At 37.1% G+C, this 101421-nt stretch overlaps 1 protein-coding gene across 3 annotated transcripts; it reads right to left on the bottom strand.

Annotated features, from left to right (window-relative positions):
* Window positions 1-5048: 5048 nt before the first annotated feature.
* CTTNBP2 (cortactin binding protein 2) lies at window positions 5049-92281 on the bottom strand. 3 transcript variants are annotated; one of them, XM_032185322.1, is made up of 23 exons: window positions 92115-92281; window positions 80759-80866; window positions 58564-58788; window positions 51613-53275; window positions 44858-45061; window positions 39393-39492; window positions 35693-35843; window positions 34289-34543; window positions 31355-31472; window positions 28634-28909; window positions 27544-27639; window positions 27049-27128; window positions 25785-25871; window positions 25606-25705; window positions 20451-20603; window positions 19992-20179; window positions 16902-17080; window positions 13026-13231; window positions 12670-12855; window positions 10953-11013; window positions 9890-10022; window positions 7809-7910; window positions 5049-5906 (listed from the first exon to the last, which is right to left on the bottom strand). In XM_032185322.1, the coding sequence occupies exons 1-23, from the start codon at window positions 92181-92183 to the stop codon at window positions 5661-5663; spliced, it is 4986 nt and encodes a 1661-aa protein (XP_032041213.1). In that variant the 5' UTR covers window positions 92184-92281; the 3' UTR covers window positions 5049-5660. The 3 variants fall into 3 exon arrangements, 2 of the variants coding, with proteins under 2 accessions (XP_032041213.1, XP_032041222.1); XR_004253127.1 differs by lacking the exons at window positions 5049-5906; window positions 7809-7910; window positions 9890-10022; ... (1 more) ...; window positions 12670-12855; window positions 13026-13231 and adding an exon at window positions 17604-17795 and having other exon boundaries at window positions 17019-17080; XM_032185331.1 differs by lacking the exons at window positions 5049-5906; window positions 7809-7910; window positions 9890-10022; ... (2 more) ...; window positions 13026-13231; window positions 16902-17080 and adding an exon at window positions 17223-17795.
* Between the last annotated feature and the right edge of the window lie 9140 nt (window positions 92282-101421).

Genomic DNA, 101421 nt, shown 5'->3' with positions numbered 1-101421 from the left:
CCTGTGTGGTGCTCTGGGGCCCTGGAAGGAAATGGTGTCCCCTGAGCTTCTGGAGAGGGTCACAGTGGAAGGAAATGGTGTCCCCTGAGCACTTGGAGAGGGTCACAGCACTGCCAGCCCCACGCGTTGCGTTTCCTCTTCACCATTAAGACCCAACACAGAACTACTGCAGGTGTTGACAAAACTCCAGCCCCAGGGCTGGAAATCAGGGCTGAACTCTGGTTTAACCAGATCTACCATGATTTGCTCCATTTATGAACCACTCAGCTCCTATGGAACTATTCTCTTCTTGATTATTTTTTTTTTTTTCCCATGCCCTTGTCCCACTGCCAGTTTAGCTTTCATGGCCAAACAAAGCCAACAGCGTGCTGAGGCAGCATGGCTTTTGCCACCCAGGCTCCGTCCCTGCTCCCCACTTCCCATTTACCCTCTCGCTGGGCATCACCAGCTCCCAGCAGCAGCCCCCAGGGTCACACAGTTCTCTTCTAGGGTTAGGGAGAAAGGCAAATACAGCAGAGGAGACACATGTGGATGCTGCTGATACATTTCAGAGACGATGCTTTGAGTGAGTGAAATAAACCACCAGCTGCCTGCCCCCAGCCCCTTAGGGTGCTGCAACACATCCCAGCCACCCAGCTGCCGGCCCCTCTGCCATCAGGTCCTAGCTACCACCACCGCACCCCACTTCCCAAAGCTCCCTGGCAAGATGCTGCAGAAGTTGTTCTCTCCCTGCCCTCCAAAGGAGGTCCAAAAATTCTGCTCCAGCCACCATGCTCAGGCTGGGTCAGGAGGTAGCTTTTTGCCAGCCTCCCTAGGAGCTGCATGCACTGTTCATGGTGTAAAATAGAGCACAGTAGAAGGACAGAAAGGAGAATATAACCCAACATAGTGGAAGGAAAGAATGAACAACAATGACCTTCATAAGCACAGGCTGAATGTTATTTAAGAGGATTTTTCTTCTAGTATGTGCTTTACTCCATATACATTTAATAAAACAAACACCCCTCCCAAAGCACTTTGTAACTGACAGCAAACACCTACACTATCAAAGGGGTGTGTGTCTGCGCACATGTGTAATAAATGCCAAGGAGCGTGCTGACTCTAGTACTACAGTACTTCTTTTACAGCCTGCTATGAAGAAGTCAAAAAAGATTAAAAGAGTGAAATTACCCCGCGAAAGATCTATAGCCCTCCTTACGCACAGAGGAGAAGGGAAAAGGGCAGCCAAACTGCTCGGTCAGCACCAAGAACCTCTTAGGACAGCAAGGGCCACCCAAAGTTAGCCTAAACAAACTCGGATGTACACATCGACGCGTCTTCATAAATCTTACATACAAAATGACTACACAAAGCAGCTTGATCATCATCATGAGCAGAAACTGCTCGCTGGGCTCAAAGTAGTCTGCTGCTCCAAAAACCAGTTCTGCTTTCACAGTTGCTTAAGTGGTGCCTTACCAGGTTTATCATTTTATGCATGAAATATCCTATTTCCAGAATCTCTCTGTAAGCTCCACCTCTCCTATTCGCACAAACCTTGCATCCCTCTGCCTGTCCCACCAGCAACAGAGCTGCCCAATGCCCCATTCCCACCTTCCTGGGCTTTGGGGGACCACACCGCACTCCTTTGGCTCCCTGAAATGTGGCAGTTCTGGGAACCTTGGGAACCACTTCTGATTACTTCTGAATTGGTGCTTAATGCTAGAGGTCAGTTCAGAACTTTAAAATTTGTTGCATTTTATTTACTTACTACATCTAGAAAATAATCTTGAAATATTTTTCTCCTTTTTCTGTCACAAGCTTGGAGTTTTAGCTCTACCATGACTCGGCTATGATTTGTTTGGCACTGGGGAGAAAAAAAAAAAAAGCCATGTAGGACTGTGGGTACAGTTATTCATTAATGGACAGTTAACTGCTGCTTAAAAATCTTGCAAAGCTAGCAACATGCAATACATTAACACATTTTCTTTATAAACCATCATATTCCTCACCAAACAATTTCCTGTTCTTAGGATAAACAATACAACTTCTAATTTTATTCACTAGGATTCACTTAAATCTTGAAACACAATCCTTGTAAATGCAACTTGAGGTCTTCAAGAGATGCCTTAACTTTCTTGCCTCACTTTCTCTTCTTTCACAACACATTCTTTCTCATTGTGATCGGTTTTATTTATTTATTTATTTTTATTTATTTATTTACTCTCCCCAAACCTTTCTAACACATTCTATAAAAATAAATGCCAGTTTACCTCTGATACACTCAGGGCCCTGCAATCACCACCGCTGTCTCTGTGACCAACTTGTGGGCTGGGGGCAACACATCCCTGTGCAGCAGGGCAAGGAGCGTGCCCCAGCAGGAGCCATGGGCTGCTTGTGCACAGCTTTCTTCTAAACCTGATGAGCAGCACATGGAACTGGGGACTGCAACCCTTTGAGCTGGTATTAGCTACACCTGGACTGCTGCTGTGCTGAGAAAGCAATCCCTTTACACCAGGCTTTCTTATGTCTCTCCTAGCTATAATTTGAACATCACCTACATCACTTTAGCCCATTTTTAACCCAAAAAGTGGCCACTCATCCCTTCTCCAGACTGGCTCCATCCACAGGCATCTTTCACCAGCTATTCTGCTTCTCCTGTTTTACTGGAAAGCTGCAGAGTCTTGATGTTTTTGCAAATCACTTGGCCTATGTTATCAGAAGAAACAAGCCTCAGAAATTTAGGCCCTGTAATTTTTCTCGTTTTGATGAATGTGGATGCCTTTGTTGAATGATGGGACAGGTTCTTCCATTTTGGAGCTCATGCTCAGTAAATAACTGATGCAAATACTATCTGATTATCTTCTAAGCAACATATTCCATATTCTTTGTTAAGAAATAAAGTCACAGGAGATATGCTGAAAGCTTTTGTTTTCAGGGCTGATGAAGTGGAGAGTTGGAAACTTCAGGACTCACCATGGTCATTGGTGGATGAGAACAGAGCCACGTAGGAGTGTAGTGTGGTCAGGGGCTAGAGAAGCCCACCCAATGGTCTGTAGAGCAGATGGAACCTTAGAAACTTCCCCGAGTTCTGTTCTCCATCTAGGGGGTATCCCCACCTACCTCACCTCATGTAAAGATGGGGAAAAGGGTAACAGATGGAAGTGGAGTGTAGCATGGAGTAGCGTGGTTCACCACAGGTAGCACGCTTAGAAGGACCTCTATGCCTAAGACACAAGAAGGCATGGAGATGAAAGATTTTGCCTTTTATGAACCCCAAATAAGAGTTGTTATTACAAGCGACATATGAGATGTGCTGTTTGCAGCATCACAGGAAGAAACTGAAGAGACACTGACGCCTGTAACTCATGAACAGAGCCTTGCCTTGCGTCTGCACCACCTATCCCAATAATAAAGCACTGGAGAGGCCGATACGGCCTAGTGAGAGCTTAGCAGTTTGGAAAGAAGACTGAATTAGCAGATCTGCAATATACCATGTGATTAAAGACGTATGAAAATCACAGACTGCGGTGAACTGACAGACAAACAGAATGATAGCAGGCAGAAGTCAACCAGGTAAAAGATGCAGATGGAGAGGGATTAGGACAGCAGGCTGGAAAGAAAGGATAATGAGAGGATTTACAGGCAATGCTAAATTTAGCAACAGAGACTTCCAAACAATGAGCAGATGATCAAAGCTACCCAGTCTTCCACAGATTTTCATTCAAAGTACAGCACAGAAGACTTTTGACTCTCACAGACAATAGACAGTCTGAAAACATATCTAAAACCAGGCTTTAGGACACTGTGCCTAAGATGGTCTCACACAGAAACACACTGCTAACTTTTCATCTAAATGGGGCTTGCCATTTCTAATGTGTATCTTTAAGGTAGAACAAATCTAGCTCTTTTTTTTTTTCTTTTTTTCTTTTTTCCTTATAGATCTTAAAAATATATACATGTACCACTGTTACAAATCTTGATATTGCAGCTTGTGTGGTAACTACAGCACATAAAGGATGCTAACTTCTGAGAGCAGCTTCTCTGACCTACAGCCCTTCACAGCTGACTCATTCTACTGTAAAATCAACTGTAGAAGCAGCATCCCATTTTTCAGCACCAAAATTACTACCAAAAACCAGCCTCTACAGCAATTACCCTTATTCAGTTGTATATAACTAGTACTATTGCACAAAGTGTTGAAGTGCTAATAAAACAGTGGTTACTGAAAATCATAATGCTTTCTAGCCATACCGTAAGGGAAACAATTATAGAAATAAACTTCTAATATAGCGTATCTATAGAGGTAACACAAACATACGAACTAAGAGACAAAGATAGACACTATGCAGTACAAAAATTTTATTGACATGAGTTTGGGATGACTGTTTTACATATAAAGGTGAACTGGTAGGAAACAGTTTTGTCATTTTTTTCTCTTTCAGATTTATCTTGAGAAAAAAGCTACTGTGGAAATTATAGGTGTGACCATGTCCATAGCTCTCAAAACCATCTCCTGATAACTCAACAGAAGGCAACTAAGTCTGACCTCAAGATAACTCTACATGTTCCTCTACATATCTAATGAGGTATCTAGACAGCGAGTGTTGCCACGTTATAACAATGCACAAGTAAATAACTGTACTACCATAAGGAGAGACTGGGGAAATATTCCCTTCATCGAGACTCTGTCCTGGGAAAATGTTCTGCCTCTGTAGTGGGGAAAAATGAAAAAGACTTCATTTTCACTGCAACTCAAGTATCATTTCACAGCAATTACATCTTAAATCCACAATAGAAATTGATAATTACATAGTAACTCATGTTATCGCTACTCCATTCTCTCTCGTAATACTGTAGTTAAGCTTGTGCTCAAATTCCTTTTCAGTAAAATTTGTTTCCATAAAACACTATTATTTCTTGTGTACTTTAAAAAACACTAATGAAGCATATAATTTTTTGTTTTTACAGTATACAAGAAAAACTTAGTTAATAAATGACCACATTTTCTTCAATTTATCAAAGAATAAGAGTCTGAGAAAAATAACTTTTATTGCATTTTAATTTCTCAATCTCTTTCCTTTTTTGAAAGATAAAAGTTGTAACACAAACTCATGACATTTAAGATGAAGAGAAGCTTGGGAGAAACAGAATTGCAATTCAGCAGGCAGATGATGGGGAAATCAAAGTATTTAATATGGCTTGTAGCTGAAAGTAACTGATCTGCACTTCTGATCATTTTAGTTATTGCCACATTCCATTAATTTTTCATTAACTGAAGATAAAAACATGTCTTTAAAATGCATGTACAATAGCTTTAAGCCAGTACTGTACATATTGTGCAACTCATCTGAATGCAATTTAACACGTGAACTTAATAGAATATATTTATGTACAGTATATACACAATCAGAATCTTGTGGTAATACCCCTGAATATTATCATTTAAACAAGAGTCATTTTCATAACAGAAAAAGAAATCTATGAAGGTGGCAAAACTGCCAGTTTTTGACATTTAAAACAATATAATTTCCAGCTGATTTACATACAAACAAAACTGTGGTCCTGTACAAACTTTACATTACAGGGAAACAGTTTATTTTAAAAAAGTATTTACAAATTTGAGTACTTGGTTCTTTGCAATAGAGATCATGTGAACACAGAAAATTGTATGGTAGGCAGGTTTATTTATTAGATTTTTCTATTTGTTCTTTTTTGTGCAAATTCCAAATCTCTCTTTTTGTGTTGTTATCTGCCTCTATTTGCCTTGTATTACTGCTGCTGCTTTTTTTAGTATTCTGAGAAGGCTGGGTGATTTTACTTCTAGGTACAGGAAGAAAAGATTTAACTCTTGAACCACCCAGCTCTGTCTTTGATTTACTGTTGCTGCTTTCTACAGTTCGACTGCTGCTGAGAGGACGGGTTCCATCCTGTGAATAAAAGAAAGCATTTTTGTATAAATAATTATTGTACTTGACCTGAAAAACAGCCATTCAACCCTCTGCCCTTACCAAACCTTTGTTATTTTCAATCCTTTACAGTTTAATATGACAGTGTGTTACTACTTGGTGAACTATGGCTTTTTTTTCCTTCTGTGATTGAAAGGAAATATCATGAGCATTTTAAAATACCAAAAGAAGAAAAGTCAATAAGGTTTTTGCATTGGCATTCAAAAATCTTAAATTTAATTCTCAAATATCTCAATTTTCAAAGTAACATTTTTTTTTTTTTCTTTCATCATAACAGAGAAATGACAGCTGCAGCCACAGCTAAAAGGGAAAAATGGGCATTTAGTTATGCCTTACATTGTTAGAAGGATTTTTAAAAGTAAACCAAATTCACTATGAAAAAATTATAGTGGGAATGATCAGGTCAGCTGACTTGCCAAATTATCTAAGCATCATTACTATATAAAGGTCTGATTTGGACTGTCTGAAATTAATGTGTTTAGAGAAACAGTCAAAAGCAGTATACCTAAACATGGATCTGCAATGTTAAAATTTTTTCCATTCAGTGAAGTCTGTTCTCTGGATTTCAAGTAAAATTACAAACAATATTTTTAAAATTTTGAATATTTGAATATGAAAAAAGATGATGGTCAGGGTGGTAAGTCATCTCATCTAACTTCATTTTTTTTTAATGCTTAGGTGCACAAGTTAAACTATTTTCAGGGCTACTTTGTTGTACTGACAGAGAATAGGCAGTGTACCTCCAAAATACAATTTACCACAGTGAGACAGTGTCTGGGTTGATCTCCAGAGGAACCCAAGTCTCTGAATGCCTATTAAGAGAACACGGACAACAGACTCTGTGCTGGCTAAGGTTAATTGAGCTGTATGGTCACAAATACTCTCAATGTTCAAAAACAATAAAGAAAAGGAAATTATCATCCAAAGAATGAAAACTAAGGTGGGAATAGTATATCTTTACACTTAGTGGGGTTGTTTAGCCCTTAAACAATTATTTTTAATTTCTGTAAAAAAAAAGAACAGATAGTGGATCTGATATATATTCCAGTAGTATTGAATGTACCTTCCCACTCTGAAGCTACTCTTAAGATAGTGAAGTTTGTTCACATTTAGACTCTCTTTTCGCAGAGCCACCAACCTTATAACAGTGTGTTGCTTTTGGCATCTCATAAATAATATGCCAAGACAACTGTAGAACAATAGATAGCTAGGCAGAGAAATAAAACTTTTAAACAAGAAAATCATACTTTTCAAAAACTCTGATTATATACCTTCTCAAAATCTCACCCACTGAGAGCTCTGACACCAGAGTGACTCCATTCTACTGAGATAAAAACACTTAGGAAAATATTGGTTTGAGATCTTACATATTTTGGTAATCACTGCAAAAGTGGGTACAAAAATAAACCACGAGCCAGTAATTTTACATCAAGAATTTAACGAAGTTTTCAGCTTTTGCAAACTTATTAAATAGATTTACTTAGTTAACAAAAAAAAAAAAAAAAAAAAAGAAAGAAAGAAAGAAAAAAGAAACCAGAGCTTTTATTTCTCTCAAAATCTGATACAAATAACTTACAATGTTGAAGGAATGTTAACAATACTTGGCCTAGGGAGACGCTTCATGTAAACATGAAAAACGTGTAGCAAATACATTCATTGTTTAATAAATCTTCGTTTCCATTAAGACACATGGAAGAAACTTGGCATGGTGCGTCCAGTGAGTTTCCTAAGAATCATGACAGTTTATTCTCATAATAAACAGGGCACTGGAACACTCATTCTTTGTATCCAATCAGGAACTCAGATGTTAGAGACACCTAAACTTTAGACACTTTCAGTACTACTACGAAACTCTTCACCTACCTTTTGTTTCGTTGTTTTACTTGGGTTAGTACCACTTGCTGAAAATACAGGATTGTTCTGAGAGTTGTTGAACATCAGTAGTGCATCCTTAGAATCTGCAATCTAAAAATGATAAGAAATTATGAATTCTTTATTATTCTCACAAGAAGTTATGTTTCTGTTTACCAAGTTTTGGAATCTTGACTTGATTTTCATGTAGTTGCATAATGAGAGTGTGTATAGTAGCAACGCATAAATATCCAATGAACAAGTAAAATAACTTTCCTTTTACTCTCGACAGAATTTAAAGGGGAGGGAGGGAAAGAGAAAGAGAAGGGAGAAAGAGAGAGAGAGAGAGAGAGAGAGAGAGAGTTAACATTGCCCATTGTCAGAGAAGACTGAACATCTTTTTCAGAGCAATACTATATAGTGGAGCTTAAGGGCAGTTTCCTGTTACATTTTATCAAGCTTCAGGGATGTCACAGAAAGAAATGATCCTGTTCTCTTCCTCCTGCCATATTTCTTTCCTGCTATATTCCATCAAAATTTGTGACCATGAAGTAACAGATACAATCTGATCAGTCTTCTGACCTTGCTGAGAACTAGGTATTTTATCCTGGGGCATGGTGACCCGATTCACTCTGCAACTGCAAAAGTACTCAATCCCATCATAACAGAGGCAGCAGGAACACGTAGTGAAAAGGCAAATTAGAAAGTTGATGTGCTTATTTTGATGGCAGCCTGAAATTACATCACACAAAGCAAGCATACAACAGCACCCTTACTTCCGTAAGCCTCTACCAGGCAGTTAGGGAATTAACAGAAATTGCTACCATGGATGGTTCCACCCATGATGAGGAAACCGAACAAAAGACAGTGACATCTATCTCCTTCCTCATCTAATCCACATTTCCTTGAATTGTCAACAACCAATTACATTTTAAATGTTATTAAACACAACTTTAAGTTGGTTACCATTTCTTTAAGCACATCCCATTCTTTCAAGGGCAGATACCGTAAATCCCTGTTAGCTGACTTAGTGATTAGCTGACCAGCTTGGAGAATGTGACTCATCCAAGTATTGTGAATACTTTTTTTTTTTTTTTTTAATAAAAAAATCAATCAAAACAAACTACAGCCTACAAACTCCCACCCAAAACCAACCAACCAAACCAAAACAAAAATCACATAATGAAGAATTTAATTAAATGCGTTGAAAAATCTTCCCAAACATAGCATTTCTTAATAAAAATGTGTTTGTCTTCTAAGGATAAACAGAATACTTAATAAAACAAAACTAATGAGACTATTGTTCAAGGAGATCCTAGAGGATATAATGGATGGCCTAACTAGACAACAGCCTAGGACTGCAGAAGCTTGCTTGCTCTCTGTGTTTCCAAAGACATGGATCAGCTACTCCAGTCTGAACATAGCCTGCTGTTGCAGACATCTACCTCAGCTCTGCCAGGAAGAAAACAAAGAAAACAAAAAAATAGCCATAGCTACCGGGAGATCAAAATCCATTCCAGCATAAGTCTTAGTCATAGACTTAGGAGTCTTGCAAGGTCCTTTCACCCTCTTCTGCCAGAAAAAAGAATTGTGCTAATGCCCCATTTGCTGCATGAGGCAGCAAAACATAATTTTGCCTACACAGCAGATGAGCTTTGAGCCAGTTCTACGATGGCTAATGAGATTACATTATACAAACAAAATGTGCAATGCATACCGAGAAAAACTTTCTCTGTCTTTAGGACTGCAAAAAAGTTTCCCAGAGGAAGCAATAATAACATGAAAGATAACATGGGGAACAGTAACGCAGAGAAGGCTATTGTCTGCAGCACTTATGAACTAATAAATTTCAGCCTCTACTGCAAAAAGCTCTGTAATACAAGATAGTGAAGGTGTAATTTAAAATAATGTGTATTAAACCAGAACACTCTCCTTCAAATGTATTATTTATTAGTTGACTTTGGTTTATTGCCAGCTAACTTTACAATTTTTTTCAGTTCAAGCAGTGCTTGTAAATTAAAAATTTATTTTAAGCATGTAGCAAACAGCTGCATATGGTAATTATGTAAATTATTTAAAAGCCTTATGTTTACCTTGCTTATATCAGGCTCAGATTTGCTGGAACACATACTTTGAAGTTCCTGCACAAGATCTACTTCATCATCAGAACCAAGGGACAGCCTTTGCTCTAGATTTAATGTTCTCAATTGATCATTCTCTGAAGACCTAGTAAAAAAAATAAATATAAATCCAAACCCAAAACAAACCACAAACAAAACAAGATATAGAATTTAAAAAATAAATACTATATATACCTGGAAAACAGTAATTTATTTCCAAATGTTTTTACTACTACAAACAGGAAAAATATCTAATTCATTGGCAGTAGCAGTTGTAAATATTTGCTATTATCATAATAGATCTCCTGTCTATTCAAATTATTCTCTCTAACCTGAAATTCTAAGAAGGGATTCTTCTGCCCACTGTATTATTATCATTATTATCTTTTAATGGCGCAACCAATTTTATTCTCATCTCTTCATTGGACTTAATTCCAAACACTTTGATTTTAAAAAGCCAGCATACTGGAAGCATAAAGTATTCTATGTTCTCTATTCCTGTGAATATGATGGCATAAAGGTTTCAGACTGAAGTCAAATCTCAAATGCAGTTCTATGAGACTAATTCATACCCTGTCTTAGAGAAACTCGGTATTATTTAGAATAAAGTGCAGGTATGGTACAACTTCAAATTGCCATTCAGTAAGCCAAAACAGCCAGAGGAGGTTTTTTTTGTTTGTTTGTTTTGTTTTTTTTTTAAATACAATGCCAAGTGAAAAAAGCATAAGGTTGGCTTTTCATGGCTGAAAAAATGTTACATAATACTCTTAAGACATACGTTATTCTGTTACATAAAAAGAACACAAGGAGCTGCAAGCTTTGAATTATAGAAACTGATTCTAAAATAATACCAAGTGTACAAATTTTATTTTCTCTTGGACATGAAAATTAAATAGCATTCTTTTATTCAGATGTAAAGACAAAACATTATCAAGTGCAAACTCTTCATCTATTCATTGTTAGGTGCTGGGTTACCACACCATTTCAAGATCTTTATTGTTCCTATGTGTTACAAATATCAAAGATTAAAACTTACTTTGTGGCAAGAGAAGCTCTTTTCTTACAGTTTGCTTGCAACATAGTCTTAGATTTTACACCTGCAGAAAAGAGAGTTTGAGTTATTAGTGTATTATTATGTCTGCTGAATTCTTCTTCAAAAAAAACCAAAAAACAACCTGTGATAAATGGGGAAAATGTGCTCTCATTTACTGGCTAAATAAATAAAGTCTTCCAAAGTTCAGAATACATCCCTTCAAACTGTTCAGAGTAGCATCAGGTCCATATGGGACTGCTAAAATAGCAAGAGTGATGCCATTTTGTGGAAGTCAGAACATCAGATTTCTGTGTTACTGGTTCTCTCAAACAGAAATCACTTATGAATGGGTAAAGATTTAACTTCATTTAAGAAAAATCAAAGAATCTGCCCGTACTTTTAATACGAACAACATAGCAGAAACGAAATTAAATTCACCATTTAAAAAAAACAACACACACACACACAAACAAAAAAACCAACCAACCAACCAAAAAACTTATTTACAGATATTAATTCGACTCCAAAAGCATCTCTGCATACAAAGTACAGTGCTAACCATCCTACTTCAGTTTATGTTCATCTGAGTTCTCCAAATCATAGTGGGATCTTAGTGGAATTAGATTAATCTTAGTGGGGTTAGATTTGTTCACAATTCAAACAGAGAACTAGAAAGCAGAACTGGGACATTAGATTTGCAGTTCAGCAAAAGCAGATTTCTTTCTGAACAAGAGCTGAAGAAATGAATCGTTCAATTCAACATTAAAAAGTACCAGGCATCAGGTATTTCAGTCTTTTATATATAAGGCAATTGAGACTAAAATCTTCCTGTTTTTAAAATGAAGGAAAAAAAAATCATTTCTAAATTCCTCCCTAACTCTCCTGTCTAAAGGAGAGTTACCTTCATTTTCAGATAGCAAAAACAAGTAATTTGGTTTTCTCCTCTAGAAATTTTCCTGTTCGACATGGCATTTGGTTACAGCATTTCAAGGTTTCACTTCTAGACAGATATAAAAAAGAATACAATAAAAAATAAAATGAAGTTCTCTAAAAAAGAATGCAAGAATGACAGATTGCAAAAGAATGAATGTTGCTTCTACATATATCCAGATGATATCCCTTTGTAGTAAACTGCTTGTTAGATGGCTTATGATCTTGAGGTGAAAACACATTTCAGAAGTGTCAGCTACTAGTAGAGCTTCCACATTTATACACACCCATAAACCTGGTGACACAAAGCCTTACATGATATAAAGATTTAAAAAACAAAACAACCCTCCAAAACATTGTGTGTGTACTCTAAATCAGGTGCAGATTTAAGGCATGAAGGAGGGAAGCAATCAAGTAATGAAGCTTCCTCACAGCCAGTACTGAGGAAGGGAACGACAAAGCATCACTCTCATCAGTGTGACGTGTAACTATTGCTCTATCTCCCACCATCAGAGCCAAAGTCTACCTCATTATCACACAAGAGAAAGGGCATTATAAAAAAAAAAAAATAAGGAATTGATTAGGTTACCTCATAGTGACAAAGAAACATATTTTTTTGGAAAAAAAAGTCATTTTTAAAAAATGAGTAAACATAAACACAAGTGCTATTTTGTAGCAAAGTTTAAATTCATGATGTGGAAAAAAGTTACATTCCTATGTACTCAGTTTAAACCCCCACATTTTTTTTTTGTTTTGTTTGTTTCCCCACAATTCAAATAGAAAACTTTACCTTCAGTATTTGTCTCTTGTTTATTCCATGACTGGGAGGATAAGTGGCCTGACTTTTTGCGAGGACTTGTACTCACTTTTCTCCAAGAAGCATTTTCTCCTCTTTTCTTACCACAATTTTTGTAGCTTGAGACCATGGATAAAGGAAAGTTTCCACCCTTAAAATCTGCTATGTAATTATCTAACTCTGAAACAAAAATAGAACAACGTTAGAAAGAATTGTTGCAAATGGTGCTTCTTTGACAAATTTGTACAACTCTGTTAAGTTTTGTGGAAGTTTTGCAAAAGAAACCAAATGGTTAAAAGCCCCACTTTGGCAATATACAGCTACTTGCCTTTCTGATTGTTCACTCTTACCTGTTCTGGGTAGAGGACAGCCATGTAACACAGCTTTATTTAGCAAGATACTGAGAGCAGCTTTAACAACAGCCTGTTGACCTTGACTGGGATTTTTTTTGGCTATTGTTTGTCCTGGTACAGATGGTCTCTTCACAGAGGCTCTGGAGAGTATTGCTTCTTGGACTCTGGGAGCTATCACAGCATTCCATAACTTGGACATCCACCTGTAGGTGCACAAACAATTCTTTAGCCTCAGAGAAAATTATCAACCCCCCAGATTTGTGGGTAATACTTTGGGTAGCACATCAGATTTTGTGCTTTCGGGATGCACATATATTTTGGACATCCCATTGTACTCAATATCAGCAAGGAACTGATTTCATCAAGGAACTGCTTTATTTGTTTGCTTTATATTCAATTATTTGACCTTTTTTTTTTTTTTTTTTCTCAGATGGCTTTGGCAAACTGTTTACCATCTGATTCTTTTCCTCTTTCAAATGAGAACATAAACCATCATTTTCTTTCTAAAGCTTAAAGAAAGAACGTTCCAGAAAAAATGTGTATTCATGTATATTAAAAAGAAAAAAAAAAAAAAAAGCAACCAACCAAAACCAAACCAAACCAAACCAAAAAAAAAACTCTCTTTCACCTTTGCCAGCACATGGAAAAGTTTCCATGCTTGCAGGTGTTCATTCATAGCATATTTGCTGCCAGGGTGGGAAAAAAGGGCTATTCAGTCCTGATCTCACCCTTTCTAGTATTCTTCCATTTCCAAACTCGTCCAGCTTGCATGACCTTTCTTTTTATACAGCTGCCTTGCTCTCTCTCTCTCCTTTTGTTTATTTGGTCTATTCTGAACTGTGTTTCCAGGATGCTGTGGATTTTCCAGATTGTCTGGTTTAGAGACCGGGTCTGATTACAAAAAAATTGATTCAATGGGATGTGGTTCTTGGGGGATTTTTGCTTAAGAGAGAAATATTACACCTTTTTAGCACAGGAGTGAAAAAGAAGTGTATTAACAAATAAATTAGTGGTATTTGTCACAGCTTACAGTTCTCAGGGGAGAAAGGCTAGCAGTTTCAGGACTAAGGCTTGTTTCACACTATATCAATCTTTTTAAAATCAAATACAACTTTTTTTTTTTTTTCTCCCTCCTTATTACCATCTTGTGGGATGTAGATGAGTAAAATTTAGAGCTACATAGGTTATATCAAAGGTCTATATGAAATTACAGGCTATAATGATGCTTCAGCTTCTCAGAAATCCATTCAGAAAAAATGAAGGCGAAAAAGTCTGTTTCACTGAGGTGAACCATATTCCTCATATGTTGATACACAGAAGCCATCTTATTACCCCAAATGATGGCTTTTGGCTGGCTAGAAATAAAACTTTTTCTTTTTTTTTTTTAATTTAGAATGCATGAGTCATTTAATATATATTTTTCATTAGTTATGAAGCATAGATTGAATTTTTATGATATATAATTATACTGTAAAGTGCTTGTATAAGCTTGGTAAAAGTTATATTAATTCACAAAAGAATTAGTACAGCTAATAAGCTGTAAAATGCATATTTAAGATGTTCCTTGAAGCTTCTTAGCACGATGTTGTAGATACATTCCATGTAGACACAGTTTGCTTCTGCTAGCTGACTTAAGCTATGGAAGTAAACACTGGTTTACTATAAATTGCCAAACTGTAACTTTATCTCTCACTTTCTGCTCATGTAAGCTTCTGACAATCTGCAATATTGCTAGTAGGAATAGTCAGAAATGAATGCTGCAGAGATAAAAATTAATTTAGCACATTTAATCTAACAGTTAACTGCTGATGGGCTTTACAGTGCCATCCTCTCTTAATAAAATTTCAGCCCGGTGTTTAAATTCAGTCCTAAGTTTGGTTTTCATTTGTGCACATTTTGATTAAATCCCCAGTTCTTTGATGTACCTGATATTTTGGAAAGATGTAGTATCGCTCATCTCTGAAAAAGAGCTGTAAAAAGGAACTCTTCCCTATCAGAACATCATTGTTAATTTTCTAGATCATAAACAAAAAAATGCAGCTAAAATTTTCCTCATTTATTCAGCCTACTCTCCAAAACATGTGAAGCTACATGAAAGAGCTCACAGCATGACACAATATCCTGTTGTGCTTTCTCTCTCCCTCTCTCTTTCCAGTTGCCTGCTTTTACCACTTACCTTGCGCTAACACCCAGCCCAGACCTAACTCAGTTTCCAGATAGCTGGCTACTACGTTAATGAACTGAACTGACTCAGAGAGGCTTTGACAAATGCAAAAAGCAGCAGAATAGCAGTGGAGAAGAGGGGCAAGAGGACAGGAGTGGCTAATTAGATTGAAATAACACCAACCAGTGAGCAGTTAATTAAACCTATTTACTGCTAGTTATATGACTACACTGTTAGGCGTCACACTGCTAAACCTGAAGTGTCTACTAAGTGCTCACTGCAGCTGTGCTTTCTAATTGTTTATTAGTAGACAAAAACTGCATTCAAATGAAGAGTCAGGTGGCATATCACTACTGTGAAAGATATTACGGAGATGTGGTAATTACCTCAAAATACTGCATTGTGAATCTAGTCAAGGTTACTCAGGACAAATCCAAACCAAGAAATGCATAGTTAAGGTATCTAAGCAACACGTTTTCTGCCTTCTACTGATACCATTACAATAAATAACTGATTAAGACATTTCAGTGGACACGGATTAAGAGGAAGACAGGAGATAAATGCATGGTGTGCTTTATTCATTTTTTATTTCACAGCAACCATAACATTTTCAGCCAATGCTAAATCCACATTTAGAATTCGATAATTACTCTGGATATTAGAAAACCTTGCCCTTTAGAGAGAGACGAGAAAATAAACAAGCAAAATTTATCGAGATCTGGACAGAGAAAAAGGTGAGAAGGCTAACACATGCACTAAGAAACGGACCTTGGACTAATGGTGAGCAGAAACTGATAGGGGAGAAAAGTCAGAGAGGGAATAGAAGGGGCAATCAAGGAGAATGCTGATTATACATGAGAAAATATGATCACATGGTGAGAAAAGTAAGGTCACACAACCCAGAAAAGAACATTATTTGAGTTCTGAGGAAGTTGGAATCTTCGTTAGGGCTCGTTACCTTTCTAATATAGCCAAACAACATCCTATCATGAAACCAATATAGCTTAAATTTCTGTAAGTATTTCTTGTTTCACTTGCTAATATTTGCAGAGGTTGGAATGTGAGCAGATGTTCAAGCAATACGTACCAGGCAGGAAAAGGCAAATTTTCATCATTCTTCTTTGATTTCACTGGACATCTAACCATGTGCATAGCTAAAAAGAATGTATCTGCCTTATTTTCTAGGCTAATCCTTCCGTGAAACTGTGTGTGTTTAGAAATGATACCAGCCATTAGAAAGGGTGAGAAAGCATTCTACTTCTCCATCTTTCTCTCATATGCAACTTCAAAAGGAAACTTTACCAACTTTTCAAGCTCAGAATTCTTGATTCTTATTTTGATCTGTTCCCCAGTGAAAAGTTTTCTTTACAGTACTGTCTTGGAATGAAGAACAGAACCCTTAAAGGGCTGAGCAAAATTAGCCGTTCCCGTACACACACTATTTTAGAAACTGTGTTGGAAAATAACTGAAAGGTCACAACAAAAGACTGATTTTCAACCAATGTTAGACACCCAGTTCCCACTTCTGTCCTTCAAAATTGCCCTTCTGGTAATTAAATACCAAACAAAAGTCTTAAAGCTTTCAGTAACTTCCACTAAAATACTTCCAAGGATGCTGAGTCAGATGAGTTTGGGGAGAAACATAACTGCTATATTGGTAGGAAATATTTGATTGGCACTGAACAGGGTCAAACAAACAGAAATCTTACTTCACTGTTGCTTGGCCGTGCCCTGGCACCACTGGACAAGAGAAGAAATGTTTTGGCCCCATAAGAGCTTCAGGTGCTCCAAGACGAGATAAGCAAGAGTTCAGCTGGTGCCAAACAGCAAGAATCCAGTCTATGATCTTGCACACAGGATCACATGGAGGAGGTACTTTGCCTCTGAACTGCAGAGAGAGAAAAGATGACTGACACAGTGCAAGACCTCTGCTGTAAACACTTATCCTGAAGTCCTGAGAAGGCCTGTTTTCTTTGTGTGTGTGTTTTTTTTTTTTAATTATTATTATTTTATTTTTAATTTAATTTTTATTTTTTTCCTCCTTCTATCATGAAAACCAATAACAGACAAAAGCTGATCAAACTTTTCAATTACATATACTGAAGTCTTCTGGTATTAAACCTTATTTCCCCAACTATGACTCCTTATCAGTGAACTGACATGCCCCTACTTTGTTTTTGGAAACTGAGACACAAATTTGACTGCGTTGCTTTTTATATGGTGTTCAAGATTAGAATTACAAGAGGCATTTACCGTATCCTATGCAATATATATAATAAAAATAGGGCACATAAAAGAATATACCATCACACTGAACAGGAATGTCTGATCCAGGCATATAGTCAGTGGGTTTCTAACTTAGTTTTATATTTAGTAGCAGTGAAGGAAAAATGCCTTCCTGTAAGACTTACATTTTTAGTATGCCTTGTTAAAGGAAAATTATTTGGTGCCAAAAAGATCTTCTATCTCATCTGAGTCCAAATTACAGTCTTCATCATCCTAATCCTAGGATTATCCTCTGGAGCAGTTTGAATTAAAGGAAGCTTTAAAAGATGCACTAGGGATAGTATTTGCCAGCATTGAAGCCAGAGCTCCTGGAATAACTAACAGAGTCTACAGGTGAACAATTTAATATTAATGTAGAAAAACATTTAAACTGTTCCCAATACATCTCCAAAACAAGGAGAAGAAGAACTTTTAATCTGAAAACATGAACATTAATGCACAAGCAAGTTATTAAAATAAAGAACAAGTATCTATGAAATAGTCTACTGTTGTACTGTTGAAACAATGAAGGTGCTTTTATTTTCCCTTAGATTTTTAAAACAGATTAATTTTTCTTTTACTTCTAACATTGGTCTCCCCTATTTTAAAACCCAAATCATGTGGCACACACACATGTTAAAAAGCAAAAACAAAACCCATGCTAATACACTGGGCATTCATAGTCATTATTTAAGATGAAGATACAAGAAGACATGTTTTTTTTTTTTTTTTTTTTTTTTTTTTTTTTTTTTTTTTTTTTTCTCCAAATAGCCACCATCAGCATACATGTTTTAGCGAAAAAGAACTTAATGAGCCAATTACCCAAATTCTGCTCAAGTTCAGTCAGAGGTAGGAACCTATTACACTGTTAGGCTCTTACCTATGAGACTGACTGCTGTTAGTCTAAACAAAATAGCCTGAAAATGACATGTTACACAATGCTGCAAGTTCTGGTAGTCAAAGCAGTTTGATCCAGCCCATGCCTATGGCCAAGTCAAAATACAGCAGCTTCTGCAACTGCCTGCTTTGCTGTATTTCTTGGCCTGGTACTTAAATGAAGAAAAGTCCTTCTCTCTGATCTTTAATGACCTAGGATTGTGTTCCTGTCCTTTCATAAAGGGACTTAGATCACACTTTAGATATTCTCCAGTGTAGGCTTGAGAACGCAACCTCTATCCTTAAAGGATGAAGGAGAATTCTGATACATACTTTTGCACTGTCCTCTGGTCTGTATCTCATTCCAGCACTACAGCATATTTGCAAGACAGCAGTTTCAACCATCCTACTGTCTTGCCTACACACAATTGCTACTCTCCTCTATCGTTTGCAAGGATTCTGGAAATCATTCAGACTCTCAGCCAGAAAACGACTCATAGCGAATCCAAAGATTTAAAACTTACGGGGAAAAAAGTAAACATGAGAAAAAAAGAAACTGTAAAAAGTAATCTAAGGGGAGTAATCTGGTAAGAGTTCAACTGATACATTCCCCTTTATTCTTTATATTCTGTACTCCTGTTCTTGCTATTAAAGTATATCTAGTAATGTTTTAAAATTTCCTCACTCTCATGACTGAAATTTCATCTTTACAATCTCTTCAAATTAGTAAGCTTTTATAAATGAGACTATGATAGATGGCACAGGGTACAAAAGATGACATCCTCAAGGATAACCAAGAGATGCACAGCTGTACACTCCGAACTAACACTAGGTCTGCTGTCCCAGATCAGGACTCTCTACTACTGAGTTCTTCCTATTCCTAGAACAATTTCTCTTTTTAAGCCTGTCCAAAACTCTGCAGCCAAGATTATCTTCCTTTGCAGCTGTTCTGATTAAACTCCCCTCCCCCTCTCTAACACTGCCTGTCTATAACAGCTACGATTACACAGGAATGTTTTTTTTCCAAATAGCATTCAAAATTCCATTTCTGCTTTTGCCCACTTTTTTTTTTTTTTTTTTTTTTTTTCCCCTCCCATTTCCTATCCATTTATTTACTCATTTTAAAATAGGCTTCCATCTTTATTCTCTTTTGGTGTCTTGTTCGAACTTCAGCAGGCCTGTTGGCTCAAAACAACCTCCTTACTAATGCTTCTCACCTCTCTTTCCTGTTTGAGTTCCTTACAAAAACTCTTTTTGCTGCATAAAGCTTAGACAATACACACGGGGCATATAACTATCTTATTTTAGATGTACAGACAATTTATTCAGAAAGGATTTAATATTTATAGAACAGATTCTTCCTTATCATGCTCACACAGAAGATGAAAAAAAAATACTGAAGGAGATTTCATGTGGTGGATAAGCAACTACATGCAGTATTATTTTTGTAGCCAACTTGTGTGTTTATGCCACAAGTACATACCTTCCTATATTAAGTCAAGCATGACGCTTACAGATAGACACCCCAAATATTCTTGGAAATATATTTTTTCCTGAAACAATTCCGTTATCTGATCAGCTTTTGACATTACCACTGTACATATTTCATAGAATTGGTGATAAACAAAATCAGTGAAGCTAATTCAAGTTGTGCTTACCTTGTTTATAACTTTTCTTCTTAAAAACCTTTGAAGCAAACCACGCATTGGTTCCCCATCCCACCTAAGCTGAACCCAACGGAAATGCTGCTGGACTAGCAGGTCAGAGCCATGAAGATGACACTTTGCTATCGTTCCCAGTAAAAAGCAGTTTTCATGAAAGTAAAAGGCACCAGAAGCTCCATTTGCTAAAAATGAAACAAAAAACATTTTACTAAAATACCCAGATGCCTCTACCTGACTTTATATTAAGTAACCGTGTCTTGCTTTTATTAGAAAGATAAAAACAAACCATAAGCTATCCTTAAAATTTAACATGCTGATTTTAGCTAATTGTATTTTGCAATAAACCACAAAAACTGAACAAATTGTTTTTCTCCTCCAAGTTCCCCTCCAAGTGTTGTGTATTATAATAAAACCATAGTAAAAACATTTCTCCATACAAAATTCTTTAAATACCTCTTTGAATAGTGCAAGGGTTTTCCGAACTACGATTCTCAAGAGGTGCCAGGAAATCTCCTAGTAATTCAGATAAAGAAGCTCTCTCTAGATTTTCTAAAATCACGATGGTTGTCTTGCTTACAGGAGGCTGTTTAACTGGGACGAGACAAGCTGAAATATAGAAATCCCATTAATGTCTACTTACAAAAATTGATTTTCATTTATGTATACTGTTTTAATGCTACTCGTACAACAAAGGCTTTTTTATATTTTATTTTTCCTTTTAAGATGTTCTAAAATATGTTCAAAACAGAAAGCATAAAAACAGTGGAAAGAATCTCACACTGTGCAGTAAGGAAAAAAAATAAAAAGCTAAAAATAATCCTGAAATGACTATAATGAAATCTTTACATATAGAAAGGATTTTAGGACACTGAAAATAAATAGCAAGACGATAGCAGAGATCTCTGGAAACTTTTCTTTCTTTTGCTGCTAATACGTCTTAAGCTTTTAACATGTACTCTTTATTCCATGCAGTGATAAATGGATAAAGAATATTCCATGTTCATATGAAACTTCATCACTTGATGAAATTAACTGTTTGTTTGCTACTATCCTCTCTTCAAAAGGTCATTCCATATCTCTAAGAATCTTCTAAATAATCAAAACTAGGTTGAGGCTAGTTTGATGAGAAATAGTAGCACCTGAATCTAACGGGCATTAAGATTAAATATTTATTTTTTTCACATTTCTTTTTTTTCTTTTTTTTTTTTTTCCTCCTGATTTCAGCACCTTATGGCCTAAATAGATATTGTTATAGAATCATAGAATGGTTTGGGTTGAAAGGGAGCTTAAAGATCATCTACTCCCAACTCCCTTGCCATGACACCTCCCACTAGACCACATTGCTCCAACCTGGCCTTAAACGCTTCCAGGGACAGGACGTCCACAACTTCTCTGGGTGAACACTTGTCTTTGCAAGTATTCCCATAACACAAAATCCCAGAACAATATTTCTCTAATACTATTATCAAACAAAACACTTGTCTTGAGTGTCCTTTGGTTTATTTCAGAACTTTTTGAAGGTGACACTAAAGATGGTCATGAAGGAAAATGATGAGTAACAGTGCAAAACCAGAATGGCCAGCAGTTATAACAATAATGTAAATCACAAATACTATAAGGGACATTAAAAACAAAACAAAACATACACACACACACACAAATACCAAAAACAAACAAACAAACAAAAAAAACCACCAAAGAAATCAAAGAATTTAATGGGTGAAAATCAGAGAGTACCATGATCTTCAACACAATACTGAGAGCACAAGGACATAGGAAGTCTGGAAAATAACAGGCCCATCAAATTATGCAGTCTCAGCTTGTTTTGTTTAGGAAAAATAAACTTTGATAGAGAACAAGAATGGTCTCCAAATACATGGTACACATACATGGGATGTAAATGTTATGAGGGGGAAAGAGCTAGCTAAAATAAACAAACACAAAAGAAATCATCAAGAGAGCAAACATTTAAACCATACATTAAAAACTCAGGCTGGAAAACATATCTTAAACATGGCAATGTAGTCTGGAACAGGCTTCCAGAAGGACTCAATGAAAACAAGAAGAAAAAAACACAAGCGAGTAGGGAGATCTAGCTAGTTTTCAAAAATGTCTAATATGTTGTTAAGAAACTGTAAGATAATTGCTTGCAGTGCCTAGGCATTGGACTCAGTGATGCACTCACTGTTCATCACTTTCTTTACTTTTGCCTAAATTAATCACCTGCACTTAGGGGCAAAACTGACACCTCTCTGAGTTTCTGTTGATTAAGAATGATATTAGAAACAGATCAGTTCTAATTACTGGTATCACTTAGGCTTGAACTTGCTCAGTATTTACAATGCTAAGGGTAACAGTCCTTCCAAATATGAAATTTGTCAGGAGAAAGCAATTGACTGAGTTCCAGCAGACAAATATACACTTCTTAATATACACTTCTTTACACATTAAAGCTGGGCAGCAACACATTGTTTGTGCTAGGTGAGAAGGAGATCAAGATCAGTCTTTGAATATATTTAGGTTACGACTGAACTGAAGACACTGATGTCAGACCTGTTGGTGATCATAAGGAAATCTTCAGATATTTCAATGCCACTGAAGGAGAAGCCAAGACCAAGAGGGCTTTTCTGGAACCTGGTCTCTTTTATTTTGAAGAGACTGCATTCTTATGTGTCTGGAAAGCTTTTGAGGTTCTCTGAGGAGAACACGAGGTTGCATGCAAAGTCCCAGAAGTCAAATAGAAAATAAATAAAAATAAAATAAAATAAAAAACAATGGCCAAACAAAAAACACCCAAGAAGTTTTGACAAGAAGATTCTTCCAACTGGCAATTCCCTAAAGTTTTGGCTCACTGAATACTTTGGTTTCCCATCCTACATGACCTTCACTGAACCACACTCATTTCTGTAGTGACTGACTGTAGCTGATGATTGCTGTTTACATATTTGCAATTTCCTTACTATTATTGCCCTGTTTTACTAAGAGGATATGGCTAGGCAGCAGGGAGGACAGGTTTACCAAGTCCTAAATACAATCCTTTGGGTCTGATTTAACCATTTTGAGGGAGGAAGAGAGAGCTCTCCTAGGGGAGAAGATGTGACAAGACAATGGGGAAAGAAACAGGCATCAAAACAGACTCAGATGCACAATGCTGAAATGCAAGTACAGGCTATTAAGAAAAGCGTGTTGCTGACTTGGAGTAAAGCATTGAAAAAGAAACTTTCCTACAGACGCAGAGGCTAGTAAATAAACCAGACCATGAATGAGTTTCTGGCCTGCAGGGTAAATGCCAAAGCCTATCTGAATTCTGACTAACTGTTCTCTCCCAGCAATGTGGTGGCACTCAAAATTATATGTGGGAATAATCACTGGCACACGTTACCTCCCAGCTGTGATTGGGATTTCCTGGGAGAAAAACAAAAACAAAAACAAAAAACTGACATAGAAATTACACTGGGAATCACAGAATCATGGAATAATCTGAGTTTGAAGGGACCCACAAGGGTCATCAAGTCTAACTCCTGATTCTGTACAGGACCACACAAAAAATCAGACTGTGTGTCTGAGAGAACTATCCAAACACTTCCTGAGCTCCAACTGACTTGGTGCTGTGACCACTGCCCTGGGCAGCCTGTCCCAGTGCCCGACCACATTCTGGGTGCAGAACCTTTCCCTAACCCCCAGCCTGACCCTCCCCTGTCCCAGCTCCATGCCGTTCCCTTGGGTCCTGTCACTGTCCCCAGAGAGCAGAGCTCAGCGCCTGCCCCTCCGCTCCCCTTGTGAGGGAGCTGCAGGCCGCCATGAGGCCTCCCCTCAGCCTGCTCTGCTCTGGGCTGAGCAAACCAAGGGACCTCAGCTGCTCCTCATACATCTTCCCCTCTGGACACTTCACCATCTTTGTAGCTCTCCTTTGGACACCCAATTGTTTCATGTCCTTCTTATACTGTGGCACCCAAAACTGCACACAGGTCTGCCAATACTGAGAAGGAAAAGTTAGGGGTTGATCCTTTCAAAGCTCTGTTTCAAAGTTTCACCATGATAGAACAGGAGACTGTATCCACAGACATACCAATCTCAAATGCCTAAAACCCAGGCTCTTTCAATAGAGAAAGTGAAGCATAAAATTCACAGCTCGTGAAATACAAGGCTATCTCAAAAAGTAATGACATGTCACATTTATTATTAACGTGAATGAAAATATTGGATGAAAGGTAAAATTTAAATCCTAGCACTCTAGAATAAGCCAGAGTAATAAAAGAAAGGTCCAGCATTTTTGGATGAAAATTAAGTCTTGCTACCAAGGTTAGATTCAAACTATGTTGCTGTTTTTTCTTAATGAAAAGTATAACTAAAAACTTATGAAACAGAAATGGAAAAAAAAAAAAAAAAAAAAAAGGAAAAGACTTCAAAGGGGTGAAACCAGCTGCATAGCTGAGAACAGCTTTCACACAGCAAAACTGTATTTGAGCCAAAATTAATTTGGACAGTACCAAAGAAGAAAAAGTGTCCTATCACCCTTCAGGCTCTTATATTAATACCTTATGTGTAATATGTTATATATATTACATATTATTTTATATTTCATATATATTGCTATATATTATTATTTTTATATACTATTATTATTACTGTATGATTAATACCGTGGTGAAATAAAAGAAGTCCCAGCTTAAATGTATGAGTATGCAGAATGCAGTAAAACCTGCTTATGAACAAATCCTCCAGAGAAAATTTTACCTGGTCCTTTACTTCTAACATTATTCTATTCCTTTTTTTTTTTTATGTCCTCCTTGCTACATCTGACTGATCCATGTGTCTCTATTCTTCTGGTTCCATACTTATTTTGACCATTCACACTGTCACCCTACTTTGGCTACTATTACCTTTTTTTCCACTCTTATCGATCATTCATCATGAACGTGCACAGGTACAACCTATGGAGCACTCTGAGAATACTTCATTATTGAGCACCCAAGTAAAGGGACTTTAACCTACAAGTAATTATTGCCATCTTTTAAAAGAAAACTATTCATTTTAACAGAAATTCAACTTTATCCTGGAGTAATGGGATACAGAACACAAGCACACTAACATTTGCCTGCCCCGATGACAAAACTTGGGCACAGAACCTCACTTAAGTATCTAGTAAACAGGCATATATCAAAAGCAAGTGATCTGGCTTTTTAAGAACTAGTAATTATAACTTCTCTTCCCATATATATTTAAACATTTGAACAGCTACAATAAGGCAATAATACTTTCATTTTTCATTCAGTAGGTTTGAACCATAGCTATCAACTTAAAGGCTCACAAACAAAGGGAAAAAGGAACAAGACAGAAAAAAGCCATATAAAGAACTATTAATTTTACTTAAATGTCATGAACTTTTATAGAGCTCCCTACTGGATTGTCATACTTATTTCTACCTCAGTTTAGATGCTTACCATTAAAAGTAAATCACGTAAATCCCAAGTAAAATTATGGAAAACCATGAGTTCTGTTAAAACGCGTCACCCACTATGCAAAATGTTTTAATGTATTTACTTTCTTTGTACAATTAAAAACTTTCCTACAAATTACCAAAGTCAATCTGCTGAAATAAGCTTACCGCTACTGATGAACAGTTCTGCAAGCTGCTCCTTGGAGAAACCAGCATCCACTTCCACTTTAATGATGTCACATGTAGATCCTGCAGCCACTTGTTTTTGCTGTGTTGAAAATTTATGGATTTGGTGAAATGGTACATACTCCCATTTGCAAAATGATTTACTATATATGTGTTAATACCTTCATGCAGGCCGCTATCTGATATGCTATGTAGTCTTGCAAACTCCCTTCTGGACCATGGAAGATGACGTTACGGTATTGTTCAACCTACATACAGACAATACATTATTCTTGAAAGTTCATAGACTTGGATTTTTTTTTCTTTTACACAAATGAGAATCAGAACCTAATAAATTATTAAATTCTTTGTTTTGTACTACTGGAGTTGATAATTCTTACTATATAAGATACAAAATAGACAATGCTTGCATACCACAATATTTTCAAATGGGAAGTTCCTGTTTATATCTTTATTTGTAAAACCATAGGACAAAAGTATTCTTTTCATTAACTTGAATGTTTGTGTAGGAAGGATATGTCTAGGAATCACAGCTAAGCATTTCTTCATTCACATTAGAATAGATATATCAGAATGATGTTACAATCATTAAAGAGTAGTTTAAGTCACTGTGAAGGACTTATGGACCTAGCGTAAGGACTTTATTTCCAGCTGAAATGGGTTAATTTTATTGATGCAGCAGAATAAAAAATATTTTGTCTATCTTAACTTTAAAATTACTTCACCTATAAAAAGTAATTAAGAGAATACACGCACATCATTGTGCAATATTGTTGAACACAGCAGAAATCTATGACATACAACTGCTCTTCTAAACAACACAAAATGTTATCGTAGGACACAGCAAAATTTATGTATTTTTTTAAACTAATTCCGATTTGATGATCAATGTTAAAGCTAATAACCTAAGAAAGTTAACTCACATTACCCAATTATTCCTACATTTTCAGATATTAAATAACTTATAGGAGTTACAGGATATATATGTATATATACATGCATATATACACACATACACATATACACACAGATAGATAACTTTTATACATATAAGCTGATAATAAAATTAAAGTCTCAAATAATTGCTTACATGATTTCTAATTTACTTTTCCCTCAACAAGTGGAATGAAATCACTTTGGAAAGAAATAAGATATCAAAGATTTTTAAATATATTTTCTTAAACAGTAAAGTTAATCAGATGACAGTTATTTAAAGAATGAAGGGAATGCTCTCACGTGGCTTAAATTATTGGGAGAATGTTTACTGGGAATTTTATTTTAAAGTAGCAGCTTTCATCCTACTTACTTTTTTAGAAATCTTGACATTTCTAGAGTAGAAGGCTTTTTTTTTTTTTTAGTCACCTCTATTAATGTAATAATTTCACATATGAAAAGCATGTGGAGATAAGTTAGTTTGGTACTCACCAGGCGGAGGTAATTCTGAAGAGTCTGAAGATGGATCATAGATGCATAGGTCACACTATTTAGGCAGCCTTCTTGAGGTCCTTTAAAAAAGATATAAGCACATAACTTTTCTAAACCTCTCATGTTGATACGCATGTATAATGAATACACATGCTTTTTGTACTGTTTCTACAGCAATCTCCTAAAATTACAGGCTATGCAAATTAAAATAACAAAGAAATGAAAGACATCTAGCTACACAGATTCAGAGTTATCCATGACATATGTAAAATGGATACTACCATACAATCAAAAAAGACAGTACGGCTTTTGTGTGCCACCATATTTTCTAAATGTTGTAAGCCCTTTCAAATCAAGCTAAACAATTAACCGGATACGATATTTCTAAGGACTGAGTAATGCTGAAGAACAAAACCAGCAGTAAACGATTCTCAAAGTATGTATTTCATGTAGTGTTTGAACAGTCAAAACTGAAAATTATGAATTTAAAATTACCAAACAAAAACACTGTGATATGTTCAGCTCTGTTCTTCTTCAGAAAGTCCCATGGTGGTTGGGAAAAATTCTGACCTGTTGACCATGAAATGTTTCCTATTAAAAAGAGAAAAATGAGAGATTCTTTGCATCAATGTAAAGTATCCTATACTTATGCATATACAATTACTTAAAGATTGTGTGTATACACTTATCAATTTGAGAAATAGACCAGTCTCATGTAATAATTATACTATTATTTGATACATGACTGATGATTCTGATGTTTTCTGCCAATTAATAGACAAGTTAATAGCTAGATTGTCTATACATCTTTACATGTAATACACTACCCTATAAGTAAAAGAACATAATTTGCACAGTCAAATAGGAATAGATTTATTTTGTTGGTGGTGGTAACTTTTTTTTTCTTTGGGTAGAGGTGGAGAAGATGATATACATGAATTTTCAAGTGTCTTATGCAACTGTTAGTACTACCACATTCTGGTCAATTTTCTCATTATTTTGATTTTTTCAAAATATTTTTATATTATACATTGATAAGTGAAACTACATAAAACAAGGGTAGTTCTGTTCTACTTAGGCTGATGATCTACATTCTGGATTTACTGTACAGTCTAGCTGTACTGTACAGATGATAGTGTGGGCTTTGGTTTAACTCATTTTGTTTCACATGTAATACAGATACCTCCTCTAGAGTACTAAACTGAGTAAGGGACTAAATGTCATAGGACCTTACAGTTGGTCCCCAAGATGATGTTAAAGTACCATACATGGTTAAAACAAAAGCATACTTTCACGTCAGCAATGTTCAAAATTTTACACTTATTGGCCTTTCTTAGTCTGACATCTAAAAGATCAAGAAACCTAAGATATTTTTATCCTACTCTACTTCTTTATAGTAAGTAATACTTATAAACAGTGAGTATAAAAATGTTTTATTAAACGTATGTATAGTCATGAAAGCACTGATAACATTCAGCAACTGTCACAAGTAACTTTTAGTATACTTTAAACTATGGAATAAAATAAGATTTCACTAATTCAGGAAAACCATTCGTTTTTGCTTTTATTACACCGATAATCATACCTAGTTTGACAGATAATATACTGCTTGCACTGAGGCCAATGCTGGATTCTGCAGCACTATTATATGACAGGTCTTCTAGGCTCCTCCATCCATCAGAAGTGATTGCTTGGAAATGATTTGTCACTGCCTGATTTACTGCTTTTGAAAAATCATCCCATGATGTCTGTTTGCGGATATTTAAAGCACATATTGTGTTTTCTGTATCGAATTCCTCTGTACCACAATGGGCTGGTTCAATGCCACTGACTGAAATCCTTACAGGTACATTAAAAGCATCTGTTGAAAAACAGAAAAACTAAAATGAGAAAAACTGTAAAACCTAATACAAATTATGTTATTAAAGACCAGTAACACCTCATATTTAAAAGGAAAGCCACAACATAACTCCTGCTACAGAAGAGCAAATGTAAAAGCAGAGCACAGGTCACCACCACAAAATCAGAGCAATAATGAAAAGTAGATATCAAGGTATCTATTACAATAAATAAATAAATAAATAAATAAATAAATAAATAAATAAAATCAGTATTATCATGCTCAAATAATAAGGGGAAAGATAAAATTTACTTAATCTTTGTTTTTCTCTGCATAGACTGATTTATTATGAATTAATATTGTAGCATGCTTATTAATGTTTCAATTTATTGTGGTTGTGCCCATTTTATTATCAATACAGAAAGGAACTTATTGGCTCTAGTGCATAAGTGGAAAACACAGTTAGGTGAGCCAAATGTCTTTAAATAAAATCTAAGAAAATTCACTTAGAACTGTGTATTTGATTTTCTATTGAATAAACACTAAGAAAATTTTAAAAGAAGAAAGTAGAAAATTTACATCCATATGCAAGAAACATACAATAAAATCAATTTAGCTATTTTGAAGCTTACTCTTTGAAAACTGGAATAAAACTCAAGAGAAGCAGCAGTCTGTATAGATTAATCAGATGACTAAAAATAAAAATGAAACTATTTTCAATCTTACTGCAAAACCAGTACCTTTCAGAAATTATTCATGTAATCTAAAATAAGTGCAATGCAAAAAAATGATGTCAGCTTATCCTGGAATCTTGCAATATTATCTTAGTTTTGGTTTTGAGCTCAGAAGCCAAATCTTCAGCTGATACAAACCAATGAGGATTTTCTGACTTCATAAAAGCCCTGATTTAAATACATTAGCCAAGCATAGGGAAAAGATTACTCAGGCATCCTTCAGATATAGGATTATGAGAAATGTATCAAAGACTTGCCCTTCTGATGTCTGGACCTCACGGAAATGAGTAATGACCGTAAGAAACAGAGGGGGTTCTCTACAAGGAAACAGCCCCCTAGGATGGAGTTACAGTGTATGCCTAAACCTCAGTGCAGGTTACCTCTACGGAGTAGCTGGCAATCCTGGCCCCCGGTCATTCACATAGGTTGGTGCACATTTTAACTGTCCTTTACATGCAAGTAACTCCTTACAATGAAAACCTTGCTGGATTGTGACGAAGGCAGAGGATGGCACATACCCAGTTTACCCAAAATGCAGTCTTGGCTTGGTGAGGTGTACATCCATATCCAACAGCAATATTTCCAAGTTTCTACAGATCAGATACTGCGTGTGCATGTGTGTGGGAGCTAATTATGATTGCGGTGATGTGAACTATGGGCTTAACAAATGAACCATATGGGAAATGCAGCCCAAAAGTTCTGACCTGATAAAAGCAGTTGGATTCATGATAAGCCTGACCAGACTGACAGGAGATTAGGACTGATGAAAATAATACAAGCATCTACTTAGCAGGCTAGAGGTTCAGCCATTGGAAACTAGTTTCAGTTTGATACAGAAGTAGACCACCGAGGCGGAGTTTCTATCATAAAGTGAGTTGTGCACCTATGGTAAAATGGTAGGAACCCAGATGTTATAATAGCTGAAGATGAAAATCAGAAACAGCTCAGAGAAAGTTTCTTTAGTTTGTTGATAATCAATGAACTTTACTAATCACATAGCTACATCCCACAACGCAAACAAAAGAGAAAGTGAATAAATCAAAGCATGCAAATCTACAAAGCTCGTACTTCTGACAATACAGAAGAATAGAGAAAACAGAACTTGTGAGTGGATGGACTGAGTTGGAACTCAAGAAATACAGGGGTACGCCAGCTCTACCAGATTTTAAGAAAACTTACAGACAAGGAATAAGACAGTTTCCAAGAAAAGAACAATCTTCTGGCAGAAGTTATTCATGTGGGTAAAAAGAAATTGTTTGAAGTTTTCTCTAAGACTTGCTCTGAATAATAAACAAACAATCCCTAACACTATAAACAAGTGACAATTGAAACTGTGCTTTTAAAGACTAGATGATTGTCTTAGCCTGAGGAAATATGACAGCTATCCAACACTCAGTGATCTTTCTGCAAGAATTTGATTAAAAGACGAGAATGAAGGTCGAAGAAGATAATAGCTTTGGAAAAATTAGCTACTAATATAAAATTCAGAAATTTTACAAGGATATGGATGCTTGCATGTGTACTATATATGCCATCTTTTCAAATGGATTAAAAACATGAAGATATAAATCATGTGACACTCTCCAGCAAAATTTTATCATATGCTTTTGCAAAATTTGGACAATAGTAACTTGCTAAAGTAAGAACATTTTTTGGTGACAACTGTTTTTTTTTAATCTCACAAGTTCTTTACTAAATCAATTTTTATACATTACTAATAGCAATTACTTACTTAAGTTTTCTAGGAGGTGTTTACAGTCATCAGTAGCAACATCATGCAATGTTCGGTTACACTTATCTTTTCTTTCAGCCTCTAGTCCACCATGGCTACAAAGGATTTCTAGACAGTTCTGCAAAGGTAAGAGCTGTGTTAATTAATTGTCCATTTGCTGCATTGCAAAGCTCTACCATTACAAAAGACTCCTAACTGAAATTCTTATAAATGCATTTCCAAAGATCAGCTACAGAATTTCTATATATCGTTGTCCAAGCAATATTCCTCACTGAGTTGAAAACCAGGTGTAAAAATATTTTATACACCAGTCTTGAAAGTCTCAAATGAAGATTTTGAAAAAGCAGAACATAACACAACCAGGCTTCTACAGTCTTCAAGCATCAAGAGCTGATCCATTGAAATGAGCAGTTCTTAACATCCGGCCACTAGTTTAGATATTCACATAAGGAAACAGAAGCCCTAGGTCACAATAGACCTGTTGTGACAATAGGTCACAACAGAGCCATTTCAATACATCCTGTTTTGAAAATCTGTTCCTCGATATTCAAGCAATACTAAAAAGGCAATTCTAAAGCTTAATAAAGACTAAATCAGGAAGCTATTCAAATGAATCCATAGAACCAGTTTTCACTCTCTGTTTCAGCAAGTATAAGATTCCATCATGCCTGACATCTTAGTGGTACAGAGCAAAAGAAAAACAATCTTTTAAAATCACCTTGCAAGCCTCTCATTTGGCAGAAAAACACAAATTTCTCCAGGCATACAGTGAAATAATAACAATGCATTTATACTAAACTCAAAGCACAAACATTTTTTAGATCATACAGTGTAGATACCAACAGCATGATTGCCTTTTAAACTTTGAAGACTGATTAAATATATACATATATATATTAAAAATATATTTATGTTTATATATATTTATATATATAAAAATATATATATATAGAGAGAGAGGGGCATGGTTGACAAAAGCAAAAAATCATTACATTTCATTAGAAACAAGCTACGAACAGATACATTTGAATTGGTACAATCATACTATAACCAAAAAAATCAATTATATGGGCATTTCAAAACTAGGAAAAAAAAAAGCCCTCACGAAACTACATTTCAAATTTTGATTTGAAATCAGTGGTCAGAAGACCCATTAATTCCTGATTTTTAATGACATTTAACAACAATACAGGTGGCCTGTATGAAAGCATTGTCATCCTTAGACATGCCTTCAAGGACAGATATCCATTTCAAAAATTCGTTATCACTAATGATACTAATTATTATTGTATTGTTAACCTCTGGATCTAACTGTAGCAGAGAAACAAATCTCAAAAATAAAGAGAAACAGCTTATAAATGTTCCAATCGTTCCACGTTTGGCTTTTGTTACCTGTTTTGTAGCTGCTGTTACAGAAAGAAATCTGTCAGTACATACGATATTCTGACACATTTCAGTCATTTAAGCCCTAGCTTCCCGTGAGATTTACTACACAGCAGTTCTAGCACTTGCCAAACATTTCAAAAATTTATTAGCTCACTAAATTCTCCATTAAAAAAATAATCATGAGGAAGAAAAACAAAACAAAACAAAACAAAATTCCTGTATATTCTCATCAGGTTTGTAAGTTAAGTGTTTCTCAAATGAATGTAATGAGTGGCAGAGAGCAGAACGGAGAGGATTGAACTGTGAGGCTGAAAGTAGGAAGTAAGGAGGGAAAAAAAAGAGGTGTGAAAGAACAAAAAATGAGGGTTATTTCCTCAGTAGAATAAGAAGTTTAGCTGGCCTGCAGAGCAGCAACAATTAGCGGCTAAGATGCCCTACAATAATTCACCTGTGAATGCCTTATGCCTAACAATCTTGAACTACTGTGCAAGTGCCAGAACTGTTTACAGGCAACTATCATGTAGTGTCATGAAAGACACAGCACTGGCAGTACAGATAAAGGATTAGAGAATGGAGATGAATTGTTAATAGTACTTAAAGATGTATTAAGCATTCTTTATCTTCTTAATAGCCCAAACATTTTTCTTGAGTCAAAAAATGCGTTTAATAAAATAAATAAACATACGTTAATATACTAACCATCAAATCTGTAGCTATTATAAATTTTTCATATCAAATGTATCAGGAAAAAAGCAGATATAATGGCAGATATTGAATCAGGCATGCAGCCACAAGATACTTTTTAAAATCTTGCACTGCATTATCCTAATTCAGTCTGTTCTGTGTTTTGTAATTATTCTTTATTTTCTCCTTGGGTAAAAGTGTCACAGTAAGATCTGACTGACAGCTGTCATATAAATAAATCACCTTCTCAATAGTCAAGAACACTATTCCACATCCAGAAATGCTCTTGTGTGTAATCAGTTAAACCTGTCAACGTTTGTCTCTATATTATCAGTTTTCCTGACCCCAAGCTTATTAACTGCCTGCTAAAAAGGCTGCCCAAAATAAGTAATTAAATAATGTATTATTGCACAGATGATTAATATTTCTTTTCCTGCAGGGAAATTGTTTGTAGTTAAATTGTCCCTAACTACAACTGTAAACTATATCTGTTTAACATCTTTGTTAAATACATGTCACCCAATGACCTGGCATTTAGGGTGGGATTCACTTCAGCTTAACTTTGAAAGTCTGAATCTCAGGTAATCATGTTCTCTCTCTTTTTTTTTAATTTTTATTTTATTTTAATTTCTCCAGAATAAATATGCATTTAAAAGAATGATTCATCCCATTTAAGTTGGATATGTAGCTCCTGGGGTAAATGATCCAATGGAAGTATCTTTCCATCTCTGTTAAATCAAGCATGACAACAAACTAAATAAGAAAATTAGACTTGACATCTAAGTTTTAGTGGTTCAAAGTGAAAAAAGGATTTATCTTGCCTAAATTCTAGCACACTACTGTAACTTGTTCACATAGACTGACCTTAAAGCCTTTTGATGCTGCTATGTGAGCAGCAGTCCAACCCTCTTTGTCAGCATGGTTGATGAGATCTGCAGAAATAACAGGTTTTCCTCTACTGCCACAGCCATCTTCTCTCTTCTCCAAATCAAAGTAGTCTGAATTAGGCTCTATATCAGGTAAAGAGTTCCCATTGTTTGGCTCTCCATAGTACATCAGGAGCTTGAGACTGTCAACATTACCAGAATCCACTGCTGCGTGAATGGGTGACCAGCCATCCTGAAGAAACAAAAACAAAAAGCACACTCCCACCAAACACATAGGAAAATGACTGCAGAACTCGTATCAGCAATGAATCTGAATGAAATGCTCTGCTTGGCAATTGAAAAGATAGGCAAGAGTGACAACATAATCCTTCAGGAATATGGAGTTACTTATATGTATTTGGGGTGCAGGAATGAGAGGGAAGGAAATGTAGCACAGTAATTTTACAGTTTTGTACAAGGATGGGGGAATAGATTGAGACTTCAAAGCATTTAAGAGGAGTGTAAGTAATAAAGTACTTGCTGTTAGAAGACTGATTCCTTACTACATATCAAATTAACATGACTAATGATCAATAATCTGTATCATATTGCAACAATCAATTAACCAGGTATTTTCATGTGTTTGACATCATAACTTTCCCTCATGTGAAAAAAATATTTTCATTTGAAACTCATCATAAATGAATCCAAAAAATCCCCTATATGCTTAGCAAAATGTACTGTGAGGCTAACACTCTTTTCTGTTTCTGGACAGCCTACACCCCACATTTGTTGTCATGCTTACTTCAAAATCTTCAGGAAAAAACAATCAGGAAACTACCTGAAAAGAGCAGTACCTAGATGTTAATTTTGAGACAGTCCTCCTCCTTTTCTACTGCACACTTGATTTCTTTTTTTGCCATATTCTGTCATTTGTGATATGAGACTTTATAATACTGGCTAGCAAATCTGGGCGGCGGGGTGTGTGTGTGTGTGTGTGTGTGTGTGTGTTGCTCAAAGACAACAATAGTAACTCATAACATAAAAGGTGGAAACAAAATCTTTATCTCCACCTTTCCACCTTAAAATAATTCAAACCAGAAGAGTCCTGTTTTGCATGTCTGGTGCTGAAGAATAGTCTGTAGAACAAATTGCAGACAGAATCTGAAGTATGTAAAATAATATGGAAGTCACGTACCTCAGGAGATTTTAGTCAAAATACACAGTTTAACAAAAAAGGAAAGTAGGATGAAAAGAAAATAATACTAATTTCAAATGACATGACATATTCCAGCTTTAAAGAAAACTTTAAATAAATACTTCAATGTAAACATTGTCTAGGTGTTTGCAATTATTCAGGATTATACAATGTATTTTAACTTTACAAACTACTTTCACTTACACTGGTTTTTACTGTTCGATCTGCTCCTCTTTTCAACAAGAGCTTAATACAATCATTATTTCCATTTTTACAAGCCAGGTACAAAGGTGTCTGTCCTCTTTCAGCAGCATGGTTAATATCAGCTTGATACATAATTAATAATTCTGCACACCTACAGCAAACAATAAGTTAGTATAATTATCCCGTATTTGACATTCAAAAACTTTAAAATTGACAATATTTAAATATCAATTTATTTTTTTTTGGTGGGGGGGGGGGAGGGGGTAAAGTACTGATTGTATAGACACAGATCAACCCATGATTTTATTCATCACACATACATAGGTATATAATTTTATACTTATGTACAATAAAGATGTAAAATCAAGTTACTTTAAACCCATAAATCTGAAAATAAATATTTATGTCTTTAATGTTATGATTTAACATTTAATTTTACAAGGCTAATAAAAAACTTTATGACAGCTGAGCAATGAAGTAGTATTTCTTTTGTGACTACTGATCTTTAAAATAGTTTCAAGGAGAAAACAAACAAAACACAGCAACTCCCATTCCTCTTATCAAACTACTGGTCTCTTTGTTTGTTGGTTGGACTAGCTTTAGACACCAGCAAAAGAGAAGAAAACTGGAAGGGACAGCAAAAGGGGCAGGATGGTTTGGGGTGTGTTGGCAGCAGCTACTGGAGCAGGGAGGAGAGAAGACGAGGTGCAGTGCTGAGGAGCACTTGAGACTCATTAGGGGCCTGAGTATGGATCCGAAATCCTGTACTTCCTCATGACCTTGTAGCATTAAGTCCAGTTCTCTTCCTGATTCTTACAACAGGGTTGTCCCCTTTTCCCCTTCCAAACCCAGCTTTTCAGCAACTCTGAAGGCTTTACAAAAATCTTAATTCTTTCCTACTCCCTCTGCAGTTAAGAACAGTTTGAACATAAGATAACTCCCCATCTCCCTTGCTCAGTATTTATCAGTCTATAAAGATAAAAGGATAGCAACATTGAAGCCTGAAAGCAACTAACACAATGCCATATAACTAAATGTAAGGACACCATACTAGAGTAAACAGTATGACAAAATATTTTAAACAATATTATATATATATAATATTGTTTATAATATATATATATATTCCATATATATGAGAATGTAAGAAATTACAGAGGAAAAAACAGAAGCACTTAAAAAAACCCTACTCTTAGTAAGGGTTTTATTTAGTCAGAAAATCAATTGTTCAAGACTTTTTTTTTTTTTTTTTAACTCCAGTGTGAATGACCAAGCTGCACTTTCAGAAAACATTCAAATAAACTGAAAGAAAACAAAATTAATGTTCTACTTTATCATATGTTGAACATGCACTCTAACCATATCATCACAAACCAAAAAGTTGTCTTAAGCTGGGCTCATTGCAAGACACCTCCATAAAGCAACTGCAGATTGAGTTTTGAGTCTGCTGTATCAAAAATACCTATTCTGTCATTTTGCATTGTATTCAAGCTGTTGTACTGCACGATGATAGCAGGTTCTTAAAAATCTAGCAGTTCTGATTCTTTGACACTTCAAGGAAGACTGTCTAATTGCAGGTTCATAAATCAGCTTCAAGAAGACTTTGCTGAATATCCTACAGTGTTCCCTGGGGGACTGGATGACTCTGGAAATGCTACGCTCATTTTTATGTCAAGGGCAATTAAGGTCAGCTTGGTTTGGACCACATGGGAAATGACTTTCAAAGTTTTACTTAAGCATTTTCTGAATTACCAAACAACCCCAAAGAGCTGTCAATTTTTTTTTTTTTTTTTTTTTCTGAGTCCTTAATTCTGTCTGGAACAACAACATTGTCCCAGTTCACAAGTAACGTTAACTGACATGTCTGTTACAGGGGACTGGCTAGCAAATCTACCACAGACAAATAGTGTGTAATTGATAGCAGTTTATTGTCAATAACTCCAGATTCTTACTGCTGCAGAAACACAAGTACCACCGACTATGCAACAGAACACTTCAACAACAACAGACTACAACACTGCCCCAGATTTTGCCTATTACAGACTTTTGTTGAGCCAGAAATTTCAAGTGATCAACAAATAAAAACAGCTAGAAGCATTTGAAGTCTCTCTGATATTTTCATCTGGCCCTGTTATTATTCCACACTCACTTTTACAATTTGGTTCATGTTTAATATCTAAGAAAGTGAAAGGAAAAAAAGCATTTAGGGATTTCATGCTACGTAATAACACTAAGAGAAAAAGAAGATGAAGTCTGAAATACCGTAACAGCAGACAATACAAAGCAAAGTGTGAGGGTAAATCATGAATAAAAAGCTAAATATTGAAACAAATGAAAAAATCAAAGATATTTATTTTAGTGAGAGAAAATAAAGTGTAACTTTGGTTCATTTTATCAAATCATATACATGTTTTACAGATTCTTTGTAAAACACCGAAACATTTTATTAGACCTGTATTTTTGTGCTCAAAACACCTACTGGGGTGTTTCTGGTTTAAAGACTTCCAGTAAAAGGTATTCCTTAGTTGATAAGCTTGAAGTTCTCTAAGAAGTGGCAACAATCTCTAATGTTCCTTATACATCTGTGGAAGATCATGAAAAATGATAGGGACAACCTAGTTGGCTCAGGGCCTATCACAGTGTAACAATGCTCAAAGACTTTGACTCCTATATGCTACTGTAGCTCAGAAAAACCCTTACAAATATTAAAATGTGAGACTAAAAAAAATAATCAAAAACTGAAGATAAATAAAACCAAACATACATCAAACAAATGTAAAGTCTATAATAAAGACCCCCTAGTCATACTGTTTGATACAGTTGCATCTTTGCATCTGTAAAATAGCTTTATTCTGGATAAGGGTGCTCTGGAAGAGGTTATCTAATAGCTGCTTCCAACTTTCAGTTCTATTTCCTATGATTCTATGATACACAGTAAAGCTGCAAAAAGGAAACACGGGGTTAGCTTTCAGCTCCTCCACTTAAAGAAAAGGGAGGAAAAAAAATCATCTGGATGAATTGTTGTGTACTGGTTCTCTTATAAAGAGATGACAGAATTCTCAAACCACGCTGTCATAAAATACCAATCTTTCTAAAACAGGCGCTTCAAAGATAAAAGCAAATTACTGTAAGTATGTTCTTAGAAATATTCTTTGACTCATACATAATTTTCTGTTTTTCAAACTTACTGATACAAAAACTTAGACATTAAAAAAACTCTTTTGGATGTTTAAAGTATTTGATTCCATCACTTATAAGAAAACTTAGATAAATGTTCTTTTGTCTCTGTATATGATAAATCACACTTCTCTATGCTTCAAAAATTTAATACAAAAATAATTTATTTTCCTTATTCCTCTGTTAAGCCTGTATTTTGGCTGAGAACATGAAGAAAATTAAGAAATTCAAAGGTATGACTACCATGTAGACCAGCATCATGTTGTGGTTACTAACAGTACACATGTTCAACAACCATAAGAGCTGCAACTGGAAAAAAAAAAAAAAAGAAAATAGGAAAATATCGAAAATAGAACATCATATGAATTTGAGTGGTTGTTTTCAGTAAATTATATTTAAATGCACTTACAGCTAAAAATGCAACAGTAGTGTAAAGTGTAATGTAAGGAAAATATGTAAAGTAATGTAAACAGAATACAAGGAGAGCAATAGCTGATGAGAAAAATATTAAGACTTCACTTACTTGACATGTCCCTGAGCAACTGCTGAACACAAGGGTGTAAAGCCATTTTTATCAGCAGCATCAACTTGTGCTTCTGCAGTCAGCAGCAATCTCACACAATCTATAAATTGAGAATAAACATAGACTGATGCAACAAAACCAAGTGGTTAAAACTACCAGAAGATAAAACCTGCTCAAGGAGCATCACCTTGGAGCAACAGCTGCCAGCCTTTATGACTATATGCCACACATCTTAGCGAACCAAAGTAGAAGCTCAGGAAGGAATTTGCAGGAGAGAGATGAGAGATGAGAATTGCTCCCTCGGGGCACCACCGCTCTACTGCAAAAAGGGCCTGGGTTGGACTCTACTGGATCCAAAAACATGCCCATTAGGGGCAACTCCCGTTGTTAGTGTTAGCTAGTTTAGCTATTTCCAAAGCTGGAAATATGAATTAACCAGCAGCCCCCAATGGCAACACGTTCCCACTGGCAGCCACGTGACAAGTCCCCAAAACGACAGCCACAGTGGAAATGCTCACAAACTGCACGGAACTCAAACAGCAGGCTGGCCAACCTTCTACTAGGACACTTTGACATGGGATTGCAATGACTAATAAGATCACAAAAGCAAAAAACCCCAAAACTTTTCCTATTCAGAATGTTTCCTGAATAACATGGTTCAAATAATAGCAGCCTGATTCCATCAAGCAAAATTAAATTAAAAAAAGTAATTACACAGCAATTATACTGACGTTCATCCATATATTGGAATATCATTTAATTCAATAAAGCTTGAAGAAAATACTAAATCTCCACTATATTCTTAAAATTGTTTCTACATCAAAATAAAACAAGTCTTTTGTAGCTAAAACTACTACCTTGAAAATAAGCTCAGCTTGAACACCAGTTATAAACTCCTGGCCCAGTTTCTGAGCACGCTTAATGCATCCTGTTACAGCACTGAGTAAGATCCTGGAGCCAAGTTGTAATAGTAAAGTTCATCTCTAGACACCAGAAAAATACCTTTAGAATTATTTCGAAATCTGACTGAAACATTTCTGAATATACTCACTGCTGTTACAATTCTTTCAAATATTAACGGCAGATGTGGAATTGATTAAATAAATAATTTAAGATTAAGAAGTAAGACTCTAAACCATTGAAAATCATTATATTGCAATTTAAGATTCTTAAATGCATAATCTGATTTGAAATAGCACTTCTTTTTTAAAGTTGTTTGTCAAGATAAACTCTCTAATTTAACCTGTAGTATTTTTAAGTCATGAAGAAACTCTCTGTCAACTAAACTTAACTAGTATTTCCACATGTAATACAATGCTAATTAAAGGCAAATTGTATTTTCAATCACTTCGCAGCAGGAAAAAATACTTTAACATTGACATAATTTGTACCTCTTTCCATTGTCAATCCCAGTCTTACATTAAAAAGGATTCCTGCTTGTTATCCTAAAATTCTTCTAAAGTTTTTGAAGGATATTGAATTACTTTTTTTTTTCTAGTAGTTTCAAGTATTTGGTAATACTCTTTGGCTTCTTCACAAAGCATACGTTAGCCATGCAAAAGCAACGAAGAACGCACAGAACAAGACCACCTTTCCAGAAAGGTACAGTTAACTCACAATTATTGATTGGCAGATCATTCAGGTAGTAGCTTATCTATGTGAAAATACTGTTTCTGATGAAGATCACTGAAAAGAGCTCTTTATTCTCCAGGCCGGGTGCAAGCATGAGGAAGCATAGCTACTTTCATAAGGCATACCATGTGAGCTAGCAAGGTCTATACAACCTATTCTGGTAGCACATCACGTAAAAGAGCAATAATCTCCAAGAAGCCTGCATCCTCTAGATGGATTTTAATTGGAATTTGGATGAGAATAATTGAGGTCAATCCAGACTCATTAACTCCAGTTCACTGCCATAGAAGTAATCAGCAGTGGAGAGTACTGGGCAGAAGGGCAGGTACAAGACAGATACTGATGTCATTTATTAAAGGTGTTGGTCAAAACAAAATGTAGAAGTTCATTAGCAAACACCTGGAGACTTTGCTGCTCTCCATCAAAGCGGGACAGTCAGTTCCTCCAGAGTGCTGGCAAACACCATGCAGATATATCCAGTGGCTTGGCAGACCTAACTTCACGTAGCTCTCTCTCTTTGCACCTCACCCATTCTACTTCCCAAAGCATTCCAGTTTTTTCTATCAACGATGGTCCCACAGCCTCCAAATACTCATGGTAGAGGAGAATTGATTATACAAAAAAAGCATGTGATTAGCACATAGCTGAGTCCAAAAGATATTATTATTGGATATTATTCTCTTTACATCTCTGTTTCAGGAACTCTTACTGCTTAATTCTCTCTTTCTGAGCCACCTCGTGAGTGGCAGAGAATGCTCAGGATTGCCAGCACTAGTCAAGATGCAGATGTATGGGGCTTCGGGCGACCAGATCTATGACAAGGGAGTTGGGACTGGATGATCTTAAGTCCTTTCCAGTACAAACCATTCTATGCATCAGTCACATGAACTGGTGTGCATGTTATCAAACACGTAGTAGATTCAAGTGGCTCCTACTTTGTTAATGGCTTAAACCAAGATAGCCTGACAAACAATCTGTTCAGCTCTCCCAGTTTAGTGGTTAAATCATAACAACAGTTTCCTAGTGTCCATTCAAACAGAAAGAAAGTACTTAGTGTATATTTTTAGGGTGAAGTTTTTTCTCTCAGACCCACGGAACTGAGGACAGTGTGTGCACAGAAACAAAGAAGCTGCTATGAGCTTCATGTGCTGGGACAAAAAAACAAACCAAAAAAACCAAGCTGCAGCTCTCAAAGGCCAACTGTTTCTGAACAGGAAGGCTATCCTTTTTGTAAATAGAACAGATTATAAAGAATATTTGAGTGTTCTCTTATCTTGTATAGTTGTCAGTTTTCTTTATAGACTGGGCTGCAAGCACATAACAGCTGCTGCCGCAGTCTTGGTTACAGTGTGCTCTACCTTTCTTTAGATATCTACAGATCTTAAATACTATATTTCTTCACTGAAAGCATGTGGAGACCATTTGCATTCCACTCTTCCCAAGCTCTGCAATATGGTGGTTGTTTCTGAAGGGAGGTACTCACTAAACTGGCCCCTACCAAGTCTAGAGCTACTCTTTATTTCTGGTCAAGTATATCCCAGGAGAAAGAAAAAAATCTGGTTAGTTGACTTAGAGGAAACAAGATGTCCCAAAAATCACTGAACCTATTTAGTCACTAACTCCAGGTTGAATGTATTCCCAATAAATCATATCATGGTGTTCTCACCCTCCAGGGTAAGCATATGTGTTAAGTCTTCCACAGAAAGAAAGAAAGAAAGAAATCAGTCAAAAGACAGTAACTTTCCATTGACAATCCTACTTAACACAATGAAAAACTTTGTAAAATGTAAATGGTTTTATCCTTTTAAAAATACATCAGTGTCATTTCTTTCCATCTTTTTAGTTAAGAAAGCTATTAACAAAGACTTTTTAAAGTATGAGATTTATCCCTATAATTCCTTTGTTCCATCTGTATGTTTTAACATAACATTATTCTTAAAAGACTGCGTTTTGAAGAGCTGCATCTATCCATGCACTTGGGAACAAACTGCAAGTAACAAACAGAGGATTACATATTAAAGATAATCACAAAAACCTTTCTCCAAAAATACTATAAATCTAATTATTTGCATCACTCTTAATTTTCATATAATATATTAAGAAGACACCAGTGTTGCTGCTGTGTGATTCTCTTGTTCAAGAACTCATACAATCCACTTAGTCACTAAAATGCCATTTGTAAAACAAAGTATTATTCACATCCTGTCAACTATAAATAGCAGTGCAACACTAAAACTATGGTTACATATATACATATGTTTTTTTATCTTAAAAAGTAAAAGGTACCAAACAGCTACAGGATGCATATGTGTATGCTTGTTTGTATTATTTTGTTTTCATGCTTCTCCAAGTGCCTATTATTTGAAAATTTGCTAAGAAAACAAGAAATCAAGTTGCCTTTGCTGTCAGTAAGAGCTGCTTAGTAATTGTAACTGCAGATCAGGGCATTTGCTTGAAAACATACTAGGAATACAAGATGAGAGGAGAACTGGGGCAAGCACTGTCGTCCACAAATACCACCAATGGACATAAATCTAGAAAAATCTACAGAACATCCATTCAGTAAGGGGAAAAATAAATCCATGCTGTATAATAAATGTGGACCCTTAATACTGTAGACAAAAAGTTGCAAGAAATACTAAGTGCCAAAGGAAGAAAATAAAATAAAGGACTTTTGCAATAGTATAAGGGTCATTGCAACAGCAAAGAATCTGTCAGATGAAAAGGCCCAGATGTTACTAGGAGGTAAACCATAGCACCTAGCAAAGAAAGACAAAATGCATTGTGAACAAAGGGAAAATTCCTCTTATCCTCATGCCTGGTAGCAAAATTAACCCTGAATGTGCCAGAAAAATGTATACCATTTGCCTAGCTATGGATTTTGGAACCTAGCTTTACACTCTGATTTTAAAAATACTTCAGGGAAAAAAAAAGAATATTTTTCTCCAAATACTATTTTAATCAGTGAATCAGAGATTATGTCACTAACAAATACGTTGTTAGATGAAATAACAAAGTAGTCTTGAATGCAGTGGCTTTTAAGTCACCACATTCCACCTTCTCTTGTGAAAAACTAATCCTGATTTCACTAAAAGTTAAGTGTACTCTGATTTAGAGAAAGCTGCTGTTCAAAAGCCTTTGATAATGCTGTGAAAACTGTTACTTGGACTTTGTATCTATATAATTTTAAATCATTTTGTTAAAGTACCTATAAAATATGAAGACTGACAGTGTGAAGGTTCAGAGATTCTACCTCCTCAAGGCTAAGGGCTGGAAAAGTGGAGAAAAGAAAAAGAAAATTGTTAACTACCTCAGTAGAATGTAGGGAATGAACTGAGGCTATTTCATCTAGTTCAAATATAAAGAAGGTTCATTTTAATGATTCCCCAAGTAACACACTACTCTGAAAACATCTTCCATCATTTTCAATGCTGCTGCAGAAACACTGGTGATGACATATTCTTCTTTGCTTACTGTAAGGCAAAGTTTGTTCTTTCAAGTTTTTGCCTTTGCTACAAAAAAGAAAAAATCAAAATTGTCAAAGAACTTGGGGTGAAGATACTTGATTGCTTTTTATAGCAAGGGAGTGGAGAATTAGAATGGATGTTCATGCAGAACACAAGCAAGAATGCCTTTCTGTGTTCCCATTTTTTTCTCTGGAAGTATTGCTTATATATAAATATATGCTATACTATGACTTTTGTCATGTAAACTATGTATCTCAGTTTCAGTTTCATATTTTAAAAAGTGCATTTGATTAATTTAATATTAAAAGCTAATGAAGTAATACTTTACTTCACATGAATGCTGTAACAAAACTTGGAATCACTTACCTGTATGTCCATTCGTAGCAGCAGAATACAAGGCAGAATAGCCATCTTCACAAGAGTAATTAATGTCCAGTCCTTCTTCATTAAGCAGCATTGATAATAAAGTGACATTTCCCTGGGCAGCAGCTTGGTGAAGAAGGGTGGGCCTGCCACCCAGGGGGACAGGACCACCACTTGTTAACAAAGGGGTTAGGGAGGAAGACCAGCCTGTGAGTTAAAGCAACAGAAGTTAGAAGGAAGACAAATAAATAAAGCTTTGCATTTTCTGTGCTCTTTCAAAAATTAAGAAGGATTTTCAAAATGACAGAATTCGTTAGTTTAGCACAAGTTATGTGATAATGCTTTGTCTGCAAGAACATAATCTGAAGAATAAAAACTTTGTACAGGGATGACAAGTTGTTAAAGCAAACGATTTCAACAGGTTAATGTAAAACTTGTTATGAATTGTAGCAGTGGCTGGATGTCTGCCAAAATTAAAAATTTATATTAATAAAATTCAGAAAGTACTGAAAGTTTTCTATAAGTTTTAATTGGATATATTGGGAAGGCTTTTTTTTAAAGTATCTAAGGAAAGGTTTCCAAAACAAAATGTGTTTATGTGAAAATTTATTATCCCTTACAGTCTTAGCCCAAACCTCATTATATCTCATCCATAGTTATATAAACAAATAATGCAGACAACTCTTAATAACTTCAACTGACTTTCAATAACTTTGTGGGAAAAAATAATTTGCAGAAATAATGCAGAAATAAATACTGAGCAACATCTTAAGGTAATGACCATTTTACTCAGCAATACTTAAATGATATATTATAAATGTTCCAGTGTGAATGAATAAAGGTTATATAAAATTCACTAGTGAAAGCTTTCAAGTTATGCAGCTCAAAGACAGTATTCAACCCAAAGCTTTAAAAGCTTTGGAATTATCTTGGTTAAATGTTGCCTTCATTACTTTTCAGCTTTAGTAGGGAGTTTGTTAAGAATATGAAGTTTGCTGCATAAGGCATAAAAAATTTTGTGCATTCTTCCTTGATCAAGGACTGCAAGAGAAAATAGGAGAAAGATCTTTTTGTATATTACCTTTGGAAATTCCACATTCTCTGTTTCCCTCTTGAATAAGTAAGTTTATTCGTATTCTCTAGCCACATACAAAATATTATATCAGACTGAAATCTGACAATATGAGGAAAGTTTGACTAGATTTTAACGTAGCTCTGTGACACTCAACACTGAAGAGGAGCTGCAGGGCACTACCTCCAGCTCCATCAAGCTGGTTAAATGCTACCCAACCTTCAACACCTAGAACCAAAATAGTACTGTGCTAGGGTAAGCTCTACATTTTAGAAAAAGAAAATTAAATATGGAAACTCCCCCCAAAGAATTCTATGGATGTAACAGATTTGGGAACCTTGCAAGATCCAGGCAAATTTTAATTAAGTTCCAGTCTTACATTGGAAACCATCAGCTGAGCAGCACTTATAAAGCGAGCATAGCTTGATCTCAGTTCAAAACAACAAAGAAATATGTGCTGAGTATTGTTATACTTGTTTCAAAAGCAAGCTGAATTTATCATTTCAAATTAAATTTACTAACTTAGTACATAAAAGAAAATATATTTGCAGTATTTTCACAATGTTAGCTTACTATTCAACTTATTTTCTTTATAGAGTATAAAATTTATCAGTACAGCTGTGAAATTACCTTATAAATTTAGTTTTAAACTGATGAAAAACTCTAAAGTTAACTCCATCCACCTTTCTATAACTTCAGTTCTGAAGTTACCTTTTGACTACTAATACTTTTATTAATGTTTGTTTTTCCTATATTTTTAATTAAGAATTTTGAAGGTTTTCAAAAGTTTTCAGAAAAACTAAGGAAGATACAAAGTAAATTACATCTTTTAAGTGATAAAATATACTACATTTACAGTTCCAACAGTTGAGAACAGCTGACTTAAAAAAAATCCCCAAAGAACTTAATAACTATTGTCCATCCTCTCCATTATAAAAGTGCCTTTATTTTTCTGATTTTCTATTATTATTTGATACTAAGTGTGCTGCTGTTGTTAGTACACACATCATTGTTTTTTAACTGGCATTTGATATGTATTTTTTACTGTCTCGACATGGTAGTTGATAGTGGACGCTGCTCGTATGGCACTCCGGAACAGTCTTGGTTCAAGCTTCCTCCTCATTTTAGAAATACAATCTGATTCGTATGGGATTTAGGGGAGTTTGGGGAGACTGACTCTAAGCTGTAAGCATGAAGTCCACTCTGCAAAGCTGTTTCATAATGTGAATAGTATTGCTGGGAATCCTTCCTTATTGAAAATAGTGCAACGTAGTTTTTTTATTGTTGTTGTTTTAAAGCATTAAGGGAAATAGAAAGAAAAAATAATAATAAGGAATGTTTATTGTGCCATATGTGCTACCTTAATTTTTGTTCCAACACCCTGAAATTACATTGTGGAAATTCAGTGATGACATTCATTATACGTAGCTATCATTGGATGAAATCTTTCTGCACAGAAAGATACAGAAACTGAACAATAAGATATATGCAAGTTTGGTTTCTATCATCAATGTAAATGAATACAATCAGGCTGCATTTAAATAGAAAATAAATACATCAATATTAGGAAATACCAATAAATAAGGTACATCGTTACAGATGCAAAAAGTTAGGAAATGTGAAGCATCTGTGAAAGCTTGTAGGACATGCAGTGATGAAGGGCAAAGGGATAGACAAAAACAGCTTCTGGCATCAGCTTCAGAATGTGGAGATGGTTAATTTCAGAGCCCAGATCAGTGCCTTACCCCCCCCCCCCCCCGCCCCTTTTATATTCTAAGCCAATTGAATAGAGAGAATAATTAAAGAAATCATTATAGAAATGAGCAAAACAAAAAACATACTTCACTGAAAAGTGACATAAAAAGCGCCAAACCAAGAAGAAAGTGAAAGCAGAGATCCCAGGGGTATGAAAATCCAACTGCCTAGATTCATTTCCATTTTGAAGTCTTAGAGCCATTGAAATGTAGGAATCCAAACAGAGCAGAAGCACTTTGGCACCAGTTCAAAGGCTGCTGAAGTTAATGAAAACACTGTCGCAGATTTTGAATCAGGCCATAAATGTTCATTGTAATTTCTTTATGTGCAGTCTGTTCAACATTGATGACAAAAGCTGGTGTCTTTTCTTACCAGGACTGAAAAGAGCAACACAGTACAGTGCCCCACATTTAAAGGAAGGTATCACTGCATTCATTTAACAGAACATGTGACTGAAACTATCTGAACTCATATTTTAAGATTTCTTTTAATACTTGTTCTTTCTAGAACCAAGACACTCCCCCAGTGAAAATTACACTATTGATATGTTCTTACAGCAATCCAACCTAACTAGGACATTTGTTTTCAAAATAAGAAAAGGAATGCCTTAGTGACTAGGCTATTGTCAATTCTTCTGACTCCACAGTAAGAAGAAAGAAACGTGAAATTATCAAGAAACCAAAAAATATGAAAGTTGAGGATTCTTTCCATTTCTTTCAATATTAAATCTGTTTTTCACATTTTTGTAAAATATTACAAAATTCAGATTGAAGCTCACTACTTACTATACAATAAAAAATGAATAAGATTTCACTATGTTCTGCCTTAACTGAAAGAAAAATTGAAATTCCAAACATTTTCTGGAAAAAAAAAAAAAAAAAAGTAAATAAAGTAGATTAAAGCCAACCAGAAAATTAGCAAAACTACCTGAATCTGTGGCTAGAGGGCATGGCAAAATGCAGATATGGGAAAGAGGTTTCAGTAAGATCATACTCAAAAAAAAGAAACTGAAAAAAGAAAGCAAATGAGTGATATTAATTCAGGCATTACTGGCCAAATCATCTTACTTAAAACAGTGTTATTGAGTTTGGTCTAGCTTTTTTCTAAGGCAAAGTCAATTTGTTTATTAAATCTGTTTTTTTTTTTTTTTTCTCAGCATAAAATTTCAATGGAAATGTCTTTTCATAATTGCTTAATGTCTACTGCTCAAAGTTTATTTAGTTCTAGTGCAGATCACAGGAACACTTGGCCCAAATAGATAAAGTATCCTTAAAAACAAATAAAAAATAAGAAACAAGGTTGGATTGGAGAAAAATGCAATCAAGTGTTACTTTAGGTTAAAGTCAAAGGAGCTCCTGAATATTCACCTGAATATTGCAAATTTACTAACATTCTTTCTGCCTTATTTTGGAGGTCAGTAGAGGAGGAATATTAAAATAACAGCTTTGATAAAAATTAACAGTAGACCACCAAATATAGTTTAAGTAATCTTTTTTTGCGTACTTCTGGTTATGGGATATGTTTCCCATTTTCATTTGTGAAAATTCACAAAAAGCAGTGCCACTTACAGAACACTAAGTGTCAAATACTCAGAACAAGGATTATGAGATTAAACGGTCTCAATTGTTTCTATCCCTTCCAATAGCAAGTGAAGACTGAGTAAAGCCTAAATTACGAAAGGCAATCTGAACACATAAAACAGTACAATTGAAAAAACAACAGTTTTTGACAAAAATCTCATGTTTGAGAATTGCCTTTAAGAACTGTCATGAATTTCACAAGCTAAAAATTCACTATTTGGTGAGAGTCCTATTTAAAGAATGATTGTTGCCTAAAAACGTTCATACTTAGAAGCACAAACTAGTGCATGCAGTTATGAAGTCAAGTAGGAAAGAAATAAAGTAAACTTATATTTAAGATAGAAGATTTATTTTTTTTTTAGAGAATAATCAAAAACTGTTTTAATTGATCATTAAAGATCATCTAGTTAATGTAAAGGTAATTGAAATATACAGTCTATTTCACACTGGCAGGGTTTGTGCAAGACAGCCTCTAGCCCACAGAAACTATTAACTTTGAAGCTGATTTTCCCAATAATTAATTTGTTGTACATTAATAGAAACTTAAATTCTTTACAAAGTTATAATTCCATTATGGAGTCTAACAGCTCCTGAAGGCAAATGAGATTCAGATAATATCTGGAACACTGGAAGACTAATGAACTATCTGACACGGTAATTGGACTATCAAAAAATAAAGCTTGAAAATTCAGGGCATCTATATGAAAAACAATAAACTAAGAGGCAGCCATCAAATCCCACAGCTGATGACTTCAAGATGTAGTAGACAAATGCAGGATAAGATTTTTGAGGTCATATTTCTGTGTCATACTCCAGAAAGGAGAGAAGATTCTGACAGTGTGGTGTACTAGGCAAATGTTAAAAGCATAACTGTATGAATAAGATTTCACTATGGTCTGATTTAACTGAAAGTAAATTTGAAATTCCAAACATTTTCTGGAAAAAAAAAAAAAAGAAAGAAAAAAAAAAGTAAATAAAAGATATTAAAACTTGAGAAACGTGCTGGAAGTCTTCATTGAAGTGAAATGGGAATAAAAATTCCTAAATAATGCAAACCTTGGAATCTCCTGTATACACAGATACAGGTTGTCCCATGGTGCTATCAGAACAATTTCCCCAAGACTAGAGTTAGTCCAACTGCCTTACCAACTTGCCAACTGCGTGGAGCAACCACCACCAAAAAGTGGTCAGCTGTGTGATGGAAGCACACCAACTGTGGGGGGCAGTTCGTACCCTATAGATGAGATAAAGATACTCAAGTTAAAAGGGACTAAAGGACCATAACTGAACTGAAAGTAACTGTATGAAGTTTCAGATCATTCAAGCATTCTTCAGCGTTAACAAAGATTTTTTGTGTCCAAAGTGCTCAACTCTGCAACCATCTTCTCACCGCAGTGCAAGTGAGGGTAAAGAAAGGCTTCTACCTGATCTTTCAGTGCTATTGATCCCAGCAAGGACATACACTGAAAAGAATTTATAGGAGATCTGCAATTAACTCAAAAGGAGATCAGGGCTTTCTTTGTTCATTTAGCTGTCATCAAGAAGATATCCTGAAGCTGGCAACAAATGAGGCTTGAAAGTCTTCACCACAATGCAAAATGAATAGCAGATACATGCACTGACTGCAGACTTGGACTGTTCACATAACGTTTAGATTTTAATGTTCTCCAACATCAAGCCTTTGCTGATATTAATTGAAGTGAACCTGTGAGATGTCATGTATAGCTATTAATAAAGCCTACAACTATAAATACCTGCCAAAAAAAAAAAAAAATACAGAAAAAGGAAATAAAACCTCAGTATATTTCTGTAGGTATGAAGTGCTATATTTCAAACTGTGCTGTTATCCAGGCAATAATGTACCTTGAACTGCAAGCATTTAGTGCCATAGGAGAAGAATACAGCTATGCCCTATTTACTAAAAGATTCAAAAAAGCACTGAAAGTAACTGAAGCACATATTACATGGAAGATCATCAGCAGAGATAAAGTTCAAAACATTATTTCAGGCTAAGAAAGCATTTTGTAGTCCAAAATAACAATATTAATAAAAGGTAATTTGTTTAATATTTCATAATCCACTGCCCATTTGCTCTAAATGTTAGAACTATTTACCTTTAAAAAAATAGCTTCAATTTTGAGACCTCCTTGAGGAAGCAAACTAATTGAGGACATTACTAATTCATGCAAAAGAATTTCCATACCCCTGGAATGTGGAAAAAATATAAATGGAAATTTCAGTGCTTAGAAAGGAAACAAAAGAAAAAGGTAAATAAAGCAAATGAGAAATTTAGAGTAAAAACAAAACATTACTTCAGAGGGAGACAGTTTGTAGCATATCAATCCCTTTACCTGATGCTGTTACCAGGAGGCTGTCTGAATCACATGGTCTACAGGATGAAGCACTAACAGGGTTTATGGAGGAGCTACAGGCAATGGTGGTGGGAATGACAAAGGAATTTTCTGAACATGCAGATTGGTTCAGTCCAGGGAAGTGGGAAGGCCAGGCACCCACCTGAGATGTGGCTATGGCTGGTATGGCACAGCCTGCAGGTGCCACAGATAAATCTATAGCAGGTTTTGGTGGCAGCTGAGGTGAGGACTTAGAAATAATTTCCTCATTTATTACCCTGATTCCTTGTGGTGAACTTGAAAGAGGTGAGGTCACGGTTTTGCTGTCAGTTTTTACACTTGTATTTGGGGATCGACTACTATCCATTAAAACCTTAAGCTGTGGGTGTGGTGGAGAAGGAGTTTGCGAAAGCCCTGGTTTTTTAGGAGGAATGGGCGGAGGATTTCCTCTGTCAATTCTTGATACACTAGGCGTCTTTAAATTCATTCTACCGACTGGGGGGTAAGTGCCAACTTCCATTGAATGTGATGTCCCAGGCCGCGACGGAGGGCCGCTTTGAGGGCTGGTAAATCTTGAAAGGACTTGGGTGACAGTATTCCGAGCTACCTGCTTGGCAACTAGGTTGTCACGACTAGTAGGAGATACGTCCCTTGAGGGAGGGCTTTGGGTTGTGTTTCCATTTTGGTCTTGATCGTTAGCATTTGCTTGAAATCTAAACCTAGCTGCTTGGACTCGTGGATTTAGGCCTGGATGGCCAGTAGCATTGGCAGACGGTGAATGCAAACTGTGCATAGATGAAGTTACTGAGTGATTCTGAGTTGTGACAGTTGGTGTGGAAGGAGTGCAAAGGGAAGTACTATTTGGAAAGGGGGAAGTGCTACTTGGTAAATCAGGTGATGAGCCTGTACTTGGTCCATTTTCCTCAGTTCTGTTTTGATTCTGTGTAGGAACAGGAGTTGCAGGAGGGACAAGTTCATTATGTGAAGACTGCCTATCAATGACAGGTTTCACAAGTGCTGCATTGGCACACACATTCATTTTTGTATTGCCAGACACTAGCGGGTTCACTGTGGAAGGCTTCACAGATACAGTCAAAGGCAACTTCTTAGTATTCTCAGTGCTACTGTCCGTCACTACAGGATCTGTTTGGCAGGCAATAGTTCTTGAACTCAGCTCTTCTGTTTCAACGGAAACAGAAACAAGGCTTCTATCTTTATTTTTATCTTTGTTTTTAAGAGAAAGATTAGCTTTACTGTCATTCTCCTTCTTTAATTGCTCAATCATTTTTATCATTCTGTCTCTTTCTTCTCTGAGGTCACTGGTGTGTGCTTCCTCTCTATGAAGTTTGGCACGCAACTGCTCTCTCTCTGTGTCAAACTCAGACAGCTGCTTTTCCATCTGAGCCTCCATTTGTGTACTCCTTTGTTTCTCAGCTGCAAGAGACTCCTCCAATTCACTAGCCTTTTTCTTTTCCTCTTCAAATTTTGACATCACTTCTTCCAGTTTCTGGGCTTCTTCTACTATTCGTCCAGACAACTGCTTACACTCTTTCACTAGCATCAATACTACATGCTTGTTCTTGCCACGTTCTTCTTCAAGACGAGCAGATAGCTTTTTGTGCTCCAGCTCAAGATTCTGTAACTGAGATTTTTCCATTTCCAGCTGTACGAAAACATATAGAAAAATTCTCATTAGCAAGATGCAGACTTTCAACATCACCTAGTATTAATGTGACATTAATATTTTAACCTTTGAGAGTATGCCTAAAATGAACCTGTCTGCCCAGGAAAGTGATTTGTGGTATCTAATGCAAGTGCCTATAAGCAAGAAAAAGAGACAGAGCAATGCAGAGACTAAGCAAAACTATCTACTTTGCTCTATCGATAACACAAAGACTCCACAAATTGATTAAATCCTCATGATTTCTGAGTGAGGATCTGCCTGTTCTCCAGAAATCAGGCAAGCATTGAAATTAGATACCTGATTCAACATGTACGTAAGACATGACAGAGTCCTCTTCTCAGTACAGGAATTGGACACAATTAAGAAATAAGTTTTGCAGAAAAAGCCCAGAAACGAAAGTTTAAGTTCCAGGCCTTCCTCAGACTAAAGAAAATTAATGTTGAAAAACACAGTCCATGCCCATAGCAGTTGTCTTATTTACTAACATTTATAAAAAATACATTAATTTCTGAGAGCAATTTTTTGGTATAGTCACAGACATTTTCCTGTACTTACTAACAGTAGAATGTCTTGCTGACATCAGTGATGTATAATCTATGCTGTAGGCTAGGATCTACTATTATGTGCAGAAAACAGATGAGAATAAGTTTTCCACTCATTCATACAGTCAACGCCTCTAACTCACTCATTTTGCCCACTAACTGTTCCTTTATTCAAAGACTGTCTCATAGAAAAGCACTGGAAAAATACAAGTTAACACACTGATTTATAAAATAATTACTAATAGTAAGGCATCCTAAATTACTTTGTATTTGCCCAGGTAAACTTTTACACATGTCAAATTACAACAGAAGAAAAATTGGCTTCTTTCTTCCTACTCTGTTTACACACTGGTGCAGTCATTTCCTGTATGACTCATCTGGATAATAAAACCAGACAGAGCACAGGTCCCTTCTCCTGTGCTCTTTTTGTCAGTTATCAATTCTGCTTAATACTTATGTAGAGATTTATACAGGAAGAACAATTCAGAACTGTACCGATAAAGTGCTTTTTTTTTTTTTTTTTTTTTTTTAAGTGGGAATTTTGGAAAAATATTCCTGGAGACTATTCTGGAAAAATAGTCTCAGGTACCTAGAAAAAAATCAAGTGCTCACGCAAGTTTTATTTTGACTGCAACGGGAAACTGCTTCATGCTTCTATGACGTGATATAAGAACATTTCACAGATTTAAAAAAAAAAATCTGGTGAAAGCTGAGGCAAATATTTAAGATCCTACTTGGAATAAATGTTTCACTTCAGCAGCTGGAGAAATATAGTAAAGGTTCAGATTTTAGTATCCTGGTCAAATTGATACTGATTTCAGAGCTTAAGATGCTATAGTGTATATATATTATTGTATATAGTATAGCATATATTTACTGTAAACAGGAATGTGGGAAATGAGATGGCCTAAGAGATTGGTAATAGGAGTGGAATATCTTCTCTCTCATTCATTGCTTAAAATTCGTCTTGGTTGCTACAAGAAAAAAACACCATCAAAAAACAAACAGAAAAAAACCAACAGCCACATGCTTTACCAAGAGGTTTCCAGAAACCTGCTGCTACAGCACGCTATTCCCTCTCCTTTACAACAGTAGATTAAATTTCTTAGCTCTTGAAATGTTTTCCACACCACTGTAGATATGCCTGAAATTAATTTTAAATTAAACTGCATTTAAATTACAACTAATATAAATGACATCTTAAAATAAGAGCTTTGTTACTCTCTGGTTGTACCATATAGAATTGACTCTCATGCTATCAAGAGAGAAGTTCAAGAGAGACAGACTGCAGTTGGAACAGAAATAAATCCCACCCACTGTAGCTCATTGTCCCCAAAATAAATTTTCCCCACATGTTAAGTACAATTTAAACACAATAAAATGATGAAAAAGGAAAGCAGGAGAAATGACAAAGAGGACATAGACAACAAATCCTGCAGGAATTAGCTCTAGTGGAATGTATGCCTCCATCTACCAATATTCTAATCATGTTACCTGAATGTATATTTCTCTTCCATTTTCTTATGAATAATGGCAAAAAGCATAAACAGGTGGTAGCAATATTTATGTGAAATATTTTAGTAAGAGTAAAATTTCTTCCTCAAATCATGCCATTATAATAAACACCCATGAACTACGAGAAAGAAATCACTATGGGAAATTATATCTACACCATAAATATCAAATTCAAATACATCAAAAACTGTTTAGCAGTGGAAGAGCTCCACAGCTTCATCCCAGGTTAACTAACCCAATCTGTGTAATTCAATTCACACAACCAAGTACACCTGTCTTTAAAAACAGTAACAAATATATATATATAAAAAATATAAAATGAAACATATAAGGTATGACTTTATCAGTCATTGTTAAATAAAACAATATCAGCAACAGTACCTCTTCAGTTATGTTAATGACAGCATGGCTGCAAATTAATTTAAGAAGCTGTTATGATGATACTGTATTTAGGAGTGGTCCCATTCCCAGTTCTTAAAGTGAAGAAAAATCATAATTTTTTCTCAACCATTTCATTGTTTTAAATTTCACAAGACTGTCCCTCATGGACAAACACAACTAGTTAGTAACAATGGAGCATCCGATAATTATTATTATTATTTTTTGCTAAAACAGGTACAAAAATCATTGTAAATGTAAGACAATTTATCTTACTTTCAAAAAATTACAAGTAGATCTTAACATACAGCTGGGATGAAATTGGCTTTCCAAATTATTATCTTATTTGTAAGCATTGCGTATAAAACAAGAATTCCCTAACATACATACGTACATATGTATGTATGTTCCTGTATTTGATCTCAAATTGACAAGAGCAGCATTAGTTTCTTATTTTACTTTATCTCCTATATCTCCCCTCATCGCATTCCTTTGTTTGTATCTGCTTGAATTAAAAAACAAGCAAACAAAATAACACATCTATGAATATTTACACTACTTTTTCCTTTAGATGACAGATTTGGAACTAGTTGCAATTATTTATGAGTTTGTGAACTAACTACAAGGCGAGTTTTTGTGAAGTGTACTATACGCATACACTAAATCATATCAGTAACATAAACATCTGGAAATGTGCCCAAGAAGGCTCTGAAAAGGAATATAGCAGGATACTGAGAACATTGGTAGGGACCAGTAAAGAACTGACCAGGAAAGGCCCTTTAAAAGTGAGAGACAGAGGGCACGTGTTTTGAGAAATGGTCAAGGGACCTTGCTTAGCCTAGTGAAAAAAAGACTGATGGATGATCTAATAGTGGGATACTACTATTTCTTGAAGGGCTCTTACAGCAACGACAAAGCCAAATTCTTCTCAGCAATGGAAGGTGGGACCCCATAACAAAAGGGTAATGAGAAATTGCCCCTTAAGACATTCTTCACAATTATAGTAGTGCAGGAGGGCTGTGGTATTGCCACTCCTGGGTATTTTCAAGACTCAGCTAGACAAATTCACAGATGACCGAACGTACTGCTGGTAATAATCTGTGTTAAGCACAAAGTTTTACAAAATCCCATCAACAGGCCTCTTCCAACCATCATGTCTATCTATGAGTATGCATCCTAATACTAACTTATCTGCAAACACTTGACAGACCAAAAACTGTCATTTTGATGATCTGGCTTTGAGTTTCCAGGAAACTTCAAAATAAATTTTGTCAGCAACTCCAGGAAAGGCATTCAAAGAGATGGAAAGGGCTGGAAACTTAACACAAAGCAGATGACATCTGGGGATTAGGTGTTTGGTATAAAGTAAGCCCGTAACTGACAGTCATTTGTGCACCTCTTCATTTTTCTACATTCCTGAGTATTGTTATGACTTACTTTTTAGGATCAAATAATTATTTTATTTAAAGAATACCTTCAGGGTCACTATATTCATAGGCAATAAGTCTTCAGGAAAAAGAGCTCACTCAGAGCCTGTTTGAGTCCAGTGATATCCAGAGACAACAGTACCCAGAGCTGTACACAGACCTCACCACTTAGTGCAAGAGTGAGATAGTGATGCAGTTTGAAACATGAAGATAGAGGCATCACACATCTAGAGAAAGAGGAACCACTCCTAGAGGAAGTACAGCTGGCTCTGTATTTAGATCACATTTGTCTGGGTTTAACTTTTTTTTCTTACGCAGGGTCACCATGTTTTGTCGAACCTTTCAAAAAATCCCTCAAAATACTTTCATTAATCTCTTCTACTGAAGGATTTCAGAGATGGAGAACAGACAGGAAAATGTGGAACTAAGGGAAGGGAAAACACTGAAAGAATAATTTACGTGGAGGTTAATGGAGATGGTTGAGAGAAAAGTAATCTGTTTCTACAAACCAAGAAGTTTAAGAGGGAGCCCTGTTGAAACAGCCTTTCAAACTGACTTAAAAAAAAATAAAAAATGCAAGTTCTGTAGAGAGTCATGTACATGAGTTTCACTCAAAATCCCTACTTGTTATAAGGAGCAAAAAAGTTAGCATATGAGTGACACACTTCCAAAAAAATACTTTTATTTATTTTTTTTAAATGTAGTTCTTTAAAGTTTAGCTTAAAACTTGGACCTTCTGAAGGTCCAGCCCCCTGCTCAAGCAGGCACATCCTGGGCAACCTGTTGTAGGTATGTCAGGAGTTGCCCAGGAATTCACTTTCAAAATGACATTCTTTTGTTTTAAATATGAGACTTTCTCTCTTTCTCTTTCTTTTTTTTTTATTATTTATTTTTTTATTTTTATTTTTATTTTTTGGCATCATACTTGTACCAAAATAATTTTCTCCTTACACCAAATGTTCTAAATATTAAAAAAATATTTTTTAGTTCTGATTTACTTTAGTACTGTTTTATGAAATAGAGACACCTAATTAGAAAAACAAATAAATGATTTATTTTATGCAGTTTAGGTTATGCAAAATAACAGTAGCTCCTCTAGGTGTCAATGGAGTTAGTTTAAAAATATATAGTGACAATGCTTTCCTTTAGCTCATGTAAACCTGTCTATTTATATAGTGCATTGACTCATAATAGTTCTACTTCATTTATTCCATAAGTAGAGCTAAATTCATGGAACTAATGATGTGTACCACAAAATATCACCAGACAACTAGCACCTCACTATATATGACAACTAAGCGGAAAAAAAAAATAACACTCGTGACAATAATCAAGTTAGACAAAGGAGCAAATTGAAGAACAAATCAGGAGAGGGAAAGGAAAAAGAGAGTTGGTAGAAGGGTACCTTCTTTTGTCTGTTTTCAGCAGCAGCCAACTGAGCTGACATTCTTTCTTGCATTTTCCTGCAGTGAGCCATAACGGCTTCTAAAATGGAGAGAGGGTTCATGCAGATTGGCTTCTTTTCTTTCTCACCAGCACCTGCCTCAAAGTCTCTCTGCAGAGCCAGAAATGGGTCACTCAGATTAAACCTTCCGTATCGTTCCTGGATAAAAACCTCTTTGCGTCGGGCCTAACAAAATAAAACATGAAACAATAGATAAAGAAGTAAAACTAAATGCATTCTTTGGAGTACATCTACACACAGAACAAACTTAATCCACTGGGAAAGTTATACTTACATGTGTTTTTAAAATGTTTTCTTTAAGTATTTCCAATTTCTAATAGAATTGGACAGATACATTGCACACAGATTTCATCATAGTCAATACAATTTGCTACATAAAATCCTTCCCCGTCTCACTTTAACAGAGAAATTTCAGTTTGGAACAGTTTCAGAAATATCATAAAATAACATCTTGTAAACTGGCTGATACACAGAGTAGAAAGGGAAGAAAAACATTCTAAAACAGTTTTCTATTTCAGTGTATTAACATTATGTTAGCGAAAGCCATGAAAACACATTTCATGTGTTTACTGCAGTACCAAAATAAGATTTTTTAAAATAAAAAAGTAACAGCATCTTTACACATACAGAGACTCGCTTAAGCAACGATCACAGACAAGCAGAAAGAAAAAATACCTCCAAGGCTCTTTGAAATTAAGACCCTTCCCAAATTTCTGCTCAAGAACTTCATTATCATGCGTTTCTACAAGCTGTTGTTTAAAAACACAATTATATTTCCAAAATACAGTACAACACTTTATTAGCAAAACGAAACTATTACACAATAAAGATCAGATGCAATTTTGCTTGATCATTTTTTTGGTTCTTCAGCCCAAGACGTAAACAAGATCAGTTTCAGGGAAGGTTTTTTATATATTTAGTACACAGTACACAAAAAGGCCACATATTAGTACTGACTTCTACAGCTTTTATAGAAAATATTGTTCCAAAATCTCAGGCTTAAGTCTCATCTAATTTGTGAAACAAACAAACAAACAACAGAACTATTGAAAGATTTCTGAAGATTTTGTTGTGGTGTTTTTGTGCCTGCATATGTCACAGGAAGTATAAGGAAGCGAGCCAAACCACTGCAGTGCAAACTTTGGAGGAAAGTGAAGTTTTTTTTTTTACCTTAAAACTAAGCCAACCACCAGAGCAACTCCTTTAAGTATGCCTCAAAAATCAGAACAAGAACCACAGTGCAGAGAAATACTATCAGAAAAAGGAATCCCTCAGAAATAAGGGCTGAGTTATTTACGTGTGCTTTGTTTCAAACTCAGGAAGCTCAGTTTTCAGGAACAAGCAAAACCAGATGAAGAATAAGCAAATTTTGAGGTGTAAAAGCAGAGGAACAGGTTAACCAAATGGGTTAGGAGACCATCCCAAAAGCTTGATGTTAAAATTGTAACATATGAAAAGGTCATAAAAGGTGACACATATTCAGGGCATAGGAAACCAAAGAATGTAAGAACCATGTGAGAAAAATTCTCCAGAGACAAACTACAAATAACATACCTTAGCGAATGCCCAACTTTTGCCTATATATAGAGCACAAAACTGAGATGTTGCAGGAAATTAAAAGGTAAAAGTGAATTTAACTGCAGCAGATGCAAGTGAGCATTCTGATACTTGAAATATTTTAAGTCTATTTTCTAATTTGATAGCATAAATTGAAGCTGAAAATATTAAAAAAGAAACAAACAAACAAAAAAGCACAACTCAGAAAAGCTCCCAGAGTTCATTCAGACAGAAAGTCTAGCTAGGATTGCAAAGCCAGGTAGGGATTGGTTGAAAAGACAAAAATAAACCCACAAATCCAAGTTGTTGTTTTGTTTTGTTTTTAATATATATATATTTATAAATTGCTTTGCAAATAACCCCTAATTAGCCTAAGATTTCAAAGGTCTAATTTGTATCTTATATTTTAAAGTAGTTAGTTGGGAGGGGCTATATTTGCAGCTCCTGGCTTTATACCCGGGATTGTATGGGATTACGTAGCCTAAGAATTCAACCTTCACATAAAGGAAACAATCAAAACCAAAAACCTGACTCTAAATGGATTCAAGTGCTAAGCAGGCAAACAAGATGATAAACCCAAGCAGGTTAAGAATTTAAATGGAGATGAAGACACCATCCATCCATAAATCATCGGCAGTGTAAAAGCCATTCTGTTTATATAGAGAGAGACATCAAAGTAAAGGAAGTGACAGTGAGGTAGCAGCTCAGCTGTAAATAAAAAAAGGCCACCAGAGCTTCCAGCCTAAAACCCAGAGATGGATATTCAGGCTCCAATAGCAGAAGGGGAGCCTGAATAAAACCCTGCTGGGCCCACCACAGGGTCATCTCCACAGCTCAGAGGAGCACTGGGGCACACAGTGGCAGGGGAGAACCTGAAGCAAGGACTTCATTGTCTGGGCCTGGGCTGTCCCAGCAAAGCCATGAGCCCAGAATTGTCCAGGTGTGAAACTCATTGCTTTGAGTCTGTAGGAGCTCCTGTGCGGGTTGCTGCCTACGGGTGGGACATACCACGGGATGTAAGGAATAGCAGTTTGGGATCACACAGGACTTAAAGTGAAATGCTTAGAGAAGAAACCAGAGCAGGACAAGGGAGAGGTTTGGGTGACTTTGGGATGTAAGAGAGTAGGAAGACAGAGTAGTAAATAGATAAAAAAGGGTGGTCATATCTAACTAGTTTGCTGGTCAGTACCTGGCCATGCCCTGTGCCTGATCTCCACAGTCCGGCTCATCAGCTGCCTTCCTAACCCTGTACTGGGTGAGGGCTCCCTATTCTCTGTGCACATGTGCATGGGGTGTGAGTGCAGCAGCTGGGGTCTGACCATGGGGCTGAGGACCCACATCTCCATGGTGCCAGTGACTGAAGCTCAACTGGGTGTGTGAGTGAGTGTGTGATCAGCAGCAGAAGTGAAGCCAGCCCAGCCCACGCGTGGGTGAAGGGGCCTGGGAGCAAGGGTGTGAGTGAGGCTCCAAGGGCTGAGTGGGGATTCAAGGGCCAGCTCTGGTGTGAGAGCACCTGTGTATCAGGGGTGAGCAGGAGAGGTTGGCTATGGGACCAGGGACATTGTTTCCAGCTGTGTGTGTCTGTGCAAAGCTCTGTGCCAGCAGCTGGCATGGGGAGGGGCCTCCAGGTCCTGCTGATACCAGTGTCTGGGAGACTGGGAAGCATGGGCAGCTACTGGGCACACTGAGCAGGGGTACCCACCTTGTACGTGTATAGGTGGGTATATATGATTACAGGTATATTCACACACCTATGCATACACACGTGAACACATATGCACAGATTCTCACTAGTGGATTCCAGCTTGTCCAGACAGAGACAGGAGCAGGATGAGGCCATGAGTGCTCCCTCTGTTCATGTGTTTGTCTGTGATCACATACGAAGTTCACATATTTATGTGTGTGTGCTGGGTATACCCATCTTCTGCCTTGCTAGTGGTTGGACCTGGGTATACAGAACCGTAGAGCAGTAGAGGCCTTGCCCCTGTTGGATCCAGCATGATTTATTTTTCTCCCTTACTGTCACACAAGTTTCAGTACAGTGCTTAATAGAAATCATATAATAAACAAAACAAATCCTGAGAATCGTTAAGAGAAAAATAAAGAACAAAAGAGCAGCCATCTTGTTGCCATTGTATAATTAATGTTTTGCCCGTATCTTGAATATTGCATGCAATTGTCCCACTCAACACACAGGGGGTGTTGTGGCAGGACCAAAGAAGGACAAGAAAGACAATCAAAAGGTTGGAACAGCTGCCACATGAGAAACAATCATCCTGGCTAGAGCAGTTCTGCTTAGAAAATGGTGGAGAAGATGAGTATCTACCTTAACCATACAGTTATGAATGCAACAGTTGAGTAAGGGGTTACAGTTTAATTATCTAATTTAAGGATTGAGGGGTATCCAGTAACTCCATAGAATATTTGGCTAGATGGAGCTTCGATCTGAAGCTGTTTGGCTGTTATGATATTGTACATAGCTCATGTAAAAACAAATAACTGGAACAGAAAGGTGGGAACACCATTTTGACTATAATGAATGCTTGGTAGATACAGCAACATCAATTAACATTTGTCTGTATTCTCAGTTTTTATCATTCTATCTTAGAAGCCACAGCATTGGTCCTAAAGGAAGACCCAGGTAGTAAAGACATTACAGTGGCCTCTGGCTACCTGCTCGTTACCCAGGATGACTTTGATGAGAGCTGTATGTTAGTATCACTGCTCGTGTTCCCAACTAGTCTCAAACACACCATCAGGGGTGAATAGAGCTGAAATAGTCTCCATCATCTCCTCCTCTTGTCTGAACAGGTGGCAACAGCCATCAGGCACGTCTAAAGCCCTTCGTTACACACGAGGTTCAGTTCTCTGTTCAGCTGAAACCGACTACTTATTGGGTATTTCTGGAATTTGTCGTGCCACAGAAAAATAAAAATAGAAAGTAGTTTAAATATAGACACTTTGAATAAAAGAACATACTAAAAAAATCACTGAAAAGAAAAACACTGAATGAAGAATGTCAAAACAGTAATTGAGGCTGCCAAGACACTATAACAAGTGTACGAAAGCACCAGAGGCTTTCGCAGGCATTTTACCATTTCCACAACGGGAACTGCAAAACAGTCAATGAGTATTCTGCACTGAGGAGAGCTGCAAAAATATTCTTAGTGCGTTTTCTGCTTTTCAGAAAATATATATTCAATTACCTTTAGGTAATAAGAGAAGAGGTTAAGAAATTAAACATAGTCTGATAGGAAAATGAAAAGGTCTGTTAACCTTAACATGAACATTTTTCTCAGATCATCCACTTTCCTTTCCTGCTAACTGCCCTGTTAATTGAAACAATTTTAACAGTTGCAAAAACATATCTTTTTGTATAACACATCATAATATTGATGAAGCTTCTAGTTGTTGTTTTGTTTTTGACAGAAGTTAATACAAAATCTTGTAAATCATGCTGTTTTCACTTCTTCTGAGTCGTGCTAACCCTCGCTTTCAATACATTCTACTGACTGCAAATAGCAAGGAACAGCAGAAGGTCACGTTGAGTGATTATCATGGTTAGATTTAAGCAGATGAATATTAAGTGTATAATATAATAAATCACTTCCTCATCAAAATGTTGTATATAAACCTAGAAGAATAAACATAAATAATGAATACCTATCAAGACTGAAAGCATCACAGCTCTTCCCACATACAAACACCTTTTATAATCCCCACATTATGATTTATGACAAGTTTGTAAATTGACAAATACCTACTTCACATTAAAACCCTAATATTTTAAAGGAAAAGATAATCTGGATATTTTGAAATAAACTACAGAGCTTCATGGAACATTGCTGAGTCATTGGGTATCCAGCTGAAGTTAGTTTTCCAGAAATTATACCATTAGCACACACAGAAAACCACTGACATTTTAACATACATATAACACTATTATTAGAAATCTGCAGCGTTTGTTCCCCAAAATAAGTTTCTGGGATCCTGCAGTAGTTACTATATGTAGATACTTGCTAGAGCATTACATTAAAAAAATAGAAAATTAAAAAAAAAAAAAAAAAAGAATTAGGAACAGAACCAGGTGTACTGTTTCCCAGACATAATCTCTTTCTCCTCTGTCAAATGGCTTTTAGGCTTTGAAAATCATAACCATAGCCTGACTTCGGCAAATACCACTTCCATGCTTGTCTACCAAAAAGAGAGCTATCAAGTGAAAAGGGAGCAGCGAGCTGGAACACAATCACCTTGACAATACCTAAAACACAAGTCTGAATTTATATCAATTATGTTTTTATGCAGAAGGAAGAACCACATTCAGTTCTTTCTCAGTGGAATGCAAATTTGAGTGCAAATCTATTTTCTGTGGAAATAAGAACTTTTCAGTGTAACACTGTCTGAGGTATACTTGGGGCACCTTGCTCTAGGAGATCTCAGAGGTAAAAACACCTAATTTGTGGATGCTGGAGCCAGGTGCTTGATTATACATTTGCCTTAGCCAGTGTGGCAGAACCTTTGGGCATGATAAAGAGCAGAACTTCTGGTATGTGAGTGAAATAGGTTGTAAAAATATAGGTGTCTTTTGACTCCATGAGGCCCTGGTTCCACAAGGCAAAATATTCCACAGTAACAGCAGATAAAAGTACTGATGTCCTGCTCATTCACCCATCACCACATAGAACTCCCTCACTGAGGCTGGGAAAGCTCCCATGGGACAGCTTTGTCACCAGGGTGAGGAAAATGCACAGATGACAAAACCCCAGGCTTCTTTTCCTAGGTAATTTTTCCACAGGATCCACCCCAGTTTTTCTCACAGGGCAGCTGACGAACAGATGTGCCAATATACCTAAGGGCAATGCAGTAGCAAATTGGGAAAAAAGGTAAAAAGGAGATAAATCAGAATACCTTAAGCTAGCATTGTTACCAAATACCATCTCATGAAGCTAATAATAGATATGTATAATCATTTTTTTCTCTGTACATTGGTCCTTTAGCCCTTAAATAATAGCTCTGTTCCTTTGCACTTCACCAATATCTTAGATGTGAGAAGCAGAAATGCTAGAATTGGAACATTTTCTCTCTGACATCATCTTTCAGTACTGAGTTTCAAGTCACAGGAGCTAGTCAAAATATCAAGATACCTACTTTTGATGGCACTTGTTATCTGAGGACTGTACAATCTAATGTCACAAGGGTAATTAATTCTTTTAAAGAGTCTGCATAATTTGGTGGCTGTGCTGAAACAGCATTAGCAGTGTCTCAAATTAACTTAAATTGCACAGAAACATATAGAGAAAATAACATTTTAAATGTCTGCTTGTGAATAATTAACTGAATGTATTTTCAAACAGCAAATTTTCAAAACCAGAAAAAAATATGCACCCACTACAGGAACTAATCATGACTGCTGCATTGTGAAAGGTGCTATATGAATTTATGAACTGTCAACTTTACGCTCCTGTACATACCCATTTGCACATTAACTCATATTTTAATTAGAGGGCTAAGATTAAAGTATATAAAGGTATAGAAAGGTGTCCATGGGAAATACTATTATTTGCAGCATATGCCACTGTTATGCAAAATGATATCTTAAGATAAATCCTCCAATCTCCAACTGGAGAATTGCTTTTGATACTGGTAAGCACATACAAATCAAGAAAATATCTAAAAACAGAGGAAAAAACTTTAAATAGTTAATTCAAGAAATTCACTACTGCAAAAGGGCAAAAGCTTAGACAGATTTACAATAGCTTTTCAATTCAATCCAATAAGAACATCACATTTATACACAACTTTTAAATCCTTACACATGGTTTGAAGCAAAAGACTAAAATAAGACTGCAGCTACCACTTATAGAACAAGAGCCTGAAGTTTATTTATGGGCAGGCTGGCCTATAGCTTTTTGTTAGATCAAGGATGGACTATGAGTTCACATGCAAAAAAAAATTAAAGCAGAATTGAAAAACGTCTTCAGAGAGGAAAAAAAAGAGTCAAGGTGTCTTCTTTAAGAGGAAGAGCTAAGTAAAAATAGGACTGTTCAGTGTAAAACAATCATGGAGACAAAACATGTTAGGGGGCTGCACGCTGAAAGGACAAGCAGCAGTCCTCCCATGATGAAAAGAGAATACCAGTTGGACTCATATTATTTTCAGAGATAACAGAAAAGCACTGAAACGTGCTGCGCAGGGAAAATGTATAACCCCTGTCACTGGAAGATTTCTAGGGCTTGATTGGATAAGGCCCTCAGCAACTTGATCCATCCTTGACATCAGTCCGGCTGTAAGCAGCAGACGGGGCTGAATGTTCTCTCTAGATGCCTTCCAACCTAAATTATTCCATAATTATTGATTTATTCTACAACTTTCCGTTGTTGTTTTTTCCCCTTGTAGATACGTTAGCAAACTCAAGTAACAAAGCACAGAAATAAGCTCTTGGAGGTTAACAACTGAAAAACAACTGAATGCTTATTGGTAGAAGAGTTCTTATTTCTTGCCATGAATCATGAAAATACTCGTCAAAAATTAGCAGAATTTTTAGTCTGTCACACTCCCCAAAATAATAAAATCAGCACTGTCAGCTGTGCAACACAAGGGGAAGGTTTTCTCTCAAGTTTTCTCTCCTAGGTCTGTAGCCAACAAAAATCTGATAGATAAGGCTGTAAAATAAAATACTACTTCATTGCTTGGTAGGAGCCTCCCTCCTACCACATACATCAAGACACCTCACTCCCCCCTATACCACCTATTTTCACATTATTCAAGTCACTCCTGCACACCTATCTGCCAGTTCCCTCCTGGACACTTCCATCTCTCAAGCTGACCCTTTGCAGTCACTGATCCCATCTATCTACTGGGGGATGAAGACTGGCAGCAGGATGTGTAGAGTGAGGAGCAAAAGGCATGGAAGTACCTGGGTGATGGGCTGCAGGGCGAGCTGAAAATCCAGCACAGACACTGGTCTGTAGTTGCTTATTTGTTTCTGTGGCACTTCAGGGAACAAAATATTTGTTTTCAGTGACTAGACTTAGAATTACAAAATCTAATTAGATTTCTTTTTGTCCCGTTATTTAAACATGAATGCAAGGGAGCAAGGAGAAACTTCAAACAATACCTATCTTACTGTGAACCTAAAGGTAAAAGCAAAGCAAAATAAAAAAAAACAACAAATATGACCAATTAACACATAACTAAAAAATAAGCCCAATGAGAAAAAAATGAGAAAAATAATCACACAATATAAACTATATTGTTAATTTTCTCTTGATAATAATCTAAGTTGATATTAATTGCACACAATCACTGAAATAAGTTTTCATGCTCAGTTTATATAACTAGTAGCAGAATATACAAGCAGTAACATTTTTAAGTTTGGTACTACACTTTTTTCCCCCAATATATTTCCGAGTTTCCTCTTCACTTACCTGCCAAGTTAAAAGTTCAACAAGTCTTCCATGCAGCAACTGAAGATAAACATCAGAAATAGGACTGCACGTCCTATACTGATGTGGAACAATGGAGCTGAATTAAAGCTTCTCCAGAACCCTTAAACAAAATTTCCTTCCTTTCAAAAGCATTTGTTCCTCTGATTAATTTCCTTTTCCACATCTACTAAAATTGTTTCAGCAGATGTTGATAGGTTCATATTAATATTGTCTCTTGCCATATGTATTGGGGAGTGGCAAGAAGTTTTCTGACACTAACCAGCACAGAATAGGAGGCAGTAAAAAGCTTATTATTCTACATGTTACATTAGGGAGAGTGTGTGTGTGTAACATCTTGATTCCGAACAAAACTGAAAAGATAACAAACTACTTAGAAGAGGAAGGTGGCTGAAAGAGAACATGTTTGTTTGAGCCAAAAAAAAAGTTATCAATGAATGCATAATCATAATAAAAGCAGTACTTTCAGAGGTACCTGCTAAATAAAAATGTCTCGCTATGATCTTACTATGATTAATTAAGAATGACGGAGGGTTTGGGGGCACTTTTTTTTAAATGCATGTGTAAGTGAATTTTTTCCAAATACCACATGAGAAGTTATTTATGCATAAAACATTTTACAGAGCAAATGAAAAGTGTAAATGTCAGTGACTGCTGAAGAAACAGAATCCTGCAGCATGATTTTGTCAATGAACATGTGATGCTCAATTACTCCTTAGAAACTTAACTACAGTTTACATTCCTTTCTTGGCACTCTGATAATGCATACCTATGCAAATTCGACAAGTGAGTTAGATTTTAATGAACCCAATGTTATGCCAAAAAATATTTGTTCGATAAATTTAAACTGTTTCCATAGTAAATGCCAAATACTCTAAGACAAAAGCTTTCATGTACACTTTTTGGATGTTACAGGAGCTGAAAAAAATGGAGACTCTCTGAAGAGCAATGAAGAGCTAGTTTAGAAGGGGTGAAAACAGTAGAAGAAATTGAGCAATAAGATGACACAATTGGCAAATTAAATAAAACTAACATATAGGTTGATTACACTAACAGAACTATAGAATTGCTTCTTACTATAAAAAGAGCTCTTCACAGATCACTGATCAGGATCATAAAAGTCTTTTTGTAGAGGTACTGGTAAGGAAAATATAACTTCTCCATAATTTTTAATGTAAGGTACACATACTCATAAAAAGCATTCAAAACTGTCTTGGGGCAGTGTCCCATGACAGCCAAAGTCTGCCTAATCTCAGTCATCCAGATAAATCAATGAAATTTGACTGTAAAGTAGGCTGCATGTGCACTTGCAAAGTGTCGCTTTCTCTCAGAATTGCATAGCTCTAAATCCAGGTTTTTAAAAAATATTTTTTCAGGGTAAAAACAAAGCTCTGGATACATGAGGACTGTATGTTGTTTTACAAGGCTGTCCTTAGTAACCTCCATTCAAGAAGATGCACTAAGATCATCATTTTAAGGCACAAAAGGTCAGATCTTCACTAGCAGCTGATGAGAACAGTGGCAAACTAAACTTTCTCCATTTCATGCCAAGTATGCAAATATTAAAGTGGTTTGCATAAAGCTGTACAATTCATTCTTCTCCACCTAAAAGCAGACTTAACAAAAGTACAACATGCCTAGCAGTAATGTCACTCTTAATCAAGTCTCAGGACTTGAAAGTACAGGAAGACAGATGCTTAATTAACACTTAAACCTGACTTACACTCTAACAGAAAGCACTGAAGAAGCAGCTTACAGTCAAGGTAATGATCAAGCCTGAATCTCCTTTGGGGTCTGATTCCGTAAGAAGAGAATATCCCGGTATCACCAATTCCCTATTACCCCAGTATTGCTAAGTCTACTTCCATTTCTCCCTGTTACCTGACAAAAACATCCATGAAAGAAAGAGGCACACACAGAACAGACATATGTTTCCAATTCTTCTTTACTAGTTTCCCCCCTTAGAGTAATGAAAATCCCCTGTTTTGAGGCTGGAAGAAGAAAAGGATATAAAAATGTACAGACCCTATTACAAAGCTAAGATCAGTTACTAACACATCAGTACTAAAAGAAAACAAAACAAAACAAAAAAATAAACCAAGACAGTCAACATTACATATATATATATGTATGTATGTATGTATGTATGTATGTATGTATTTAAACACAAATGTAGAAGGTGAAACTCAGGCCTCGTACTGAGTTTCTACATGCAGAAAAAGACAAAGCTCAGATCATGGAACAACATGTGTTTTTAATTGAGAATAATCACCCAGATGTTCTCTATAAACATGATATTAGGCCTATTTTATGACAGCTTTGTTGTCTGATACTTATACATTTGAAAGTTATAGGCCAATATTTTGTAAGGAAGTATCACTGTTCTATGCTCTGATTATCTAACCACCCAGACATTTATTATTTGTGAAAATAATACACATTTTCATCCTGATATTCAGTCTCAATGGACGGAATGGAATTAAACTTTCTGATTACTTTACACAGCCACGTCATCTATACTTTGCACATTCAAATTTGTAGTTCAGATTGGTGCAAATCAGTTCAGAATGCTTTGTCTGGAAATCTGACAGTCATTTTTCTGAATTATAGAAGGAACTCTGATTTCTCCTCTACCAAAGAAAAGAGGACTTCAACCTCCATACTTAGCAGGTAGAAGTTTCCTCAGCACAGCAACAGACAAAGCATACATATAACAAAAAGCTGTAACTAAATCAGTCCGTTTCTTTTCCTATTTAGATTTTCATATTTTCAGATTATCAAAATCTCATTTAAAATGTAACTCATGTTACTGCATAGCAATTGGTAAAAATATCATCCTATATTACTGCATGACAATTACTTGATTACAAGACTAAATAATTTAAAAGGGCAGCAAACTGCGTGTTTACACTGCTTAACAGTATGGATTTACTTGAGGTAAAGTATAAGACTTCAAAGTTTTGAAATGATTTCCAGTATCCATTTTGGAGAAAAAATTTTGGAGAGTAATGTGTATTACATCCAAGGACAATTTTATTTTTGCCACTATCCCTGGAGAAGAGTTTAAATGAATGAATACATCTAACTAAATACATTTGATTTCTTGAATGTAACATTTTAAAGGAAACAGAATCCTTATCTGCATTCTGGATTTGACACCCTTTATTAAAAATTTAAGGCACCTTCCTAGCTAGTACTCTCTTCATAGATACTTAAATTATCAATTTTAAATTAGTCATGTAACAGCTTATATTTCCACAGAACCTAGCTAAAATTTTACTCTGCTATTTCATAGAGATCTCTATAATCACTGTTGCTCTGTTTTCTCGATTTTTCCATTTATTTAAACAAATGGAATGCTGGCCTTTATAACAGACCTAGAGCTAAGCATTTTCAGCACTCTGCCAGAGCTGCTAAGACAGATGTCTCTCTGGGAGAAATGCAGGTGGAAAGACCTGCCCACCAGGCAGAACAGCATCAAAACAGAGCGAAAGGGAAAAAAGCACAGGGACACACAGACCCAAACGTAACAGAAGTAGTTGATGTTTTGTGAGTATTTCTGCATATTTGAAAGTCACCCCACTGAAATCTCTTACCGTATTCACAGTAATGGAAATACTTTTATAAACAAGTATCAGAATTTAATTTGAAAGATCCAAGAACAAACGCTATAATTTTTTCTTCAGCAACAGTAACAGAAAGAAGCTCTAAAATAAATTGCACTCATGAGAGAAGCACACAGAAAGGAAAGCAGCATTATATATCAGTTGCACTTCAGTATTGCCATCAACAAAATTAACTGCACCGTTTATTGGCATAGAGGAAACATCCTGTGTATGTCTCCGTAACTAAAAATGGAAAATTACAGTTAATATAACAATACAGATAGGCTGTCCCCATTACATTTCTCATTGTCAGCAATGAGAGTAATGATGGCAGCCAGAGAAAACACAGTTAAATAAGTCACTGTAACAATGAAGTCTCAGCTGTATTATTTATAAAGATCACAGAAACCAACAGTTACTTCAACACAATGATAGATATTTTTATTATTATTTTACAAAATCTGTGTGCATATCTACTGGCTAGAGTCAGTTGGATGACACATGCACACAAATGGCAAATGGGAATAGGGCAAATCAAGTAGGAACGGTAAAGCAATTACCCAGATAAGCAACTAGCAGAATACGTTCAGCTAAATCAGTAGTTACATGACTGGCAACAATAAAGTTATTCAGATCTTATGTCAAAAACAGAAAGAGAACATTATCAGTTTAACAGTCACTGCTGGAAAAAGACAGTTTCCAGCAATTTTATACTAGTTTCATACTACTAGTCTCTAATTTTAGGAGAGCTTGGAATAAGGGTGTCTACCTGAGTAGTGAGGTTTAAGGTTAGTAAACAACGCACTGAAAGTAGTGTTTTTGTATCATTTAACAACTGTTTTTCTTTGTTCAGTGCTTACTATCTCCCTTTGGCTAAGAGCAAATAACTGAAGAAGTAATGTAACACTACTAAAAACTTATTTTGTCAGTGGCTTCTAGAAGAGGCCTTTGTAGATGTCAAAAACCAAACAAACCAGGATCCCTCAGATCAAAGTTAATGAATCCATTAATTTTTGCTATTGCATCCCCAACATCTATTGGAAAAGGCAAGACTTCGCTCCATTTGTAATGAAGTGCCAAAAATAAGGCTGACACTTGAAGGAAAAATCCACTTGATATCTTTCATGATGAAAAGAAAAGCATTTACTCTTAGCTATCCACACTTAGAGAGCCAGTGCTACAAAAAAAAAAAAAAAAAAAAAAACCACAAGACTGAATACTGAATATAAGAAAAGCAAATACTTTGATAGGCAACCAAATTTTTATTTTTCAACATCTCATCTTTTATATAGGATATTAATACTTAAATCCAACCCACCAATACCAGAAACAGTATTTCCAAACTATTGAAACACAGACTCTGGCAATATCAAGAATAAGGTATAAGGCTGTCCTTTGATTTAAAAACAAACAAACAAACACACACATTTTATAAAAATATAAGATCTCTAACATTTTACACATTTCCTGAACTACAGTGTTGGGATTCACTGTCTCAAGACACCTTGAGACACACCAATGTGTCTCAAGACACATTGATGATTTTCTTTAAATGAGACAAACAAAAGCTATTTTCTAGCACTGTACCCAGTCATGCAATTCTTAAAAAATGAGGCTTACATTGATATTCAATAGACTACTACTTTTCACTATTAACTACTATTTAATAGGTAAATACTTAATAGATAACTACTTTCTTGAGATGTTTAGCAATAAAGCAGTGTATCAAAACTTCAATTTATATAAAAGGTTTATCTTGAATAGTATAAATTACAAATAGTGTAAATTACAAAAGATACAAGACATAACCCATGATTAGAAAGGTTTGAACACCTCCTAGGTTGTGTATAACACTTTTTAGAAAAACAGGACATAGATGAACAAAGAACACACTACATTGTTTCACAGAAGCCCAGAATGGTTTGAGTTGGAAGGAACCTTAAACACCACCCAGTTCCACCCCCCTTGCCATGGGGGACACCTCCCACCAGACCATGGTGCCCAAAGCCCCATCCAACCCCAACAGTAAAGAATTCCTTCCTTGTATCTAATCTAAATCTTCTCTCTTTTAGTTTAAAGCCACTACCGCTTGTCCTATCACTACACCCCCTGACACAGAGTCCCTCCCCAGCTTTCCTGCAGGCCCCCTTTACATACTGGAAGGCCACTGTAAGGTCTCCCCAGAGCCTTCTCTTCTCCAGTCTGAACAACCCCAACTCCCTCTGTCTGTCTTTGTAGGAGAGGTGCTCCAGCACCTTGATTATCCCTATGGGAAGAGGGCACTTTCTCTGGCCTCTTTAAATAAGTAGCAGACAAAGAAACCATTCAAAACTAAGCACTGAAAATCAGGTCATCTATTAACCTGAGATTTATTCATACTTCATAGTTTTCTTACAATCACTTTGAAATATCTTGAAATACTGAAATTTTAATTATGCTTGCTTATTAAGAGTAACGATCAGATGGGTAAGGACACAAACTACAGATCACTACATCCTAAATATTCAGTAAAAATTAAATTTTTGAAAAGAAATTCAAACACACAAAAGTGACAATACAAATAAGGTATTACCTAATTATTCTACAGTTCACTTTTGCCACCAATGCCAACGATTACCATCATACTGTCTACAACAATAACCTTCTGTTACACACAATTTAAAATCATCTGCTCCTCCTTCTAGCTAATCACCATGTTTCAAAGACACCTGCTACAAAACAGTCTGTCTTGCTGGCTGCCAGAAACCTCTGAAGCTGCCTCCTGTGCACTCCCAGCTCCATTCTTTGGTACAGGAGAAGAGTGGGATTCATGTGGAAGTTCACCTTTGAATTTTAAATTCACAACAACTTATCATAATTGCTGCAAGTAAGATTCTTCAAAATTTATAGGTGGCAGAGTTTCCTTTGGCAGATCACACTTAATATTAAGTGTAATTCTTCTTTCCTTTCAGCCTATTTGTGAACAACCAAACTCTATATGGTTTCACTCCCCCTTTTCTTAGAGCTCCCAGATTTCCTTCTCCTCTAAACTCAAAGTTCACTCTAGAAGTATTGTCTTATAGCATGACTTTTTGATTCTGCACAGTAGTTCATGATTAAAACTTTATCCAAATTCAAGTGACAACTCTATTTTAACATTTAATTTACAGAGCATAGACAAAAAAGCAGTATCACCCCATCACAACACGCAGAAGGCAATTAACATAAAAAGGATGCAAAAGCTGTAGCTAAAAACAAATTTTCTTGATTAAAACCTCAACCTGTAGTAGTCAAAAGTCTGCCTTGGCCCAGTGAAGGAAGTTCTTATGCTGGATAGAATTTACCAGGAAGCAGACAGATCAAATTATGTAAACACAGTTTGCAGGTTTCTGCAGCTCCCTTTCCAAAGCTTTTGCTTATTACTTACCTGAGGTGCAACCCCCACCCCTCCAAGAAATAGCTCATTCATTACTGAATTGCAAAACCATGCATGAAAGGCTCCACACTAAGCATACTTAGAAGTATCAAGTTTTTCCACTATCAGTGTAGGTTACCTACCAAACCCAAACATTGTTAGTATACCATCATCATAAACTATACATGATACACAAAGGTTTTTTGGTATTGTCTGAACTTTAAACACAAAAGAAAAGAAGAAAACACAGCAAGGCTTTATAATACTGATGAAACGCCTACAACCAAATTCGCCTTGCTATTCTCATGCTGCCCTCCCGGTCCTGCCATCACGTACACAACACCTGTTCATTCGGTTCAGAAGAAAAGACACCGCCCCAAAGCAATGTCACTGATACTTTAGTCACCTTTGATTAAACAAAAATATATATGTTGTTGGTGTTGACTTCATAGTCAATTTTTTTTTAATTTCATTGGGGATTTTTCCCCCAGAGTACCTAGTATTTGCATTTTTTGTCACACTAATTAACACACACCTTAGAAACGAGATAAACATTTTTCATTTTACCATGCACTACCTACTGAATTTTACACATCCAAACAAAACAATTAAAATAATAACATTAAATAAAAATCTCAACTATGATGGGTTTTAAAATTTTTAAAGAAAAATAAACTACTTCTGATTTAACTTCATAAGAGTCACCATCAAAAGGAGCATCTGAACTTTCTAAGTCCCTTTCGACAGCTAACATTAGAACTTCATCATTTGAAGGTCAGTGCACGTTAAAAAACTCCTCTGGAAAGCAGGAAGATGCAGTAACCACATTATGGCTGGAGGAAAAAAATAAAAAACAACACAATCACAAAACCAACCACACAAATTAATGCTGTATTTGAGGTCACAGCTGTGTGTGGCCCATGCCATGTCATGAGTATGTGGCCACTTTACCACCTCCACATTAGGAATACATTATCCCTATTAACCCCTTGTTAAAGCAGACCATTTATTGGGATAATTGACAAAGGCGGAGGAAGCAGCTACAGTCAAGTTTTCCTCCTTTTTTAACTATACGCATTTACAATGGCAATTAGGCTATATTATTTCTTATTGACAAAATAACTTTAATGATTTAAAAGTTAATCTGATCTTATGTTTAATCGGGGTGCAATCCTTGCCATGGACCTATTAAAATAAAGAAATTACAGATTCAAAAAGAACTATCAGTGTAGTAGTTATTACAAAGCCAGAGAGCTAATTAGAAAGATTTATAGAAAGATCACCTCCTTTGAGGTGAATCCTGATGTTGCCCTGCACAGCAAATTAACTGTTCACTTGGAGAATAAATCTGGAAATTTGACCTGAGTGTCACAAAGGTCTGTTGTTCCAAGGATGCTGCTCCTCACAGCACTGACATTCTGCAGCAACCTAAATTGTGCTAGATGATAGTAACTATAACTTTTTTTCCAAGTCCGAATTTTTGACTTCCAGTTTCCAGAGTTCTCCAAAAAAGAAATAGGGTTCAAATAGTGATTGATTCAGCAAAATACCAAGGCCTGTGTATTGTAAAAATCAGAATATACTATAACAACATACTATGCTATTATCACAACTATACTATACATGCTAAGGGCAAAAACAACAAACAAAGAAATCCCACAGCTTTTATTTATATCAAAACACCAATCTACTTTATTACAGCAATAATAGGAGATATTAACCCAGTTAGATAATGCTTCCTGCTTCACCAACTGAAACAACAGCCCTTTCTTTTTTTTTTAGAAATAGGAATACTATGCGTCATTATGTATCTGCATATTATAGAAGACAACCAAACAATGTATTGTAAAAGCAGACATATACGGATGTCATTTGCCTATTTCTTATGAATGCAGTTTGGATTTGAAGTTTGATTTTCATTTCAAAACAGACTTCAAAATATCAAAGCTTTATATAAAACACAATGAAAGCTCAACATTAAACAAGACATTATGCACAAAGATGCCATAAAAGGAGTTAATTATTATATATGACACCTTGGGTTTGGTTCTCTCTAATTAATCATGTGGCACAAATTCAAGTGCCTTAATAAAATCTATTACATCAATAATATTAACTTTACTAACTGAATTTCCTTTTTTTTTTTTTTTTCTTCCCCAGTGGGATGAGTAGTTAATTTAATAAGATTTCTTCCCATGATCCCAAACTATTGCCCTTTCTCACTTTTAATTTTTGTTTTCCACTGATTAGACCTTTTTGAAAATTTCTGGAAAAAAAAGTCTATGCAACATCCTAAACATAAGTGTTAAATGAGGAATAAGTAGCCATCTTCTCTGATGCCTACTAATACCAATAGGAAATTAAACTGAAGCTCATAAAATATGAATTTCTTTTGTGATATAATGAACATGTGTAAATGAACAGTCAAAGAAGAAGCATTTGAAGACAGCACAATCCTGAAATCCAAGGGCACTTCCTCCCTTTCAGAAAGCAATATTACAGCAGAACTAATGGATACAGGGTATCCTTTTGGAGTTTAATTTCTTTCACTGACTCCTCAATCCATGCATAATTTTATTGCTATTTTTGTTTAAACAAGAGAAACCAAGAAAAAACAGAAGTTATGAAAACAGAACACATTCAAAAGATTATTATTTTAGATTTCTATGAGCTATTCAGTAGAGTTTGCTCCATATATGACTGTGGCTCAGTCCACAAAAAAACAAAGTCAGTAATGTTTTCTGCTTAATCCAGCAGAACCCACACAAGCAAATTACTCTTCACAACATGATATGAATTAAACTGCAATCATGAAAAGGAAATTTCCAAAATAAGCCAAAAAAAAAAAAAATCGTTTAAAGCAAGTTTTTAAGTGGTTTAAGCGATAGCTCCCTAACATGTATAAACTATAAACATGTCAATTAGAAAAAACAGCAAGGCACAAATTCCAATCCATATCTTATCCAATAAGATTTTTTCTGTTCCTTAGTTCTTACCCCTTAACTCTGAAAGAAATCTCTGTTCCATTCCACCAGGGAATACAGTGGATAAGGTGTTGACTGTTATGAAATGAGAAACCATTTGGCACTGTGCTCCTGTAAGAGTCATCTTGACAAGAAATTCCACCTATGGATGTTGAAGGTGTTTTTTGAAACTTATTTATTTTAAACATACTTGGCCTTGTAGACAGAGAAGGTACATTAGATCTGTCTCAGATTTTCAGTAAAGCACATGACATGGCTTCACACAAAATTAGCGAAGCAGGAAACAAGAGGTTGGTGTACGAACACATACAATGCGGAAAGGACAGACTAACAGATGCCTCAAACAGGTCCTGTTAGAATGGATTCATCTTAATGCTGGAGGCAGGTTATGAGTAGTACCACATGAGTCAGTCTTGAACTATATTCAGTGTTACCCAGTTCTTTTGTGATCAGTCAAGACCAGTTCTTTCCAGTGTCTGAATCTTCCAGGAGAGACATTTCCAATAGATGTATAAACACTATTGATTGCACAAATTTTACAAATGCTCAGTGAAACGCTGCAAAATGAGTATGGGTAATGGCATGTACATTTAAGAATAATGTATTTAAATTTTAGTGATTATAGAGAAAAAAATCTGATACAACAACCACAAAGATGAAGTTACTTTCTAAGAGGAGATTAAGAGACCCAGTTCTTTGGTCTTACAAAAAGCTCAATAACATATGAAATAGCTTAATAAATGTATACATCACAGAAACTAAAATCTGACAGGAAAATCACTTAAGAGTAAAAGCCGATTTACACTATTTAGTATATGGCTTGAAATTAACCAGTTCCAACCTATCCAAGAAATTAGGCTTTCAAACAAAAGCCTTGCATTACTAGTAGAATAAAATCAAAAAGAAAACAAACAACAAAACACACATACAAAAACAATACCCATCCCAAACTTTACTCATTTTAAAATAGAGCTTTAGCAGCTTCTGAAATTATGGAAAAAAAGTCATTTGCCTTTCCTTATGGCTTTAAAGATACACAATGTATGTCCATTTGTCAAAATGAATCAATGTCGGTACTAAATTCAACACAATTCCAATGGAATTATCTTGTTATTCTTTTTTAAAAATATGAAAAGAAAAAAAAAGGAACAATATCTGACTATCTAGCAGCTTTTTTTTTTTTTTTTTTTTTTAAAGGTTCCTAAAAGACTGTATCCGCTAGTATTGCTGACTTGTGGTAACTGATTCTCAAGAAACCAGGAGATCCCAAAGTATCATATTCCAAGATATCAGGCTACAGATCTTCAGCAGGTACAACTTCCAAGTTTCCCAGTACTGGTACAGCTAACCAGGCACATTGCCTGGAAGATTGAGTTCCATATGGATTTCGTTTAGAGGATTTTACTACGACACACGGGAAGTAGAAATTGAGATGCAGGAGAATAAATGAAAAAAAACATCACCATTTTTCAACATTTCTATACCATATGTATAACGGAGCAATTTTTATATCGATCTGTATTAGTTATCAAAAACTACTATGTACAGACCAATATACTGCCTATTTTAGCAGGTACATGGGAATCCAATGTAGACTCTTTCTCTCCTGAGACTGCGCTCCACATTTTTAGCATTTACTCTCATTAATTTATTTTTTTTTTCATTGAATCTCAATGCATCCATTATTTGGTGTGCAGTATAGTAGGTTGGCCATGAACATATAGTAAAGAAAACTGTCTGAATATTTGCATTCCTACAGCCAAAACCAACCAACCAAAGAAAAAAAAAGTATAAAAAATAATAAAAATAGTATAAAAAATAGTAAAAAAAAACAGAATACAGATTCTGAATGGAGGTGTACACGTTCCCCCTTTTACAAAATCTTAACTGGCAGTCACAGAAAAGAAAAGGTTCTTGTCTGGACAACTGAGATGTGAAATTGTAAAGCAGCTTGATGAAAAGGCAATACATTTCAATGTATGCGCACACATGAAGGCTCAACACCAAATGAATTCAAAGTGCAGTAATCCCCCAGAATCATATTGCTTCCAGCACCTTATTGTCACTACAAAATGAAAATTATATCTTATAATAGAGTTTTATACTTATAAAGTCTTTAGTTATTAACGCAGGTGCATCAGTGACAGCTACTTTAAAGTTCCATTTGCATCACGATGTGAAGCCACCAAAAAACAAATTAAAATTGAATAAAAATGCATTTGCAATTGTTACTGTGACATTACAAATGGAAAATGTTCCCACATTACCTGATTATCATTGCATATACTACTAATATTTAGTATTAATATATTTTATTGCATTCAGTTTTTGCTTTAAGAGACCTTAAAGGGCATAATTTGCCTCTATCCAACTGTGAAGCTATAAATATTTTCAATCCATGTAAGACTGTTTTCCCCCTAAACCTGCACTGTTTGGCAGCTCTGTTTAAATTGATTGGTAACAGAATAAAATTTAAATTTGTTACCGTCATAAAAATGTATCATCTTATTATTAAAATACAGTTTTGTTTGTACATTTCCAGTCAGCTTTCTAAGTTGACTTTCAGACTGCAACCTCTCGAAGCAGAAACCAACCTTCACATGTGCCTAGCACAGAAAAAAAAAAAAAAAACAAAACTAATCAAGCACCTGGGAGTGCTGCTAGAATACATATCCTGTAGTTTCCTTTTTTTTTTTTTTTGTTAAAAAAAAAAAAAGCTTTTTCTTAATTGGATATAACCATCCAACTTTGTTGCTCCTCCTGTCTCACAGAATGATTGAATGTACAAATATATAGAATATCAGAACAAATGAAGAATGGACTGAATTCTCCTTTGAAGTCATTCCTTCATTTCACAAATAACAGATTCTGCAGCATAAAAGAATTTAAAGAGGAAGTCATTTTCACATTTTTGCACTTCTTTCCCTGAAACATTATTGGTATTTTACACCAAAATTACACAGAATTACTGAATGACAACAATTAAACAAGAACATGTTTTGTGATTACTGAGATTTAGTCAACCTAAAGCTTAAAAATCATAATTTATTCTTCCACTAATAACATTCTATGCTCAGTACAAAAGAATTGGCAAAAGAGAATGTAATATCTATATATATATATAAAAACCACAACAACCCTGTAACTTACCCGCAAAGCTTCAATTACAAGGTCTCGTGCTTCTAGTTCTCCTTCCATTATACTCAAAAGCATCCGCAATTCTGGCTTGCTCAAATTATCCACATCAAACTCTCTTTTCTGTAAGAAACAAAACACTAATGAACACACTAATTAAATGTTTGCAATGGTTACTGTAGATATGAAATGAAGACATATCAGCATCCTAATTATGGGTTACTCAAACATCCATGACTGTCCAAGTTGAGATGGCTTTCTTTGTAGCACACAACGTCAAAATAAATAGTCTGTTTCTTTTCATTTAAGGTGAAGAACTTAAAAGCCCACCAGCATGACATTGCTTCATATCCTATACTGTTGCAAGAAACTGACCCTTGAAAGTCTCATAATTGATAAGGGTGAAATGATAAAAAAAAAAAAAATAACTTTGTTCCTATATACAGCCTTACAGTGACAGAAACGTTTCAGCAGACCTGAAATAACACATCAAGAACGAAGGCAATAGATGATGACAGAAGCAAATTACAGGACTAAATGTGAAGTTTCGAAGCACAGCTTGAGAAAAGATGTGAAATCTTATCTGTACACTTAATTCGCAGTCCCGTTTTTTTGACTGGAGGATATAGTTCAGGTTTAAGAGGCACTGACAAAAAACAGTTCATAGCAACAATTACCTCCTCACTCTGCAGTTATCAAGCTTCACATAAGTCCACTTCTGAAAAGGCAGTAGAATGAGTTTATAAGATCACTGAGCACATGCATAAACACTGTCTGCTTGGAAAGTCAGCATGGCTCCTGTAAAATGAAGTTCCTGCCTCATACTGCTAGGGTCTTGTCAACAGACAGGCGCGTAGAGGGGGTCCTTTGCGGCATGAAGTTCTCACCCACAGCAAAGGAACTGGACAGCTAAAAGGATTAAGAGAGAAGGAGTAACTGCTGTATGAGGAAAGACCACAAGGGTGGAAATCTTCTCTCCGAGGTTGTGTGTAGGGATGCTATTGATACAAATCACAAAGGTAGGGGGTAAGAGGAATACGAATTGGTTTTGTTCACCAAACTCCACAATGCTAACAGAAGGAAACAGTGAAATTAGGAGATCATTTTAAGGGAAAAAAAACAGCACCTAGTCCATGTGCCAGATTCAGCTGCCATTGTGATCTCCCATACGCTGTTCACCACAATAGAAATACTAGAGTCCTTGCTATGACACAGATGTGCCTTCTAGTGAAGCCCTGAGATGAGGACACTCATCTATCTTCAGTCTAATGTAATGAGCTGCCAAATTAGCTAACTGCCTACCTGGGTATAGAGTCTGCTCTCCCTGGAGGAATAAGTCAAGTGTAAGAGTTCAGGTACCCAGGAGCTACTCTTCCTCTCAGGAAAATACAATAAAAATTAAGGTGCCATTTCCTCTTTCTCAAGGCAAGAGGAGAGCAAACAGTTGTCCTTCCCTCTGGTCAGAGGGATGGATCAAAAGCACCCCAAAGCTCTAACTATATTATATTTACTCTGGGTTCCCTTTTTACTTTGCAGTTAAAATGCAGGTGCACAAATGGCTAGTGAGAACTGTGTGCCAGAACATTAGCTGTTCATATTCGATGCACACTGGGCTGAGCTTCTTCATCTACTCGAACCACATGGATCAAAAGAACACCAATGATTTCTACCAAATGTAACTGTTTCTGGGACAGGACCATCCAGTCCAACCGATATTTCTAGACTGACCAACAAAAATGACCAACAATTATCCTCCACCAACAATTATCCTCCAATTTTGCTGCCTGGCTCAGCTATTCTGCTGATACAAAAGATCCTTCATGCCCATGTTTAAGAAAAACAACCAGTTTCTTTCTCTGAAGGCTTTTTCCCAACATATGCTGCAGCAGCCTCTCACAGTGCTCCACATGGCTCAGCAATCAATGGATGTGCATGAAGTGCAGTTACCGAAAGCATGCAGCTCCTCATGAAATTTTAGATTTTGCCTCACAGGCTGCAGCAGATTTCACTCTCAGCACTTCTAACCACTGAATTTAATTGCCAGATAGCAAGACCCACTTATACACCCTCCTCCTTGTATGAACTCCTTCATAATATCTAAAGGCTGAAGGACAACAATGGATCCATTCATATAAATTTCCTTTAATACATGAAAAACTGTCTCCATTTTTCAGATGGAAAGCTGATGCAGAGACATCAAGTACTTTTTCCAAACCACACAGAAAGCAATGTAAAAAAGCCTTAAGTCTCCATTCGGTGGTTTCGCCTTCAAAAATATACCTGCCTCCTTTGATGAAAAATAAAAAATAAAAGGCACCCAAGACTTCTGATAGGCACCGCCAAAGTTAAGAGGGGCATCCGCAAAAGCACAGTGCAAGAAGTGTGACCCTCCTCTTTTCTCTGAGTCAGTAAATTCAGCTTGTCGGGAGGTAAAGCCCAGGGCAGCCCTTTGTCAGAAGACCGACTGTACATCACAGGTGAAACATTTCGTTCCTACAGTCTTCCACGAGACATAAACAAAAAGACCTTTACATTCTTTACAAACCAGAGGCATAATTCAACATATGTGGTGCAAGATGAGCTTTTTTAACTAACCATCTGATCAAGCAATTAAAGTAAATCTGACTCAAGTACATACCACAAACTAGAGCATATGAAAAGACAGCAACAATGAGCAATTCATAAAATCGTAGAACCATAGAATATCCTGAGTTGGAAGGAATCCACAATGATCATCGAGTCCAACTCCCAGCTCCTCGCAGGACCACCCAAAAATGAGACGCTATGTCTACGAGCACTGTACAAACATTTCTTCAACTCCAGCAGCTCGGTGCTGTGCCCACTGCCCTGGGCAGCCTGTCCCAGTGCCCGACCACCCTCTGGGTGCAGAACCTTTCCCTAACCCCCAGCCTGACCCTCCCCTGTCCCAGCTCCATGCCGTTCCCTCGGGTCCTGTCACTGTCCCCAGAGAGCAGAGCTCAGCGCCTGCCCCTCCGCTCCCCTCGTGAGGGAGCTGCAGGCCGCCATGAGGCCTCCCCTCAGCCTGCTCTGCTCTGGGCTGAATAAGCCAAGGGACCTCAGCTGCTCCTCATATGTCTTGCCCTCTTGGCCCTTCACCATCTTGGTATTCCTCCTTTGGACACTGATAGCTTTATGTCCTTCTTATATTGAGGTGCCCAGAACTGCACACAGTGCTGGAGGTGAGGCCGCCCAGCGCAGAGCAGAGCAGGACAATCCCTTCCCTCGCCCAGCTGGCAGTGCTGGGCCTGATGCACCCCAGGGTACGTTTGTCTCTCCTGGCTGCGGGGGCACACTGCTGGCTCACGCTCAGCCTGCTGGCAGCCAGAACCTCCAGATCCCTTTCCATGGGGGTGCTCTCCAGCCTCTCGTCCCTCAATCTATCCAGGGCTGCCCCAATCAAACGTGCTCTCCAGTAATTTAAAGTTAGATGGAAATAGACACAAGGAATTTTAAAAGAAAAACATACCAACTACATACACAGCTCAATTTTTATATATATATATATATATATATATATATATATATATATATATTTGTTTTGAAAACTTGACTTGAAAAACATGAACTAGCAAAGCTACTTCATACATGAACAGTTCTAGCACACCAGACTAAAAGCCCACGTAGCCTGATGCCCTGTCTCCAGAAGCAGCCAATAGTGGATGACTTGAAATCAGCACCAGAGCAGGACAAGCACATAATGATACTTCCCAGAAATACTCTTCCAGCCTCCAGCAGTTTTCACCTTCTGAGCCATAAATTATTTTGCACATAGCAGTCCCTTGAAGGACATAGACTTTATGAATCTGCCCCTCTGCTTTCTGAATCTCTATGTAATTTAAGAACCCACAGCCTTCCTGCAGCTCATTGCATACCTTGCAGGAAGAACCACCACCTTTGCTGTGAGTCTGCCATCAGCTACTTCTCTTTGATGCTTTCTGATTTATTAAACGTAGTTTTGGCATATGATGAAATAAAACTAATCTTCCTCTTAAACACTTTCCTGACATCTTCTGAGGACCAAGATGTCAGTCATGGCAGGTTTGCGTGAAGTTCTCATCCAGATGGAGCATTTTTGGCTTGTATTACAGAGAAAACTGTTGTTTAGGCCTAGGAAAGTAATCTTCCTAACATCTTCCAGCGGAGCAGTAACACTTACATCTCCAGAAAAGAAAGACTCCATTAGTAGCTCATGGCTTATGTGTCATCTGGGGTTTAGCTACAATACCTCTGGTAGAGTGCCAAGCTGTAACAATTTAACCAACAATTTAACAACTATATAACCAAGCCATCCACTATATTTGTTTTACAACAGAGATACATGAATATGGTGCCCCAGGGTGAAATTTGGCATACACAACCAGAACATAGCCTTTTTTTTTTTTTTTCTTTCCTTCTTCCAGATTTTAAAATGTCTGGTTTATTTGATTTATAAGGATAAAATATCTGAAAAACACTGTGTCCTTTTCAGTTCTCTATGTCTCTAAAGCTTGGTGTTATTTTTTCAGACCAACTTTGTAAGGGGTTTGTGTTGCCTGGCAGCAAGCACACTGACAACAGAGAAAACTGCTAATTAGCTAAAACTCAAATACCCGTGTCCTCATCACAAAAGAGTAGAGGCAAAACCCTAACCTGCACCATCTAAAGATAAACGAAGCTCTACCATGAGCCAAGATGACAAAAGCACAACTTCCAAACAAGAGAAGGCTGAGTTAGGACACAGGGATTGAACCAGAGAGGAAAACTCAGGAAGGGATGGAATGGGAAGAGCACCAAGAGACATGGGAACAGAAGGGACTCCTTCCCACATACAGAGCTATTTAAACCAGAGATTAAAAAAAGTCTTTAGCGTTAGATTTATCCCCACCGTGCCCCAGAAACAACAACATGTCTTGTGAGGGATGGGCAGTACCAATAGCTTGGTTTTACTGACCTAGCCCTGCTGATGCTGCTGGCAATTTCAGGAGCTAAAGGCATCGTTCCTTGTGCCTTCAGCACAAGTGTGAATAGGGGCAGCAGGAAAGCCACAGCTTTGTACTGTCCCTAAGCAGAACCAGGGTAAAAAGCACAGTAGCTGTGGATTAATCACGGATGACCAGAGAAAACAATCTCCTTCCTGCTCAGAAAGCAGCTGGGTGGCCTTTTTAGAGATGGAGCTGGGTAACAGCCCAGGACTTGGGAAAGAAAACTGTGAAGCATGATTACGGGCTGAGGTGGAAAGACAGGAGGAGAAGAGAAATTAAAAAGACAAAAAGAAAAAATGGTGTATAGGAAAACACATCGGGAGTCCCTTCAGAAGGGAGGGAAAAGGTACATATCCACATTTGTTACATATTTTATGTGGTGTTCCATTAAATACACACAAGAATCCTCCTGAGGATTCACAAAGCAGACTTCCAAGATGAGCTTCTAAAAATAAAAAGGATTTGCTATTACTTATTAGGTCGTACAAAGCAAACTTTTAATATCATGATGGCCTCAAAGCTGTCAGACCCAGGAAATACACGTACCAGGGAAACACAACCCTGATTCACACATTTGACGACAAATTTGCACCAACCCTAATGTCCACCAGGTAGAACTCACCTGACCAAGTATAAGCACGTTTCAACTGATTCTACTTTGTTGCTTACATGCAAGTGTCTGGTGCAATTTTAGGTATCTTGGGGATTAAAGAGATTTTCTGGAGGGGGGCAGGTAGATATGATACAGAACTTAGGAGAATCACCCACACTGTTTGGGCTGCTAGAAGGTCAGCTGGGATACCCAGAGCATGCATGTGGATCACTTAAGGGAGCCCTCAAGACAGGATTGAGACACCAAAAGGCAGGTGTCAGTATGTGAGTGAGGTGATGAATTTCCCGTTATTGCCAAGAGAAAACTGATCAGCCCAGTCAAAACAGCCAAGAAAGCTGTTCAGCTTACCAGCCACCGGAACTATTTGCTCAAGGCTCCACTGGCAGTATCGGTCGGATTTCCACTCGCTGTAATAGGATAATTAACACTGTGCATACATGTAAACATTTAAATTTAAGTGCCTTGAATCCCACCAATACCTCCAAGAGTCCTCTGTCAAGCCACTTCACTTAAAGCCAGAGAAATTTCACAAATATGTTTTCAAAACAGATCATTCCTTGTAACCACTTAAGTCTTTCCACCAACTATAAATGGAAGTTTCAAGACCTAGCTCAATGCAAACACGGGGATGTGCTCAAATGAATCCTAACCTTCTTGTAGCAAAGAAAACTCTGCAAACAGAAAATGCGAAAGAAGTAGTTACAAAATCCATATAACATTCACAGATACTTAAGAGAAAGCACGGTTTATTGATTTGGCTGTGGAAGGCCTGTTCTTCAGGCTGAAACCAGAAGAAGAGTGACGCCGTGCTTCTCCAGAAATTATCTGATGCAAGAATACACGTCCGCTTCCCACCCCATCCAAAATGAACTTAAGAAGATGAGACCTATAGGAATGATCTTGGCAACAACAACAACAAAAAAAATAATATGAAGGCAGAGAAATATCTTTCAAGGAAAAGCAATAATCCTAAACTCAGACCAAGTTTCTTCCTGAAAAGAATATCGCCCAACTTTAACATCACCTCAGGGACCTTGAGGGTACTTTAAATGCAGTTAATTATGCCCATCCATTAGTTCATTGACTTATTGGACTGTTCAGCACACAACGTTACCAGCTTACACTGCTCCTCTCTTCTCCAAGCACAGCTCCCTTGCTTTCTGTTTTTTTTTCAAAGGCTTTCTCTAAAAGGCATGGGGGAGGTTTTGTTTAGCTGCTGTGGATTTTTTTTGGCTTGGGCTAACTGCAAAACTTTTAACAGCTCCAGCATTAACCATAAATATACCTCAGAACTGAGAACTGTATTTTAGAAACAAACAAAACAAACAACAGAAAAAAAAACACACAGCCCACAGCCCCTCCAAAATGAGTAATACACTGACCTTTACACATACCCAGATATTCTCATAGCTGTTAAAACATGTTTGCAATCTACAAACAGCCACAAAGGTACTTAGATACCTAACTTGCACTGAAATCAGAGATGCCAAAGTATTTTTTGTTGAATCTAGGCTTATACCTGTCCTTCGATGACCATGCTTAAACTGCTACTAAATTTAACAGGAAATTCCTGTTCAGAAAGTCACTTACTTGAAGGCCATTTCTAAGGCAAATAGTATGATTTGAAGAATGTGAACCTGTACCTGGATCAAGTTATCTTTAGAGCTATTTTTAAATCTTTCAGAATTTCACACCTTTCCTTGTGCTATGTTGGAACCAAACCCCAATGCCCAGGAAACCTTGAATTCCCACACCCCACAGGCAGCGCCTCTTCCCTAAGCCTACTTGACTCCTTCCTGTTTACATATTCAAGGATGACACCGGTCTTGTAAATCTACTGCTCCCTTTCTGGGGAGGAGTGGGTGCAGGGGCAGACCTCCAGCTGTTGTCTTCCGAAACTGAGCTCTTTCTTTACTTTCTCTGCTTCTTCATTTCCATCTCATCCTGTCTTGCTATACCACCTCTGAGACCAAAGCAACGCCTCTCTTCCCTACACTTGCACAAACATCCAAGCAGCTGGGAAAAGAGCAGGATGTATTGAATCCCACAGATCTGCCCCTCCACACCACTACCTGGCTCACAGCACTGTCCCTCTGCACTTCTCCTTTAGCACGGGACAGAGTGACAGGACCATGGTTGGAAAAGAAAGGAGCATTTACAAAGTGGACAACATTCACTGGCTTTCTTTTTCCATTCCCCCAGACCCTTGGCAGCAAGGGAAGAGAGGCCGTGCTGCCAGCCGTGGAGCTGAGCAGCACAGAAAAGGCAGGATGTAGGCTGGGCTAGCGGGAGGCAGGGCAGAAGAGAGGTTGTGGAGCAAGGCTTGAACTTTACCACTGCACGATGGGTGGATTGTTACCAGCCACTCGTTACAGGGGAGAAGCAGAGCAGTAGCAGAACTGAAACAGATTGTGCAGTGTCTGCATCTCACCTACCTGTTGGAACACCCCAACAGCACTGTGCATCTGACCAGAGGAAAATAACTTCTCTGAACATTGCCACTGCACTGTATTCTGATGAGGATCATGGTAGTCAATCAAAAATCCTTTTGGAAACAATAATTTTCCAGGGTGCAGTCCCTACTAAGAGACCCAGTCTTTGCTTTTCAAGGGTTATGGTCTCATTTTCTGCTACACGCAGTATTTTTTCAGCTAAGAATCTTTCCAACTTATCTACATCAGCCAGTAGAGCCAACCTGATCAAACCATCGTTTAGCATGTCACTACACTGCCCACAATGGCAATTCTACTACAAACATTCCTGCGGATCGATAGATATTGAATACACCAAGCTAAGTATAAAATCCTCCCAACATGTCACCATAAAGCATCATGGAACTTCTCTCCATTTATTTCGTTTAGTCATCAATTTTTAATCCACTTAATATTGACAATTTTTTTTCTGTAGTGTAACTTCTTATGCTGTTACTTGATCCACAGCAACCCAGACTGACCCCGAGTGATCTTTTCAAGTATGTAAACATCATTCCCAATGAACTTTTGACTGATGAAGGCAGCAGAAAGGTCCCTACTCATTTTAGAGAAGTCAAGGCATCGTTCCACCAATATGCTCCATACGTACAGCCTTGCAGCCAGCAGACACTACTGCCTTCTAGAGAAAAATACCATTTGTGCTTTTGATCACTAGTCAAGTAAAATCAACACCAGAGATTTTACTGAATAACTTTAACAAACTCTCTGATTTATAAGAGGATTTTCATGCTGTTTGTTAAACCTACACTGAAACAATGTGTGACAAGACAGCCCTCCATGCACAGCAGGCTGGTGTTCAATGTTTCAAAAACAGACGGTCAAATTGAATTGTTTCTTGCTATTATAAAATTATTAGTGGTAGATATTATGCAGATGGAAGTTATTCAAAGATGTTTTAAAACACATGCATATTTTCTCCTGAATTTTAGCCCTAATTGCACCACGACAATTTCACTGGCTCAGACAATCAAGCTGTACAGGTATGAAAAAGGACCAAACCACTTCCATTCCATTTTTGTCATCCTTACCACAATAAAAATACCAGTATTTTGCGAGAGGGAAAGCCCACTTGGTGGGCTTACCAAGAGCTGTACTCCATCCAAGGGAACTTGGAAGGACAAGGCTCTCAGCTTTGCTCCTAAATGTAACATTATAGAACAGCCTAGGCTTTTCTATCACTTTCTCTTGGGTGGGTTGGGGAAAAAAAAAAAAAAAAAAAAAGGAGAAATCTGGGTGCCACATTCTGTCCTTTTCTACAGTGCTTCTAAAAACAGTAAAAACCAAGTCTTTCTTTCCCCCACCAATGATGTTACTGATGATGTACCGATGTACCTGATATTGTACCAACATACAAGAGTTACAGCATGAAGATACCCTACTGTATTGTCCTGTGGTGTCCATTTCCTGATTATACCATAAAAATTGCACATTAGTGCATTACCATTACAATGCTGTTCCTACAGTTTTCCATTGCACCATTTGTGCAATCAGGATTCTGAGAATTAAATCTAAAACTGTACAGAAAACAGTATTTCACTATAACTTGAGTTTAGCATGACTTACAAGACAGCCACCTAGATGTTTATTGCCGTCCTAAATGTAAGCAAGATGATTCAATTCATAATTTTATATCTTGAATTCGAAGACATAAAATAAGCTACTCACAGTAACCCTTCAAAAGGAACATTGGAGTACCATATAAATATTTTTTAGAAATCTTTTCATTGCCCATAAGTGTTCTTTTTACTTTCCTATACCAACAATAAAATGAAATTGATAATTTAACGTTTATAATAGTGAGGGGAAAAAGCGCGCAGTGTAGAGCTGTCACTCCTTCATGACAATGAGAACATCAAATTGCATGAGCAGCTTGTACTCCATTGCCTAACAGGACAATATTAAAGCAGCACTTGATTAAGGTACTTTTTTGAATTCTTTAAGCCGAAACTGAAGGTAGTAAGAACATGAAACACTAAACAATTTAGTATAATTTTTACTCAGAACTAGGACTTGAAAGTATTTAATATTTTGCTTTTATGAATCATCACCTCAGTATTCTTTTATATCACAGCCATGTCACTGCTTTAAAAGACAGTGGTGTGATTCACTTCATAAGGTTTACCTTTTTATTATTTTTTTTTTTTTTTAAGTAAAACTCAATGTCTGTGACAGCGCAGGAGTTAAAACGTGCAAGGAAAATTAACTGGAGAGCTGGAACATGGCTTCAGATAGGGATTTGCGCCTACTTGGAAGAAAAGAATATGTATCTATATAGAGGTATATAGAGGTATATAGAGGTATATAGAGGTATATAGAGGTATATAGAGGTATATAGAGGTATATAGAGGTATATAGAGGTATATAGAGGTATATAGAGGTATATAGAGGTATATAGAGGTATATAGAGGTATATAGAGGTTTGCACGCACACACACAGTAGTAGCACCCCCAATTCCCCCAAATCTAGCGCCACCCTGCCTTCTGGGGCCGTTGCTTTCAGCACAGACCCAGCCGAAACCTCGCAGCTCCTCGGTTGCGTTGCCCCCGACCCGGCGCTTGGTTGCAGGGCTGGGCGCTGCCGGGGGCTCTCCTCGGGCTCTGCAGGAGCTGAGCCCCCCGGCAGCCCCCCCACCAACCAAGGGGGGTCCCGCAGGGGGGCGAGGAGCCCCAGGGAGCCGGGGGCACCGCGCGGGGCTCAGCCCTGCGATGAAAGGAGCGGAGGGGGCGGCCCCCAAGCCCCGCCAGCGGCTGGCCCCGGGGCGCCCCGCACCCCCGGGGGGCTCTGCCCGGCTGCCTTGGGGGGCTGTGGGGGTGCGGGGGGGGTGGCTAGAAGGGAAGGGAAGGAGAAAAAAAGGCTCCTGCGGGCTCGGCAGCCCGGGGAGGGCTGTAGGATCGATGTTTCTCCCGGCCCCGGGCGCTGTCACCGCCTCAGCCCGCCCGGGGAGCTGCGGGAAGGCAGCGGGGGGACCCCGGGGGCACCCCCCCAGCCCTGCCCTGCCCAGCCCCGCTCTCAGGCAGCGGGGAAGGAACAATGCGGGCAGCCCCCCGGGTGCGGAAAGGAGGACGGGGGGACCCCCAGCGCCTCTCCCTCCTTCTCCCCCCCGGGGCGGGACGGGGCTCGGGGAGCCGCAGCCGAGCCCCGTCCCGCCCCGGGGGCGAGAAGGAGGGCGGAGGGACGGCGCGGGGGAGGCAGGTCTCGGAGCGCCGCTTCGTCCCATCCCCGCAGCACCCCCGCGGCCGGCCGAGCCGGCTCCGACCCCCCGCGGCCCAGCCGAGCCCGTTACCGCCGCCGCAGCCGCCGAGTCGTCCCGGGCGCCGGAGCCCGGCTCGCCGCCCGCTCCCTCCGTCGCCATCTTCCCGCTGGAACGGCTCCGGCGCGGAGCGCGGCGCGGAGCCTTGTGGCAGCCGCCGCCGCCGCCGCCAAGGCGCTTTAACCCCCTCCCCGCCGGCACCGAGCCCACCGGCAGCGGGGAGCTTAACCCCTCCGCCGCCGCTCCGAGCCGCCCCGGGCGAGCGAATCCCGGAGCCGGGCCCGCGGCAGCTCCGCTTTCCCCTCCTCCCCTCCGCCCCCCGCCATCGGGCGGAGGAGGGGGGAGCGGGACCCCGCGGCGGGCTGCCCGCCCGCGATGGTGGCTGAGGGGAGTGCCCCTGGCGCGGCGCGGCGCCGGGCCCCGCGCAGGCACCGCTCGCCTCCTTCCTTCCCTTCCGTTCCCTTCCCTTCCCTTCCCTGCCTTGGGAGGAGGAGAGAGGAGAGAGATGGTGGAGGGGGGAAAGAAAGAGAGGAGCCGGTGTGGTGGGCTTGGCTCACCTGGCCGGTTGGATCCAGCTGAAGTCTTTCAGGGGGGGCTGACAGGAACGAGCACCTCTCCCGCCGCCTCCCCGGTGGAGGGGGGACACGCATGGCTGTCACCAGCCCTTGTTTACAGACATGTTTTCGAGCCTGAGTGGCTTCAGAGCCTGTGTGAGGTGGACCTTCGTGCAGGCCTAGTGCTTTGAGGCCAGGTTAAAGAAAGCATCTCTGCGCCAGCCCTGGAGCTCATCCTGGTTTGGGGCTGCCTTTTGCCTTTCCAGACCAGTACCTAAGTCAAAGCCTGCTTTAACCCCTCCAGAGGAAGGTTCAGGCCGTCATGTTAAGCCCACTACCCTATAGGCTATCTGCATGTCTGTGCCCCCCAAGAGCATACACCTTCCTCCATGAGATGTTCCTCAAAGCCCTGCCTCAACTCTTTTCCCCCTCAGCGAGAACCCACCTGCCTAGCTACAGACCAAATCTAAATGAACCCTTCTCTAGAAGAAACAAATCCATGACAAGCCAAACCTGGGACCTGTTTATTCTACAGCCTCATGTAACTACCACATATAACACAAGTAACCCCAAGGAGCCTTGCTGGTCTCCTTGTCTAATAGGGACACCTCACTTTCAGGTTTGTTTCCAATTCCTTTGGCACCATGACCAGGAGAAAGAGACTGATGACTTCCCTTGATCAAAATCAGCAAATGTTCTTCTAAGAGTGCTGCACTTGAGGATATATGTAAAAACATACATGAACTTTCCCCTATACATAGCTGGGACGGGAACCAATGAGCAACAAGAGGCATAAACAACTGTGATACAAATGTAGGCTGAACAGTGCAGAATTCATTGTACAGGATCCATTACAGTGCACAGAAACCCTCCAGTCAAATAGATGCACCCCGGGTTTAGGAGTGTTTTTTTGTTTTGTTTTGTTTTGTTTTGTTTGTTTGTTTGTTTGTTTTTTCCCCTCAAAAGTCATACGGCTTTCCTCCTACTCAAGTTTTTCACTTTCTATAGCTGTGGTGAGTACTCACATCCCTTTCACTGCTGAAGCAGAGAAACTCCATTGATGACAGAGCCTAAACCTATTTATTTTATTCAGTTCCCAGAACTCTAATACCATTTAATTGGTTTCATAATATATTGCCACTGCTTACTTTATTGAGAGCAAAGTACCATATATTACTAATTAATTATTTAAAGTTCTAAGAGTATCTGGTGCTTTGCCATTGAGAATCTCATTGAAAAGTCACTTGTTTCATATGGATATCATCATATTTACTCTTCTTCAAAATTGTTTTAAACACCAAAGCTTTTTAACTGGTTTGAGAGTATTTTTTATTGAATTCTGTCCACCATTATCATGACCAATATTTCCCTGTTGTTTAACTTATGTTGTAATCATCTGCTCGCCATCACAGTTACCTAAGTGTTTTTCTGTCTTAGCTGGTACAAAGCACTCACACGACATACCATGTAAGTTTTATATTCTTTAACTCCATCTGCATCACAGCAGTAATGTAGCAAAGGCTGCACCGTTTATCTCTTGCTCTGCCGAGATCATAAACTCGGGTTTAACTGATATTTTATCAATTACTGAGTGTACATTTATCAAAATAACAATGCATATTAGATTAGTCACAGCTTACCATCTCAGACTTGAAAACTGATCTCTCTTTCCTCATCTGAAGACAAATTTAGAAATGATTTCTGAGAGAGAAGAGGGTGGAAGACTCAGATCTCATCCAACAAAAGTTAATAGGATAGATGGACCAGCAACACTTCAACTAAAAGTCCGCCCCCAGACAACTAATATCCAGCACATCATCGAAGCGTTGGAAGTAGTTTGACCTACTGTTGTGGTCAGAAAGATGACAGGCATGCTTCTGAAGGAGGGATGATCTAGATTTCTTCTTTATGCCACTAAATTAATCATCACAACATTTTGAAAATATTATTGATTTTTGCAGTTGTATGAGCCTCTACTGAATGTTTGTATTTCTTAACTCTCTCTCCTAATGACAGCAACAAGACTTACTGGTGGCATGAGAGTGCTAAAATCCATGTTGAATATTACTAGTCGCTACTGAGAGTAGATTCTCATGCAGTGTATCAATCATTCATGCATCAGTGATGGCACTGGGGCCCAAAAGTCTTTGAGATTTTGCTGCATGAAGAATGGCTTTGGACTTGGGACCAACTGTCTATTAGGAAGTGTTTTTTTTTTTTCTTTATTGTTAGTGCTGCATCACTGGACAAGGTGTCACTTATTCACTGGTTTCTGTTTGTGCTACTGACATCTTTTCTCTCAGAACTGGCTTTACACCTTCAGTAATACAGCATCTGCACACATAACACGCGAATTCAGAGAGGGACAGCATGACTTCGTGACTGTTCCCACAGTGCACCGTCATTGCTATGCCTGTACTATGTGGAATAGAACATCTTAATGCATGGCCAAGCCAGAGCCTTGCTAGCAGGAGAAATTGCCAATGGTTTTTACAGATAATTTTATCATTACAGTAGGGCAAAGGCATTGCTTTTCTCTGGCAAACTAGAGGTAATTTACTCTTTTTCTGCTGCTCCAGTTTTCTTGTCTCGAGTGGCAGAAAGAAAGGCCAAGCCTAGGAGCAGGCCTTACAGCTGAGCTTTACATGTGTTCCTCTCCTATGATTAGAGACCTGGCACACAAAGGTGGGATGTCCACAACTCACAGGATGCAGCTGCTATGCTGAACACTGCTCATTCCCTCCATTAGCACGCAACTGCTGTGATAGAAAATGTATGCCTTGGCTGTGTGTTGGCAGGGAAGCAAACTGCTATGTACCTAAATCATACAGTGTATTGAGGCATTACTTACTTGCTACTAACCATTTTTGTGCAACAACAACAATAAACATGCAAAATGATATTTTTGTTCATTCTTCTCAAAAAGAAAAAATATACCTGTGTCTGAATTTAAAGCAAGAAGGAAGCATTGAACCCCCAGATACCTCAGAAATTATTGTCTCCTCACAATCTTTTAAAATGTCACCCCAGTGCTAACTTAAGGCATTTCTGCCATCACCTTCATTTAGGACTCATCAAGCCATAATTCACACGAATTCAACATAATTCAAATGTTGCACTGATTACCACTTCAGGGACCTTTGGTCTTGAAGACCTGCAAGCAACACAGAACACCCTGACTGTTGAACCTTAACTAGGATTTTGTGAAGAAAGGGTTATTTTCTCTAGAAGATGGCACTCCACCGTCCAAGTGAAATTCAATAGAAAGAGAATTGGTATTCTAGAAGCCATGTTGGCTGTTTCTGAGGATGTTAAACTGACATCCAAATGGAAGGTGAAAAGGAGATAAAAATCAAACTGTTGAGAACAAAATGGAATCTCTAGTGAACAACAGAAGAGAAGCTCTAATTGGCTATGCACAAGGAACATATTTAATAAATAAAAAAGTACTGGAATTGTTGATTTGTGAGCATAAATTCAACAGTGCTGCATATTACTATAAGCTAGTGATGTGATTCACATGACTGGAATGTTGAAAACTGGCTGTAATCTGCTTAGAAAGACACAAGTGGACAAAAAGGGAAAAACTACCAAAATATCAAAATGGTGTTGTATGTGTTAACATTACTGACATCTCAGAAAATGTTATTTGAATGTTTATGAGTAACATTTTAATATTTGATACATAAACTGAAATATGAGTGTCTACTGCAAACCCCACATCATACTAAAGGACAAAATGACAAGATTTCAATGTATCTTTTACATATAAAGAGAAAACTGCTAATGTTGAGGTTCTACCTTGAGTGACATCATTCTGGCAGCAGCATAACATTTTGGGAATGTCTAAAACTTACAGGTGACAATTCAATAAATTTACCTTGAGCAGGGGAATTCTGAATGAGACTTCATTTTAACATAGGTGGAAAGAAAGCTAGATCCAGCTGGAACCTAAAATTTTAAGAGTTTGGTATGCCTAGCTTTTAGAAATCTGAGCCCAGAATGGAATTTGAAACTAAAAATGGGTACAGTCTATGAATTTGAAACAACATTTATTTTAGAGTAAGTTTTTCAGTCTGTGTTATAATATATATATATATATATATATACATATATATATAAATCACATGCTGATCTCCCTGGAGCTGAAATCTATACATTTCTATCAGGCTATCAATATATGTTTCAAATCTATGCTGCAATGTCTGAAATAGTTGGGTATTTTTTAGCTTTACATCTGTTTCTCTGTGGAAAATGATTTATTCATATTTGCTATTAAGACTAAAAAGAGGGTGCAGCATTTTAAGTATTGGAAAGGTATGGGAGAGTTAAAATTATCAGATGGAAAATGCATAAAAATGTTCAGAAAAACTAAAACCCCTGCAGTATTTCTCATTTTCACTCATCTTTTCATGAAGACTGTGTACCAGTAAAGAACACAAAGCAGATCTGCAAGAGATCGCTAACTGAAGAAATAAAGGTGCAGGAATAAAGACTTCTCAGAACCAGTTTTCCTGTGCAGACCTGATGACTAATGCACTTTTACAGGCATCAGCACTTCCAGGCAAAAAAAAAACACATTTTTTTTTCTGGACATAGGAAAAATGCATGCTGCTGTGATCACGTTGGCTGTAGTGGCAACAGGCAGGGGAATTCATGCTGCAACTGCCAGACTTGGAAGAGTTTGTTCCTTCACTGGCAGGAGTTATGCAGTGATCTGCAGTGCTGGGAAGTACACTACCTCATTTTGGAATTTAACTCTTAGCCCACAAATCCCTGTACTGTGAAATTATTTTTTTTTTCAGTGATTGTTAAATCACTTTTTTTTTTCAGAATCTCTTTTTTCAGCAAGAACCCATTGATGTCTTTCCCTACTGTTTTGGCATTTCTCCCTTTTCATTATGCAAAAGGTTAATTTTGAAATTTTCTAATGCTGCTGACATCCTAGGAACAAAATTGAATGACTAAATGCTCCCCTGTAGGGATGAAGCTGTACCACTGCCAAGATGGACCACTGTATCTAAGAAGAAACTCGGCTGGAATTGAAATGATATTGCACACAGTGGAGGCTGCCCTTTCTGCCAGAGCTCAGCTAGAGCTCTGAGATCTCACTGTGCAAGTGCAGTATTGTATGTGGGCACTCAGTGCATGAAACAGCTTCAAGAGGAGCTTTACTCTGTAATTGTGGAAATCAAATCTCGAGGGAGGTTAATCAATTGCCAAGAAGGATCAGTTCCAGTGAGGTGGTAGCTACCTTAGCACTTGAATTAAACTTCTATATGGGGACTTGGTAATGAAATGTTGTTTGTATTGAAATGCTCCACTAGGGAGAAATTCCCTTGCTAATGAAACAAAACTGCTTCAATAGGTTGTTAGCTCCACCACATACATTGTAGAACTACAACCCAGGAGAATTAGTTCCTGTGCTGCTGACACAGAACAGAAATCATTGTGCTGAGGAGTTAACACTCTCCTGGAAAACAAGCATTTGCTAGAATAAAGGAACAAAATTTCTTGCCTGTAGGAAAGTAATGCACTTACTTATGGATGAAATTCAACTTTGCAATGTAACTCCTTATTTATACTCTCAAAGATGAAAAATAATTCTGTCAAAAGACAGAGATCTGACAGTGTGAGAGTGCCATAAACTGAACTAACATCATCTTTTTGCCAAGATGCACAATGACCTGAAATAAAGATAGGCAGCTCATATGTAAGTCCGTGGTTCAAATTTATGGCTAGCACAAGAGCTGATGAATGTTTTAATCAGGGAAAAAAAAAAAAAAAAAAAGGAATAAAGAAAAAAAAAAAAAGAAAAAAAAGTTTAATCATGAAATCACAAGTAAAAAAGGTGAAATTAAAATTCATGTTGCTTTTAGTATGTGTGTAAAATTCACTTCTTTACATATAAGTGAGGCAAAAAGAGGACAAGCAACAAGCAGAAGAGAGAGAATCCTTTCTAGTCTTTCCTGGTAAACCCAAGTATTTTTCAACGTACAACTTCACCAAACTCTTTAAGTAAGATGGATCATGGATTCTGCCCCAGCTGTACTGTTTAAATTCTGGATTAAGGTTATCTTTTATGAGGATTTTGCCCATCATTCAAGACCGAGATATTTTACGTCACTTAGGTTGTACAGAACTTTGGTCCTCTAAGTGTCAGTTGGCTACTTTATAGGGAATTAGGCAGAAATGAAATTCTAAAAGTGTGAATGAACTAATATGTTGAACCAACAAAAAATGAACCGACTGAGCAAACAAACCAAAATAACAATAACAATAATTAAAAAAAAAAAAAAAGAGTGTTTAGGCTCCAAAGTTTCATCAGCTTTCCATGGATGCTAGGAACTCTCCTATCTGTGCCTTGACAATTTTCTCTGAGATGTCAAGACTGAGCATGAAGGTTGGACTCGATGATCTTGAGGTCTCTTCCAACCTAGAAATTCTGTGATTCTGTGATTCTGTGATTCTGTGATTCTGAATACAAAAGCAAGGCTTTACAGAAGATCTGTTGCAGCCAGAAATCTGTATGAATATAATGACTTTACAAAATATCTCAAAGCACTGAATAATCTTGCTGAAGGACAAAGGTAAAAAAAAAAAAAAAAAAAAAAAGGAAAGTTGGTGGATTTGCAATGAGGGATATTTACATAATATTTGAACTTTATTACTTTAGAGCAATTGCAACTATGATTCATAGAAACACAGGACAGGATTGCTCACAGTCCTGTTAATAAAATGATTATTTTAAAATAAGATTTTTTTTTTTGCTGTATCTTTTCTAACCAACTGGTGCTGCATGTGTTAGCTTAAAACTAGATAAATTGTGCATTATTTATAACAAAATGAAATACATTCCTACACTAGTATTTTTTCCTTAAGGGCTATCAAAAAATATAGTAGCTGCTATTAAAGCATTACAGTATCTTTCTGAGTCAGAAGTTATCTGAGCAGTTATTCTGATGGAAAAACAAAGATGAAGAAAAGCTGATCGACTTGCTAAGGACCACAAAACAGTTTGGAGACTGTAACTGAGAAAGGAAAACCTGGAGTACTGGTTTGCTCTTACTGAAGTGGCCATCTGAATAAATACATATATTAAATTAAATGGGATTTAGATGTCCCTGCGCCAAGGTAAAGAGATTGCATTGGAAGCGAACTGGTACTTTAAAAAAAAAAAAAAAAAGCAATATCTAAAAGGAATGCTTTCACAGCTGGGAAGGACTGCATTTCAGGGAAATATGCTCTGCCCTGTCCTGCGTATACCACTGAGATACGGCGGTATTTGTATAAAAACCCCTCGCAGCTCAACTCCTTTTTTAAATTCAATTTATGGTTTCTAAAAAAAAAAAAAGTATTGTAAAAATAAATAAATAAATACATAAATAAATCAGCCCTGTTGGAGAAGGCAAACTGTTGTAGTTAGAAGTAGAAATGAACCCACAGAAACACTACCACTGGAAACAAGGCTTTGTTTAGATGTAGAGCTTAGGGATATGGTTTAGTGGAGGACTTGTTAGTGTTAGGTCAGAGGTTGGACTCGATGATCTTGAGGTCTCTTCCAACCTAGAAATTCTGTGATTCTGTGATTCTGTGTGATAACAGGAGGACACCCGATGCATTTTTGATCCTAACAGGTGTTTCAAGGCATGAAAAAAATACCACGTGTGACATTTGGAATCTGTTTAGCCATTGAAAAGGCTTTTCAGGTGTGTAACCTCTTAAGAGAGATTTGTTTTATGGAGACCACTCCAGAAACAGCCAGAACAGAGCAGCCAGCCTAGTCCAAAGCTGCTCTGTCCCTGGCAGTATGAAATGCTCCATGTCTTGCCTTTATGTGAAGCCCCTGCGGAAGCCTACGGGATGCTGGTTGCCAAGCAACACCCAAAGCGATGGTTTTTACAGCATTAGGTATTAATTATTGCCATGGGCCTCTTCCGTGGAGGATCCTGAAAATATGCAATTAGGCACGTCACAGGGTAAGGCATTTTGCATTCTGATGGACAAGCTTTATTAATCCACAGAAAATTCAGAATTTGACAAATTGTTCAAAGGTGTCTGACTGTGCCAAGCCTAATATTTGCTTTTTATTGTGCTAGTTTTCTTGTAATTGCAGCTAGGGAATTTCAGCAATGATATGGTTACAGTGAAGTGTTTAAAGGTTCTGAGCTAGAATATAATATTTCTTCTTTTGTTGCCCTGATTAAAGTGCCTAGACCTGAACTGATCCTTACCAGTACCTTATTTTGAGTAGCTCAGGTCTGTAGCCGAGCACAAAAGGGAAAGCTTCAGAGTACGAATATGAAAGCTCTGCAGTGAAAATATTCAATAACAACACATTGCAACACAGAATCGTAGAATCATAGAATCATTAAGGTTGGAAAAGACCTTCAAGATCACCTGGTCCAACCATCACCCTACCACCAATGTCACCCACTAAACCATGTCCCTAAGCTCCACATCCAACCTCTCCTTGAACACCCCCAGGGACAGTGACTCTACCACCTCCCCAGGCAACCCATTCCAATGCCTGACTGCTTTTTCTGAGAAGAAATGTCTCCTAATTTCCAACCTGAACCTCCTCTGGTGCAACTTGAGGCCTATCACTAATATGTCATTCACTCACAATGCTCAGCTGGTAAGGCATCAATGGCATAATGGGATGGATACAAAAACCATTTCAGTCTTATCGAGATATTTACTCATTATATGAGGCAGGTTATACCCACTGAATTGTAACAGGCAGCCAAGATAAGACTCCAGTCATCGCAAAGAAAACCAGCATT

The sequence above is a fragment of the Aythya fuligula genome, chromosome 1, assembly GCF_009819795.1.
Source record: "Aythya fuligula isolate bAytFul2 chromosome 1, bAytFul2.pri, whole genome shotgun sequence".
Classification (NCBI taxonomy): Eukaryota; Metazoa; Chordata; class Aves; order Anseriformes; family Anatidae; genus Aythya; species Aythya fuligula.
Note: the sequence above shows the minus strand (reverse complement) of the source record. Positions and strands in the feature narration are given on the sequence as shown.

Coding starts and splice junctions, on each gene's coding strand:
- CTTNBP2 (XM_032185322.1), bottom strand. CDS start 92,183: ATGGCGACGGAGGGAGCGGGCGGCGAGCCGGGCTCCGGCGCCCGGGAC. Junction 13,232..16,901: donor CACGGCCAAGCAACAGTGAA/GTAAGATTTCTG, acceptor GTGCACCTACAG/GTGGATGTCCAAGTTATGGA. Junction 11,014..12,669: donor ACAAGAGACAAATACTGAAG/GTAAAGTTTTCT, acceptor TCTTTTCTGCAG/GTGTAAAATCTAAGACTATG.